We start from the raw sequence: 144,179 nt of genomic DNA on the forward strand, positions 1-144,179 counted from the left end.
ATAGATGAAATAATCAATAGTTCTCTGACCTCTCTCTCTGTGTGTGTGTGTGTGTGTGTGGTAAAACCAATTTCATGAGCACCTGCAGATCAATCTCTCCACTGCAAATTTGGTAGAACTAAACCACACTGGTTTCAATAAACAAAAGATGTAGATGACCCACCTAAAATGCCCAACGTTTCTCAAGCATAAATCTCTTTCTCTCTCTCTGAGCATAGAATCATCAGTAGAGGTTAGATCCAAAATTTGGATTGATTACTATATTATCTTTATACAATGGAAACCATAACAAAAACATAATCACAATGAACCGAGGTATGTTGGCCAAGAAGACAGAGTGGCCTTCCTGTAGTTCAAAAAGTTCAAACCCTTAGAGCTGCCTGAGATTTTTCTCTTGCCCACTCTTTCTGCACCTGCATCGCCACTACCTATTCCATTACTGATCCCTCTGAAGATGGATAGCTTCAAATCATTCATCGATCAATCACTCTCAATCACGCCCATCTTCGCCTTCTTATCCAACCACAAAGGCTCCCACACAACCTCAACTTCCCCACTATCTTTCATCTACAACGAACACCCAACTATATGAGTAGGGAAGAAAATGTATACCTGTTGAAATAAGGCAAAAATAGAAATCCAATAAATTTCCCAAGATATAACAGAAAAAAAAATTTATGATTAGGAAAGAAAAAACCAAGATATTGAGAAAAGCGCAAGACCTGAAACAAATTCCAAAATATTAAGAATACCCTGTTATAATGAAACCCAGAACAAACACGTCCGGCTATATGAGTATATACATGCAAAAGCTAGAAATATCAACAAATCTGCTTTTTTCACTTCAAATGGGAAGAGGAGATTTAGGGGCATGTGATTGAGCATAATACTGGAGTGCCTCATATGGAGATGAACAGGTACCTAAAGAATAGATCATCATCGGGTCTGAAATTATGGAGAAGCACAACAAAAGTAAACATAGCATAATTAAACATTGCAAACAGATAAAGAAGGTGAACCAACTATGGATCTAAGATCCTCTAAGCAAAAATTAATGTCTGGCATCTATATAAAGAGATAGCAGTTCATATATGAGACATCTACACAAGATTAAACAATAATGGAGATAAATAAAAAAATGTACACTGCATAACATGTAGCATTTACATTATAATAGAATGCCCTTCACATTTGATCGAGTAACTAACAAATACAAAAATTCTATCAATAACAAGGTGAAAGCTATGCTGAAGGAATTCTGTATATGCATATTTTTTTCCTTTTTAAAGGCCTGAAGATAAAAACTTGAATAGGAACAGTTAATTATATTAGCTTCAAGTAATTATATTAACTTCTAGAGTTTTTATATAGGATACAAAATTTCAATTTACCAAAGCAATTGTAAAAATGTCAGAATCATGTCTCAGATGGGTGGGAATGGGGAAGGTTTGGTATACATGCCTAGGTGTACAACCAAAATTGGTTTCCTGGCCTCATTTTGGAAGGTTGACCATTCTAGCTTATGAATAGCTGCACACATTTTCAAATACCTCGCAATGATAGAGAGATATAAACATCTTTTTGCATGATATCTGTGGTCCAAAAAGTCCTCATGGAAGCACCCCTGTCAAAATAAAACATTTAGGTGTTCAAGTAGTCCAAAAGTTTTTACTAGCACAATGACAAAAGTTTTAGAAAAAAACAAATTCTTTTATTACTGATGATTGTCTTGGGGAGTATTAATATTCTTTTTTTTTCTCATGTTTTTATTGGAAAATGCTAACCCAAGAGATTTGAAATATTAGAAGTATAAAAATTGGATAAGCAAGAAAATGAGTAAATATCAGAAGAAAGATTTTTTATGAGATTTTGCCTATAAAATTCAAGATTTGTAATAAAATCATGATATATTTCGAATATTGCAATATTTTGAACACACTGCAATAACATCCCCTTTTTAAATTTTTGACTTCCTATCATGATAGTTTTTAAAAATGTTGTAAAGTTACAATATGGTTATTAATAGTAAGAAATATTGGATGTGGAAAAAGTTATTTATAGAATTGTCCACCTTAGGCATACTGATAAGCACATCGATATTTGTGACTGGATTTGAAACTGCTTCAATTGCATAACTACCTACTGTTTCAAAGGTTTTTGGCTTCCTGAATGTAAATTCTACTTTATCAATAGGTGCACTGAGGTCTCTGATGAAGTTGGGAGCTAGCTGGAATCAACCTGAAATAAGGTATCCATTCACCTCCATCAACAACAAAGGTATACAAGACATGAAAAAGAAGAACAAGCAACGTCCTACAATTCATTACAGACTTCTAAGCAGGGTGGTCTGGAATGGAACCTTTTGCTCTGGGATACTAGTCATGGTTTCCTTAATGGCTGACAAGGCATCACCAAGTGGCTTCTTGATTAAAGAATAATCTAGTTCAATCTCCTTTGGGAGTTGCTCAGCCTTGAAATTGATTTTGTCCAACTCCATTCCAGCCTCCAATCTGTCTGTTTTTGTGATGGAACCTCCCTCTGTTTTTGTGATGGAACCTCCCTCAGTTATTCATCTTCAAGGTGCACCAATGTCACAGTAATAAAAAATCCTATCACTAAAATAAGTGAAATCAATATAAAATTAAAAGCTAAAATAAGGAACACAAAGTGAACGAAAATTAGTGGCTAAAATATGAGTAAATGCTTCAATTTTCTATTACCTTCAACAAAATTATTGTGACTCTATGCTACTTCACATTTACCCCAGAAAAACAAAATAAATAACTAGTGCAATGCTAAGGGTGTGTTTGGTTGGAAATCTTGAAAATCAAAATTTTCAAATTCTAGAAAAGTGTAATGTTTGAATGCACTTGAAAATATGGAAAAATATCCAGATTTCAACAAGAAATTCATGAAATGAGCCTGAGTCCTTAGGTGACTGCCACCAAACTGTGATTGTTCGGTATCAAAATTCATCTATGCCTAATCCACAATTTAGCTCTAAAAGATATTATACGGCAATCCATCAAGTATCAAAAAGACCCACAAAAATTCCATCAATAAAATGAGGGAGGAATCTCCGCACAGCAAATTAAAATGCCTCGAGAAAGTAAATTTAATGATAGTTTTTAATTACCATTCAACACCAAGAAACCCATTTTACATCACCAAATAAAAACAAATTTCATCAAAGAGATCAAGATTCCACTAGCTAGCCAATAATTCACAGAAATTTCAAAGCGGATCCATATTCACATCAACACCAAACCCAATGTAACACTAATATCTTAGAAATTACAAACCACCATAATCAGATTTCAAGATGAAAGCATAAAAGAAACAGGAACTACCAATCTTTTCAACCTTAGTTTTCATTTTCCTCAATCAATAGTGAGATAAAGCCACAAAATGACACGTAACAATGAAAATTTCTGAAAACAAAAAAAGAATATAAATATTTTCATCACACCACCTTAATTAAAACCATCGTCATCCACCACACCATAAGGCATAAAAAAAACATCAAATTTCCAGAAAAGACATGAACTCAACGGAAGAAACCCAAAAATAACAATCAAAGAAAGGCCTGAAGAACCCAAATATACTGGTGAGTCACCACCAATTAAAACCCTTCCTATGAAGCCAAACCAAAAGCAAAACAACCAAAATCGGTGAAAAAAAAATGATACAAAAAGAAAAGCCCACCAAACAAGAATCTCCGGAACAAAGAAATAGAAAACATAAGAATTACCGAAAACTGGCGTCGAAAGACTTCAACCACAAATACTTCCCGGCGAAGATTCAGCCCAGAGATGTAATGTAGACTCCTTCACCAGCAACGAAAACCAAATGCCCCACGGAGAGAGAGAGAGAGAGAGAGCGAGCGACGAAGGGTTTACGGTTTAGGGTTCAATGAGGGTTTTAAACTTTGGCGTCAGTGGGCGAGAGAGGTGCGCCCATCGAGAAAATTCCGTTCTCTTCGTCCCTGTTATTTTTGTAACAAGGGGGAGGGTGGAACGAAAAGTTCACATGTATATGGACGCGGAGGACGCGGAGGACGCGCGGAACACCGTCCGCCGCGTCCAACGTTTGTTAAAAATCATGAGATTTTTGTCGGAATCACGCTGGGAACGGCTCATCAAACGTACCCTTATGGAATGGGGAACATGACCAAGCTCTGTCCCAGCAGCAAAGACGTGAGCATATGGTACGATTACTGTTTGATAAGATACTCGGATATAAACTTCACCGACTTCAACAGCAACAGCGATGGGGGATTCTTCATGTGCAATCAAAACAACGCAACCGATCAAGATCTTTTCAACCAGAAGCTGGATTCATTGATGGACAAGCTTTCTTCCCAAGCCATCTCGAATCAGTGGCTCCACATGTTTGCAACAGACGAGATTCAGTATCATAACTTTGAGAAGATTTATGGTATGGTGCAGTGCAGAAGAGATATATCTCCCACTGACTGCTAGACTTGCTTGACAGACCAGATACGTAGTCGACATTCCACGTTATTGCAATGGAACACAGGATGGAGGACTTATGGTAGCGAGTTGCGGTATAAGGTACGAAATGAACTTTTTCGGTTTGCTGCCGTCAGGCACGCCACCCTCCCCACCATCTCCATCAACACCAGCAACTCCCTTCAACCGGTCGGCACCTCATCAGCAAAATAATAGCGGTGTCCCGGGTGAGTCCGGAAGCAGATCAGGTCATGCTGAACATGAGCGTTTTTGCTCATGCCGATATCGTGGCCATCCGATTTGCATTTTAAAAAGCTCAAAAGTCAACAAAACCACGTGGCATTCATCCAAAATGCAAACAGACGGCCACGATGTCAGCATGAGCAAAAAAACGCTCAGCATGACCTGATCTGCTTCCGGTGAGTCCTGCTCTGTTTGAGCCATTAACAATAATATTTTATACGGACAATGATGTAGATGATACTAATTTTTGGCACAATACGGTAACTGGCAGCGAGCTATAAATTCCAACAAACATGGACAATTTATTTTTTTCTTGATGAGAAATCTTGATGCTTGATTTTTTAGACGACAACTTACATGGTGCTTAATTTTTCAGGTGAGAATTAAATTAGAAAAGTGGTCATAATTTTTTGTGGCCGCCGAAGAGCAAATATGTCAAGAAAAAAAAATCAGTTGGCCATGTTAATTTGTGATGTTTTTTCCAAATCATGGCCCAAGCATGGAACAGTGCCAAATGGATACAAGTTCGGAGGATTTTGAAAACCTCCCAAATGCAAACTGTCCCAAACCTACCAAATCAAAATTTTTGGTGCTTCTTTTAAAATTGTCACCGTACAGATGTGTCCAGCATGATTGATTTACTAGAAATCAATACTTGGATGATGAGTTTTGAATAAAAAAATAGTATTTGGTGCTTCAAAAAATTATAAAAATGGTATGCCGTTGATTTTTAAAACTTATAAAAAACTATCGAGAATCAAATGCTCAAAGAACTGATTGCTATGAAAATAAGCATATAGATCACAATATGTAGGGTCGGAATTTTTTAAAAAAACACTAAAAATTCAATAAAACATCCATTTTGGGAGGGTTTTCCATTGGGGAAGTTTTTGTTCCCCCAAGTTCGGATACAAATTAAGTATTTATATAGGCTCATGCAGGTCGAGAAAGTTTTTGGTGTATTTTTTCTTAAAACACAAAGTAATGTGGTTTTCAAATTTTGATTATTGTAAAATGGTCTTTGCCTTTTCAATGATTTACAAATTAGTCCCTGCCTTATGGGAATTTGCAAATAGGTCCTGCCTTTTCATTAACCCTTGCAAATTAGTCCCTCAGGTTTTCATATCCTTAGACGGACTATTTTTTTTTATGATGACGAATCCTTGGCGAAGCCCCAGGTGGGGTCCCACAAAAAATAAGAAGGGGGCTCAACCCTTCCCTAGCAAAAAAAAAACAAGGGAGGGGGCTGAGCCTCTCTCGAGCATCCTGTAAGATAGGGAGGGGGCTCGGCCCCTCCTTGGCAAAAAAAAAAAATAGGGAGGAGGCTTGGCCCCTCCCTGGCAAAAAAAAAAGGTATTTAAAACCCAAAATAAAAATAAATTTCATCTTCTTTAAAGTGTGCCAAAGATGTATCGTACAATACACCCTATATCGTATGATACACCTCTATACAGGTGTGATATGAGTGTGTATCGTATCGTAAACCTCAAAATTAACGATATGGTATGGTACGATATAGACAACCTTAGGTAAAATCCTTTAGGTCCCCACTGGCTACAAGGAGTATACCCAGCTTCAACCTTGCAGCAAAGGATGCCACCTGTGGGTTTCAAACTTGTGACATCCGATCAACATTTTGTAGTCTTACAAAAAAAATCTTGAAATGTTAAGAGACTTTCCTCACCATGAAAATCTCAAGAATAGTTTATGTTACACTACCACAATCCAGTACCAATCAGGTAAGGGTGTCAATGGGTCAGGCGTGACCCAGACCTGACCTGTACCATACCCTATAGGCTAGGGTTCAGTGATAAACAAGAAGGTCCAATTAAAATCTGGGTTAGACACGAAGGGTCTGATTAATATATAGAACCGGGTATGGTTTGTGAAATTTCATACTAGACCCAGCCCCAACCTGAATTCTAAGATCCCCAAATTTTCAATGTAAAAAAGATAAAAAATATTATTTTACTAGGTATGGTCCTGCCGGTCTGATTCATGGAATCCTTATATGATATGGGTAATGTTTCTCTTACGGTGAGTACTATTAGACGAGGGTTTGAACCCAATACCATAATCTCAAATTAGGTATGGGTTTGGTGTTGAGTAATGAGGGTAACAAAAATTCGCGTGGAAGCAATATATGATCTAATAAAGGCACAATCAAATCAGAATCTAAGGGTTTATGTGGTTCGGTCAACATGACCTACATCCACGGGGCACGAAGAGAATAATCCACTATAGTAAAAGTAGAGAGTACAACGTCTAATAGCTTGCCCAAAGCTAAAGAGAATAACAATAAAGGAATCACAGGAAGAGATCAATACAAGATTACCTCTCGGATGCACATCCCGAGTCAAAACCCACACCACAACCAACACCTCTCTCTGAGGATTAATGTGTGGTGATGAACCTTATTCCCTCCTCTTCTTCTCTCCACTCTCCCTGTCTCTTACTTCTTCTCTCTCTGCACGCTACACACAACCACTCTACTCACAACACTCTGCTCTTCTCCCACCAGCACACAGCCTCTGAACCTCTATTTATAAATGGCATAGAGTCTTCTAGACTCATTTTAGAAACTGAAAGGGTTTTGACCCTTCAACTTCCTGCATTAATGGAAAGTGGGTGGCTATTGCACTTCCCCACATCATTAATGGAGGGATAGGGCTGACCCTTCAACTTCTTCTGCATTAATGAAAAATATTGGGTGGCTATTCCACTTCCCCACACCATTAATGAGGGATAAGGCTGAACCTAACAATCTCTCCCTCCAACCCAAGGGGATACTCCAATTCAACTAATCCACTGGAGTTTATGTCGGCCAGCTGTCGACATGTATTTTGTTTCTCCATCGATAAGGCTTTTGTCAGCATATCTACACCATTATCATTTATGGAGATCTTTGCAAGATGAAGTAATTTTTTCTCAAACACATCTCGGATCCAATGGTACCTGATATCTATATGCTTTGACTTTGAGTGAAAACTTGATTTCTTGGCGAGATGAATGACACTCTGACTGTCGTAGTACACCAAGTACTTGTCTTGCTCTAAACCCAACTCTTTCAAGAATCTTTTCATCCATAGCATCTCTTTGCAAGCTTCTATAAGAGAAATGTACTTTGCCTCAGTATTAGACAAAGCAATACACCTTTGCAATTTTGACTACCATGATACAACTCCCCCTGCAAAAGTAAGTACAAAACCCGATGTAAACTTTCTCATATCAATATCTCCAGCCATATCTGCATCTGTGTAACATGTCAATATAGGTGGTCCACCCCGAAAGCTTAAACAATCTTTGAAGCTCCCTCTAAAATATCTAAAGATCCACTTTACTACTGCCCAATGCTTTTTTCCTAGATTTACAAGAAATCTGCTAGCAACACCTACTGCATATGCGATGTCTGATCTCGTACATACCATCACGTACATCAAGCTACCGACTGCTGAAGCATACAAAACTTTCTTCATTTTCTCCTTCTCATCGTCACTTGATGGACTGTGCTCTGAGTTCAACTTAAAGTGACCTGCAAAAGGCGAACCAACTGGCTTTGCATTGTTCATACTGAACCTGTCCAACACCTTCTCGATGTACTTCTCCTATGATAACCATATTTTCTTAGTTTTTCTATCATGAGAGATCTACATGCCCAATATTTCCTTAAATTGCTCAGGATCTTAGAGACTTGCCCATTCCTTTTCATGAGATGAATCGTGACTTCATGCGCAAGATTCAAAAGAAAGAAATTACAGAGGCTTTGAAGAAAATAAAATCAAGAAGGGCAGTTGGCCCAGTGGTATACCTATCGAGGCTTGGAAATGCTTGAGAGAGAAAGGTTTAGAATGGTTGACAAATCCTTTTAACAAGATTTAGAGGACAAATAAGATGCCTAATGAGTGAAGAAAGAGTATTTTGGTGCATCTATATAAGAATAAGGGTGATATACAAGATTGCACAAACTATCGTGTGGTATAAAACTCATGAGTCATACTATGAAACTTTGGGAGAGGGTGATTGAGTCTAGGTTGAGGAAGGTTTTCATGATATCGGAGAATCAATTTGGTTTTATGCCTGGATGATCAACTATGGAAGTTATACATCTTCTTAGACAACTTATTGAGAGAAATAGAGAGAGGAACAAAAATTTGCATATGGTTTTATTGATTTGGAGAAGGCATATGATAGAGTACCTAGGGATGTTCTCTAGTGGACAATGATGAAGAAAGGTGTTTCTCTCAAGTACATTAATATAATTAAGGATATGTATAAAGGAGTAGTAACCAATGTCCGCACTTGTGGAGGGGTGACAACCAATTTTCCTATAACGGTTGGGTTACATCAAGGATCTGCTTTAAGCCCTTTCCTATTTGCTATAGTGATGGATGAGCTTACGAGATCAATTCAAGAAAATGTGTCGTGGTGTATGTTGTTTGCTGATGATATTGTTTTGATTGATGAGTCTAGAGCTGGGGTTAATGCTAAGTTAGAATTATGGAGAAAGACATTGGAAGAAAGAGGTTTTAAGTTGAGTAAGAGTAAGACAAAATATATGGAATGTCGGTTTAGTAAGCAACGAAGTAGTGATGGGAGTCTAGAGAAGCTTGGTGAGCAAGAAATACCGGTAGATGATTGTTTCAAATATCATTCAAAAGTATGGAGAAATTGATGGAGATGTAAATCATAGGATAAAAGTTGGGTGGATGAAATGAAAATGTGCAACTGGAGTGTTGTGCGATTGTAGAATGCCATTGCGGTTGAAGAGAAACTTTTATAGGATGACTATTAGGCCCGCTTTAATATATGGTACGGAATGTTGGGCTGCCAAGAGACATCATATTCAAAAAATGAGTGTAGCTGAGATCTGTATCCTTAGATGGATGTGTGGAAATACAATAAAAGATAAGATTCAGAACGAGGAGATACGTAAGAAGGTAGGCATTGTACCCATTGAAAATAAGATGAGAGAGAATCATTTATGGTGGTTTGGACATATTCGGCAAAGGCCTAATGATGCTCCAGTTAGAAGGATGGAGAAATGAGAAAATATATTAGTTAAAAGAGGTCGGGGTAGGCCTAGGAAGACTTGGATGGAGATGATAGGAAATGATATGAATGCTTTGAACCTCACCGAGGACATGGCATTAGATAGAAATGATTGGAGGAGAAGGATTCATGTGGAAGACCCATAATGATTTTCTTTGTTGGTTCATATCGCCGACCTCAATTGTTTTGGGATGAAGGCGTAGTTGTTGTTATTGTATATCTTTCATTGCAAAGGTCTTACTCAGTTCCTTCTTGAGCCTGTCAATTATAGACATTTTTTTCAAGGATAAGCATATCATCAACATATAACAAGAGAATAACAAAATTTTCACCGAACTATTTGATGTAGACACAATGATCTGAAGTCGATCTATTGTATCCATTTTCAGCCATAAATAAATCGAATTTCTTATGCCACAGTCTTGGAGCTTGCTTCAGCCCATACAAGCTCTTTTTCAACCTGCATATAAGATTTTCTTTACCTTTGACTTTGAAGCCTTCTGGTTGCTCCATGTATATCTCCTCCTTCAAATCACCATGGAGGAAAGCAGTCTTCACATCTAGCTGCTCAATCTCCAAATCCAGGCTAGCAACAATACCTAGAGCAACACGAATAGAAGACATTTTAACAATAGGAGAGAAAATCTCTTCAAGGTCAATACCTTGATTTTGACCAAAGCCTTTCACAACCAATCAGACTTTGTACTTTGGTTGAAAACATTGTTTTTGAGTCTTCAACCTGAAAACCCACTAGTTCTTCAAGGCCTTTCTGCCTTCTGGTAGTTTTACCAAATCATAAGTGTAGTTCTTTTGCAATGCATCCATCTCATCGTGCATAGCTATTAGTCATTGCTATTTCTGCTCACACTCTTGTGCTTTCTGGTAACTCTCTGGTTCACCTGCATCAATAGGCATTACATACTCATGTAGAGAATACTTTCTGGAAGGTTGTGACTCTCTGGAAGATCTTCTCAGTTGGGGTTCTGGAGAAGGTTGCTCTCAAACTTCTTTCTGCTCAACATGGTTTGCAGGTAATTCAACATCAGCTTCTGCATCATCTTTCTGCACCGCTCTTCCTTCAACTTGTGCCACTGGAGGAGTAACTAGATCCAGGTGGATAGATCCACCTGCAGAAGTCTGAATTGATACCTCTTTCTTGATATCTTCAAGTGTCTGGTCTTCAAAGAATACCACGTCTTTGGATCTGAATACCTTATGCTTCTCTGGATCCCATAGCCTGTAGCCGAATTCAGCATCACCATATCCTAGAAAAATGCATTGCCTCATCTTATCATCAAGCTTGGACCTCTCCTCCTTGGAGATATGTGCAAATGCTTTGCATCCAAATACCCTCAGGTGTTTATAGGACACATCCTTTCCAGACCACACCTATTTGTAACATCATTTGCTAAGGCATGAGCAGGAGACAAGTTGATCACATCAACTGTTGTCCTTAAAGCCTCACCCCATAATTTCTTTGGTAGCTTGGACTGTGCAAGCATACACCTGATTGTCTCTGTAATTGTATGGTTTATCTTTTCTGCAACTGCATTGTGTTGTGGGGTACCTGAAACTGTCAACTCATGGCGAATTCCATGAATTTTACAATATTCATGGAATGGACCTGTGTACTCGCCACCATTATCTGACCTGATGCATTTCAGCTATTTTTTTGTTTCTCTTTCAACCATAACATGAAATTGTTTGAATACATCAATAACCTAATCCTTGGTTTTTAGAGGGTATGCCCAAACCTTCCTGGAGAAGTCATCTATACAAGTAATAAAATAATGTACACCACTAAAAGTTTTTACATCAGTAAAACTATTAACAATTTTTGTTCTCAGAGGACCACAAACATCAGTATAAACTTTCTCTAGAATATGAGATTTTCTATGAAAGACATTTCTAACAAAAGATACTCTATGTTGCTTACCAAATAAGCAATGAACACAGGGGTTTAGATGTGTACTTTTTAATTCTGGAAGTTGCTTCCTCTTAGCAAGAATCTGCAAGCCCTTCTCACTCATGTGGCCTAATCGACAGTGCCACAAATCAATAAAAGAGTCATCAACTGTATTCAACTGTTCCTTGCATACCCTACCTTGCATCTTGTAAAAAGTACATCTCTTTCCTCTAGCCTGAACCAATGACCCGCTACTGAGTTTCCACTGTCCTTGGTTGAAAACACTGCTTCTGCCCTCTTTATCAAGCTTTCCTACTGAAAGCAAATTCAACCTCAAGTCTGGAACATGTCTGACATCCTTAAGCACCAACATGTACCCAAGACTGGTCTGGAGATGAATATCTTCAATCCCTACAATTTTTGATGTTTCTGTGTTTCCCATTCGGACAACACCAAAATTATCGGTCTTTTATGTACTGAAATACTCTCTCTGTGCTGTGACATAGTACGAGACTCTTGTGTCTATGACCCAATCTGTATCCTGGCACACAAAGATACATGAATCATTAGTAGTAGACAAAATCACATACTCACCTTCAACGGTGGTTGTGGTATCTTCTTTGGTTTCTGAGGATTCTGTGTCTTTTCCTTTTTTCTGATTTTTCTTTGGCTCTTTGCACTGATTCTGAAAGTGCCCTTTCGTTTCACAATTGTAGCAAGTGATGTCCTTCCTTGACCTAGACTTGCTCCTATATCTGCGATCATTTTTCTTATCCTTTGACCGACCCTTGCCTTTGGATGAACTCGCCATCAATCATTCACCAGAATTCTCATTTGGTGATGGTCTTCTTATAATTTCATTTGAAATGAGCATACCTGCGACCTCTTCCATATCCAATGTTTCTTTTCCATAAATTATGGTTGTCACAAGATGCTCATAGGACAGGAACCTGGTAATGTTTCTCTGACCTGGATCTGAACCTAGTACCATCATCTCAAATCAGGTCTGGGTCTGAACCCGACCCGTTGACATCCTACAGTCAGGTAAAATACAGGTCGCCCATGTTTGACCCTTTCAGATCGAGACTTGGGTATGGACTCACTAGATGATGCTTAGATCCTCTGGATCATGTCCAGCGAGATCTGGCCATTTGTTTCTACGTACTCTTACCTAACCCATTTGATTATTTTGGTCACAGTTGCCCTATTAAAATTTTGTAAAGAAGAAGTCATTCAGTTGAATTGTTAGTTTAATTTCTTGGGAAGACGAACAGAACAGTATACATAATTGAAGGGGTAGACAACGGCAGGCCCGAACTCACCTGACCAGAAGTTAATTGGAGCCTGATGGGGGAGGCCCCAACCTAGATGTGTTAACGGGCCAGGTATGGCCATCCTGATCCGTATCAGATTTGATAGGATCCGGGTTTGGTCCTAACAATATGAGGTCCAATTAAAAATTTTGGTCGGAATGTATATGGAGCTGGTTATGAAATTTTATACCAGATCTTGGCCCAACCCAAATTTCAATTTAGATATGCAATTTCTCAATGTAAACAACATAAAAAATCATTGTTTTTTCAGGTATGGATTGGATCTGGTTTATGTAGTCCTTACAAGACAAGGGTCTAGCTTTTTCTATGTAGGTCCGGTTGGACCTGAGTATGAGCTTGGAACCAGCACCTCAGCCAGATACAGATCCAAAACCACTTGGGCCAATTTAAGGCTGAATGGTTATCAACTCGGGCAGTGGCGTTCATCAGCTACCTTGTGAACAACCTATGATGGAGATGTGGGGCTAGTGGTGTCAACGGGTCAGAACTGGTTTGGACCCCGGTGGGTATGAACCTGGATCTGACTTTAAGGCACTGGTACCGGGACTGGACACGTACGAGTCCAATCGAGTCCACCATGAGAAAAACCATACCTGGGTCCAATGAGGATTACATGACCCAGACGTGGACCATACCCAATATATATATATACTAAAAATCGGAGATCCCTTAGTCAAAGCTATGGTTGGATCCAGGTGTGGTATGAAATTTCACAAACCATACCCTGCTCCATATACTAATGGGGCCTTATGGGTTTTAACTCAGATTTTAATCGGACCTTTTTCTTTATCACCATACCCTGACCCTATAGGGTTTGGTATGGGATGCATCCTTGTCAAACTCGATCCGTTGACACCCCTAATTGGGGCTCAAAGAGAGAGAGAGAGAGAGAGAGAGAGAGAGAGAGAGAGAGAGAGAGAGAGAGAGAGAGAGAGAGAGAGAGATTCTTTTAGTATTTTCTTTTTTTGAGAAAATAAAATTAGTTTTTAATAAATAAATTAAGTACAAGTGAGGTGTAAGTTCCAGACCATTTCAGACTTCTTTAAACAACATAGTTGCGTGTGTTTTTTAATTTATCTAAACCCGTAAATGGGATCTCCATACCTTATTTTAGTAGAAATCATAACGTTTTTCCATGTTTACATGTGTTTTAGTTCAACAAAAGAGTCAATGGTTTATATTACACCAAAATTTTACAACAACAACAACAACAACTACAACTACGCCTTCATCCCAAAACAATTGGGGTCAGCGATATGAACCAAAAAAGAAATTCATTTTGGGTCTTCCACATGAATCCTTTTCCTCCAATCATTTCTATCCAACGCCATGTCCTCGGTGAGGTTCAAAGCATTCATATCCTTTCCTATCATCTCCATCCAAGTCTTCCTAGGCCTACCCCGACCTCTTTTAACTAATATATTTTTCCATTTCTCCAACCTTCTAACTGGAGCATCATTAGGCCTTCGCCGAATATGTCCAAACCACCGTAAACGATTCTCTCGCATCTTATTTTCAATGGGTGCAACACCTACCTTCTTACGTATCTCTTCGTTCCGAATCTTATCTTTTATTGTATTTCCACACATCCATCTAAGCATCCGCATTTTCATCTCTCTTAATTCCTTCTCCTTCTCAATTCATCGCCATCTTCTGTCGGTTCTTCTTCTTCTTCTTCTTCTTTGCCTCACTGTCGTTCTTCTACTTCTTCTTCTTCCTTTTATGTTTTAAGAAAAAGAGAAATCATTTATAAAATAAATTAATTCGAAGAAGAATATACACAGCAGCGAGGCAGTAATACATAATATCACCAAAAGTTGATGATATTGAATTCAGACCACGTGACCCTGTTTGTGGTCCCAGATGACTGGTATAAGGTGGCGGTATTCAGACTTACGAGTCAAAAAGGAAGAAACAAAGCATACCCCCGAAAAGGGAATATAAAAAGGAGAGCCCATCAGGTCAAGGGCAATGCTGACTGTACTTAGGGTCCCTCTGACGCCGTTCATCATCCCAAACACTGTTTTCGCAACCATCCTTTCTGCTCCGAGTGCCATCCATCTAGAATAGGGGTGTCAACGGGTTGGGTTTGGTTCAGGCCCAGGTGGAACCAGACTTGGATCAGATTTTTGGGTATGGTATTGGGTTCGGACCTAGGTTTAATTGAGTCTACTGTAAGAGAAACTATACAGTCATAAGAACTACATGAACCAGACCCTAACCATAGGACTATATAAAGTTTGGTCCGGGCAATGACACCTCTAATCTAGAACATCAATACGTTCTAGAAATTGTGGGACCATCCAAGAGATAAACAATACAGTCATGGTCTGTGGGTTGGCATCAGCGGGAAACCCCAACGGTACCCTGACCTGGTATCGCAGCTTTTTTGGACCAATTATCAATTATCATCCATTATTTCTCTTACATCACCTCTTTGTAGGTATGTGTCACTATCATAACCAGCGTCTCCGGTTCAAATCCGACGGGCCTATCCCAGCTTAGAGCGAAAAAGTAGAACCACACGTATGGCATCAATAGAAAAGCTAAAAAGTTACTTAAAAAAAAGAAGCTGTGGCTATAATGATAACAACAAAAAAGGCTGGGACTAGCTTTGAGAAAAAAAAAAAGGCTTTCGCTACATTTCAATCAGAAGCAACTAAGCTGAACTTGTCAGCCGACTCGTGGGTAAAAAAGTATTTCTATTACCATGGATTCGTCAGGTAAACGCAAACGTCGTCAAAGAAGATATTTCAACGTTCAAACACAGAATCAGCCAAACACTGGCTAGTGGAAAGCAGATCAGGTCATGCTGAACATGAGCGTTTTTGCTCATGCGGACATTGTGGCCGTCTGTTTGCATTTTGGATGAATGCCACGTGGTTTTGTTGACTTTTGAGTTTTTTAAAATGCAAATCGGATGGCCACGATGTCAGCATGAGCAAAAACGCTCATGTTCAGCATGACCTGATCTGCTTCCTGGCTGGTGTGGGGGTCCAATAAATAAACCAACTTTGCATTCTCTTTACCACCACCTCACTTCTTGCCTTGATCCAACCTTAGAAACTCAGAAGTCATCATCATTTTAGAACGATGGGTGTGATTGCAAACCTCAAAGTCCTTATCCTTCTCCTCCCTCTGTTCCATTTTAGCAATGGCCAGAGTCCCTATTACAGCTGCCCCGAATCTGCTCTGACCTACAAAACCAACAGCCGCTTCGAGCGTAACCTGAACCTCCTCTTAGCATCTCTAACAGCCAAAGCCTCCCTCACCGGTTTCTACAACACCACAATAGGCCGGATCCCGAACCAAGTCCACGGCCTGGTGCAGTGCCACAGAGATATCTCTAGCGATGATTGCAAGGTCTGTGCAACCTCTGCTGCCTCACAGATCGTTCAAGTGTGCCCCAACAAGAGAATGGCTGTCATATGGTTCGACAACTGCCTCTTGCGCTACAACAGCTTCAATTTCTTCGGAATCGTGGACGAGTCCAAACTGGCTCTGGTGAACACCGTGAGCATCCTTAACCCCATACGGTTCAAACCAATTATGCAATCCATATTCAACAATCTTACTGTATCGGCTACAACCAACAAGTCTAGCCTCACGTACGCCACCACCGAGGTCCCGTATACGGATACGATTATGATATATGGCCTGGTGGAGTGTACAAGAGACTTGCCATTGAATTTCTGCAATTATTGCTTGAGGACTTCCATACGTGCCATCTCCCAGTGCTGCTCAGACAGACAAGGTGCTAGAGTTCTGTCTGGGAGCTGTGTTATAAGGTATGAGATCTACCCTTTCTTCGGAAACTTGTCAACGAGTGCGACGTCTTTGACAAAGCAAGGAGGGTCTCATTCCTGAAAATTTAGTCATCGTTGAGATGTAGTGTTTGAACAATAAAACGGCAAAAAGGCCAAAAATTACGAAGGCTAGATGATCAAGATGATATTAGCCTATATATATATATGTAATCTAAGCTTCATGAAAGGATACTATTGTAATCTCAGCTCTGCTTGTACTTAAATAAAAGAAATAAAGCGACCATCTTCTGATGGTACAAAAGGTCCATTTTTATGCCGTGGAAATTCCAAAACTGGATCAAGGGCTGGTGTCAAACGAGCACAGTGGTGTTTCGCGTCCACGTTCGATGCAGCAGCAGAAATCTCGCTCATATCCCACATAGTTGTTCTAATTATATCAATGAATACATTAGAAACCACTGAGCTTCCACCAAGCCAACAACTGAGCTCTTCACCGAGGCTGAGCTTCCAACTACCCTTGGGTCTGTTCCGTTGTTCCCTGCAGCTCCCTGAGCATAGCTTGACAATTTGATTCAGAATCAAAGCTACTACACTTTTTGTTTTGTTGGGCAAGACCATCGATTATTAGTGGGTATTTTTTTGTTTTTTTTAAAGAAAAATATTCAAATATTATTTATAGAAAGAATAATAGTACGGTATTTTTCGGTTTTGTTAGACTTTTTGTCAGTGTGTCGTGTCGTGTCTAGTCTTGTCTTCTAATTAGGTTGTCATCTAGTCATTGGCTTGAGTCAGTCCAGTTTGTAATGAACCGATCGACGGTCGTTGTGGTCAACAAATCACAACTTTTTTGTCATTTTACGTGGGTGGAGAATGGTGATTGGTATAGCCAGGCCAATTATTGTAAAAGTCTGATAAGGTTGTGTTGGGGGTGTTCTTGTTTTGTAATGGATGTGTCAAAGCTTGATTTGTGTTGCGACGCAAAATCTTTCGTCTTTAGGTCTATGGGTGGGGCCCACATTTTACCTTCCTTGCCTATAGATAAGCGTAGACCCATGTTGTGAATCGGATTTCTCTGTGGTCAATTCGAGAGCCGTTCAAGGACAAGGGACCTTGGACAGAAAACTGTCCAAGGCAGCTTGGATGGCCTCCCTCTAGAAGATGATTGCCACCCAAAACCCATCAAACAGGATGGTCTCCACCTAGATGGGCCCCACACAAATTTTTGATGCCATCCATTTTCTAGATGAATGGCATCAATTGCAAAAAAGTGGATGGTTGAAATTTATCCAAAACATCAACATTTTAGTATATATTTTTTGGTATCCTTCGTTTTTTTGATGGACGACATCCAAGAGGCCTTCTGTCCAAGGCCCCTTGGACCTGTTCTGCTCTTGGCGAATTCGGCCCAATAAGGAGAGCAGATCATGTACATCTGACCTTGGACAAAAAACTGTTGAAGATCTCTTAGATGCCTTCCATCATAAATATGAACAGTAACTAAAAGCTGTCAAAAAAAAGATGGTACCATCTACATGGGTCCCCAAAAAAAAAATTGGATTTTGTTCACTCCCTAGATGGACCGCATCAATGCTTGAAAAAATGGACGGCAGAAATTTGTCAAACACAAGAAGCTTGGATGGTTTCTGGGTGCTATCCTTTTTTATGATGGACAGCATCCAAGGTACCTTGGAAAGAAGTGGAGGTGCTTTCTCTACAAAAAATAATACCTTAAAAGCAATATAACTTGTATGGAACCCATAATAAAACCCATTTTGGGTATGACCGAGAAGGATAGGTCTAGATAACTGCTCAGGGATCAACACACACACTCACAAAACAATTACACAAACTGATTTATGCACATGGGTTCTAATAAAACTTATGTCCGATGGAGTGTTATTGTGTGTTTTGGCCGGACATTTATAAAGTGTTTGGCCCTTTTAAGAGGGAGGCAATACACTAGGACCCCCATCTTTAATAAGGGGGCTTCCCCTAGTTGGGCAAAACACTGGATCTGCTTCTATGTCCGATGTTAAATTCCTAAGTCTCTCTAAGTGAGAGTATGGTTGGGAAACATGCCAAAAACACATGGTTTGGCTTGATTAGTCTTGCCATGAACTCGTTTATGATCGGTTCATATAGCTGACGAGCCAAGTCACGAGCAGGTTGTTAGCAAAAAAATGAGTTGAGCACGAACAAAGGGTGCTCAGCTCGGTTCAACTCATATAAGCTCGTATGAACATAAGATATATCCTCAAGTGCAATGTATATCATAAAAACCAGTTCAAAAAATTATCCTACTACTAAGAATAATGGTATTTCCCAGAATAGCTAGAAGATATCACAATATTCATCGCATACTTCACTCACCTGATTTTTGCTGAATTTGACGACATTTCTAACGATTTTACCCTTTAGCTAAAACACCCATCTAGAAAAACTCACAGTTTCAATGAAACTTAACTTTTTCCAGTGAAACTGAGATTTGTCTATACATCGAAATACCAAAACTAAGTTGTGAAACCTTCTAAACAGGGAACTAATGAATCTCAGTTGTGATCTGAGGTGAAACCAAAAATCCGAATTAGATTGGCACAAATGTGTGCGTGCGCACATGCACATGAGAGAGAGAGAGCGCACACACACACACACACATATATATATATATATATATATATATATATATATATATATATATATAGTGAAATGGGTGAGTGCTAAACCCATTTGATAATAAATCAGAGATAAAGTATGCTGACCGTCTATCACGCTCATTGATGGACGGTCAGCGCACAAAAAAAAGTGTCGAAAACCCTTTCCTTGGACACTAAAAACACTAGTAAAGATCCCACTATATAAAGGTTTGGGGCCTTGCGCCTTTAGTGTGCCACTAAAGATCTTTTCTAAAAATGCACTCAACTTTTTAGTGGCGCACTAAAAATCACGGCTGAGATTCATTTGTTTTGTGGCAAGAAGGTTTCACGTCTTAGTTTAGCTATTTTGATGTATAAGCAAAATTCAGTTTCGCAGGTGAAAGTTGAGCGATGCTTAAATTGTGAGTTTCGCTGGCAAAAGTGAGTTTTGTTTACAGTGGGTCTGATTGGACTCAGGTCCGGTCCCGATACCATTATCTTAAATCAGGTCTGGGTCTGGGTCTGATTCCACCTGAGTCCGAACCAAACCCAACCAGTTGACACCCGTACATGCGTAGAGAACGATGTCCCCAGGGGAGAGGGTTGTGTATGTTCGCCCCCGATGATTCACTGAATCCCACGTCCGTGTTCGGGGGATCGAATGAGCGCCACGTATTCATGCACATGGGGCTCGTATTCCCGTGTATGTTGACATAACTTTGCATCGGACTCTGGTGTTGTTGCAAAGACTTAAGTACCCTTTATTGCTATTCTTCTCATAAAGTGATGGTTTGAAAAAATGACAAAAATGCCCTTCATTTAAAAAAGAAAAAACAAATAGTTCAAAAAAAGGACAAACATGTCCTCCATCCAGAAAGTCGAGGATGATGTTGACTCTTCAAAGTCTTCTTCTTTTTCTGTTCAAAAAAAGGACAAACATGTCTTCTTCTTCTTTCTCCGTAAAACACTGTAAAACCCTTTCTCTCTCTAGAGAAGAAATCAAGGGAAACAAAGAGTTCTTCCTGGAGAAGGCCATGAACATCAACCCTCTCACTCTCTCTCTCTTCTCTCTCTATTTCTGTGCACATCCAACAGACGATCCTACATTGCTCCATCGTCATCTTCTTCTTCTTCCTTCTTCGTAAAACACTGTAAAACCCTCTCTCTCTGTAGAGAAGAAATCAAGGGAGGTAAAGGGTTCCTCCTGGAGAAGGCCATGAACACCAACCCTCTCACTCTCTCTCCCTTCTCTCTCTACTTATGTGCCTGATTTAGAGTTTTTGCCCTTACAGGAGGGAGGTCCGGGGGCTCCCCCCCGGCGCGGATCCCGCTGACCAGGGGGGCCCGCCCATGGCGGGGGGCTCGAAGGGCAGCGCCCTCCGGACCAATTTTTTTTGGGCCTTCCAACAATGATTTGTAGTATTATCGGGCTTTCCTACAGCAATTTGTAGTATTTGTAGTGTCTTCCGTAAATCGCAAAACGCTATAGCGATTTGTAGTGTCTTCCGTAAATCGCTATAGCGATTTGTAGTGTCTTCCGCAAATCGCTATAGCGATTTGTAGTGTCTTCCGCAAATCGCTATAGCAATTCACAAATCGCTATAGTGATTTGTAGTGTCTTCCGCTTTATAGTGTCTTCCGCAAATCGCTATAGCGATTCACAAATCGCTATAGCGATTTGTAGTGTCTTCCGCTTTGTAGTGTCTTCCGCAAATCGCTATAGCGATTCACAAATCGCTATAGCGATTTGTAGTGTCAAATTAGGACCAACTTGTCAGAGCCATATCTCCCGAACCGGAGGTCATATTCCAAATCCGTAAAAAGTTATTGAGTCTAGTTTATTTCTATAAATTTTCAGCAATTTCTATTGTCATTTCATTCCCCATTTTAACTTCAATGATACATTACAACCACAATCATCAAAAGAAAGATTGCCCAAGCTAAGAGTCACCGTTCTCGCCCTCCTCCTCGACAGCAACCCAGTCGGTGCAGTCGCGCTGAGGATGACCAGCAGAAGCTCCACCACGTCGTCTTCATCTCCCTAGCGAGGAGGTCTCAGCGGAGCCGTCATTCCGGTGACGGGTGTTCATCTCGTTCTAGTGACGGGTGTTCTACAAAATGTAAATCTCCCCTTCTGTAAGGGCAAAAGGCCATGAACATGCTGGGAGGAGCCCTCAGACCCCCCTTCTGTAATGGTAAAAGCTCTGAATCAGACTCCATAACTCTTCAAGTTGAATGATGCTACCCACACTGGGAGGAGCTCTCAGACCCCCCTTTCTGTAAGGGTAAAAACTCTAAATCAGACTCCACAACTCTTCAAGTTGAATGATGCTACCCACGCTGGGAGGAGCCCCCAGACCCTCCTCCTGTAAGGGTAAAAACTTTGAATTAGGCTCCACAACAGTAAATGTGCAGGTCAGTCGGTGCTTGATGGAGCAATGTATGATCTTCTAATGGATGTGCACAGAAGCAGAAATAGAAGGGAGAGAGAGAGAGAGAGAGTGAGAGTTGAATGATGCTACCCACGCTGGGATGAGCCCCCAAACCCTCCTCCTGTAAGCCCATCTTTGGGGAGATCGAATGTCCTTTTTTTGAACAGAAAAAGAAGAAGACTTTGAAGAGTCAACATCATCCTCGACTTTCTGGATGGAGGACATGTTTGTCCTTTTTTTGAACTATTTGTTTTTTATTTTTTAAATGAAGGGCATTTTTGTCATTTTTTCAAACCATCACTTTATGAGAAGAATAGCAATAAAGGGTACTTAAGTCTTTGCAACAACACCAGAGTCCGATGCAAAGTTATGTCAACATACACGGGAATACGAGCCCCATGTGCATGAATACGTGGCGCTTATTCGATCCCCCGAACACGGACGTGGGATTCAGTGAATCATCGGGGGGGGGGGGGGGGGGGGGAACATATAACCTGCTTCGTCCCCAGGGAGTCTCCTTTATTTATAAATAGGAGGGCACATTTTTTGCAAGGACGTTGCAGGCTGGCCTGTAGCGTCGTTGCTTACCACTGCCCATCTCATGCTTTCTTGAGATGGGTGATGGTCTAAGCTGTAACCGATTAACCCACCCAAAATTAATAATAAAAAAAAGAGAAGAGGAGACGACCCTCTTTTGTTTTGGGCAGGCACTGCGTTTTATGTGCTAAATCCTCTCGTGGATATCTGTCATTGATCAGGTTATATGCACCCCCCAGCCCGTTAGCTACATGTGTTCGGGGTCTCATTGAGCGTTACCTATGTAAGCATGTGCTGCTCGTATCCCCATGTTTGTCAGCATCACTTAGCGTTGGAGTCCGATGCGGTTGCAAATACTTAAGTACTTTTTCCTCTATTGGAGCAAAAAAAAATGATGATTCTAAGAAAGGGGTGGTTGCAAAGACTTAAGTACCCCGAAAATGGTTATTTAAGACCCAGTCTTTGCACTGCAGGATTAACTGAGAAAGGAATCCTCTCTAGAAAAGGCCACGAACATCAACCCTCTCTCTCTCTCTTCTCTTTTTGCTTTTGTGCACCTCTAGCAGACGATCCGACACTGCTTCATCAAGCACCAACTGACCTGCACACTGACTGTAGCATGATTTAACTTGATGAGTTGTGGAGCCTGATTCAGAGTTTTTGCTTTTATAGGAGGGGGGTTGGGGGCTCCCCCCGACATGAGTCTCGCTGCACGAACAGCGGGCAGGGGTCCGGGGGGCCGCCCCTGGAGGGGGCAGTGCCTCCCAAAAAAAAAATTGGAACCTTGTATAATTTTTTTCTTTTCTTTCTCTCTTGTAACTATCGAAAAAGAGCAATAAAGTGCTTTGTTTGATCGTGGTGCTCATATGTTTCTTTCGGTTGTTTCTTGCTCGAGGTTTTTGTAACACCCTTTTCTATATTTTTTTTGCTTTTTTTTTCGCTATGCGATTTGCTATTTTTTTCGCTTCGCGATTTTCATAAATCGTTACTCGATTTAGCGATTTGCCATTTTTTTTATACGTGATTTTCGTGAATCGCTACTCGATATAGTGATTTGCTATTTTTTTCTCTATGTGATTTTCATAAATCGCTACTCGATTTTGTGATTTACCATTTTTTTGGCACGACGCGATTTTCGTAAATCGCAATGCTGAACACCGCTCCCTTGAGCACGATCTTCACCGTAATCAGGCTGCAGTCGCCAGCCATCTCGATGACAGTCTTGAGGTTCATGATGGGAAAGTCGAAGGTTGTATTCCGTTGTAGGTGTACTGGAGGAAGATTCTGTTATAGGTGTCCCTCAAAGGCGGAGGAGGAGCCATCGCAGTCGGTTGCCCGTTGGACGAACACAATATTTTGACCACTGCTAGGAGAAAGAGGATGACGATCACCGTCGGATCGTCGACTCTTTGCCTCCCTTAATTTCTTCTCTAGAGAGAGAGAAAGGGTTTTACAATGTTTTACGGAGAAAAAAAATAAGAAGATGACGATGAAAAGTTTAAACAGAAAAGAAAGAGAGAGCTTTTCAGGTTCGTTTCGTTGTTTAGACTTTGAAGAGTCAACATCATCCTTGACTTTTTGTAATGAAGGATATTTTTGTCTTTTTTTTAACCATTTTTTTTTTAATAAAGGATATTTTTGTTATTTTCTCAAACCGCCGTTTCATAGCAAGAAAGGATGCTTAAGTCTTTGCAACAGCACCATACTCCGATGCTAAGTGATGCTGACATACACGAGAATATGAGCCCCCAGGTACTTACATATATGGTGCTCATTCGGACCCCCGAACACCAGATGTGGGATTCAGTGCATCATCGGGGGAGAACATACACCACCCTCTCTCATCAAACTGATTGTAAATCAGTCTCGACGATGGCGTGATTATTTGCATTTTTTTATCGCTTGTGATTGATTTAATACGAATCAGAAAATTCAAATTCAATCTGAGTTTTGTTTGTGCTTTAACGTTTACTCAGATTTCATGTTGGTAAACTGTTAGGCGCTAAACTGACTTTGACGTCAGATTTTGGTAAACTGTTGGGGTACAAGGGCGCCAAGACGACCACCCTCGGAGCTCCATCGCCTCCCTCTTCGGCCTCCAGTCCCACACCGACCTCCTCGGCTACAACTTCCTACCCTCAGACACGCCCTCCAGCCACACCGTCAAAGCCCTTGACACAGTTCGAGTCCCCATCCCTTGCCGCTGCCAAAACGGCACTGGCACGTCCGACGGGAAGCCCGTGTACGTCGTCAAGGCCGGAGAACGTTTGAACTATATCGCAAACACCGTGTTCTCGAGCCTCGTCGACGACCAGTCCATCGCGGCCGTAAACGGCATAAGGGACATCAATAAAGTGGACAGAGGCAGGATACTGCAGATACCGCTGCCCTGCAACTGCAACTGCGACCGCGTCGACGGTAAGCAGGTCATGCATTAATGGAGACACCCTGGAGAGCATGGCTCAGGACAACGACCTCAAGACGGCCGAGTTGGTCAAGCTCAACAACTTGAGGAAGCTGGTCGTCGGAAAAGTTATCGACGTCCCGCTCCATTACTTCAACGGTAACATAACCCCCCCCCTCTCTCTCATTATAACTTGACCAGATTTTATGCGTGGTCCTACTGTTTGCATTTTGGATGAATGCCACGTGGTTTTGTTGACTTTTGAGGTTTTTAAAATGCAAATCAGATGGCCACGATGTCAGCATGAGCAAAAACGCTCATGTTCCTGATCCGCTTCCCACGAACGGTTGTTAGGAGTTTATCACACACGAAATTTTACCACGATAAAACACAATCTCTCTCAACCAGTTTAGCAACACAGAAAAGTTTACCACCCTAAAAAACCAAAGAAAACCTCTCTTACTCTCTCTGTCAACATGAATCTATAGCCACAAAAAAGCAACCTTATCATTTTTTTTTTACATTGAAAAATTAGGGATCCTAATTGGAACCCAAATTGCTCAAGTCACAATTCAAAATAGCGCCATTACCCGGTATACTGTGGCGTCATCATTTTGTTTTAATATTACTCCACAAATTCGTGGAGGATTTTCAGCATAAGAAATAAATTGTCAAACCATTGATTTAAGTAGATCTAAACTCCAAAGGCAAAATTTAACCCTTTGTACGATGATCAGCATGTCCTCTTTACAATTTTTGATGTGTTAAAAGTTGTCTCAAATAGTATAGTTTATATTATTTTTAGACCACCCTTATTTTGGAGAATTGTGAGTTGTTGATTTTTCACTATTTCTAAAATGAATTTTATGGCGTATTGAATATATGATAAAACCTTCTAGCATATATATATATATATATATATGAAAACTTCCAAAATGGTGTTTGGAGCCTAAAAAATTTATGAAAATTATAGGCAGTTGATTTTTGAAACCTTATAAAAACCTATCCATGCGTTTGAATCAAATGCTCTAAGAAGTGATATTTATAAAAACAAGCATATAGATCACATCTCTATGGTTAGAATTTTGAAAAACATCGAAACCCCAATAGCATACTTCATTTAACCAAAATGGGTCCGTGCTAAATGAAATGTGTTAAATGGATCCTTTTGGTTTTTCGATATTTTTTTGAAGTTTCAACCCCATAAATGTGTTGGGCATGGTCGATTTACGAGGAATCCACACCCGGATCATGTGTTTTCAATAAAAAAATGGTATTTGGAGCGTTAAAAATTTACAAAGTTTTTGGACCATTGATTTTTTTGAACGTTATAAAAGCCCACCCATGTGTCAGAATCAAACACTTCAACAGTTGATCCCTATAAAATCAAGTAAAAACTTGAAAAACTCATTTAGCACGGACCCATTACTCTCACTCCCTCTCTCTCTCTCTCTCTCTCTCTCTCTCTCTCTCTCTCTCTATATATATATATATATATATATATATATATATATATATATATATATATATATATAACTACAAGAAAATTGTGGATTAGCGATGGATGATATCCGTCGCTAAATTGTTTAGCGACAAATATCGTCCATCGCATAATCCTGGTCGCTAATTAGTGATAGAACTTATCTGTCGTTACTTTCGTCGCTAATTTAGGATGACTTAGCGATGAATCATGTCCATCGTGAGTCCATTGCTAAATAAGCACTGATTTGGATTTGCGATGAATTATATTTCGTCGTTAAAATAGCGACAGAATTAGCAACGAAATATAATCCGTCGCAAACCATCAAAAATTCATCGCTGAATATTAGCAATGGATATTATTCATCGCTAATCTATTACAAAAATTTTAAAAAAAATAAAAAAAATGCCCCGAGTCATGCGCCTCATACACCTTGAGGCACACACCTCAAGCCGAGGCATACACGCCTTGAAGAGTCAAAGTCCTCATTTGACAAAAAAATAAGGTTTTTTACGCAGTTTTTACTAAGCTGCTAGTAAAAAATCAGGTATGATCCATAAGAAACCGGATCTCAAACATAGGCCCAAAAAACCGGACCCGCGTCGGGGGAACCCCTAGACCCCTCTCCTGTAAGGAAAAAAACTCTGAATTAGGCTCCAGAACTCATCACGTGTCCCCTAATGGGCACAACTTTGACCATATTTTATAAGGGCTATATCTTTCAATATTTCTCAGTGACAATAAGAGGTATATGATATTTGTCAACTTGAAAGCCTTATGACTTTCCAAAGTTCTACACAGTTCATCCAATCTTAGACGATGAGATTTGACAATTCACTCAAATCTACTTGAAAAAAATTATAAGGGAAAAAAAGAAAGAGAATATCTAAAGTTTTCTTTCTTTCTTTATGTGTGTGTGCATCCATGTGCGTGCACATCATATTCCAACATATCTTTTCTTCTGATGTTCCATAAGCTTGTGCTAATATTCCAGTAATGACTTGCTTACAATGTATATCAATCAAACATTACTATGCTTGACCGAGAGAATCAAGGCTTAATGTTTTGGCATACCATACTATCTTTTATCGACAGTCATATACATTTTCAAATAAACAAAAATGGTACAAGATACACAAGTATTAACAAAATATTTACATGCACACAGAGAGAAGGTTGGTAATCAGGCAAAGGAATAACCTGAAAGTTCTTGTAGATTGTCAATGGCTTTTTTATGAAAAATTATCCCTTTTGAAGGATTTCCTGAAATCATGAAATTCCCTGATAGGTTTTGGCATGCCAAAAAGAGTGCCTACAAATAAGAACTATGAAATCATTCATCCAATATGATCAATCTAAACAGAAACGGGACGATCCCAATGGATGGAAATTTTTGCATGGCAATCATGGTTCAAAGAAATGCTTTACCTGGAGATAGTGCATGGTATGAATATTTACAGCTTCTGACATATAGAAAGCAACATTTAAAGGCATAATCACATCAAACATGAGTTTCTTCACAGTATCTTTAGTTATAACTTCAAGTTTGCAACTCTTAAGGTAGTTCTGGGCATTCTGACAACTTAAAACAAATTCTTTCAACATTAGAATTGCTTGATTTAGTAAAATAAAGTGTCTTGTTTTGGTTATGCAGAATCAACTGTAAAAAAGATTACCTTAGTCATTATATCAAGACTTTTTATTTTGGTCGCGGGTCTTATGATTCCCCTGCAGAACATCAGCACTATAATTATCATTAGCAGTAGTCATGTTAGCAGCACACACATACGAGAACAATAACAACCATAACAAAGTAACTCTTGAAAAATGTTTTAGTATGCAAATCACTTTACCCTATATATTGGAACTCTTAACTACTAAATCAATGATGATAATCACACACACACAAAAACAAAAACAACAAGAATAAGTGTAGCCCTTGATAAATGTCTCGGTATCCAAACCTGACTCTGTGTATTATGATATTGTCAGCCTACGTCAATGATGACAATCACATCTGATGGGTTAGAGCTATATATGATATTTTGGCATTTATGTAGACTAAAAGCAGAAGAAAAGCATGATAAGTTGATAGTCAGGATGATTCAAAACAAAAAACAAATGGGCATTCAATCAAGAGGATCAGTATAAAACCTTCTCCATACAATAGGTCCATCGAAGTCAATTGTTAAATCATCATTTTTATACCAATTTGAAGGCCTAGATTGCATTGCAGTTTTTGCAACCCTTAGAAGCTTCAGGGCTTCTTCCCAGCATTCAGCTCCGGTCCTTCCACAAAAGTTTTGCTGCAATACAGAACTACAAAGAAAAAGAAGAATGCAAATCAATACAGACCTCCAAACAGTATAAAATGAAAAGTGTGCGGCCATTATAGCACCTCAACATTAGACTTGGAAATCAAACCTTTAGGAGAGTAGGGATGCAGAAGTCCTCCAACAACCCCAGAAGCACCACCTCCAATACCAATCTCATCATAGATATCAATGTGCATAGTTGAATCCTTTAAGCTACGCTGCATAACAGAGACATTTTAATGTTTGAGTGGCTTGAAGCATAACTAAATGCCCAAGACATAAGAGCATCATAAAACATTAGGTTAGCATCTTATAAAACTTTATATGTGATTCTATCATGCTCATATATGTTCTAAGGCAGTAAAAAAACCTTATATGTGATTCTATCATTTTTGTTCTCTAATTTACTTAATCGTGCACCAACAACTTATCTAAAGCTCAAAGCTATAAACTAAATATTGAATAAGATTCACAAGCAAACCAACATACTATATCGGGCCCTTGGTTCTTGCAATACTTTATCAAAACAACAACCAGTCAACCATTCAATGAAGACTAATTTAAATATCACAAAATTTTGATGCTGTGCGAGGATACTTTCATAAGAATGCCGTTTGAACATCAACATAACATTAAACAAGTCCAAACTTAGTAATACAGAAAATTAGTAGCATATTTTTAGGATATTTTTTTGGAAAATCACTGTGAAAATACTACTGTTAAACAAGATCGTTTCATACATGATTGGAGATGCAGTTCACAATTCATGTAAAAGGATGTACTATAATTGAGGACCAGGCCAATGTGTACAAAAGTAACAATTTACGCTAGATTGTGGAACATCACATTAAACAGGGGAAAACAATAAAACTCTAAAAAACTGATCAAAGAATATCTTTGATCCAAGTTAAAAGTTTTCATTCCATATTGACGGACCATACAACTTCAAAGCTCACCAAGCCCTGTCATATCTACAATTCACTTCATAACACATCAACGTGCGATGGTAAAAATTTTGACAGGGATAGCCAGGCATAAAACAATCTCCACAAAGTGACAACCACCACAAAGAAATGCAAATAAGCCAATAAAAAATCATGTAGCACTCAATTTCTGGACCAGACATGAGAAATGTCTCACAGAAAAGGGGCAAAAGAAAAAGAAAGAAAGACGAAGAGACATAGAAGCACAAAACAGTCAATATCTAGCAATTAATCAACATATGAGTAAATCAAGATGCGACAATACTAAAAATCCATGCACACCAATGAAAAATCACAAAAACAGAGACAAGAAACCAAAACCTAAGAGAAATTCCCATGTAAATAAATCATGATCAGGCTTCTTACCTTATGCAAATCATCAGTAATTCCACCACCACAGCCACCTATCAGCCTCAGACTCAGGAACGAACTTCGCACCTCTCTTCCCGGCGCAACACCCTAACAAGCACCCAATACAGGAGTTGATCATGCATATAAATCAGGGTTAATTAACATTAAAATATGCATGATTTTATAAAATAATGTTTCAAAAAACCCAATTTTATGATAGTTTTCGAGTAAATGTGTTAAAATGATTTAAAAATAGAAAATGCATGAAAAATAGTTTTATTTTACATTTTTATACATATTTTAGTTTTTGTTATATTCAGATTAGTTTAGTTTTAGTTTTCAATTAAAATTAAAAAGAAAAAAATAAAAAAATGGAGAAAAATAGTATTATATTCATTTTAAGTGTTTTTTTTTAGAAAAGAAAAAAAAATAATAATATATAGTTAGATTAGTTTTTGAAGTTTCTTTATAAATAAATAGTGTTGTTTTTGAAAATTTTCATAATAAACCGATTTATACGGTTTTCTTTACTTTTAAAAATGAAAAAAAAAATAATAAAAACAAACCATCGTGAACTGGTTTGTATCCCTAAAAGAAAATTTAAAAAAAAATAATAATAACCAAACCGGCTGGAACCGGTTTGGAATTTTGAAACTGAATTTTTTTTTACAAATCGGTTCCAACCGGTTTGAGCTCTTTAAAAACAAACATAAACAAACCGGTGAACCAGTTTGTTTGCTGTTAAAAACCCCCAAAATCGCAAAAACCTGGCGCCTCTTCCATACGCCTGAAACTTCTCTGGTTTTCCCTTCTTTCCCTCTCTTTCCCTCTTTTCTCACCATCCTCCACTAACACCGGCATCTCCTCTCCTTTACCTTCCCCTTCTCTCTCTTTCTCTGTCTACATTCTAGCCGGCAGCAGTAGAGGACTCTTCAGTCCGGTGAATGGCGCACGGTGGAGGTCGCCGCCCTTCTTTCCCTAATCCCTCTTCTGGTTCACGATGAGTTTTCTTCCTCCTCTTCTTTTTCATTTCTTCTTCTTCATCCGAATCTTCTTCTTCTGCAGCTTCTTCTTCTTCTTTCATCTTCAGATCTTCTTCTTCTTCCAATTTCTTCAGTTTCTTCTTCTTCTTCCTCCGATTTTTCTTCATCCGATCTGTTTCTTCTTCTAATTTCTTCTTCCTCTTCTTCTTCTTCTTCAGCTTCTTCTTCTTCTACTTCTTCCTCCTCTTCATCTTATTCCAATTCTTCATCTACTTCTTCTTCTTTGTTTTTTTTTTTTCTGTTTTCTTTTTCAATCGATCATCTGTGTGTTTCTGTTTTGTTTCAGAAAGAAAAAAAAAATATATACGGAGACTGGTAAATAGAATTTTGATCTTAGCATCAGCTCTTCATCCCTGTTTTAATCTTGTTCAATTTTAGATTCGTTTTGTTTGATTTTCAATTCTGGTTCATCATAATTTTTTCATTCATCATAGGATTTCCTGTTTTAGTACACATTTCATTTCAATTGTAATGATAGTTAGTTTGTTTTGTGTTTCTGATTGCTTACTGAATTAGATTTCAGTTTCCTTGTTTTTCAATTGTAATGATAGTTATTTTTAGCCGATTTCTGATTGTTTTTCTGATTTCATCGATTATTGTGTTTTCTGAAAATTCTCATGTCTTCCTTTACATTTAGTTTTTCTTCAATTTTTTTTTAGTAATTCCTTGTTTTTCATCTTCTGAATTCAATTTTTTAGGTTTCCTGTCTTTCATTACATGTAATTCCTGTTTTTAAATATGTTTTTTACCAAATATCTGTTTTTACAATTCCTTTTTATGCTATTTTCAGTTTACTACTCTTCTTGTTTCATATCAAGTCCTTGATTCAATTCCTTAATCATGTATTTTTCATGTTTTGTTGAGGAAGTGTTAGTTGTTAATTGTCTTCACTATTAGTTAATTGCAATAGTTAGATTTCATGTAGTTAAGTATTAGTGAGTTGAAATTTGGTTAAGTGTCAATTATTAAATATAGTTTTAATTGTCATTAGAATTCTTTCATGTTTTTAAGCAATTAATTAGTATAATTTGCTTAATATAGTTTTTACTTCTATCTGTTGTACTGCTCGTGTTCATCTGAATTGTGCAGGATAGCACAGGACTGGAGCGGAAGCGATTACGTGACACGAAGTACGAGGAATAAAGCTTCTTTTTACTTTTTAGATTAGAATTAGGCATTTAATTGGGTTTGTAAATATTGCACTTTACGCCCTCTGTGAAGGGTATTCATTTGTTGTAATAGTTAGTTGTTTTACTCTTTTCTGAACATTTTACATTTCAATAATTTGGCAATAAAGAATAGTTTAGATTTGTATACTTGAATACGATATATTCCTGTTCCCTGAGTTCGACTCAGTCTCATCCACTAGTGAAAACCGGTTTTTATTATTTGATGTCTGGTTTTCACATGTTTTACATTTAAAAATCTTTTCAAAATTACAACGATTTAAAAGAAGACATCAAATTTTTGGCGCCGTTGCCGGTGAACGGCGTAATATTAGTATTCACTTTATTGCCTAGTGTTTGTGTTGCATTTAGGTTTAGAACCACGTATGTGCATATCTTAGAGACGAGCTTACTTTTCTGCACAGCCACCTATTAGGATCCCCTTAGAGGTGACTGTGTACGATTGGTACCGTACACATAGACTTCATATTTTTCATGCATAAACTCTGTTATGTGTACTTGCGTGCTGATTGTTTAGTTTTTGTTGTTTTAGTTTACTCGCTTTGTGGTTTGAGTGGTTTGGCCGCTTAGTGCATTAGTTAGGTAGAAAACCCAAAGATAGGACGTGTGCTACACCGGTCTACTCTGAGGTGTACGCAATGGCTGACGATCATCATTTGATCCGTCCTTTGAGGGAGTACTTCATGCCAAATACGTATACTCCCACCTCCTGCATCACGAGACCTGATGTAGGAGCGAGCCATTTTGAGATTAAGGCCAGTGTGATTCAAATGTTACCTTCGTTTTATGGCCTTAGCAATGAGGACCCATATCATCATCTCGACGAATTTCTTGAGATTTGCTCGACTGTGCGAATCAATAACTTTGGAGATGACGCTATGAGGTTAACTTTGTTTCCATTCTCTCTCAAAGATAAAGCCAAGCATTGGCTAAAATCTCTTGAGACGGTTCGTATTACTACTTGGGAAGGAATGCAAAAAGAATTTTTAAAAAAATATTTCCCAATTGGTAAGACGAACCAGTTTCGTAAAGCTATAACCAGTTTTTCTCAAATTGAGGGAGAACAATTTCATGAGTCTTGGGAGAGACTGAAAGATCTTCTCTGAAAGTGTCCCCATCACCAAGTGCCTCGATGGCAGTTGGTGCAGTATTTTTATGACGGGCTTACTGAGAAGCATCGTCAAATGGTTGATTTGTCTTGTGGGGGCACTTTTATGCTCAAGAGTGAGGATGAGGCATGGTCTCTATTTGAGACCTTGAGTGAAAACACGATGCATCATGCTTTGTCTTCACGACTCGATAGGACTACATCTCTGTCTAGTGGTCCTAGGAAAATAGGGATTTCCGAAGTTGGGTCCGAGTTAGAATTGCGTACCAAGGTTGACCAGTTGACTAGGAAGTTAGATCAATTCCTAGCCAATTCCTCGAGAAATCCAGTAGAAAGAGTGTGCGAGCTATATGCTAGCCCTGCACACTGTGTTGCGGATTGTCCGGCAGCGCCATTATATCCTGAATTCGTTCAGGAGCAGGTGAATGCTGCCTAAGGTTTCGCTAAACCCATGCCCGATTCATTTACATCCTCATATAACCCAAGTTGGCGAAACCAGTTTATTTCCCCATCCCATCAGCCCTCCCAGACACAGTATAGACCCAGTAACCCTTCACAAGGTTACTCGCATCCTATATTTCCACAGGTTCATCTCCAGTATTGTCTACCTTTTCCTCAGGATCCCATTCCAAGTTCATCATTTCAAGAGAAGATGTTAGAAGCCTTTTCTGATATCAAGGCCACTCTTTGTTCCCATACGCAGTCAATAGCCAAGCTAGAGACTCAAATGGGACAGTTAGCTCAGACCTTGAGTAGACAAAGTCAAGGGAACCTTCATAGTCAGTATGTTGTCTCAAAGGGAGAGGATTCCATGTCATTTGACTTGCAACCCACCGATTCAAATCATGAGCAAGTCAAATTTGTTACATCCCTTCAGTATGGGAAGGCATGTCACTCCACTCAGGAATCGACTCATGAACCTCATATCATTTCTACTGATGAGTCGATCTCCATGATACCTCAACAGAAGGGGCCTTACTCACAACATGCATTATCATCATATAGAGCCCCATTTTCTCAGTCTTTAGGATCACCAATTTTTACTAAGCAAGAGGTGCAGATACAGAAGGTGTTTGACCAAGTCAAGCCAGATCATATTCACCACTTGTCTGAAGTAGCATTCATTGATACTCGGTCGGTCCTAAACTCTCATTTCCTGACCAGTCTCTCAGATGAGACTAATCTCCGTTCTTCATGTAAAGAGAGTCATGATACTACAGTTAGAGGTAGACAGGACGGGAACATAGTGCGCAGTGTCACTGATGACACTATTTTTCATAGCGAGCCCGATTGAGTCTGACTTCATGTCCATTGATCTCATGGACGATGAAGGATTTTTCCAGGGATCCGTCTGGCTGGGGACATGAAACTTAGCGCTTTATGGGAGGCAACCCATATCTTGTACATTATTAGGTTTACTTAGAAATTATAGATTTTATTTTGTTTTTACTTTTTAGTTTTCTTCATGAGTTTTTCATATTCTTTTTGTTTCATTCATGGTTTCATGTTTTGTCATGTCTACATTGCATTCATTATATTCATAGAATGTGTATTTTTAATTCATGTCAGGGTATTCTACTCTTTTCCCTCATTTTCCTCTCATGTGCATTCACGTAGTTTCATATAAGCATGGGGGAGTGCCACTGGGACAGTGTCATTCAAGCATAGGGGAGGGTGTAGAGTGCACACCTTGATATTTCTGTTTACGTTCTTGCACATGTTTACACATCTCTCATGAAAAGTAGATTTTTAAAAAAAGAGTTAAACTTATATGAATGTTATTTCAAATCTGATGTTTTTAGTGGATTTTTAAGCCCCACGAAATTTTTTTCTGACATAGATATAAAAATTATGGTTGTTTATGCGGATTTCGAAGAAATGATGATAAATACATGTTAGAATTTATTTTGAATCATAAATATGAATATGCACAGTTCTATTTTTGAAAAACTAAGCAAATGAACAAAAGTGTAAAAATGAGCTCAAAAGAAGCATGCGTTAGGTTGTTTGGATAATTACACAATCCTTAGTAGATGGAACTTAGATGTAAGTTGAAACTTTTAATTTCATTTTCGAAAAGGAGAGTGGAAAACTTTGTGATCCTAAGTAACTGAGAACAGATATAAGTTGAAATGTTTGACTCTCATGTTATAAAGGTGAATGAAGGAAGTCACTTTTATGTCTTAGTTGATATCTTTTGATATGTATTGAAAAAGTATAGAAGATATTGACATTGCACAAGGCATAAAAGCAGACCACACGCACGCTATAAGAGAAGAATAAGTGAGCAAAAAGAAAAAGTGTAAAAAAATGAAAAAATCGAGAAAAGAGCTGAAAAAGAGAGAAAAGTTCAGTGCTTAGAAGTGTGATTGAGAAAACCTGTGCAGAAAACATATGAGTGAGGATAAGTAAATGATAACTTGTTTTTATTGGATTTTCTAAGAATAAAACATAAATAATGGTGATATTTAGAAAAGTGAAAGAAATTCTTTTTTTGTGGTGGTGCATAAAAGACTCTAATTATATTTCGATTTTGAAATAATAGGAAATATTTGTGAAAACAAAGTCTTTAATTACCTACTGCTTATGAGGATGTGTAATATTATGCATACATGACAAAGATGTTTGTGGGTAGCATCACTGCAAACCCTCACGAGACCTTACTCGTCCACTGGGGTAACCCAGGGGTTGAAAGGGCTTGTTGCATGAGCTAAATGCAACCGTGATTCCTACGAAAGTGAGTTAGGTGATAGTTTGATTTCATGCATTTTTCTAGTTTGCTCGAGGACTAGCAAAACATAAGCATGGGGGTATTTGATCATGCATATAAATCATGGTTAATTAACATTAAAATATGCATGATTTTATAAAATAATGTTTCAAAAAACCCAATTTTATGATAGTTTTCGAGTAAATGTGTTAAAATGATTTAAAAATAGAAAATGCATGAAAAATAGTTTTATTTTACATTTTTATACATATTTTAGTTTTTGTTATATTCAGATTAGTTTAGTTTTAGTTTTCAATTAAAATTAAAAATAAAAAAATAAAAAATGGAGAAAAATAGTTTTATATTCATTTTAAGTGTTTTTTTTAGAAAAGAAAAAAATAATAATAATACATAGTTAGATTAGTTTTTGAAGTTTCTTTATAAATAAATAGTGTTGTTTTTGAAAATTTTCATAATAAACCGATTTATACGGTTTTCTTTACTTTTAAAAATGAAAAAAAATAATAATAAAAACAAACCATCGTGAACCGGTTTGTATCCCTAAAAGAAAATTAAAAAAAAATAATAATAACCAAACCTGCTGGAACCGGTTTGGAATTTTTGAAACTGATTTTTTTTTTACAAACCGGTTCCAACCGGTTTGAGCTCTTTAAAAACAAACAGAAACAAACTGGTGAACCAGTTTGTTTGCTGTTAAAAACCCCCAAAATCGCAAAAACCTGGCGCCTCTTCCATACGCCTGAAACTTCTCTGGTTTTCCCTTCTTTCCCTCTCTTTCCCTCTTTTCTCACCATCCTCCACTAACACCGGCATCTCCTCTTCTTTACCTTCCCCTTCTCTCTCTTTCTCTGTCTACATTCCAGCCGGCAGCAGTGGAGGACTCTTCAGTCCGGTGAATGGCGCACGGTGGAGGTCGCCGCCCTTCTTTCCCTAATCCCTCTTCTGGTTCACGGTGAGTTTTCTTCCTCCTCTTCTTTTTCATTTCTTCTTCTTCATCCGAATCTTCTTCTTCTGCAGCTTCTTCTTCTTTCATCTTCAGATCTTCTTCTTCTTCCAATTTCTTCAGTTTCTTCTTCTTCTTCCTCCGATTTTTCTTCATCTGATCTGTTTCTTCTTCCAATTTCTTCTTCCTCTTCTTCTTCTTCTTCAGCTTCTTCTTCTTCTACTTCTTCCTCCTCTTCATCTTATTCCAATTCTTCATCTACTTCTTCTTCTTTGTTTTTTTTTTTTTCTGTTTTCTTTTTCAATCGATCATTTGTGTGTTTCTGTTTTGTTTCAGAAAGAAAAAAAATATATATACTGAGACTGGTAAATAGAACTTTGATCTTAGCATCAGCTCTTCATCCCTGTTTTAATCTTGTTCAATTTTAGATTCGTTTTGTTTGATTTCCAATTCTGGTTCATCATAATTTTTTCATTCATCATAGGATTTCCTGTTTTAGTACACATTTCATTTCAATTGTAATGATAGTTAGTTTGTTTTGTGTTTCTGATTGCTTACTGAATTAGATTTCAGTTTCCTTGTTTTTCAATTGTAATGATAGTTATTTTTAGCCGATTTCTGATTGTTTTTCTGATTGTTTTTCTGATTTCATCGATTATTGTGTTTTCTGAAAATTCTCATGTCTTCCTTTACATTTAGTTTTTCTTCAATTTTTTTTAGTAATTCCTTGTTTTTCATCTCCTGAATTCAATTTTTTAGGTTTCCTGTCTTTCATTACATGTAATTCCTGTTTTTAAATATGTTTTTTACCAAATATCTGTTTTTACAATTCCTTTTTATGCTATTTTCAGTTTACTAGTCTTCTTGTTTCATATCAAGTCCTTGATTCAATTCCTTAATCATGTATTTTTCATGTTTTGTTGAGGAAGTGTTAGTTGTTAATTGTCTTCACTATTAGTTAATTGCAATAGTTAGATTTCATGTAGTTAAGTATTAGTGAGTTGAAATTTGGTTAAGTGTCAATTATTAAATATAGTTTTAATTGTCATAGAATTCTTTCATGTTTTTAAGCAATTAATTAGTATACTTTGCTTAATATAGTTTTTACTTCTATCTGTTGTACTGCTCGTGTTCATCTGAATTGTGCAGGATAGCACAGGACTGGAGCGGAAGCGATTACGTGACACGAAGTACGAGGAATAAAGCTTCTTTTTACTTTTTAGATTAGAATTAGGCATTTAATTGGGTTTGTAAATATTGCACTTTACGCCCTCTGCGAAGGGTATTCATTTGTTGTAATAGTTAGTTGTTTTACTCTTTTCTGAATATTTTACATTTCAATAATTTGGCAATAAAGAATAGTTTAGATTTGTATACTTGAATACGATATATTCCCGTTCCCTGAGTTCGACTCGGTCTCATCCACTAGTGAGAACCGGTTTTTATTATTTGATGTCTGGTTTTCACATGTTTTACATTTAAAAATCTTTTCAAAATTATAACGATTTAAAAGAAGACATCAGGAGTCAAAATAAAACCCAACCTTAAAACCAAAAAAAGGGAAAAAAACTAAACAGAAGGCGGAGCCATCTTCTGCAACTGATCGTTGCTGCCATCGGCGTCGCTGGAGCCATCTTCTGCAATCGAGAAATCGATGGCTCTGTTTTTACAACATCAAAAGGGGATTTCTTCCATTTTGCTTCCGCCGGGAGGTCGGTGGTGGCTGACGACGGTCGCCATCGCTATCGACCGACCGTCAGAGCCAACTGCCCCAGTTAGAGACCGACAACCATGATCGATCATCGGTGGAGGGAGCAACCCCGACGAAAAAAAAAATGTGCTAACCCTTACCTTTGTTGGGGTTTCCGTCGTGGGTCGTCCTCCGGACAGGGGGGTGACCTTCGTCGGGAGTCGCCAATTCAATGGCAGCCTAGCGTTTCGACAGAGAGAGGGAGGGGATGGTCGACGGAGAGCGGTGCGGGTGAGAGAGAGAGAGGCGCGAGTGAGAGCAAAAAAAAAATGAATTCGTGCCCTATGGCATTTTACATCGACATTTAGAGACGGATGGGCGATGAAACATTTTCATCGCATATGCCGTCGCTAACTAGCGACGAAAAACAATCCGAAGTTACATCCATCGCTAAGTGCGACGAGTTTCGCGACATAAAACTTCGGTCGCGAATCCATCGCTACTTAGGGATGGATTTGGCAACGAAATGTTTTCTGTCGCTAATTTTCTAAATATTTATGAAATTAGCGATAGATGGTTTGCTCTCGCTAATTTGTCGCAACGTTGCGACGAAAAAAATCCATCACAAAGTTCTGTCGCTAATGAGCATTTTTCTTGTTGTATATATATATATATATATATATATATATATATATATATATATATATAACATAAGGTGCTTTTATACCATGATACCATCCCATCTTACACGAGTTGTATGGATCTAACCACCAAATAGTAGGTCTAACCATATAGATGTGTTTAAAATGGTTTATTTAATACGGTGCAATGTTTTATCATGTCTAATTATACATCATGAGGTCCAATTTTTTTAGCCTACCACATGTGAATAGGTGTTTCTACATTTTTTTGCATAAATCTTGCCCTCCAGGTGTGTTTGGCATAGTCAATTTGCTAGGAAATGATACTTGAATAATGTTTTGATAAAAAAACATGAATTTTTAAGCATTGTTTTTTTTTTTGAAATTGTAGACCATCAACTTTTAAATCTTATAAAAACCCACTTGTGTGTTAGAATCAGACGATCCAAGAGTCCATTCTTGTAAAATCAAACATGAAGATCACATAAAAAAAACCCTTCCAAAGCCCTTTAGGCTGACGGCAGACTAGAAAGGTGGTAGGCAGCTACCACCTAATATATATATATATATATATATATATATATATATATATATATATATATATATATATATATATATATATATATATATATATATATATAAAAGCACTTTACATGCAACCTTATTTCGGGACTATTTTCCATGGTAGATTTTTTCGTTAGAGATACCTAGTTTGGTTTTAACCATGAACCCGTGGGTGGGATCAAATATAGTGCCTAACCAAAAACAAGAATAAAGATGTATAAAAGAACTGGGAAATTAATGAGATGAACTTGCTGTTTGGCTTGGCTAATCTTGGAAATCAGGCTTGTCAAGCCGAGCTATAAGCTACCTTGTTTAGGTATCCAAGCCAACTACAACAGTAAAGCTTGGCTCATTTCAGCTTGTCTTAGGTAGGCTAGGAAATGAGACGAGCAGTAGTCCGCTGTTAGGTTCGGCTTGTCTTGGCTCAGAAATTAAGCTCACAGAGCCAAGCTAGCTATGATCCAGCTCATTTAGGTAAATGAGCCAAGCATCAACATGGGAAGCTTGACTCTTATAGGCTAATTTTACATATTACATATTTATAAATTATATATTTTATACATGTATTGCATTTATAATATACATATTATATATGTATTATTCACGCAACTAAAATATGTTTACTGGTATGAACCAAGATTTTCATAAGTTTTTTATTTTTTTCAAAAATTTCACCGTACGGATGTGATCTAGACGATTGGTTTTATAGAAATAGACTCTTGGTATTTCCAATTATGATCTATAAGAAGGATCTTTTAAGGGTTGAAAATCAATGGCTTAGAATTTTTATAAATATTCAAGAATGAAAAATTGTATTTCTTGATCCGATGAAGATGATCCAATAGTCGTTCCTAGCAAATGGACCATGCGGAATGTATCTGCAGGGTTAGATTTGCAAAAAAGACCTATGAAAATCTTGATTCACACTAGCAAACATATTTGGTTGGTAAACATATCCCAGTTTCCCCATATTATACATATATTATATTTTATAGGTTATCTCGGCTCGAGACAGCTCACAAACTGAGTTCGAGCAGGGGTATACCCTTCACAGGCCGAACCCAAACAGTCCCATCTCAGCTCGTTTCGGCTTGTTTACAGGCCCTAGTCTAAGCTCCTTTGATAGTGAGCTCATGATTGGCTAACAGTGACCTCATTGCTCGTCTCAGCTCATGACAAGGTCACATCATCTATATGTAGTAAATATAGACATTTGAATTGTCAGAATCCGACTTGCAAGCATGTTTTTTTGGCGATTCAAAAAATCATGACCAGAAGACACAAAAATCTTGTGATATAAAAACTCAATTTTCTGGTTCAGAAAAACATGATCCAAGGGTTAATTCATATTAAGTTGATCATGTTTAATGCATCTACGGGTCAGATTTGATGAAAACAACTCGCATCAATGAGATTTCTGAGCGATTATGATGATAGGGGATGACATAGGAGATGAGTAGAACTGAGTTGATAATTGAACGAGATAGCTGAATTTTGATAATTAGAAGATGCGCTATTCATCGGTGGACTGATCTCAGTTTGACTAAAAATAAAAGGGCGACTCCCCCCTCCTATATTAGTAAGTTTGGCTGTTCTTCCTGTTCACCCAACAAGCCATTGAAAGATGGGTTTTGGATTGTTTTTTACTTCATTTTCTTTTTCAAATCGGATCATAGAGACGCAATCTACATGCTTGATTTCATAGCAATCAACTCTTGGATCGTCCAGTTTCGACACATTGATAGGTTTTTATAAGGTTTCAAAAACAACTGTAGAATTTTTGTAAATATTTAAGTATAAAAAAATCATGTTTTTTTTGTCAAAAAGATGATCTAAATACAGATTCTTAAAAAAATTACCATAATGAACACATCTGCAGGGTTATATTTATGGAAAACACACCAAAAGCCATCGTTTGTTGCCATCCACAACTAATTTTTGTTAGCAGATATGCATATTTATGGAAAACAACCGACTCGGCTTGTTTTCCAGCCCCAGCCCTAACCCAACAGCTCCATGTAGTGGCTTCCCCCTTCAATTAAGAGGGGCCCATGCCTCCCCCCCCCCCCCCCACGCACACACCATTAATCAAACGGGCCCGATCACACTACATCTGCATAAAACCATGATCAAATGCTATATTTAGATGATACATAAGTTCATTCCTATAAAATAAACCATGTAGATCACATTTGTAAGGTCAGATAATAAACCATGTAGATCACATTGCAAATGCTAGTTCACACAGTAGTTTCTAATATTCTAGTATATATATATATATATATATATATATATATATATATATATATATATATATATATATATATATATATATATGAACCAAGAAAATATTCATTTAAAATATATAAGAACAAAGATAAGAATAAAATAAATTAATAATGTTTTTTAATTTGTTTATCCAACATATCAACAAGCACAATACAAGAATGGAATTCAATCAAACAAATGTTCGAGAACAACAATACTTGAATTCAACCAAAGTAAATATTCTATCAAAATATAGAAAATAAAAAACAAAAAGAACAATTAATTACCTTCAATAATAAAATTATGGTAAAAGAGTCTTTCCTTGGCATTGGGAAGTTAATGGTGCATAGAGGGTTACTGATGTCACCAATAGGGCTATTTAATCTAGTAAATTGCTAAAAAAAGGTGCAAATGAACCTGTCAAGAAAAACAAAAGGATAAATAGTAAAAGACAAAATAAAATTATTTAGGAGAAAAACCATAACAGTAGTTCGTCGAACGAGCGTCGAACACACCCCGTGCATCGATCTTGCGTAAAAAAAAAGAGGATTCAGTGGCAGTCTTTTAACGCCTCTAATGCTCAAGGTAAAAAAAAGGCTTTAGCGACGGTTAAGGCTAAGGACTGTTTTTTTAACCTTAATGCGTGCCCACCGCTGATTGCGCACTATCAGAGACGGGCATGCGTCCGACCCAACAGTGAACGATTTGTCAGTCCAATGTTACGGGTTAATATACCTTGGGTATTTTTATGACAAGGAACCCTTCCTCACCTGAGGGAAAACCCCGGGTGGAGTCCTACGACCGCCCTGTCTTACGTGGCCCACCTCTGAAAGCTACGGACACACCTAAGGTACCCAATGAGGTAGGAAACCGTAATTAAGCGGACCTCATTTATAGCCTACTACTCGCACCTCATTAAGATTCCTACGCCTCTTTGCTAGCGAGGAGCAAGCTTCACCGCCCGGTAAAGAGCCTCAAGGCTTTACAGTATGAGTGGCGTAAAGGAGTATAACTTTTAACGCTCCTCATAATACCTTTAAAAAAACTGAAGTTACTCATGCACATAGTCAGTCAAGCTATAGCTGGTAAACGAACCAAATGAGCCAAGCATGGCTGATTCGTGTGGCGAGCCAAACTGAGCCAGATTTCAATGAGCTGAGTTTTAGTTGACTTGTTTATAGAAAAAATACATTGTTTTCAAGCTGAAACAAATAAGATTGCAAAGAATGCATTGTTGTGGAGCTAGAAGTGATAAGATATTACCACTAAACCAATTTTTTGCAAAACAATAGTTCAATTATATGTTCTACATGTACGATATAAAATATATTCTTTACTACTTAACGAGCTCATGCGAGATGAGCCAAGCAGAGTACTTGTTGTCCATATTCAGCTTGTCGAGTCTACTTTACGAGCTTGAACGAGCTCTTTGTGAGCCAAACATAAGTTGAACCATGAATGGGGCTTGGTTTTTTGCCTTTTTGCCTTAGGGTCAAGCAATGGTGCATGTAGAGGCGGAGCCAGAAATCCAAATGTTGGGCACAAATGTCTATCTATCTATCTATCTATATATATATATCTATATATATATATATATATATATATATATATATATATATATATATATATATATATATATATATATATATATATATATATATATATATAGAGAGAGAGAGAGAGAGAGAGAGAGAAGGTGGGTATGGGGACACACAATATTTGGGTCAAGGTGGGCAATGACCCAAACCCCCTTATAGGAGATTTCAAGGTCAGGGTGGGCACTTTCCCACCCCCATTATGTGGCTCTGCCACTGGGTGCTTGTGTCAAGTAGTGGTTAATATGAAGTCATTGTAAAATTATAAGTAAAAGTCAACACCTCTTTAATTTTATGATTATTTACAAAAATATACTTATTTATTTTCATAATTCTGATTAATACTCCAAAATTTAATAATTCAAAGGCACACCTTATTTTTTCTTAACTGTCATCTTTATATTGACTATGGTTGGTAATTAACAAATTAAACTTGTTTTACCATCATTAAATTTATGTTGCTTTACACATTTACATGAAAAATACAAGTTGACACCTTCTCTTTATACTTTAAATTTCAACTTCTACTTTTTGGTGTTGCTTTAGACTTTTTACATGGAACATAAAAGTTCATCATCAGCATCAAGCCTTATCCCAACTACATGAGGATGGTTTTACAAGTCATATTTCTCCATTCCTATCTATCTAAAACTAAAACTTTAGTCACTTAGTCTTTCATGTCACCTCTAACTGCCTCCTTTCAAGTCTTGAGTGGTCTTCCTATTTTTCTAACTCATTCTACTTATACCATGTCAACCTTTCTCACAAGTGTTGTGATAGGTATTCGCGCAACATGTTCAAACCATTTTGGATGGCATTCACTTATTTTATCTTTTCTTGGTTTGACTCGGGGCACATTCTAATATATTCAATTCTAATTTTATTTTTCCTTGTAACCCCATACATCCAATTTAGCATATGCTTCTATGCAACATGCACTTTGTCTTCTTGCTTTTTAGTTGCATGACATTTAATATCATGTAATAGTGCTGGTCTTATATCTATCTTGTAGAAACGTCATTTCATCCATAGATGTACTCTTTTATCACATAACATGCCACTAGCATGTCTCTCACTTAACTCAACCGGCATATATCATATTAGTGATATTTTCTTCAAATCCTTCATTTTGTTGTAATATAATCTTAAATACTGAAACTTATGGCATTTTTTAACATGCATATATTATATTCTTCACTAGCTTCTATACTAAACTTGCATTCCATATATTCAGTTTTTGTTCCATTTTTTAACATGTATATTGTCTCTATCTTGACCAATAATATATCATTTGCAAAGAGTATATACCAAAGCACTTTTACTAGGACACATAACGTTATTTCATTCATAACTAAATAAAAAAAGGTATTAACCCACTCCTAATTGAGAATAACCTTGTCTTATCACATGTAGTTCTAAGTTTCTAACCATTGTAATTGCCCCTGCATACATTTTTTTATTTATTTTCAAGCTTAGAGAATAAGGCTCCTCAAATTTACTTATAGTAGACCGACCTACTGTGGTTACAATCAGACATGCCAATCAGGGTGTTTGTCTTTCCACAAAACACAATTCCCATCTTTTGCCATAAAATTCATAACAAGACTAACCATCACATCTGGGTCTCTCACCAGAAAGCTACATCGTTGTAGGATTAAATCTTTAGCTCTCTCATGGCCTTTAAATCTGGATCGCCCTTCTTGGGCTGCATTCATACTCTGAATACATCCTTTGTTGTTTGAGTGTACCCAGAATTTAATACTAGGCTCGGGTGCCATCTTAATGAGTTTTTTAAGGATCATAATTTGAGGGAATAGGAGCTCCTCAGGATACTGCCCTGCCCCAATGAATAGAAAATGGCCTTGATAATTTCTCATAGCAATAGAAACTCTGAAACTACTTCCCATAGTCTGTCAAATAGTTGAATATGAAGTATGACATTAGGAGGAGCAAGCCATCGCTGAGAAACAATTTGGCAGCGATCCCAACAAGAGATGACAATCCGAGTGTTGTCCTACCACTTGAGTTTAAAGTTTTCCTTACAGGTATTTCATAGTGACTGTTTCGCGGATGTGAGCGAGTCCGACCACTTGAGTTTAAAAGAAGTTTTCCTTACAGGTATTCCATAGTGACTGTTTCACGGATGTGAGCGAGACTCTCTTCACGGTGGACAATTCTGTTTTGTAGTTTTCAGATATACCATGTTATCTGGTGAAACGTTAAAGCCCAGCATTTTTGCATCCAATTTTTCTTTAAACCTTACCTGAAACCACCGTTGCAGTTCTTGAATGAGTGAGTGACACATAGGCCTGTCCTCGCCGAATCTCACAATTACACGGGGCCATATATAATTCATGAGCTAACAGGCACAGAATGAAGAGGTGCTGGTGATTCTCCTCACTAGCACAACTGAGGGGCAGCGGTTTGCAAGAGGAATGCCAATCCTTTGTAATCTATCGAATGTGAGCAGCTGATTCTCACACGCCAAATACAAGGTCCAAGCAGCCCTCGGGATGTGATCTTTAATCCAGATGTGTAGATGCCATGATTCTTCAATATACTTAAATCACAGGGCCTCCTAAAGTTGATTGCAAGTAACACTAGAACAATCAGTCTGGTGCCAAACTTGTGTGTCTGCCCAGTTAAATATGGAAGGTGGAGGAACCGGTTGCAGAAGTAGCCAGCTCCATATGGTTGTGATAAAGGGAAGTGGCTTCAAAAACCGTAAGGTGCAAATCAAAGAAGATCTGGCCATAATGCTCCGGTCTTAACCTTTCAACTAGTCGCTGTGGTTTCCAAGGTTCTGTCCAAAATTTTGCAGAAGCCCCATTTCCAATTTGCCATCGGACATCATTTGCAATTCTACTCCACCCCCAGTGGATCCCTTTCCATGCATAGGATACTCGAGTCAGGGAAGATGGCACCACATGCTCTTACGCTTGAGATACTTGTTGCGCACAAAGCATGCCCATCTAGATTTGGAGGCGATGTACTGTATCCCTAAGTAAGCAAGATTAGCTTGGTTAACTTCTTTGAGGCGTCTTAACCTCACACCCCCTTCCATTTTAGGTCTGCAAATGTGGCTCCATTTGAGAAGATGAAGCTTCGGAATGGGACTCACACCTAACCACAGAAAATTGCAAGAAGGTCTCTCATGTTCTTTAGTGATTTGAGAAGGCAGCTTAAGACAAAGGATCCAGTGTAACGGGGAGCTGGCAAGGACATGTTTGATGCAACATATTCTCCCAGCATGCGATAATGTATCTAATAAGGATCTGTTTTATTTTAATATTTTGAATTATTTCAAATATCAAGTAAGGATTTTGATTTATTTTAATATATCTAATAAGGATCCGTTTCTTCCTTACCACTAACCAAATCAAGTCCCATGGAACTCTGTCATAAGCTTTCTCCAAATTTTATGAAAAACATATACAAATTTCTTTTCTTCTCTCTAAATCTTTCTATAAGTTGTCTTAACAAGAAAATTTTTATTGTTGCCCTTCCTAACATTAATCCAAATTGATTAACTAATACATTTGGTTTTCTTATCTAACGTTGCACTATTATTTTCTCACACAGTTTCATAGTGTGGCTCATAAGTTTAATACCCCTATAGTTAGAGCAATTTTGAATATCACCTTTATTCTTATATATAGGAACCAACATACTTTTTTTTCACTCTTCTTGCATTCTTCTTGTAGATAAAACATTATTAAATAATTTAGTTAACCATGTTATGCCAATATTACCCATTGACATCTAGAATTCAACAAGTATATTGTCTTGCCCGAGTGCTTTGTTCTTATTAATCTTCTTTATAACCATTTTCACTTTTTGCTCATCAATTCTATCAATCATTCTCTGACATTCTTCGTTTAATAGATGACAGGAATATTTTTCTCATATTTCTTTAATTTGATTATCCTTAAGTAAAACTTTCTCATCGTCATCCTTAATATAATCTAATTGGTTTAAATCTCTCATTTTTCTCTTTATACTTTTCGCTAGCTTATATATATCTTTTACACCATAGTATATATGTTGTTATAGGCAGCATACTTCGCCTTATGACTTTCCTTGTTTTTTTTTTTTTTACTAATTTGTATTTTTCTCAATCCATGCTTCTTGTTTTTAGGAAACATAAAGCAAGAGACACTTAATGATGGTAGAACGAATAATATTGTCAATTTCTTAGTTGCTAACCATGGTCAAGATAAGGACAACAACTGAAAAAAATGATGTATGCCTTTGAATCATGAAGGGTATTAATATGAACTATATATAAAAATAATAGAGTATAACCACCACGGGGTCGCCTGCGTAGCCGGGGGTGGGGGGTTGTGAAGGTGTTTAGTTGAATACCCTGAATCAAACTGCGCTGGTTCACAGGTGTGTCCATAGCTTTCAGTGGTGGGATACGTAAGCCAGGTTGGTTGGGAGGCCCTACCCGGGGTTTTCCCTCACTTGGGTGAAGGTTCTTCGTTATAAAAAAAATAATAATTTGAGTATAAAATTTCAACTTCTACTTCCGATTTCTGACTGGGTGAATTTGTATCTCTTTTTGCCTTTTTTTTGTAGGTTGCCTCTTTCTTTGGGCATTCTCTATTTATCTATTTGTAGTAATCTCCTCATGATATTGTGGTTTGTTTCTTATTAATATGTTGTTTCTGTTATTAAAAACAAAACAGGTGTCAAAGAAGACAACAGTAAAAGAAAAAAAACGATCATTATCAGTGTCACTGTTCCAGTTTCAGTATCAGTATCGCTGTCTTTGGCAATCACGATTTACTGCAAGAGGAGAAGAATTGCCCAAAGCTGCCAAGCAAACCATTGGGGGTGCTGTAACAGAGTAGACAAAAGAGGTATTTTTTGCTTCGAAAATTGTTTCGGTCGAGGGCGTTAAGTCATTAAGCGTTTGAGTGACGCCACAAATTAGCTTGGAGAATGTGTTATGGACGAAATAAAACTGGACCATTAAGATATTCAACATTCAATGTTGATTGCATTAGAGTTTGCTTTTGATTTGGATTTATTTTTTTGATAGGATTTAGTTAATTAAGTGCAAGAAGATTTGCAGCTTTGATGAATGCAATGAACATTGGAGGTAGGGATGTAAAGGGTTCGGTTGCAACCCGATGCCCAACCTGGCTCCCAGTCTATTAAGTAGGTTTGGTAGTCAAATCTAGATCTGATTAATAATCGGACCTGGGTTTGGTATTAAGTTTTGCATTCGAACCTGAACATGAACCTGATTAAAACACGAATCCTTGGAAAAACCTAACCTGATTGAGTGTAAATACCAGGTTTTAAGCTAGTCGGATACGGGTTTGGTTTTATATTTTTCATTTAAATCTGAATCCGATTATAAAGCAAAACCCCATTAAGTCACTCTTGGTAATGCCTAGATCCGACCTAAATCCAAACCTTTTACATCTATAGTTGGAGGTTGCTTCTCTCTCTCTCTCTCTCTCTCAATATATATATATATATATATATATATATATATATATATATATATATATATATATATATATATATATATATATATATATATATATATATTGAAATTTAACCCGACCCAGTTTGGTTTGAGTCCAGTTCAGGTCTAGGTATGATTGAACTTGTGGACCCATACGTGTTAATGTATAAACGGTCCAATTATTAAGTAGGTAACAATGGGGTCGGGTACAACAACTCTGGCTCTACGTGGTTGGTAGGTTCTATCAGTTCACGCTTCCATGTGGTGGGATGTTGCATGTTCAAACCCCAGTGGTACGTTGAATAATAACTGGTGGGTCTGCCTAACCCTAGCGCTTGCCTTTCAAAAAAAAAAAAGATAGTGTCGGGTATGTGTTCATACTGTGGACAGGTCGATCATTAAAAAGACCTATTTTTTTAACAGGTTCTAAAAATTAGTCCCAAACCTGAGCAAATTTGGCTCAGATTCAGATTTAGGCTTGGTTAAATACACGTATGTGTTAAATAACTTCCTCACAAAAAAAGACATAAAAAACCTAATAAAATATTGTTAATTTTCATTTTAAATGATTACTACGGATAAGCTTTCCTGCATTTTTTATAAAATTTTAAATTTTCAAGTCTTTATAGTAAAGTTTGCTAATACATAATCTAGTTAAAAGTAATACTTAACCCAATTAAAAAACTAGGTCTGCATAATACCCAGCGTATGCTCATACAATTTTTTATACTTAACTCGGAGGTATATACTTCGACCTAGTATATACCCAAACCCTTAAACCATGTGGGTCTACGTACAAATCTCAGTCATAACTAAATACACAATCAAACCCGAGCCAAATTGGCTTGGATTAATTTGGGACTAATTTTAGAACCAATTGAAAATAGGTATACTTAATAACAGACCGATATACTGTGAACTAACATTATTGCAATGAAGGATGGAAGAGGAAACCCATTAAAGATATTCCATTTTGGGGGTCTCTCTCTCTTTGGAAATTAACGACAACAGCAGCAGCAGCCTTACAGCGCATCTTTAACCATATGGTGCTAGAGGCATAACTGAATTGGATTTGGTTCAGGTCTTCTCAGACCCATTTTTTAATCATATTTGAAAGTTAGACTTGGACCTGGTTCAGTTTGATTTGATTCCAGGTATAGATTCAGGTTTGGCTAAAAATTGAAGGCCCATATGGCTAACGGGTTAGGGTTTAAAGCAAGTCTGGTACAAACAGTTTCGGTCTTAAATAGGCCCATTTGTTAATTGAGTCTAACAATAACACTCAGACCCAAACCAATTTGATTTGAGTCTAAGCTTGGGTTCAGGTACGGCTGAAAATTGTAGACCATATAAGTTAATAGGTACAAAACAGGTCAGGCCATCTTAATTTAACTTATATATATATATAGTAAGGGTAGGTGCCTGATGCTTTTTTGTGCCTACAAGAGCTTTGGAAATTGATTCTATTTTTTCTAAAATCTGACCATACAGATGTGATCTACATCTCGTCCGATTCCAACACCAAGTTAAATTTTTATAAGATTAAAAAATCAATTGTCTACAATTTCAAAAAATAATCAATGCTTAAAAATCATTTTTTCTCAAAAAAACATGATCCAAGTGTGATTTCCTTGTAAATCAATCATAAAGAACACATCTCGCTCATATTTCTAAAAAACAACCTGAAAAACCTAGGTAGGCACACGGTAGGCACAAAAAAGGTCAGGCACCTACCCTTTTCCCTATATATATTACCAAGTTAGGTTTTTATAAGATTAAAAAAATCAATGGTCTACAATTTCAAAAAATAATCAATGCTTAAAAAATCATTTTTTTCTCAAAAAAAACATGATCCAAGTGTGATTTCCAAGTAAATCAATCATGCAGAACACATCTGTGTCAGATTTTTAAAAAACAACCTAAAAACCCCTATCCAAGCTCCTTAGGCACACCTACCCTTTCTCTCTCTCTCTCTCTCTCTCTCTCTCTCTCTCTATATATATATATATATATATATATATATATATTGATTGGGTTTGGGTATTACTAAGAATGTAGACCTATATGGGTTAATGGTTTTAGGTATTTGTGTAGGGTATTAATGTATCACGGGCCTATTTCCTTCAATGGGCCAGCGCGGCGCGACGGTCCTTCCTTACCGCCGCAAGCCTACTCGTCAGCTCGCTTGCCGGTCGCGGAAGCTTGTAATCAGAGTGCAAGAGAGCAAGAGAGAATAGAGGGAGAGAAATTGCAATCACAACGAGGGTGAACAAAAGAAAACTCAACGCATTTACTTCATTCATAATTTTGCCCGCAGGCTTTTACAGTTCAAGTATACGGGCTGCCCCTTCGGGGTATTGATTCACCTGAACCGGGCAGCTTACATCAGACTCAACAAAAGCAAAACAGACTCTAAGTGCAACTGTACACTGTAAGTCGCAAGGGAACATGCTCCCCCCTTCAAATCATGCGCCGTCATCGGCGCCATCTGTTTTGTGGTAAGCCCTAACTTCAGCTGGGTAGCGGCTGTTCATTCGAAATGCAGGCTCCCACGCTGGTTCCGCTGTTTCCTCCCACTGCACCAAGTATTTCTTCGCTTGTCCCAAGTAGTTGACCTTGTGACGAAGGATCTGACTGAGGTGCTTCTTGGCTCGTTGTGCTGCCGGGGCCCTCTGCATGATGGGAGCGCGTTGTGGCACACTGCGTTCCGGGTCTCCATCATCTGAATGAAACTGCTTGAGGTTGCACACGTGGAACACCGGGTGCACCTTGAAGTCTGGGGGCAACTTCAGCTTGTATGCCAGCTTGCCCACCTTCTTTGTGATGGTGAAGGGTCCTTCATACTTTCTGAGTAGTTTGCGATGCCGCCCGTGGAAGATGCCTGTGCGACCAGGATATAACTTCACCAACACTTGGTCCCCAACTTGGAACCATGCGGGCCGACGGTGTTTGTCCGCCCACTTCTTCATTCTCTTTGCCGCTTTGTGTAAGAATGCCTTCGCCAACTCATTTTGCTCGTGACAGTCGCGAACAAACTGATAGGCGAATGATGGTCTTCCCTTTTTTTGTGTGGCAAGAGTGTGCGGGGTCAGTGGCTGCTGCCCCGTGGCTATCTCGAATGGACTGTGGCCTGAAGACTCGTTCTTCTGCAGATTATAATAAACTGCGTCACATCAAGGAGCTTCACCCAATTTTTCTGATTGGCACTAACAAAGTGCCTAAGGTACTGCTCTAATATCCCGTTGATACGATCTGTATGCCCATCTGTCTGCGGATGAAAGCTTGTTGAAAACAATAACTTAGAGCCAAGTAGCCGAAATACTTCACGTCAGAACTTGCACGTGAAGCGAGCATCGCGATCACTCACAATGCTCTTTGGTATGCCCCAGTGCTTCACCACATGCTTTACGAACAACTCTGCAGTCTTCTCTGCAGGGCACTCCTTGGAAGCTGGGATGAAGGTGGCATACTTTGAGAAACGATCCACCACAACCAAAATAGAACTGAGGCCCTCTACCTTCGGCAGACTAACAATAAAGTCCATGGAGATGCTACCCCAAGGACGTTCTGGAATCGGTAGAGGCTCAAGGAGACCGACAGCCTTCTGGTTTGTCCCCTTATCTTGCTGGCAGATGAGGCATGTTCGCACATACCCCTCAATGTCGTCTCTCATCTGCGGCCAATAGTAGCCACGCTCAAGGAGTGCTAAGGTCCGCTCCTGACCAGGATGACTGACCCATAGTGTATCATGGCACTCCTTGAGTAGCTCTCGGCGAAGGCTTCTCCGTCGTGGTACAAAGATGCGTCCCCCTTTTGTTACGAGGAGGCCATCCTGTAGCCAAAATTGCCGAGTCTTCCCTGCCTGTACAAGAGAAACAAGGTGTTGTGCGGTCGGATCCTGCTGCGTACCCTCGCGGATGCGGCTCAACAATGCACTTCAGAAGACTCCGCGCGCGCAGCTGCCAATTCAGCCCTACGGCTCAGGGCATCCGCCACAACATTGGTCTTTCCAACCTTGTACTTCAAGGCAAAGTCGAACTCAGCCAAAAACATCTGCCATCGAGCTTGTTTAGGCGTCAACTTCTTTTGTGTCTGAAAATAGCTCGTGGCCACATTGTCCGTCTTGACGACGAACTCGGCACCCAAAAGGTAGTGCCGCCAGGTCCTGAGGCAATACATAATGGTGATCATCTCACGTTCGTGCACTTTGTAACGCCTCTCTGCATCTTTCAGCTTGCGACTCTCATATGCAATCGGATGACCATCTCGCATAATAACTTCGTCAATGGCAAAGTCTGAGGCATCAGTGTGGACTTCGAAGGGTCTCGAATGATCAGGCAGTCGCAGCACTGGCTCCCTCACTAAGGCTTTCTTCAAGCCATCGAAGGCATCTTGGCACGCTCTTGTCCAGAGCCATACCCGATTCTTCTTTAACAAATCTGTGAGGGGCGTAGCAATGAGGGAATAACCTTCGATGAAACGCCGATAATAGTTTGTCAAACTGAGAAATGACCGCAATTCTGGCACTTTGCTTGGCGGAACCCATTCCTGGATGACCTGTATCTTCTGCCCATCCATACGCAGCACACCACGCCCCACAACGTGGCTAAGGAAGTTTATTTCCTCCTGTCTGAAGAGACACTTTTCTCGTTTGACATAAAGGTCATTCTCCTTCAGCACCTGAAACACTGTTCGCAAGTGCTCGACATGTTCCTCCATGTTGCTGCTGTAGATCACGATATCATCCAGATAGACTACCACAAACTTGTCTAAGTAAGGGTAGAAGATCTGGTTCATTAAAGTCGTGAACGTGGCTGTAGAATTTGTCAACCCGAATGGCATTACTAGAAATTCGTAAGCACCATAGCGGGTGACACAGGTTGTCTTTGGCTCATCACCTTCGGCAATCCTCACCTGCCAGTAACCCGATCGCAGATCTAGCTTAGAAAAGATACGGGCACTGCCTAGCTAATCGAACAAGTCCGCTATCAATGGCAATGGATACTTGTTCTTCACCGTGACCTTGTTCAAGGCACGATAATACACACATAACCGTTTAGAGCCATCATGTTTCATCTGGAAAAGTACCAGGGCACCAATTGGGGCTTTTGATGGACGAACAATGCCTGCGTCCAACATCTCGTCTAGCTGTCTGCGCAGCTCCTTCAACTCAGCTGGTCCCATACGGTATGAAACCATTGCAGGAGGCTTCGCTCCCGGGGTCAACTCAATCCTGTGGTCGACCTCGCGTCTTGGCGGAAGACGCTTTGGCAATTCTGGGGGCATCACTCCCTCGAAACTCCTCCAATAGTGGGGCTAGTGTCGGTGGCACTGTTGCTTCTACCTTCCCTTCATCTGCACGCACTGCAACTAAGAATGTCTGCTCCCCATGCTTTACACCCTTCTTCAGTTGCATTGCCGATAACACTGAAGACTTGTCTTTCTGCATAATGCACTACACTGTGTGTGACAGGTCCGACTCCATGATCGTCAACCTGTTAAACTTTGGCAGCATCATAACATTCTGGCTTCGCAGAAACTCCATACCCAGAATCACCTTGAAATCGTCCAGGGCACCACAGAGAAGTTGGCTTTGCCGACCCAACTCCCCACTTGAGTAGCCACATCTCTTGCTTCACCAAGGATGGACTTGGCCTCAGAGTTTACTGTTTTGATAGTCCTCTGCTTTGGCCCAGTTTTCAAGCCCAACCGCTCTGCCTCTTCCCGCGAGACAAAGTTGTGTGTGGCCCCCGAGTCTATCATTGCTGAAGTAGACTTTCCATTCACAATGACTTGTACGTACATAAGTTTCTTACTCACCTGCATGTTCTTAGCTGCGTTAATCGATTGCATGGCCCCCATCCTTGGTTGCATGGTCTCAGTGTCACTGCATTCAGTATCGCTGCATTCTTCCCGTGCAGCATTGACATGCCCGTCGTCCTTTACAAGGCGCTTTGGGCACTGCCTGGCGATATGTCTATCGCCGCAGAACCAACATTGCACAACCGCACCCTTGTTGCTGTTGTTATGTTTTGTGAAGTTTTGTTTCTTTTCGGATTGATGGCGTGTCGACTCCTCACCTTTATCATTGCGCTGCTCATCCTTCTTGCCTCTGTGGTCAAGCTTCTTCCCAACTTTAGTTGATGGGGTGAAAGGCTTGCGCTGAGCGTCAACTAAGCGCTTAGCCGCCACATATGCATCTTCCAAAATACGGGAGTTGCTCCTTTCCACTTCAGACTGTGCCCATGGTTGAAGTCCCACAATGAACCAGTTGAGCATGTCGTCTTCTGGCATGTTAGGTATCTCTAGCATAAGCTTCTGGAACATTCTAACATAGTCTTGCAACGAACTAGTATGTTTGAGCTCACGAACCATCCGGTAAGCCTATCTCTACGCATTTCTTGTCATAAAGTAGTTGTGCAACTCTACTTTGAAGTCATCAAAGTTGTCTATCACACATTGACCTCTCTCCATGTCATTGCGCTTCTGCCTTCACCAAGCGATAGCATCACCATCAAGTAAGGCAGCTTCAGCCTTAATCCTTAGATCTTCAAGGGTCACATTCTGGATATCCAAGTAGTCTTCTACTTGGAACAAGAAGTTCTCAATGACCTTGCTGTCACGAGAACCATTAAATTTTGTGGGTCTTGGCACATCAATCCTTGATGGCCTCTCACAATTTCCGCCATTTAGGGTCACCGTCCGCTGCAACGTACGGTTCCTCAATTCAAGATCGGTCACTGTAGTCGTCAATGAAGTGACCTGCCCTATTAGTAAGTTCACCTGCTCTTGAAGGCTCGCCACCACATCATTCAATTCAGTGAATGATTCACATGCGCGTGAAATCACTTCATCATGGGAAGTCACATCTTACACCAGCTTGTTAACAGTTACAGCCAACTCTTCTTGGCCCCGAGGTGAACCCATCTCCTCAGTTTCGGCAACTGCCTTGTCTTTGGTGTTGCGCAAGTGTTGATAAGGCGTCACGATGTCTTGCTCACAAATCGCAGTCTGTCGGCGTGTCTGTCGACACCGACTCCGGAGTCCCTTCCCCAGCACGAGAACGGGCTCTGGTACCACTTGTCACAAGCCTATTTCCTTCAATGGGCCAGCGCGACACGACGGTCCTTCCTTACCGCCGCAAGCCTACTCGTCAGCTCGCTTGCCGGTCGCGGAAGCTTGTAATCAGAGTGCAAGAGAGCAAGAGAGAATAGAGGGAGAGAAATTGCAATCACAACGAGGGTGAACAAAAGAAAACTCAACGCATTTACTTCATTCATAATTTTGCCCGCAGGCTTTTACAGTTCAAGTATACGGGCTGCCCCTTCGGGGTATTGATTCACCTGAACCGGGCAGCTTACATCAGACTCAACAAAAGCAAAACAGACTCTAAGCGCAACTGTATATTGTAAGTCGCAAGGGAACAAATGGGTGACTTTGTTTTATTGCAAGTAAATCCTCTTAAGTTTTTTTCTTTATGTGTTCTTAGTGGGGTAGGGCACCCACCGGGATTTACTTTTTATGAAGGGAGGCCCATTAGTGACCTCTCTTCTTAAGGAGCTTCTTCGTATTAAAAAACAAAAAAATCCTCTTAGGATTTTTAACTTTTAATAGTTGGGAAGTTGTTATCATAATGGAAACCCACAAATTAATGACAATCATATTTCCATTCTCAAAAAATATGAATGAGATGTCAGTTCTCACCTCTTGCTGTCGTCGAGATTTGATACCCCGAACCAATTAGATCCAACATGGTCGGAACCCATGCTCATGGACCCGGGGATTTGGTTCTGGCATGAAACATGTATCCACCGAACCCAATTTTAATTAAACCCAGTTCACATCCAACCCAAACTTGCCTTTTTTTTAACGTACCAAAATTTATGCATAAGATTTTTCTCATATTAAAAATGTTTATGTTAATCATTAAATTTGAGTGCGATATATAAACACCAAACAAAATCTGGTCGTCCCATTAGCTACTTATCTGTTTTAATTTTAGATTAATATTTAACGCATTTGTATTTTTAGTACACCAGCATAAGTCGGGTAAAGCTCACTACTTTTTTTAAAATTTCTTAAAGAAAACGTGGCATACACCTAATCCAAATATTCTAAGGGGTGTTTGAATGCCTGAGACATTTTATCCTTCTGGTAAGTTTTCTTTTAGACAAGTTTATCTAGATAAATTTGTCTAGGGAACAATTTAGACATGTTTGGCTTCAGGGAATAAATTTTATTTTGGTAGCAGTTCCGCTTGTCTGGTAGGAGCAGCTAGTACACTTCTCCTTGTGTTGGGACGTTGCAGGTTCAAAACCCAATGGTATAGTTACATAACTGGTAGGGATCTGCCTAACCCCAGCTTGTCTTTCAAAAAAACAAAATAAATTTTATTTTGGAAAATGCTAAGAGAGAGACTTTTTTGCCGCAACTTGATTTTTCTGACAATTGCACAATAGGGGATTTGGATGGACATCACTTTTATTGAAAATAACGTTATTAACCGTAAGCTAGAAAATTGAAAAAAATGGCCAATTTACAGTTTACTCGACACTGTTTTCCTTTATCGCCTGAAAAATTTAGGCATGTGATTTTTCAGGAGACAACTTAGGTGATGCTTAATTTTTTCAGGCAACTTACATAGTGATTGATTTTTTCATGCGACAATTTAGACAAGTGCTTCAACCAAGGCATCTACTTTTTTAGGTGATAAAAGGGTAAAACCTTAAAAAAATCAAATGTTCATGTTTGACATATTTCAATTGTCTAGGCCAAAACAAATAAAATGGTGCCAAAAGTGACACTGCCAGTTGAAATAATGAAAATGCCCTTCAATCTTCTTTCACTACCTAAAAAGAACAACTTTTTATTTTTAGTTAATAAAGGCAAAATGGAGACTTCCACCATTTTGCCCGTCAGAAGTTAACCCACAGTTCCTATCTGACCTTTTCTGAAACCTGTGTTCTAAGTTTAATGCTATTGAAAAGTTTTTTTTTTTTTGGTGAAGTGTTAGAGATAAACCAAATCTGCTGGAGATCTTATCAAGATTCCACAGAAATTTGTTAAGATCAAATGGATAAACCATATCTTTAGGCTACGTCAATGCTATTTTTGATAAACAAGTGGATTCTTATCTAAGCCACAATTGAAGGTGGTTTTTTTTTTGTGTAAAGTTGTTGGATAAGAGCTATCCAAAAGACTAGCTCATAGTATATATATAGCATTGTACATGATAAGCAAATACGTACATAATATTTCCTCTCACAAGTTTCATCTTTTTATCAATCTATTTAACATGGTATCAAAGCCCCAGACAACATCACTTGTTAATTGAGTTAGTGGCTTTTCTATCTTCTCACCGTATTCAACAAACTGGTTGTTCAGTGTGTTCATTGAGTGCAGAGCCAACATTTGTTCCAGCAGTCGTCCCCTTGATTCAATAATCTTGTTCTCAGTTGAGGTCTTCACAAGTGGTGCCTGCACTTGTGTGTCGTTATCAACTCAAAAAAAAATTATCGCTGCACTCCTTCCTCTTGTCAATAAGTGGTGGCCTCTACAAACCGTCTCTGCACTACTGAGTGGTGCTGCAGATGAGATCCTTGACTGAGCTATCAGATCTGGACTGAATCAGGTTTGGCTTTTCCCTGTTCATCCTGATATCCAACCGTTAGATCATGCGCTACATTACATGGGTTTTTTTCTGCTAGACTAAGTACCAGCTGGTACTATTTGTAAAGTTGTTTTTCACAACAGCAGTCGATCCCATTACAACAGTGGAACGTTTTTTTTTAACGCAAAATTACGCAAAGAAAGATTGATGCAAAAACTATGAAATCAACTAACACTGAAGGGGATTCATCTATAGAGTCCATCGCTAGCCCGTATTTCTTGCATCACTCCGACAATGCAAGTACGATGTTGGTATCTCAAGTTTTAACTAAACATAATTATTTGACATGAAAATAAGCTAGGTACATGTTTCTAAGGGCCAAAACTAAACTCGGTTTCATCGATGGATCGGTCTTAAGACCGCATGGCAAATGTGTAATGACATGGTGCTTTCATGGATTTTGAACTCAGTTCATAAGGATTTATCCTCAAATATTATATATTCAGAAACTGCATTTGATGTCTGGAATGAACTTCATGAGCGATTTTTTCAATCAAATGTACCACATATCACTACAAGAAATCTGAGGATTAGCGACGACCTAAATTCATCGTTAAGCCGACGTCAATCCATCGCTAAATAGTTTAGCAATGGATTAGCGTCGGCGTAACGACAGATAGCTTCCATCACAAAATTATAGTCGCTAATTAGCGATGAAAACTATTTGTCGCAAATTTTGTCACTAATTTACGACAAATTAGCGAATGCCATGATTCATCGCAAGGTCGTCATCAATATACGGATATTTTGGTTTTACAATAGATTAAACTCCATCGCTAATTCTGTCGCTATTGTAGCGACGGACGTAGTGACAAATTTTAATCCATCGAAACACGTTGATCGATTCACATTTGCGATGGATTAATATTCGTCCCTAATTCGTCGCTGAATTAGACGCCGATAGTAAATAGCGACGAAAAATATCCTTCGCAAACAAGAAAAAAAATTTAAAAAAATTATTTAAAACATAAATATCGAGAAAAAATTCTCGTGATACAATTTATATTTTCTATGTATAAAAAAATAAAATACAAAAAAAAATACATATAAAAAAAACTAAAACTATTTATCGATCGACTATAATTTTTGCCAAGTTCTAATTATTTACAAGTGAACATTTACATTTTTGAAACAACAAGAAGGTACAACATATTCAATACATAAATCTAATCATCACCAAGATTTTGTGTGTCATCTTATTCATTGTCTCAATCTTCCCCTTCATCTCCTCTACGCTGATTATCTCCAACAACCTACAAGAGAAAAGAAAATGTTAGTATTGATAAACAAAATATAATGAAATAAATTATATGCAATGCACCTAAGTTAAGACAATCAAAGTAACATGAAATCTAACGACATGCAACAAATAACATGAAACTTTCATACCTGAGAGACACCTGCAGACGAAGTTTTCCTATAAAAAAAAAAAACTGCACAACTCATTACGGACAACATCAAAAATTGCTTCATGTAAATAGTCACACATTGTGTCCTTAACGAGCTGGCGTACACCATCCCAAGAATTAGGTGGGTCAATCGGATGCTTGGAGCTGATGCTGACAGGAGAACTCTGTGAGCCATGATTGAAGGAAGCAACGACTGGTGAGGTGTTCATATTACTCTCAAACCCGAACACACGACCCTTTTTGGGTTCATCTATTGCAGTTACCCATGCTGTAGGATCAAATGATGGATGCTGAATAGAGTCATCGCCATATCGCTCTACCATCTGTTGCTCATATGACTCCTACAAAGTAATGATTACAGTATGAATTAATAATTAATAATTATAATATTTATAATAACTTGTATATTACAATGTTTATTAATACAATAAATACATATCGTTGTCGTTAACGCCTTTTCTAATACGAGCTCTCCCGTGGTCTTATGTTTATGTGTTTCAACAAACACATCCTTGTGAGTTGACGTGGTTGAAATATTTATTAAATGACTTAAGAATCAAGCATCCTCGACCTATGTTAATGTTCTATGATAATCAGGCAGCTTTGTATATTGCGGCAAATCCGATGTTTCATGAGCATACTAAGCACATAGAGATTGACTGCCATGTCATAAGTGAAAAAATTAAAAAAACTTAGTTTGTTTCAACAAATCTGCAGTGTGCAGATATGTTTACCAAACCTTTGAGAAGTTAGCCAAATATGTTGGAGATCTTATCAAGATCCCAAAGAATTTGTTAAGATCAAATGGATAAACCATATCTTCAGGCTACGTGTGAATGCTATTTTTGATAAACCAAATGCACATTAAACCACAATTGAAGGTGATTTTTTTTTTTTGTAAAGTTGTTGGATAAGAAATATCCAAAAGGCAAGCTCATAGTATAAATATAGCATTCTACATGATAAGCAAATGTATAAAAAATATTTTCTCTGACAAGTTTCATATTTTTATCTCTCTATTTAACATGAAGGACATGAAAACCACCCTCAGGATTATAGACCTAGCCACACTGGCTAAGCTTGTCATACTTACGATTTCTTTCACGATAATGTAAACCCATGGCACACCCCTTATCGTTGAACAAGATATAAGCAAGGGCTTACCACTTGACTTTTATCCCTTGCCCTCATTAATGCAAGGGCTTTGGCACTTATGGGAATGGAATGTTGACCACCCATCTGGTGCCAATGCGCTACCACAATATCAAACTCCTTGGGCCTTGGTTATGAAAAGTTGGTACACAACATGTAAGGAGCCCTATGATCGCATAGACAAAACAATTCTATCTTGACACTGCTGGTAGAGGTATCCTGGACAAGCTTAGGTTTTGACCGAGGTGCTCTGTAACGTGTTTTTTTGTAGTTTTTGTCTTAGGTGTTTTGAACACCACTGCTCCAGGAGTAGGGGTGGAAAAATCTTACCCAACCCGCTAATCTGCTTCTTAGCCGGGTTAGGGTTTGGCTTAAATGGGTTTGTATCGTAAACGGGTCGACCCGCCTAACCCATTTATTAAACGGGTCATGTTTGTGTTAGGGGTATGCCAACCCGTTCGATCCGTTTAATAAACGGGTTAGGCGGACAGGTCAACCCGTTTATATGAACCCGTCAACCCGCAACCCGTTTATATATATATATATATATATATATATATATATATATATATATATATATATATATATATATAAACTTATCGTGTTACTCAGGTTGGTTATCGTGTCTATGTTATCGGGTTGTGGGTTACTCAGATCGGTTATCATGTCTATGTTATCGGGTTGACCCGTTTAATAAACGGGTTGCCGTGTCATGTAATCGTGTTGTATCGATCCGACCCGTTTATTAAACGAATTGACCGTGTCGTGTCGGGTTACCCGTTTAATAAATGGCTTGTGTTCGTGTTTGCCACATCCAACCCGTTTAATAAACAGGTCGTGTTCGTGTTGAGGTATTTTGACTTGCCATTCCGCCGACCCGACTCGATTGCCACCCCTATCCAGGAGAAAGGCCCACAAGGGTGTTGTGCAAGCGAATCATTCTGAATCGTTCAAAAAATAAATAAAAAATATTATGTGCCAATTAGAACATGACACATGTTAAAGTTGTTAAAATAAAATTTAAAAATTATTTTTAAGATAATTTTTTATATTTATTTAAAAAATAACTGATTCATGTCACTGTCATATCAATTTTCTGGTGATAAGATATGTACCGGCCTATTCACGCCAATACTGACAACAATGGGTAATAAGATCATACAACATATCAGAAGAACTGACCAAAACAGAGAAACTTGTTTAGAAAGAAAAGCGCACTTAGAGAATTTTGTCACTAGAAAAGTTGTTGATCTTGACAACTCCAAAGAAAAATTTTCTCCAACCGTCTCTTTAATTTGACGCATCTTTCAAATCAAACTTGTTTAAAAAAATTGTTGAATAAAAAATGACCAGTCCATTAAAACAATAAAAAATACTAGGTAAATTTGTCACGAAATTTTTTTTGGCAGAAAATTTGCACGAAATTAAAAACATTTCCCCATGAACAAAATGTCTTAAGGAAAGAAAGAGGCCCCAAGAAAACCGAAAGCGGTAATAGCTTCCAGCTTCGATATCTCATGTTGAAAGTCACCAAAACCGACTCGGTCATTAACATGTATATAATAAGGTTAGAAAATATGTCGATGTCATTAAAATTTCAACCGTCTCTTAGAAAATATGTTGGTGACAAAATTCTAACCTTATTATATACACGTTAATGGCCTCACCAACGTTTCGTGACTGTACATGACATCACCAACGTTTGCAACCACTAATTTTTTTTATAAAGAGACGCGACAGGTCTTTTTAAAATATAGGGTAATGTAGTCCTCGACAGCTAAATCACACCTATGCCTATGAGGTCTGATTGGATAAAAAACAACATTTTGTACTTAAGGGGCATGGATCCAAAAACAACTCGCGATAGTTGGGAGTTGAAGGGATCTCAAATAGTTGTTAATTTTTAGATTGTCAGAAATGCTACACACAGGTCAGATTTGACAATTCACATCTATAGGGACATAGGGCTACACTGCTCTGCTCTCGTTCTCACCATCGATCCTTGTTGTTGCATGTCACCAAAACGGAAGCAGATCAGGTCATGCTGAACATGAACATTTTTTTTCTCACGCCGACATCATGGCCGTCTGTTTGCATTTTGGATGAATGCCACGTGATTTTGTTGAATTTTGAGCTTTTTAAAATGCAAATCGGATGGCCAAGATGTGGGCATGAGCAAAAACGCTCATGTTCAGCGTGACCTGATCTGCTTCCCACCAAAAACCCGCCTACACTGCCCAAGGTTTCTAAGAAATCATCAGCCCGATGACAAGTTCCCGCCCTAATCAAAAGAAAGTGATAGGTCCCTAACACGCATGTCAATATAATAAAATATTTCAATGTCAAACTTTTGAATCGTGGATGGTAACTTGTGGGGCAACTTTTTAATCAAATAATGCAATAGGGTGTACAGAAAAATCGACCCACGTTTTTATAGCATTGAAGGAGACCGAGAGCTGCACTCATACACAGCCCCTTGCATCTCACCTTCAGATATGCATCCTTCGAGATCTTCCCACCACTACCTTAGCAAATGCCAATGCTACTGCATCCTGCTTTTTTCCTTTGTGCTTATACTTCCTTACTGCTCAGCGGGTTTCCTTTATAATAGATGTGACCTCAATAATACCTTCGCGTTAAACAGTGTGTTCCATCAGAACCTGAAGCAGCTGTTGCCCAATTTAATTAGCAGCCTTAGATCCCACCACCCTCTTCAATACGACCAGCGCAGGCCAAGATCCAGATAAAGTCTATGGTCTCTTCCAATGCAGAGGCGATGTTCCCGTCGATCTCTGCCGAAATTGTGTCGCTAATGGAACGGAGGACATGACCAAGCGCTGTCCCGTCATCAAAGACGTGAGCATATGGTACGATTACTGTTTCATACGATACTCGGATCAAAACTTCACTGGCGTCACTAACTGGGACGGATTCTACATGTGCAATTCATATAATGCAACCAACCAAGTCCTTTTCAACCAGCAGCTGAGTTCCTTGATGGCTAAGCTTTCTTCGGAAGCCGTCTTTAATCAGTCGCGCCACATGTTTGCAGAGGATGAGATTTTGTATATGGACTTTCAGAAGATTTATGGTATGGTACAGTGCACAAGAGATATATCTGCAGGTGACTGCAAGACTTGCTTGGATTTCCAGATAAGCAGAATTCCAAGTTATTGCAATGGAAGAAAAGGTGGACGACTTGTGAAAGCGAGTTGCGGTATAAGGTACGAAACGTACTTTTTCGGTTGGCTGCCATCAGGGACGCCACCATCTCCATCAACACCAGCAACTCCATTGGACTCGTCGGCACCTCCTCCTCCGCAAAATAATAGCTCTGTTCCGGGTGCGTCTTGCTTCGTTTGAGCCTTGAGAAGCAATTGTATTTTATATATGTTATACTGTTTTTTCTTTTTCTTTTTGAATGAAAGATTTTTTTTTTTAAAGAACATAATAACATTTCATTGCAGATTGAAAAATTAAGCACAGAAATGAATCAATACAGGGTGAGCAAGTAATCACCTTGTAGAGAGACAACAACAGAAAGCTATAACATAAAAATAGAGAAAGAACAAAATAGGCAGCAACAGACCCAGACCACGTAACTCCGTTATGCTCTGTGTGTTGTAAAGAGGACCGATCATGTGATTTGATAAAACACAGTTTATTTGTGTTTTGAAATCAACACCATCCATCACTTCAATGGTGGTGATTTCAAAACACACAAAATCTGTGTTTTGTCAAATCACTTGATCTGTCCCCGACGTCACGTGCCCTTACATATCTGATTTACATGCTTTTCTTAGTGAGAATCGGATTTCGAAATGCTTGATTGCTAAACACAGATGTGTTTGTATAAGGCTTCAAAAATCAACGGCCTATAATGTGCGATATTTTCTTGGGTTATAAAATTGCGTATTTTCATCGAAAAAACATGATTCACAAGCCAGTGCCTATTATTTTAAACATGTTGAACACATTGGACCTGTGACTTTCAGAGGCGACATTACCAAATGTTTTCTCTCTCTCTATATATATCTATCTATCTATCTATATATATATATATATATATATATATATATGAATTCCAAACCTGTGAGTGAGTTCCAAATATGATCTACATGTTTGGTACAGTAAGGATTAACCCTTGATCATGTGTCTATCTAAGATTTTCTGAATGGTTTTGTGGCATTTCCATTCCCTACCTGTTTGTTCCAATTAACAAGCTCCAGATTTGTGAAATTGGCTGCATGATGTAGTTCAGATCTAACCGTTCCGCTTCTGCCTGAAATATTATTAGTTGCTCAAGCGTCTTCAAGTACGTACAAACATGAGCATTTGGATCAGGAAGCATAAAATAGCTTTAAAATAATATTTCTTACACAATACATATGAAATGATCTAGTATATGCGTTGCTGAGAAGTGATCACAAATGGCATGGACTTCCAATGCAGGTACTGGAAAACACAGTACAAATATTATTATTGTCTCCATTGTAGTCCCAATAGCAGGACTTCTCTTCATCACTTGTGCTGGCTTCATGATAATGACGGGAAGAAGGGAAAGAAAACCACAAGGTAATGAACAATGAGTTCTTATGTTTCGCAATGCTTGGTTTCTTGCTAAAAAAAAAGAAAGAAGTTTCACATGCTTAGAACTCCAAACTTATCAGATGAAAAAGAACTTCTCGAATTCCAATCACCAGATCTGGTGGACAAGGAATCACTGTTCTTTGATTTGGATGACATTAGAGTTGCCACAAACAATTTCTCAGTTGAAAACAAGCTTGGAGAAGGTGGATATGGTCCTGTTTACAAGGTAATTGCAACTACTTCATATATCATTTGATACCAGTTCATTGAATTTAATGTTCTATCTGTTATAATTTGCAACTTTCGAACTAGAAGACTTTATTCATCGGAAATTAAAGAAATCAAAGAAAAAGAGAGGGATTCGGTTGGGGCGTGGTGAGGTGTTTGGTATTGGGAATTTGCTGGGGAAGGATGGTTTGACATTATATCATTCAAATGCTGGATACTGATTATCAAAAAGCTCACAAACATATATACTGCAGGGAGAGCTACTAAGTGGTCAAGATGTAGCAGTGAAAAGACTCTCAATGCAATCTTCTCAAGGGATGGCAGAGTTCAAGAATGAGGTAAAGCTTGTGGCCGAACTTCAACATAGGAATCTTGTTCGACTACTGGGTTGCTGTGCAGAGAAGAATGAGAAGCTATTAATCTACGAGTACATGCCAAACACCAGCCTAGATAAATTTCTATTTGGTAAGTCAACATTTTATGCAATTTCTTTTTTAGAACTAGTCAAGCTGCCCCTCAAGAAGGGCCCTTATTGAAGAACAAAGGTGATTATGATTTTTAAACTGTGTAAGAAAAAGTGTTATTAGGGTCATAGTTGCTAGAAACGGGTACGGGTACTGGTACATAGAGCTTAAAAAGTTTTCAAAGTACATTTTTATTGCGTGTATTGAAACAGTTTTAAAAAATATCGCTACAAGTTTCTATTATACAATGATACGGTATCTAATAGCATCGGTACGAGTTTCTCAAAAGTTGATACAAAATATATATTTGTATAAAGATACCTATAATTTAAAATTGTTAAACATAATATGTAAATCAGTCAAGTCATTATTATATAATATTTTTTTACAAATTATAATATGTATCACTCTTAATAAAAATAGTGTCTTTATAAAATAAAATTATTTTTTGTATCGATGCATACAAAAATGCTAATAGAAACTAATTTGAGACTCATTTATAATGTAATAAAAATGTGTTTTTATGTAAGATGGTATGCAATTTTCAAGTAATTGAGACAAGTTTCTTAAACATTTGATACTTCAGTTTATGGTTCCGGAGATGAGTTTTCGGAACGCCTGATACGCAATATGCTAGGGTGTATCAAGTATCAATGCAACTATGATTAGGGCAGATTATGGTTTGTTTAGGCAAGTCAAAGCTAATCATTTTAATTTTTGAACTTTCTTAATATATAAAAATAAAGCAATTGCTTTTCTATGCTTTAATGGATTGCACTTCTCTTTCTTCTAAAAAGGGTCCTATGAGAGAAAGAGAGAGGAATCCATCTCTTTAGTTCTTTTTTTAATTAAATAAAGTTAAATGATAAAGATAGGAGGAATTAAAACATATTACCATGGTGATGAGGTAGATACTTAGAAAGCACTTATTCGAATGTGATAGTAACGTGCTTAGACCTATCAAAGTCAAGTATGTGACACGAGTAAACCACCACGGTCGTTACCCATGTGGTCAGCGGGGAATCGAATCCCACTAGTGAGTGGGGGCTGTTGTTGCTTTGTCTCATTTGGGGTACGAAAGGCTAGGTGGTTGTGTCCTAAACCCAGAGTCTTACCTTGCGGGGAGGTAGTCCCATTAAGCAAAGCAGGTTATATGTTCCCCCCCCAAACAGGGCAGTTAGCTACATCTCATGTTCGGGGGTCCCAAAGCGCACCACGTATGTAAGCATGTGTGTCTCGTATCCCCATGTTTGTCAGCATTAATTAGCGTTGGAGTTTGATGTGATTGCAAAGACTTAAGTACCCCTCTCCTCCATTGGTGCCAAAAAAAAATGACGATTCTTGAAAAAGAGTGGTTGTAAAGACTTAAGTGCCCCGAAGATGATTATTTAAGACTCAGTCTCTGCACTGCAGGATTATCTGAGAAAGAAATCTCCCCTGGAGGAGGCCATGAACATCAACCCTCTCACTCTCTCTCTCCCTTCTATTTCTGCTTCTATGCACATCCAACAGAAGATCTTACATTGCTTCATCAAGCACCGGCTGACCTGAACATTGACGGTTGTGGAGCCTGATTCAGAGTTTTTACCCTTACAGGAGGAGCGTTTGGGGGTTCATCCCAGTGTGGGTAGCATCATTCAACTAAATGAGTTGTAGATCCTGATTCAGAGTTTTTAACCTTATAGGAGAGGGGTCTGGGGGATCCTCCCAACGTGGGTAGCATCATTCAACTTGAAGAGTTGTGGAGTCTGATTCAAAGTTTTTACCCTTACAGGAGGGGGGTTTGGGGGCTCCTTCCAGCGTGGGTACCATCATTCAACTTGAAGAGTTGTGGAGTCTGATTCAAAGTTTTTACCCATTCATGTTTTAAGGCATTTAGATCTCATATTTGAACATCCACGCATGTGCAGTTTGCTTTCATCATGTTCAGTTGTTTTCTAGATTATACTTTGAATTCTGGTGCATTTTAGATCTATCGATTTGTTTGTAACCAGAGCTCATTTTAATCTGAATTTTTTATTGCAACTTCATGCATATGTCTTCATGCTCTTCACCAAAAATTAAATCATTCTGAGTTTGTTTGTCCCACTTTAAAAATCTAGGTTCAGAACATGATATTTTGCACCGTTAGGATTTTAGCAGAATCAGGACCAACTTGCGGGAGTGATTTCGCCCTAACCAGAGATGATCTTTCCAATCCGTAAAAAAGGTTGTTTTATAAATTGAATCTAGTTTGTTCATACCAAATTTCAGCGATTTCTATGGTGTTTTCATACCAGTTTTGGGTCAAAAACCATAACCCTGTCACCCTGTGTCATTTTAACGGCTTAGATTTTGATCCATTTTGTTTGAATTTTATTTTCCTAATGGGAGATCATTTTTCAATTCTGTAAAACGGGTTCTCTTTGTTTATGTGTCTAGTTCATCCCTGTAAATTTTCAGAATTTTTCATGGTCAATTACTATTTTATTTTGATTAAATACTAGAACCTTGTATTCAGATTTTATAAATGTTCTGATTTTGGCCCCCATATCATGACTGTTGTAGCACTTCTTCAACAAATCGCTATTTGATTGACAATATTCTTCAACAAATCGTTGTTATGATTTTTTTGGGTCTCTAATGAGTCTCTACTATGATTTGTAGTATTTTTGGGTCTCCAACGAGCCCCACAATGATTTATAGCGTTGTCCGGTCTTTTAACTATGATTTATAGTGCTTTGGGGTCTCCAACGAGCCCCACAACGATTTGTAGTGTTTTTTTATCTTTTGACTATGATTTATAGTGTTTTCGGGTCTCTAACGAGACCCACAGCGATATATAGTATTGTCGGACCTCGCTATAGCGATTTGTAATGTTTCTCGCTAAACACTACAGCGATTTATGATACAAATTGCTATCCGAATCAGGACCAACTTGTCAAGGCCATATCTCCCTAACCAGAGATCGGATTTCAAATCCGTAAAAAGTGGTGTCTTCATTATGAAGTCTAGTTTATTCTTGTAAATTGTCAGCAATTTCTATGGTCATTTGATACCCTATTTGGATCTAAAACCAGACCCCTATCAATCTGCCTTATTTGAGTGACATAGGTTTTTATTTCATTTTGTAAGAGTCATATCTCCCTAACGAAAGATCATTTTCCAAATCTGTAAAAAGGGTTTTTTTTCTCTATGTGTCTAGTTTATATCTGGAAAGTTTTATAACTTTCTATGCTCATTTGATATTTCAAATCTGTTAAAAACCGAGACATGTCTCCAACAAGTTATAATTAACTTCCATCCACTCAGTTATAAGGGAATAATAACTTGTCTCAGTTTTTAACAAGTTTGAAATATCAAATGAGCATAGAAAGTTATAAAACTTTTCAGATATAAACTAGACACATAGAGGAAGAAAATCCTTTTTACGGTTTTGAAAAATGATCTTCCGTTGGAGAGATATATGACTCTTATAAAATGAAATAAAAACCTATGTCACTCAAATAAGCCAGACTGATAGGGGTCTGGTTTTAGATCCAAATGGGGTATCAAATGACCATAAAATCGCTAAAACTTTACAAGAATAAACTAGACTTCATAACGAAGACACTACTTTTTATGGATTTGAAATCCGATCTCTGGTTAGGGAGATATGACCCTGACAAGTTGGTCCTGGTTCGGATAGCGATTTGTATCACAAATCGCTGTAGTGTTTAGCGAGAAATACTACAAATCGCTATAGCGAGGTCCAGCAATACTATAAATCGCTGTGGGTCTCGTTAGAGACCCGAAAACACTATAAATCATAGTTAAAAGACCAAAAAATGCTACAAATCATTGTAGGGCTCGTTGGAGACCTCAAAGCACTATAAATCATAGTTAAAAGACCAGACAACACTATAAATCATTGTGAGGCTCGTTGGAGACCCAAAAATACTACAAATCATAGTAGGAACTCATTAGAGACCCAAAAAAATCATAATAATGATTTGCTGAAGAATATTGCCAATCAAATAGCGATTTGTTAAAGAAGTGCTACAACAGTCATGATATGGGGACCAAAATCAGAATATTTATAAAATCTGGATACAAGGTTCTGGTATTTAATCAAAATAAAATAGTAATTAACCATGAAATTTTTTGAAAATTTATAGGGATAAACTAGACACATAAATAAAGAGAACCCGTTTTACAAAATTGAAAAATGATCTCCCATTAGGAAAATAAAATTCAAACAAAATGGATCAAAATCTGAGCCATTAAAATAACACAGGGTGACAGGGTTATAGTTTTTGACCCAAAACTGGTATGAAAACACCATAGAAATCGCTGAAATTTGGTATGAACAAACTAGATTCAATTTATAAAACAACCCTTTTTACGGATCGGAAAGATCATCTCTGGTTAGGGAGAAATCACTCCCGCAAGTTGGTCAAGATTCTGCTAAAATCCTGACGGTGCAAAATAATAGGTTCTGAATCTTGATTTTTAAAGTGGGACGTACAAACTCAGAATGATCTGATTTTTGATGGAGAGCATGAAGACATATGCATGAAGTTGCAGTAAAAAATTCATATTAAAATGAGCTCTAGTTACATACAAATCGCTAGATCTAAAATGCACCAGAATTCAAAGTATAATCTAGAAAGCAACTGAACATGATGAAAGCAAACTGCACATGCGTGGATATTCAAACATGAGATCTAATGCCTTAAAATATGAATGGGTAAAAACTTTGAATCAGACTCCACAACTCTTCAAGTTGAATGATGCTACCCACGCTGGGAGGATCCCCCAAACCCCCCTCCTGTAAGGGCAAAAACTCTAAATCATGCTCCACAACTCATCAAGTTGAACGATGCTACAGTCAGTGTGCAGGTCAGTCGGTGTTTGATGGAGAAATGTTGGATCACTTGTTTGATGTGCACAGAAGTAGAGAGAGAAGGGAGAGAGAGTGAGATGAGGTTTTACCACTCTCTTGTACGGGTAAAAACTCTGAATCAGGATCTACAACTCATTTAGTTGAATGATGCTACCCATGCTGGGAGGAGCCCCCAAACCCTCCTCCTGTAAGGGTAAAAACTCTGAATCAGGCTCCACAACAGTCAATGTGCAGGTCAGTCGGTGCTTGATGGAGCAATGTAGGATCTTCTGCTGGATGTGCATAGAAGCAGAAATAGAAGGGAGAGAGAGTGTGAGAGGGTTGATGTTCATGGCCTCCTCCAGGGGAGATTTCTTTCTCGGATAATCTGGTTTTAAATAATCATCTTTAGGGCACTTAAGTCTTTTCAAGAATCCTCCCTTGATTTCTTCTCTAGAGAGAGAGAGGGTTTTACAGTGTTTTACGGAGAAAGAAGAAGAAGACTTTGAAGAGTCAACATCATCCTCGACTTTCTAGATGGAGGACATGTTTGTCCTTTTTTTGAACTGTTTGTTTTTTCTTTTTTGAATGAAGGGCATTTTTGTCATTTTCTCAAACCATCACTTTATGAGAAGAATAGCAAGAAAGGGTACTTAAGTCTTTGCAACAACACCAGAGTCCGATGCAAAGTTATGTCAACATACACGGGAATACGAGCCCCATGTGCTTGTATACGTGGTGCTCATTAAGTGATCCGGTTCTCGGTGAGTGTTTTCCTTCATCATAAAAAAAAAGTGTGTGACACATGTGCAAGTAATGGAGGCGAACACTTCTTGTAATTGAGAAAGCTGCTTGCGTGCATGTTTTGGATTTTCTGAAAAGCAAATCAAATCTATGCAAGACTTCCCTGCTTGAACTTTAATGGATGTTATATACTGAGTAAAGCTTTGGTTTCTCCCTTAATTAATAGATGTTAGTTAAATAAGAAGGTTTTTTGTAGATAGACCAAGGGAGCAAACACCCCCCTTGCTGCTCCACCCCCATCTTACTTTGGCTGGCCTCCGATTGGTATAACCCTCTAAGTTCCCCAGATCACCAGGAGTCTTTTTTTTTTTTGTGAGAGAAAAATAGGTTTCATTTCATGTCAGATAAGCAGAATTATGAGATTGTAGTGATGAGATTTCACTAAAACAGAAAATCAAAAGAACCACAAGTTCTGTATGAAAGGAACATTCAGATCAGTCTGTTTGAATTTGCAATGGATAGGTAGTTGACGAAGGGCTGCTTTTGCTATTTGAATGTGGTGTAAGTTGTCCCCCATGTGCATTCTGTAATTCCGCTGCAGCCAAATGAGGCTCCAAAGAATAAGAACAAAACACCACCAAGCAAAGGTGAACTTGGTTCCTCGCATTTGGATATGTGAAGCGATGAGAACAACCCTAAGATTATTTGGTGTGTTTCAATGTGGGGCAGCTGAATGCCAAACTAGTTTGAAGCAATTTATCACGAAAACACATTCCCATAAAAGGTGCAAAGTCCACTCGTTGCTCACCGGGACTTACACCTACCTCCGACCTTTCTGTAAGAGACGCCACCCATGGCTTTCTAACTTGTGGCATCCCATCAACTTGGTGATGATCACAAGTCGCCCCTACCACATGGGCAGAGCCCTTGTGGCCTAGATAAAAAAATAACAAAGTTTTGCCAAATATAGAATGCATAATTTTCTTCTTTAGTATCTTTTACCTATTCGTGCAAAATATACTGGGGTATGAAACATGTGGTCAACCATGAAAAACATATATAGATTGATGTAGTAACTGCAGTTCATAGGAAATACATTTTTATCGTCAATTGCAAGGTTGTATTAGACCATATGAAGTTGCCATTATGTTCATTGTTTAGAACGTGACATGCTTATAACGCAGAATTTGAAGTCAATGATAGGTGTATAGAAGATAAAACAGTAATCTACGTTACTGCACATTTGAGGTACGTACTTTATAGGTTGATTATATCTATTACATTTTGTATGCGCATGCAAGTTTTCAATGCACCCACTGGTATCGTTCACCATAAAAATTCAACTAGAGGATAATTCATAAACAGTTCATATATAGGCTCAGTTTTAGCCAACTGTTTGTTCAATCTTGAAGACATTCTATCCATACATGAACGTTTATTTCCTTCCAGAAAAAAAAAAGACGGCCATGAAAGATAATATTGCATCTCAAGGTTCACTTGCCTTTGAGTACATTAGTTAGATTATATGGCTACTGCTTTTATCCTTCAAAATCTAGAAAACATAATCACCTTCATTGTTTCTCCTTACAATGGTGTGCCAATTCATTGCATTCAAAGCTCACGTAATATTTTTAATTATTAAATTATTGAAGTACTTAGCAATTTTCATGGCAACAGATCCTGCCAGGTGCACACTGTTGGATTGGCAGATACGACTAAAGATTATTATCGGAGTAGCACGAGGGCTTCTTTATCTTCATGAAGATTCTCGGCTTAAGATAATTCACAGGGATCTGAAAGCCAGTAATGTGCTGTTAGATAAGGATATGAACCCAAAAATTGCAGACTTTGGAATGGCAAGAAATTTCGGAGGAGACCAAACGCAGGCAAACACAAGCAAGATTGCTGGAACACAGTAAGCTTGTTTCTTCCATGAACTATTTGAGGAGTAATTTTTTTTTTTTGAGAAAAAGGCTAAGTTGTTTACAATCATTCGGTAGGAAGAAAATTTGACGAAAAAAACTGTATGCAATAATTTCATGATTTACACTTGGAAGCCTTAGAAGGGCATTGTTATGATCCGCGCGTCTTCAAATGACTTGGAACACGGAAGGACAGGAGAAGAGTCATGGTGTAAATGCACTGACTTTTTTTTTTGGATTTATAACCCAAAGAATCTGCACCCAGCACGAAGACCTGGTCACGCTGGCTCAGTTTGCCATACCTACGGTCATCGTGCCGGCAGTGGAAAGCTCTGAGGTTAGGACCCCTTCACCTGGGGCCTATGCTACGCATTGGCTTGCGCAGAGGGGCCACGTCCATGGAAATTGAATCTTGACTGCCCGTCTAGCAGCCAAGGCCTCACCCCACTATGCCAACCCCGCCCCCCTTGGGGCAGATGCACTGGACTTAATCAACTTAATTGAGATTTTATCTCAAGATAGCGGAGGCTAAATCTTACAATTGATATACCATGTGAAAGACTACAAAAGTACCGAAGCTCAGGCCTGGCAACATTATAACTTGATTGGTCTTCCTTATATTGGAGCAGCAGTACTGATTGTGTCTAGAGGAACGTAATCCCATTATGCGGCATGTATACGATGGAATCCATGCATCCTATGTCGATCATAACTGTCCAATAACGGCTAGGGTTAGTTCACATTCTCACCCAAAATGTTGAGTTCAGATGCATCGGTTGGATGGTTAGATCCACATAAGATCCTAAGACATCATATGTCGTAGGGTAGGATCCTTTTTCTATCTAGAGTCTCCACAAAGGCCGATTGTTACAATTTAATAGAAAAGCCAAATACGATCTCCTTTTGGTAAATTCTGATGACTTGTTTATTATTTTAAATGTGTATTGGTGGCAACATGTTTTTCTACTTGTAGTGGATATATGGCACCAGAGTATGTGATGGAAGGACATTATTCGGCTAAGTCAGATGTTTATAGTTTTGGCATTTTGTTATTGGAGATTGTGAGTGGTCGTAAGAATTCTCCTTCCTTTCAGTCAGCACCTGGGCAATGCAGCCTTCTCGGATATGTAAGTTTATTGGATTCACCTTTTTTTTTTGGAAGAAAGTGTATTCATTTTCATCAATTTTTTGAGGAATCAACGTTCTTAAATCAGAAAATAACCATACTATACTTGAGAATAATGATATTTCACAGAATATAAAGAACATATCTCAATATTCCTCGCATGCCCACTCACCTGATTTCCACTGAATTTGGTGATCGCAATGGTGATCATGGTGGTGGTGATAATAGTGATGATGGTAATGACAATAGTAGTGGTGATGAAAATGATGATAGATGGTTGTAGTGGTGACGGTGGTGGTGGTGGTGGTAATAATAATAATGGTGTTTTCTAAAAAATAATGTTGGTGATAATTATGGAGAAGTGGTGTTAGTGATGATGATGGTAATGGTGGATAAGTGGTGATGCGATAATGAGATTGGAGTGGAGTGGAAGAAAATATGTAAAAAATGAGAGGAACCCCCTTGATTTGTTTTTTTTTTGTCACATATAACACCATAGATGTGATCTACATGTTCGGTAAAGACTAGTTTTGTAACTGAGTTTAGCTATTTCGGTATATAAGCAAATTTCAGTTTTGCTAGCGACATAAGACTTTCATTGGTGTAATTGGAGTTTCGTTGAAACTGTGAGTTTCATTAGATCATGTTTTAGTATAAGTGTAAAATCGTTAGAAATGTTCTCAAATTTAGCGAAACTCAAGTGGATGGGTATGCAAGGAATATTGTGATATCTTTTGTTTATTATGTAAAATACCATTATTCTCAAGGGTAGTATGGTCATTTTTTATTCTTAAATATACAAACTCAAATAAGTATTTGGAATTCTGTAGGCGTGGAAACTATGGAGAGATGACAAAGCATTGGAATTGATGGATCGTGTTTTGGGTGAATCATGTCAAATAACTGAAGTGTTCAAATGTATTCAGATTGGTTTGCTTTGTGTTCAAGATGATCCAAAAGACAGACCTACTATGTCTTCTGTTGTTCTGATGCTCAACAGTAGCTCTGCGGCACTCCCTGCTCCTTCACCTCCTACTTATTTCATAGGTCAGAGATGGGGAAGAGATGGTACAACAAGCGGATCTAACTCGAGTGCCATGCAGGTGTCTGCTTCAGAATTTGATGGTCGATAGATGCATAAATTTAGAACGGCATGAAGTTTCTTATTTTGATTTATTTCTATAGGAAGGTGTAATAAAACAAACTATGTGTACGTTGGATCTTTTCTTGCATCTTTAGGCTTTCAAAAAGCACTTTTTATTGGTGTAATAAAACAAACTACGTGAACCTTGGATCTCTTCTTGCATCTCTAGGTTTTCAAACAACAGTTTTTTATGGCATTTAATGTCTTCTTGCTTCATGTAGTTGGATCCATCATTGTTTGAGGTGGCTGAGGAAGTCCATTCTAAAAGTGTGCACCTCACCCACTACACTTGTAACTTCTCTCTGAATCCAAAAGTGTGCACCTCACCACTAACACTTGTAACTTCTCTTTGAATTTCCCACCATAGTGACAAACGTCTTTTTCGGCAATTTCTCATTTTTCAAAAACTCGCAAGAAATTGAAAAAATTCCATAAATCTGGCATTGTTTTTTGGCAAAATCTCGGCAATAAAAAAATAAATTAAAATAATATAAAAATTATTTTTTATAAGAAAATATTAATAAAAATTATTTCAAAATAAGAATACATGATTTTTTTGTGATAAATATCCATTTAAAACGTAAATGTCAAGTTTAAATCGTGGTATTTTTGTTTTTTTCATAAATCTCGTGATATTTTGAAAATCTTGCAAGAAATTGCCATTTTAAACTTTCAGATAATTTCTCACGATATTATCGCGAGATTTTTCATATATCTAGCGATATTTGTCACTATGGTTCCCACTTAACCACCCTTGGATAGATGCAAACAGGCATGGCTCTGGCTCGACTTCATTAATTATCAAACTATGATTGAAGAACTCAGGCTTGGCCTTGGCTTATAGAAGCACCCAGGTAGGAAGGCCATGTAAACATCCTAAAGATTCAATCAATATTTATACGTCTTCACCAACATAAAGTTAAGTTTGTGGTATTAAGTGTTGGTGTCTTGATTTTTAGACCCGCTCTCATCTATGACCCAATCTGAAGATATTTTGGTGACCATACAATGAGGATTTTCAATGAGATTTGTGGTGGTAGAAGAGGGATCGGGCAGGCAGGCCAGAGAGCAATCTAGTTTTGTAATTTTTCGTTTTGTACCTACTACGATTTTATGACTTTTGTCATATATATAGCTGCTGCATTTTTAGAGTAGGGTATGAGAGTTTTTCGCAAGTATTGGAGATTTCTGAAGTTTAGAAACACACAATGCTTACACCACCAGTCGTCATTGATACACGTAGGAACAGAGGATGCCTTATATAGCAAAGATAACAATCGCTTCTCTCTCCGAGAGCGGACTGTAACCCAAAAATCATCCTTACGCTGTTGCTCAATGAAGAAGGGGAATGAAAGTGAACTGGCCACGATGCAGTGAGAAAGGGCATGCTGCAAAACACTTCACAGAAAAGCACTTATTTGAATGTGATAGTAACGTGCTTAGGCCTATCAGGCCAAGTGTGTGACACATGTAAGCCACCACGGTCATTACCCATGTGGTCAGCGGGATCCTGTGTTAAGCTGAAGGCCCGGAATCGAATCCCACTACCAGAGTCTGATGCAAAGTTATGTCAACACGGGAATACGAGCCTCATGTGCTTGTATACGTGGTGCTCATTCAAAGCCCTGAACACAGACGTGGGATTCAGTGAATCATCGGGGGCGAACATACACCATCTCCCCATTAAGTGATCCGGTTCTTGGTAAGCGTTTTCATCATAAAAAAAAAGTGTGTGACACATGTACGAGTTCTGAAGGCGAACACTTCTTCCATTTGAGAAAGCTGCTTGCGTGCATGCTTTAGATTTTTTGAAAAGCAAATCAAATCTATGCAAGACTTCTTTGCTTGAACTTTAATAGATGTTAGATACTGACTGAGTAAAGCTTGGTTTCTCCCTTAATTAATAGATGTTAGTTAAATAAGAAAGTTTTTTTTAGATAGACCAAGGGAGCAAACACTCCCCCTGCTGATCTCCCTCCATCGCACATTGGATGGCCTCCGATTGGTATAACCCTCTAAGTCCACCTGCTCACTAGGAGTCTTTTTTTTTTTTAAGAAAAATGGGTTTCATTTCATGTCAGATAAGCATAATTATGAGCTTGTAGTGATGAGATGTCACTAAAAACAGAAAATCAAAAGAACCACAAGTTCTGTACGAATGGAACGTTCAGATCAGTTTTTTTTTAATTTGCAATGGATAAGTATTTCACGAAGGGCCGCCTTTTCAATTTGAATGTGGTGTAAGCTGTCCCCCATGTGCATCCTGTAATTCCGCTGCAGCCATATGAGGCTCCAAAGAATAAGTACAAAACACCGCCAAGCAAAGGTGAACTTGGTTTCCCGCATTTAGAGATGTGAAGCGATGAGAACATCCCTAAGATTATCTTATGTGTTTCAATGCGGGGCAGTTGAATGCCAAACTAGTTTGAAGAAATTTATCACGAAAACACGTTCCCATAAAAGGTGCAATGCCGCCTCCTCCTTGCTCACCGGGAGTTACACCTATCTTCGACCTTTCAGAAAGGGATGCCACCCATGGCTTTCTAACTTGTGGCATCCCGTCAACTTGGTGATGATCACAAGTCGCCCCTACCACATGAGCAGAGTCCTTGTGCCCTAGATAAAAAAAATAACAAAGTTTTGCTAAATATAGAATGCATAATTTTCTTTTTTAGTATCTTTTACGGTATGAAACATGTGGTCAACCATGAAAAACATATACAGAAAGATGTAGTAACTACAGTTCATATGAAATTACATTTTTATCGTCAATTGCAAGGTTGTATTAATTAGACCATATGATGTTGCCATCATGTTCATTGTTTAGAACGTAACATGCTTATAACGCAGAATTTGAAGTTCATGATAGGTGTATAGAAGATAAAACAGTAATCAACGTTACTGCACATTTGAATTTTGAAGTACGTACTTTATAGGTTGATTATATCTATGACATTTTGCATGCGCATGCAAGTTTTCAATGTTCCCACTGGTGTCGTTTAGCATAAAAATTCAACTAACGGATAATGCATAAACACAAGTTCATATATAGGCTCAGTTTTTGCCAACTGTTTTTTCAGACTTGAAGACATTCTATCCATACATGAATCTTCATTTCCTCTCAGAAAAAACAAAAGACGGTCATGAAAGATAATAATGCATCTCAAGGTTCACTTGACTTTGAGTACATTAGTTAGATTTTATGACTACTGCTTTTATCCTTCAAAAACTAGAAAACATGATCACCTTCATTGTTTCCTCTTACAATGGTGTGCCAATTCATTGCATTCAAAGCTCACGTAATAATTTTAATTATTAAATTCCTTAAGTACTTAGCAATTTTCATGGCAACAGATCCTGTAAGGTGCACACTGTTGGATTGGCAGACACGCCTAAAGATTATTATCGGAGTAGCTCGAGGGCTTCTTTATCTTCATGAAGATTCTCGGCTTAAGATAATTCACAGGGATCTGAAAGCCAGTAATGTGCTGTTAGATAAAGAGATGAACCCAAAAATTGCAGACTTTGGAATGGCAAGAAATTTCGGAGGAGACCAAACGCAGGCAAACACAAGCAAGATTGCTGGAACACAGTAAGCTTGTTCCTTCCATGAACTATTTGAGGAGTATCTTTTTTTATTTTTTTTGAGAAAAAGACAAAGTTTTTTATTCATTCATTCAGTTGGAAGAAAATTTGATAAAAAAAAACTGTCTGCAATAGTTTCATGATTTACACTTGGCAGCCTTAGAAGAGCACTGTTTTGATCCGCATGTATCTTCAAATGACTCCGAACACGGAAGGACAGGAGAAGAGTCATGGTGTAGATGCACTGACTTTTTTTTGGATTTATAACCCGAAGAATCTGCACCCGAAGACCTGGTCATGCTGGCTCAGTCTGCCATACCTACGGTCATCGTACCGGCAGCAGAAAACTCTGAGGCTAGGACCCCTGCACCTGGGGCCTATGCTAGGCGTTGGCTTGTGCAGACGGGTGACATCCATGGAAATCGAATCTTGACTGCCCGTCTATCTGCCAAGGCCTCACCCACTATGCCAACCCTGCCCCCCTTGGGGCAGATGCACTGGACTTAATCAACTTAATTGAGATTTTATCACAAGATAGCGGAGGCTAACTCTTACAATTGATATACCATGTGAAAGACTACCAAAGAAACAAAGCTCAGGCCTGGCAACATTATAACTTGATTGGTCTTCCTTATATAGGGATGGCAGTGGGGCGGGGGACAAGGTCTCCACCCCCGCCCCGCCTCAAGATTAGAATCTCCATCCCCGCCTCCATCCCCGGCCGGGATGGATTTTAACCTCCACCCCTGCCTTCATCCCTGGTTCAAACGGGGATGAGGCGGGGCAGGGATATTGCGGGGAAAAGTGACAGGAATGGGGCGAGGCGGGGATCGTGGCGGGGATGGGGCAGGGTAGGGAAAAGTGTACGTCCATCTTCGCCTCGAGGCGGGGTGGGGCCCCGCTTTCTCCCGGTCCACTGCCATCCCTATCCTTATATTGGAGCAACAGTACTGATTGTGTCTAGAGGAACGTGATACCATTGCATGGCACGTATACGATGGAATGCATGCATCCTATGTCGATCATAACTGTCCAATAACGGCTAGGATTAGTTCACATTCTCACCCAAAATGTTGATAACCCTAGCTGTTCAGATGCATCGGTTGGATGGTTAGGATCCACATAGGATCCTAAGACATCATATGTCGTAGGGTAGGATCCTTTTTCTATCTAAAGTCTCCACAAAGGCCGATTGTTACAATTTAATAGAAAAGCCAAATTGATTCTAGATTGCGCACTATACGATCTCCTTTTGGTAAATTCTGATGACAACTTGTTTATTAATTTAAATGTGTATTGGTGGCAACTTGTTTTTCTACTTGTAGTGGATATATGGCACCAGAGTATGTTTTGGAAGGACATTATTCGGCTAAGTCAGATGTTTATAGTTTTGGCATTTTGTTATTGGAGATTGTGAGTGGTCGTAAGAATTCTCCTTCCTTTCAGTCAGCACATGGGCAATGCAGCCTTCTCGGATATGTAAGTTTACTGGATTCACCTGTTTTTTTTGGAAGAAATGGGTAAGCTAAATAATTTTCCTTAGTTTTTTGAGGAATCAACGTTCTTAAATAAGAAAATAACCATACTATCCCAGAGAATAATGATATTTCACAGAAGAATATTCAGAAAATATCGCAATATTCCTCGCATGCCCACTCACCTAATTTTCACTGAATTTGGGGGCATTTATAACTATTTTGCCATTTTTCTAAAATATGATACAGTAAAACTTCACTTTCACCAATTGTGCCACAATTGTGAAAACTTTTTTTTTGCATCAACTTCTTTTCTTCCACTCCACCTCCATCATCTTAGTCACCACCACCACCATCATCACTACTACCACTTAACCATTATCACCACCACAATTACCATTACCACCTCTGTTACCAGTATCATCACCACCACTACCGTCACCATTACCACCACCATCATCACCATTGTCATCACCACCATTACCATTACCACCACCACCATCACATTACAAGCACAATTGATTATGGTGGTGGTGGTAATAGTGTGATTGTAAAGGTGATGGCAATGGTGATCATGGTGGTGGTGATAATAGTGATAATGGTAATGGCATAGTAGTGGTGATGAAAATGATGATAGATGGTTGTAGTGGTGATGGTGTCTTCTCACAAATAATGGTGTCTTCTCACAAATAATGGTGGTGATAATTATGGAGAAGTGGCGTTAGTGATGATAATGGTAACGGTGGAGAAGTGGTGGTGGTGATGGGATAATGGGATTGGAGTGGAGTGGAAGAAAATGTAAAAAATGAGAGGAACCCCTTGATTTGTTTTTTTTGTCACATCTAACACCATAGATGTGATGTACATGTTGGTAAAGACTAGGTTTTGTAACTGAGTTTTGCTATTTCGGTATATAAGGGCGAAATAGGAGTTTCATTGGTGTAATTGGAGTTTGGTTGAAATTGTGAGTTTCACTAGATCATGTTTTAGCAGAAGAGTAAAATCGTTAGAAATGCCCTCAAATTTAGCGAAACTCAAGTAGATGGGTATGCAAGGAATATTGCGATATCTTTTGGCTATTATGTAAAATACCATTATTCTCAGGGGTAGTATGATCATTTTTTATTCTTAAATGTGTAAACTCCAATGAGTATTTGGAATTTTGCAGGCCTGGAGACTCTGGAGAGATGACAAAGCATTGGAATTGATGGATCGTATTTTGGCTGAATCATGTCAAATAACTGAAGTGTTCAAATGTATTCAGATTGGTTTGCTTTGTGTTCAAGATGATCCAAAAGACAGACCTACTGTGTCTTCTGTTGTTCTGATGCTCAACAGTAGCTCTGTGGCACTCCCTGCTCCTTCACCTCCTACTTATTTCATAGGTCAGAGGTGGGGAGGAGATGGTACAACAAGCAGATCTAACTCGAGTGCCATGCAGGTGTCTGCTTCAGAATTTGATGGTCGATAGACGCATAAATTCAGATCGGCATGAAGTATCCTATTTTAATTTATTTCTACAGGAAGGTGTAATAAAACAGTGTACCTTGGATCTTTTCTTGCATCTCTTGGCTTTCAAAAAACACTTTTTATTGGTGTAATAAAACAAACTACGTGAACCTTGGATCTCTTCTTGCATCTCTAGGCTTTCAAACAACACTTTTTGTGGCATTTAATGTCTTCTCGCTTCATGTGGTTGGATCCATCAAGGTTTGAGAATGATGAGGAAGTCCACTCTAAAAGTGTGCACCTCACCCCCTACACTTGTAACTACTCTCTGAATCCAAAAGTGTGCACCTCACCCCTAACACTTGTAACTTCTCTCTGAAGTTCCCACTTGCCCACCCCTGGATTGATGTAAACAGGCCTGGCTCTGGCTCGACTTCATTAACTATCAAACTATGATTGAAGAACTCAGGCTTGGCCTTGGCTTATAGAAGCACCCAGGTAGGAAGGCCATGGAAATATCCTAAAGATTCAATCAATATTTATACGTCTTCACCAACATAAAGTTAAGTTTGTGGTATTAAGTGTTGGTGTCTTGAATTTATAGCCGCTCTGATCTATGAACCAATCTGAAGATATTTTGCTGACCATACAATGAGGATTTTCAATGAGATTTGTGGTTGTAGAAGAGGGATCGGGCCGGCATGCCAGAGAGCAGTCTAGTTTTGTAATTTCTCCTTTTGTATCTACTACGATTTTAAGCCTTTTGTCATATATATAGCTGCTGCATTTTTAGAGTAGGGTATGAGAGTTTTTCACGAGTACTGGAGTTTTTTGAAGTTTAGAAACCCACAATGCTTACACCACCAGTCGTCATTGATATACATGTAGGAACATAGGATGCCTTATATATCAAAGATAACAGTCGTCAAAGATAACACGCAAGGGGGTCGACCCCCTGCCGGAACAGCAGGGGAGTTGACCCCTTGCCGGGACAACCTCTTTTTTTTTGTGGTGACTTCATTTTAAAACAACATTTTTTTGTGCAGATTTTTCAACGGAACCAGCTCGTGCTCAGCCACCTGTGGTAAGTAAGTGACAAAAACAATGCAAATCGGGTAAATACTCGTGGTGAGTAAGTGATGCAAGCGTATCACATGTTATTTAATTTATTAGATGTAACACTTTATTGTTCACACACTCAATTAGTTGTTGATATTTAGGGTTGCTTTGTTGAAGTTTGGAGATCATACTGAGCATGATTTTAATGTATGAATATAAAAGTGTTCTTATTTTTGGAGTATGGAGTCCATGCTAGGAATGGTAGTAGTTAGTGAGATATTAAAGTGTGTTTGTTGCAGGTACATGTTTGTCATTTGTTTGATATGAATGATTGCGATGTATTGCAATGTTTGATATAATTGTATCCATGCTTGCATGTAGTTACTTTCAATTTGATTATGACTTTCATGTGAAATTGTATAATGAAAGCATGCTTCAAATGATTGTATCGTGTCATTAATAGTTTGCTCATGAAAATATTAAGTTATCAATGCATGCATCAAACTTCTTGTTATTGTATGACATCATATATTGCATGATAAATTTAATATTTTCTTCATCGTAGCATTCTGATTGTTCTCTTTTAATTCGTTACGCTATTATTCGTAAATCCAGTTTGAAACATATGAACCATTCATATTAGCCTCACAAGCTCAACAAGTTTATTATACTTCATATCCGAGTATAAAAAAGTCAAATAGAAATGAATGGTGGGCAGTTTGCAAGGTGAAGTCTAAACTATACCCTCAGTATGATCAGTTACAGGAAGATGAGTTAGCTGAAGACAGCGATTACTATCAATCAGATGATGTCTATGACTTCGCTTATGGTCACGATGTTGCGCATGATATGCATGTCATATCTCCATTGACCAATGAAACATTCATAGAGGAATGTGATCCAAATAATGTACCAAGTGGATGGGTAAACAATGAAGAAGAAGAAAATCAAACAAGTGACGAGGAAGAATTCTCAAGCTAGTGAGCAAAATCTTGTAATACAAATCTCTATTTAAATGCATTACAATACTTGATGTGAATGATTTGAATTATTTGAATGTATTGTAATACTTGATGCGAATGAATGAGTTTTATTGCAATACTTGATGTGAATGATTAAAAATTTTATTTGAATGTATTGTAATACTTGATACGAATTATTCGAATGCATTGTAATACTTGATGTGAATGATTTGAATGTATTGTAATACTTGATGCAAATGAATAAGTTGTATTGCAATACTTGATGTAAATGATTTGAATTATTTGAATGTATTGTAATACTTGATACAAATGATTCAAATGCATTGCAATACTTGATGTGAATGCTTTGAATTATTTGAATGTATTGTAATACTTGATGTGAATGAATGAGTTGTATTGCAATACTTGATGTGAATGATTAAAAATTTTATTTGAATGTATTGTAATACTTGATACGAATTATTTGAATGCATTGTAATACTTGATGTGAATGATTTGAATTATTTGAATGTATTGTAATACTTGATACGAATGATTCAAATGCATTGCAATACTTAATGTGAATGATTTGAGTTATTTGAATGTATTGTAATACTTGATACGAATGATTTAAATTATTGCAATACTTGATGTGAATGATTTGAATTATTTGAATGCATTGTAATACTTGATGCGAATGATTTGAATGCATTGCAATGCTTGATGTGAATGACTTGAATGCATTGCAATACCTGATATGAATGATTTGAATGTATTGTAATACTTGTTGCGAATCATTTGAATGTATTGCAATACTTGATGCGAATGATTTGAATTATTGTAATACTTGATGCGAATGACTTGAATGTATAGTAATACTTGATGTGAATTATTTGAATGTATTGTATGACATATGTTATTTGTTAGAATATGGTTCGTGGAGGTTACAGTGGTCGCTCATCCAGTAGTAGCCAGGCCCAACCTTCATCTTCGCGGGCTCCTGTGATAGGTATATCATTTAACTAATTGGATGCTTGATTAGTTCAAATGTGCATTCTAAGAATTTCTAACGTATTTTTTTACAGATGATGTTTCACCTGTACACGACCTACCTACACCAGTTGATCACACAAGTCATGAGCCAACACAGAAAGCAGGGTCTTCTCAGTCTGACACAAGAAGACTCATTCGAATAGTGTATATCGATAATCGATCGTAAGTATTTCATTTTCAATTATTGCATATCTTATAAATATTTTATATTGATATTTATTGTGTACCAATTCATGTGCAACACGAGGTTTGAGCCACAAGAAGTAGTATGGGAGATTAGGAATTCACTTCTTCAACATCTACCAGGACCGGTTGCTCAATGGAAAGAGTACCCAAAGGAGGTGTTAGACAGATTGTGGTCCTCATTCACGGTATACAGTTGTTCCTCATAGTTAATGTGTTTCATATTTAATTTTTTTAAGTAATGTTTACTAACTTTCTGAAAATATTTGTAGGCTTCGAATCGCTTCACAACTACGGTGGAAGAAAATGATGCAAGGAAGGTGTGATAGAAGGTGGCTGCTAATCGATTTGCAGATATGCTACACAATATGAAGACTGCAGCAAAAAAAACATCTGGCGTAATAGATGATCCACTACAGTGGAAGGGCCATGACCCTATTACTATCAGGAGAGATTATTGAGATGAAATGTGCGATAAGTGGGCGGGAGATGCATTTCGAAATCGCTCTGCGAAAGCTGCACAAAATTGAGCGAAAATGCCCGAAGCCCATCTACACATAGGTGGATCTAAGACATTTGGGAGCCACCTGAAGAAAATGGTAACTCATGAATATATAATATTATTTTTATAAGTATTGTTGCAAACTTGTGAACTAAATCTTTTGTCCTTTAACTTCGCAGAAAGCAGAAAAAGGAGGCATTGTACCATATAAGGATGTGTTTGTTGAAACACATAAACGGAAGACCACGGGAGTCTTCGTATCAGAAAAGGCGAGAACGACAATGATATGTATTTATTTTATTAATAATCATTGCAATATGCAAGTCATCATAATGTTATCATTAATTATTAATGCATACTTTAAACATTATTTTGTAGGAGGCATATGAGCAACAGATGGTAGAGCGATATGGCGATGACGCTACTCAACATCCATCATTTGATCCTGCAGCATGGGTGACTGCAGCAGGTGAACCCAAAAAAGGTCGCATGTTCGGGTTTGAGAGTAATATTAACACTTCACCAGTTATTGCTTCTTCCAGTTACGGCTCACAGACTTCTTCCGCTGACATAAGCTCCAAGCAACAACCTATTCTTTTCGATGATGATGTACGCCAGATCATTAAGGACACACTGAATGACTACTTCCATGAGACTGTCGCTCCCCTTTCTCCGAGATGAGTTCAACAATTTTGTGCTGAACAGGGGATCTTCGATTGCAGGTCCCTCTCAGGTATAATCACATATTCAGTTTTTTGTCTACCTTAGAACACATATGAGCATAATCGAATCACATATATAACTTTTTGTCTGCCTTAGAACACATATGAGCATGATAGAATCACATATAGAGTTTTTTGCCTGCCTTAGAGCACATATGAGCATGCTATAATCACATATAAAGTTTTTTGCCTGCCTTAGAGCACATATGAGCATGATAGAATCACATATAAAGTTTTTTTGACTACCTTAGAACACATATGAGCATGCTATTATCACATATTCAGTTTTTTGACTGCCTTAGAACACATATGAGCATGTTATAATCACATATTCAGTTTTTTGACTACCTTAAAACACATATGTGCATGCCAAAATCACATATAGAGTTTTTTTACTGCCTTAGAACATATATCATTCATGATAGAATCACATATAAAGTTTTTTGCTTTGCCTGCCTTAGAGCACATATGAGCATGATAGAATCATATATAGAGTTTTTCTGTCTGCCTTAGAACACATATGAGCATGCTATAATCACATATTCAATTTTTTTACTGCCTTAGCACACATATGAGCATGATCGAATCACATATATAGCTTTTTGCCTGCCTTAGAGCACATATGAGCATGGTAGAATCACATATAGAGTTTTTCTAGCTGCCTTAGAACTCATCTGAGCATGATATAATCGCATATAAAAATCTTTAATGCCTTAAAACACATATAATTCATGATAGAATCACATATAGAGTTTTTTGCTTGCCTTAGAGCACGTATGAGCATGATAGAATCACATATAAAGTTTTTTTATTGCCTTAGAACACATATGAGCACATGATAGAATCACATATAGTGTGTAATTTATTTCATTATATTTTGTTTATCAATACTGACTGTTCTTTTCTTGTGTAGGCTGCTAGCGATAATCAGCGTAGCGGAGCTGAAGGGACAGATAAAGGCAACGAACAAGAAGACGCACAAAATCTTGGCGATGATTAGAGAACTATGTTGAAGAAGTTCTATTTTTTTTTTTTTCCAAATTGTAATTGTTGAATTGTAAATAATTAAACTTGTTAATTTTAAGGTAGAACGATTAATTGTTGTAGATTCCTTTTATATGAAATTTTTTGTGTAGTTTGTTTTTTATTTACAGGAAATATAAATTGTACAGGAAATATAAATTCTACCGTTCTCGGTATTTAATTTTCAAATAATTTTTTTCATTTTTTTTTTGTTTGCGACAGATGTTTTCGTCGCTATGCATATAAATCTAGCGACGGCTTAACGACGGACGTAAATCCGTCGGCAAGCCGAGGTCGCCGTTTAGTACCGGTGAATTGACGACGGAATACATCGCTCGTTATTCCGTCGCAATTAATGACGGACCTGACGACGAATTTATTCTGTTGCCAGTTAGCGTCGAAAAATTCACGACGTAAGCATACCATCGCCTCGTCGTCACTAATTCATTGCTAAGCCGGTTAACGACGGATTAGCGACATAATAGCGATGGAATGTGGTCGTCGCTAATTCACTGCTTTGTTGTGGTGTCTGAGCAACATTGGGAGACGACATTTATGGAACTCCTTAAGCATGAATTGTAGAATTTCATTGACAAGTCCCTTGTGCACTCAACCAAGCCATATGGAGTCACATTATCTGTATACAGGACATCATCATAGGCGTACATGAAGTTAGCGTTGTTGGTGGTAGCTGATACAGTGAGATTGTTGAACAAGGATTGCATGGCCGGTTTGAATCGTGAGGGTTTAGAGAAGCCCACGGTGTTCACCAGAGCAAGTTTGGACTCATCTACGACTCCAAAGAAATCGAAGCTATTGTAGCGCAAGAGACAATTATCGAATCATATGACAGCCATTCTCTTGTTGGGGCACACTTGAACAGACTGTGAAGCAGCAGAGGCAGCACATCTGCTGCATTCTTCATTAGAGATGTCTTTGTGGCACTGCACCAGGCCGTGCACTTGGTCCGGGCTCCCGCTTACCTTGGTGTTGTAGAAACCGGTGAGGGAATCGTTGGCTGTCTGAGAGGTCAACAGACGGTTCATGTTATTTTCAAAGGCGCTGTTGGTGTTGCCGTGGTGTAGTCATAGCTAGGATTCATGTGGGGTGGGTGGGTGGGGGGGCAAACAGGGGTGTAGGAAAAAAAAATCTGTGTGATAGTCTGGATTTTTTTTTTTGAGATAAAATAAAAAATGACTACAATTATTAATAAAAATTTATTTCATATGGACAAATCAAACTATATTTGCTGCAGTCAAGGCTGGGCTACAAAAATGGATAAAAATCTATTCCATATGGAATCAGAGCTGGGCTAGGACTGGGTTTTTAAAAAAAAAATTAACTGGACCGGGAGGCAGGACTGGGCTACAGCCCAGTTCTGCCCCCCCCCCGCTCCGTGTGTGTGTGTCTATATATATATATATATATATATATATATATATATATATATATATATATATATATATATATATATATATATATATATATATATATATATATACAAATTGGCAACTGCTCACTCATTAAGTGCTCAAACTGAGGTCACGATCGGCAAAAGACTTTTTACTGATGGACTAAAAGTGTATGCCAGTATGGACCTAGTCAATGAGCTTGATTGAAAACTCAGTGATGTGATTGGGTTCCGAAACTTTACGGAGAGTATGTTATGCAAGCCACAAAACAAAACAAGCAAACCACAAGATAAGAGAAGAGAGAAAATATATAAGGTTTACATGCTTCAGCACTCGGGCTTACGCCCACGGGTAAATAAAGAATGGAAAACCATTAAAACAATGGAGAAATATAACTCAGTGCAAAGAATACTCAAAGAAACCATGAAGCCCTAATACTCCCCAATCTCTCATACCCCAACTCTAAAAGAAGGCAGTTATGTATAAGAGTAGAACCCTAGTCGATAGATGAAAGAAAATTACAAATTGAAAAATCCCATTGTCTATAGTCAGCAAAATATTATTGGATGGGGTCATAGATCAGAGCGGAAGAAAAAACTCAAGACACCCACAACAGAGAAACACTGAAACTGGATCATGGGGGATTCTCAAATCCTCTTGACACATAAAAGAAGAGTTTTTTTCTGTAATCATCCTTACCTTATGAATAGAGATGTCAACAGTTTAGATTTTATAGGATATTTGACCGAATCCAACTCTATTTAGTCAGATTTAGTAAGCCAAACCATATCTTATTATAATCAGATGTGGATATGGTTTTGATTTTTTATTGCTAAATCCAATGGATATCTTGATTTAACAAATATTTGAATCTAACTACAAGAAAAGAAAAAGCAAATTTGGCATGAGTATTTCACCATCCAAATCCATTTATTCAACATCTGATTAGTCAAATTGGAATATGGTATTTGCCACATCCAACTCAAATCCAAAGCCTTTACATCCCTGCTTATGGATGATATCTAAAATCATCTCTTACTTTTTTGGAATTTATAACCCAAAAAAACACGAAGACCTAGTCGTGTTGACTCAGCCTGCGCCATACCTATGGTCGTGCCTGTACGTAGCCTAAAACTCAGAGGCTAGGACCCCTGCCAATGGGGCTGATTTCATTTTCGAGAATCGTTCTTGCATTTCAAAATGTTAAGTTAAACACATTCTTTGGTAATGTGACATTGCAACACTAAAAAAAAAGGAACAATGATCTTGAAAATTAAGACAAGAGAAGGATGATTTTTGGGTTTGCCTTGGAAGGTGGAGATGATTATGAAAAAACCCTAAAACGAAAGAAGGAAAAGAATATTTTCACATTCTCTGGACATTAAGGTCATTGTGATTCTATCATATTATGTAAGATGGCCTTTTCACGTTATTTCAGTCAAAGTCAAGACCGGTGAACGAGACTCAACATCACGGTCTTTGGCCATCGCTTCTTCTAACTTTGTCGCTTTTGTATCACCTTTGATGACTGATGTTACTTGTATCAACTTTGAAAGACAGAGAAACTACCCTCCCGATCATGGACCTAGTCCTGCTGGCTAAGTCAGACATACTTATGGTCACTTTCACACTGATTTTAACTCATGATGCATCCTTTGCCCCTAGGAAGTCGCCCAGTTTTGACCGAGTAAGGGATAAGCGAGGGCTTACCCATTGACTTTTATCTCTTGCTCTCATTAATGCAAGGGGTTTGGCACTTATCAGAATGGAACCTCGCCACCTGTCTAGTAGCCAAGATCATTCCACTGCACCAAATCTCTTGGGACTTGGTTATGGAAAAGTTGGTACACAACATGTATGGGGCTGTATGATCACACAGACAGAACAGTTCTAACTGAACACTGCTAGCAGAGGTATCCTGGAGAACCTTAGGTTTTGCTCAGGTGTTTTGAACACCACTGCTCTAAGACGAGGAGGAGGGGTGTAATACACTAAGGGCTCGTTTGCATATCATGGAAGAGGAAGCCGCGGCACCTCTTCTGCAGAAACAGAATCGAACCCCCTCACCCTCACCGACGGGAATGCTTTCTGCCGGAAAGAGGTATTTCAGCACGCCTGACGAAGCAAATCCGCATTCCCATGTCTGTTTGCACATTTTGGGACCTGCAAAAATGTACGTCCATCGATGCTTTGTGACATGCTAACAGGCCCTAAGACACCGGACTGAATTCATGGGATGTTATATTCCAGGCATCCCACTAGGAGTGTCAACTGTCCGGGTTTACCCGGACTTGACCCAAACCAAACCTTATATGGTTTGGGTATGGTGATAAATAATAAGACCCAAGTGAGACTCGGATCTGGACCTGAAGGTCTGATTAATACATGAACCTGGGTATCTGGACCGAGTTTCTATTAAGACCTGCAAATTTTCAATGTAAAAATGATAAAAAAATATGGTTTTACCGGGTCTGAGTCATAGAGTTCTTATTGTGTCCGGATATGTTTTTTTCTTATAGTGGACCCGATTAACTTATGGATTCTGGGCCCACGAGGAGACTTGTGAATGTGATCCCAATTCTGTCAACCCTTTCACCACCTACTGGGAGTTAGGCCTTTATATAATGTGTGAAGGTGGACCATGTAAGCCAAGGAAAGTCTAAACCATCGCAATTACTTTTAAGAATTATTTTTAGAAGCATGTTTTTTGCAAATCTGACCTTGTGGATACGATGTTCATGATAAAAAACCCAATAACCGACTCTTATATCATTTTTTGATACATTAAATAAGATTTTATTGGCTCAATTCAAATCTTATTTATGGATATTAAAAATTTAATGCAATAGTCGATTCTTTAGTTTTTGTGATACAGATCACATGTGCGGGGTCAAATTTTGCAGAAAAACAAAGTCATTTGGATAGTTTGAACCTTCCTGGACTTGGACGGACAACGTAAAGGGGACCTTCAAAGCCGCCGAGGAAGGTTTAAACCATTCAAACTACTTTCAAAAATCATTTCTAAAAGTGTTTTCTTATAAATCTAACCACATTTCATCTATGAAAAAAAAAAGATAACGGCTAATATTAAAAAATAATTTTAAGCTATTTTTTTTTTACATTTATTAACACTGCCCAACCTCCTAAATTTAATGTTTTGACCAAATCCAAATTCGTGAATGTATTTAGCGTGCTTAAAATATTATGTTTTAGTGAATCATATTTTTTTTTACGTAAAAATATGAATTTTCTAGTAGTTGTGGACAAGCATCACGACGAAGAACATCCGAAGGAACATCGTCAGCTTTGCAAACAGGCCTCCATTGTCCCTAAACAACCTTTATTGTCGCTAAAGAGGGAACTAGAGGTTCGGTTCATTCACGGTCTCAATCTTTATTGTCGCAAGCGGACTTGTTTATTCACATAAATTTCACATGATTTGTACCAAAATACTTAATACAATAATGATTACAAACAAGCCTCCATTGTCCCTAAACAACCAAAATGTAGTCTTTTTCATGTCCTGCCAATTAGCTTAAAAAGTTCTTGACAGCTTAAGGACTAGGCAATGGTATGTCATTAGATAAGTGAGAATAATTTTGTTCCCCATCAAATCTCAAGAACAGGGATTATATGCCTACAAGAAAAAGGGGTTTATAGTATACCATTCCTTGAGAAAAGTGGCAACAATTTCTCAACCTTTTCCCAGCCATGTAACTTCTCATAGGGTAGTTACAAATTCTACACTCCCCAATACCCACAGCCATGTGTATTTATGGTAGGATTTCAGTATTTCGTATGTATCTCAAAGTAAAAATAGCATTTTAAACACTTCAGTTTCTCCGCCTGACACAGCTCAATCTTAAGTTCTGGTCGAATGAGGTAGCTGGATGATAAAGGAGAACAGATCAAGTGATATGCCAAAACACATTTCCTGCATGCTTTTGGCGTATTCACCGTCCATCCTGTCGATCAACGGCAACAACTGTTGATGACGTCTTATGCTGGGCTCCACTCGTTGCACAATGAACGAAGGAGATGAATGTCACAGATGGTGGAGATACCAAAATACAAGCGGAAAGTGTTTTGGCATATCACCAGATCTGTTCTCATGATAAAGCTTCACCCTCATAATTGAGGGGTTTCAGGCAGGGTATACCCCTAGCTTGCCAATCAAAATAGATAATTAAAAAGCCTAATCTAACTCTCAACTACATGTTATCAGGCCAGGCATGAGTGCATAACTGGTCGGCTAGAATCTAGGTTTCCTTGTTCACCTGGCCAAACAATGCATGGGATGCCCAGCAAGTTATTCAACAATATTTTCTGTTTCTCTACACAACGCTTCGAGAAATGGGGGTAGATCAGGTCATGTTGTATAAACCAAAATCATCGCTTATATTCAATTCTCACCACACATCTCCCTTGACAACTGTGCATTTCATGCAAGAACAGTGAGACCAGAGCCCACACACATCTCTATCAAGTGACATATCTGGTGGGGATTGATTATAACCGAGGAATTGGTCATATGCAATATGATTTAACAAGAATTCAACCCATTGATGCTAAACATTTAACCTAACCAGGACAGAACATTGAAATTGGGGGTGGACTAGTCCCATTAAGTGACCGTGTACTTGGGGAGGTTCCTCATCAAAAAAGAAGAAAGAAAATTTATCAAAAGGGAAACGATGTTTAATGTTTTGTTTGCTAACAAGGACTACTCTTGTGCAAGATTGCGATGGGAGTTGACATATCTGGAATTTCCGTGCACCACCAAATGTAAAAATCAAACAATACTATTCTAACATAGAATGGAACACAGGTTGCCCTGTGTCATACGCCACTATGCAAATAAGGTCGTCCACAATCAATATTGAAAAGAAAAGGATGGCTCCTCTCCTTCCAGATGATCACATAGTATCTTGTTTAAACCAAAACGCCAATAGTTTATCAACTAAAATTGTAATAATTTATCTCTGACCAACCAAATAATAGTTGAAACTAAAATTAATTGCTGTTAATTAGTTAACTTTCGGTGTATCCTCTGCTCTCTTCCTCCCAAACAAGCACAGGAACAACACCACCGGTACAACTACTGATACTGCGATGATAATAGTATTTTTTGAGGACTTCCCACCAGACCCTTCATAAAGAAAACAAAAACGCAAATAATTAAGATAACCATACCTGATAACAAGAAATTATGTTCTATGTTTCTCAAAATGGAAAACAGGAAACGGAAAACAGAGATGAAGTAAAGGGTGATGGCTCACAGAAGAATTACTCGGAGTTTTAGCCCACCGGTGGCGGTCATGTAGATCGATTAGCCGGTGGCATCGATGGAGTTGGTGTCCTTGGCGGCACTGCGGTTAAGTTTCCAAAAAAAGGTAGATCTCGTTGTTGAAAAAGTTTCAAAATATAACATATTTTGTAAAGTTTTAGTGATATATTGTTTTCCACCAAAAATGCTTTGAAAATGTTTAGTCTCTTCCCTAAGAAGGATAAAATTTTTTGATGGTTCAAATAGAGTGTTCATTCTATATTCTTCACTTTGGTAAACCTTGTGTGTTAAGGTGACATGCACAACTGATGCACCATTGGTGCATGCATATATATGTGTGCAAGGGCGCTTGAGGAGTACTGTGGCATTTTAATGGTGCACAGTGGTGTGAGGCACGCGTGTAGTGTCGAGGTCCAATTTGACTAAGCCATCATTGATTTTTCATATTTTGAATAATTTGGTTTTCTGAAAGATTTTAAAAATGCATTTATATAGCGTTTATGAGGTATTGTGATTGTTGGACGATTTTAGAAGTTTTTGATCATTAATCAAATGTGGGTGATCATTTAGGATCATTTTGGTTCAATTTTCAAAGCATTGGATTTATGACTTTTAATTTCATTTATCACAAAAACATCTTGGCATTCTAAAAGTCTATAAATTTTTTTATTTTTGTCTATTAGATCATCCTATTTTCTAATTCTCAAGCTTTCTCTCTTTCTATTCTTTTTTTTTGAGTTAGCTTGCTAAGTTCAAGTGTGAAAGAGGTCACCTGATCTTATGAATCAGTGATGCTCTTGAGGTTTAATCCTAATTGTATTCGGACAACTCAGTTGTGAACAAACCTTTTTCGCATTTTCAAAAATCTTGAAATAAAATGATTAAAACTTCAAAAATAGTGATATGAAGAACGTGGCTCTAGGCTTGGCATTTCTATTCTCCGAAATCCGTTTTGGTAATATAATAGTCTTCTCAGTTCTCACAAATGACACCTTGGGCACTTTTTTTTAGTAGTTTTTTTTTTAAATAAAAAAGAAGATGGGGGCAGGTTATATGCCCCCCCCCCCCCCACAACATGCACTGTAGCTACAGTGTGTGTTCCAGGGTCCCAATTGAGAGTCGCGTGACACTCAACTGGGTGTACGGTCACGTCGTACACCCCCGTACATTCCGCAGGCGGGTGTACAACATGACCGTACACTCTGAAAAGATTTGAGCACATGATAATAGGATGGAAGTCAAGTAAAGAGACATCCACACGTACGGGTTCTCTTGATTTACATTTATAAAGAAGATTACATACTAAACAACTTTCCTAGATTACAGAATTTCAGTTTTACAAAGATAGGAACAACATTTGAAAAGCCCAGGCGTTTCTCTACGAGATGGACGTGGACGTTTCTGTGTGAGTTGGAGATGATCATGATTACGCCGGACGTTTCTCCAAGTGTTCCTCCAAGTAACTGCGCCAGACGTTATTTCTTAAGTTACGCCAGCCTGATCTCTTTCCTAAACATGCCCCTTCAATCTGAGTGTGGTGTCTTCAACGCTCAGATTGGTTCTAAAGAGACTGAACATAGCAGAATTTAATGATTTCGTGAGTCCATCTGCTAGCTGCCCATTTGATCGAATGAATTCCACAATAAGTTTTCCCTTATTAACAAGATCCCGAACGAAGTAGAAAGCAACTTCAATATGTTTGGTTCGTGCATGAAAAACGGGATTAGACGCCAAGTAGATTGCTCCTAAGTTGTCACACCATAGTATGGGAGCAGAAGAAGTAGAAAATCCCAACTCATTAAGTAGAGATTGAACCCAAAGAAGTTCGGCAGCACCTCCAACTAATGTCTTATATTCAGCTTCTGTGCTTGATAGAGCTACAGTTTTTTGCTTTCTAGAGTACCAAGTGTCAACATTGTTGCCCATAAAGAGTATACACCCTCCTGTTGATTTTCGATCATCAACACAGCCGGCCCAATCAGCATCGAGAAATGCTTGAAGCAATAATGGGGAATTAGAAGGTCTAATTATAATCCCATATTCAGTTGTACCCCGAAGATATTTGAGAATTCGTTTAACAACTTTCTAATGATCTGTGGTAGGATTATGCATATATTGGTAGACTTTATTCACGACAAAGGCAATATCAGGGTGTGTCATGCAAACATATTGAAGGGCACCTACGATGCTACGATAAAGAGAATCGTCTTGGAATTTTTCTCCATCCTTGTGTAGCTTGGTAGATGAACTCATGGGGGTGATAGTTGGCTTTGCTTTGTTCATTTTGGCCTGCAATAGAATCTTGTTGAGATAATTGGTTTGACGTAGAAGAATTGTACTAGCATGATATAGAACTTTCACGCCCAAGAAATAGGATAGTTGCCCCATGTCCTTAATAGAGAAGTGTTGTTTCAGGGCAAATATTATGCGTTGAATTTCTGAATGTGTGGCCCCGATGACAATGATGTCATCAATGTACACAAGAATATAAACTTGAGACTTAGTGGAGATGAATAGAGAAGCATCAGACTGAGAGATGTGAAACCCATGGTTAAGAAGAAATTCACTTAACCGCATGTACCAAGCTCGTGGGGCTTGTTTTAAGCCATAAAGAGCCTTGTTCAACTTGCATACATAAGATGGAAATTTTGGATCAACATATCCATTGGGCTGGAGCATATACACGTCCTCATGTAAAATGCCATTAAGGAAGGCATTATCAAAGTCAAGCTGCCGAATATCCCATTTATACTGTACTTCCAAAGATAAGAGAATACAAATAGAGGTGGGTTTAACAACCGGACTGAAAGTTTCTGAAAAATCAATTCCAGCTTCTTGAAGAAAACCATGAGCCACCAATCGCGCCTTATGTCTGTAAATGGTCCCATCTGAATTATACTTAAGTTTGTAGACCCATTTTGAGGAGATAATATTGAAGTGAGACTGCGGAGGCACTAGCTTCCACGTATCATTCTTTTGGAGCGCCTGAAATTCCCTGCCCATGGTTGCACACCAATTTGGATCCTGCGTAGCTTTTTTGTAGGAAGAGGATTCATGGGGAGAAAGAATGGTGGTAGGTCCATTGGCAACAAAATTTTTGGGTTTAAGGGTCCCAGTCATGGATCGGGTGATCATGGGATGAGTGTGGGTAGATGGTGGTGGATTGGGAAGTGAAACTCTAGGATCAAGGGAAGACGAGAGAGGTGGTTCAGTTGGTAAGGCGACACGGGTGAGTGGTGCTGAGGTGGAGGTAGGCATGTCGGCAGAGAATTCAGGAGGTAAGGATCCGGAATCAGAAATTCCTATTGGTGGTGAAGAGAGAGAACGTTGATTCAGTGAAGGGTCATCAGAACTAGTATGTGGCAAAGTGGGAAGCAAGATTCCCCATTGTGCTGATTCAATGGATTTGGAAAGACCTTGAGTCGGCGGGCCAAGACAATTTTCATTAAAAAGAACATGTCGACTAATGATGATTTTCTTTGAGTTTGAATCATAACAAAGGTAGCCTTTGTGTTTAATTCCATACCCAATAAAAAGACATGGTTTGGTTTTTTATTCAAACTTGTTAGAATTGTAGGCAGTTAAGACCGGATAGCACGTGGATCTAAATACTCTAAAATGATCATAACTGGGTTTGTCACGAAACATCATTTCGTATGAAGTGACATTCAAGGCATGTTTCATGGGTAGCCGATTGATAATATAAGTAGCGTTCCGAAATGCATCAACCCAAAATTCATGTGGCATTTTGGCTGAGTCGAGCATTGAGAGCCCCATTTCAACTACATGCCTATGTTTTCTTTCCACTAGATTGTTTTGTTTCGGAGTCCGTGGACAAGAAAAACGGTGATGGATTCCATTGTCAAGTAGAAATCTTTCAAGTCTATCACTAATAAATTCCCCCCCATTGTCCGTTTGAAATTTTTTAATTTTGCCATCAAGCACATTTTCAATAATAGACTTGAAATCAACAAAGCATTGATATACTTCAGATTTAAACTTAAGTGGAAAGAGCCAAACAAACCGAGAGAAGTCATCTACTAGCAAGATGTAAAAAGAGAAACCTTCTCGCGACAAGATTGAAGACGGTCCCCAAACATCTCCATGAATTATTTCTAGTGGTTTGATCATCTTGTGTGCAGCTGCCTTGAAGGGTAATTTATGTGCTTTGCCAATGAGACAACTTTTACAAAAGAAGTTGCCCTTATTCTTCAACGAAATAAATTTATGCGAGGAAAGAAAATCCATAAGTTTCTGATTAGCGTGTCCAAGCCGCCGATGCCATGTGACAAAATTCGTTTCTGTCTTGGCTCTATTCGCAAGACACACCTCCGGAGTGGATATTTGAAGTTCATACAGCCCCTTTGGCATTTTCACGCCCTTGAGCATCTTATTCCCAGTGCGACAATCCTTAACTAAAAATTTAGTGGGAGTGAACTCAAAAACGCAATCATTGTTAGCAGTAAATTGACTTATGGACAAGAGGTTTTTGGTAATACAAGGAGCATATAAAACCCGATTTAGATTAAACATAAAGGGTCTAGAATTAAGAGCTATAGAACCAACTTGAGAAATAAGAATTGTACTACCATTACCAACGATTATACCTTCTCCACCTTGATAATCTTGAGGATGTTAAAGCTGAGAACCATCATTGGTTACATGATTGGTTGCCCCTGTGTCAGGATACCAGACGTCTTTTTGAGCTTCATCAAGTGACATGGCAGAATATACTTGCGGAATATCCCAACAAGTTTTGGTCATGTGGCCTTTTCGCCCACAATATTGACATACAACTGGTTGCTGAAAATGACCACCTTGATTGTCAGATTGTTGAAACTGTCTATTGTGCTGCATCTGATTTGAACCATCCTTTGAATCAAATTGAGGGGCATTATAATTATGCCTTTCATGGGGCGGAAAAAACCGTTCTCCTCGCTGTCCTTAAAAATTATTTCTTCCTCGTCCTCGGTAGGCCACAAATGCAACCTGTGTGTTTTTAGATGTTCACTACAACAAAGCAGTAGATTAGCGACGACCACATTCCGTCGCTAATTCGTCGCTACACATGTTAGCGACGGATTAGCGACAACGAGGCGATGGTATGTTTACGTCGCGAATATTTCAACGCTAACTGGTGACAGAATTATTCTATCGCCAGGTCCGTCGCTAATTGCGACGAACTAACGAGCGCTATATTCCGTCGCCAATCTGCCGGTACTAAACGGCGACCACGGCTTGGCAACGGATTTACGTCCGTCGCTAGATTTATATGAATAGCGACGGATGGTTCCGTCGCAAACACGAAAAAAAAATTTAAAAAATTTATTTGAAAATTAAATACCGAGAACTGTACAATTTATATTTCCTGTACAATTTATATTTTCTGTAAATAAAAAACAAACCACACGAAAAATTTCATATAACAAGAATCTACAACAATTAATCGTTCCACCTTAAAATTAACAAGTTTAATTATTTACAATTCAACAATTACCATTAGGAAACATAAAAAAATAGAACTTCTTCAACACAGTTCTCTAATCATCGCCAAGATTTTGTGCGTCTTCTTGTTCATTGTCTTTATCTGTCCCTTCAGCTCTACTACGCTGATTATCGCTAGCAGCCTACACAAGAAAAGAACAGTCAGTATTGATAAACAAAATATAATGAAATAAATTACACACTATATGTGATTCTATCATGTGCTCATGTGTTATGTAAGGCAATAAAAAAACTCTATATGTGATTCTATCATGCTCATATGTCCTCTAAGGCAGACAAAAAGTTATATATATGTGATTCTATCATGCTCATATGTGTGCTAAGGCAGTCAAAAAATTGAATATGTGATTATAGCATGTTCATATGTGTTCTAAGGCAGCTAGAAAAACTCTATATGTGATTCTACCATGCTCAGATGTGCTTTAAGGCAGGCAAAAAACTATATATGTGATTCAATCATGCTCGTATGTGTGCTAAGGCAGTCAAAAAATTGAATAAGTGATTATAGCATGCTCATATGTGCTCTAAGGCAGGCAAAGCAAAAAAAATTATATGTGATTCTATCATAAATGATATATGTTCTAAGGCAGTAAAAAAACTCTATATGTGATTTGTGCATGCTCATATGTGTTTTAAGGTAGTCAAAAAACTAAATATGTGATTATAACATGCTCATATGTGTTCTTAGGCAGTCAAAAAACTGAATATGTGATTATAGCATGCTCATATGTGCTCTAAGGCAGGCAAAAAAACTTTATATGTGATTATAGCATGCTCATATGTGCTCTAAGGCAGGCAAAAAAAATTTATATGTGATTATAGCATGCTCATATGTGTTCTTAGACAGGCAAAAAAACTTTATATGTGATTATAGCATGCTCATATGTGCTCTAAGGCAATAAAAAAACTCTATATGTTATTATAGCATGCTCATATGTGCTATAAGGCAATCAAAAAACTGAATATGTGATTATAACATGCTCATATGTGTTCTTAGGCAGGCAAAAAGTTATATATGTGATTCGATTATGCTCATATGTGTTCTAAGGCAGACAAAAACCTGAATATGTGATTATACCTGAGAGGGACCTGGAATCGAAGATCCCCTTTACAGAACAACGGCCTTGATCTCATTTCGGAGAAAGGGGGCGACGGTGTATTGGAAGTAGTTATTCAGTGATTCATTAACGATCTGGCGTACATCATCACCGGAAAGAATAGTCGGCTGCTTGAAGCTTATGTCGGCGCAAGAAGTCGGTGAGCCGTAACTGGAAGAACCAATAATTGGTGAAGTGTTCATATTACTCCCAAACCCGAACACGCGACCTTTTTTGGGTTCACCTGCTGCAGTCACCCATGTTGTAGGATCAAATAATGGATGCTGAGTAGCGTCATCGCCATATCGATCTACCATCTGTTGCTCATATGCCTCCTACAAAATAATGTTTAAAGTATTCATTAATAATTAATGATAACATTATGATAACTTGCATATATATTGCAATGATTATTAATATAATTAATACATATTGTTGTCGTTCTCGCCTTCTCTGATATGAAGACTCCCGTGGTCTTCCGTTTATGTGTTTCAACAAACACATCCTTATATGGTACACTGTCTTCTTTTTCTGCTTCCTGCGAAGTTAAATAACAAAAGATTTAGTACACAAGTTTGCAACAATACTTATAAAATTAATATTATATATTAATGAGTTACCATTTTCTTCAGGTGGCTCCCAAATGTCCTAGATCCACCTGTGTGTAGATGGGCTTCGGGCATCTTCGATCGATTTTGTGCAGCCTTCGCAGAGCGATTTCCAAATGCATCTCCCGCCCACTTATCGCACATTTCATCCCAGTAATCTCTCCTAATAGTAATAGGACCATGGCCCTTCCACAGTAATGGATCATCTACTATGCCAGATGCTTTTTTTGCTGCAGTCTTCATAGTGTGCAGCATGTCTGCAAATCGATTGGCAGCCACCTTCTGCCACACCTTCCTTGCATCATTTTCTTCCATCGTAGTTGCGAAGCGATTCGAAGCCTACAAATATTTTCAGAAAGTTAGTAGACATTGCTTAAATAAATTAAATATGAAACACATTAACTATGAGGAACAACTGTATACCATGAATGAGGACCACAATCTGTCTAACACCTCCTTTGGGTACTCTTTCCATTGAGCAACTGGTCCTGGTAGATGTTGAAGAAGTGAATTCCTAATCTCCCGTACTACTTCTTGTGGCTCAAACCTCGTGCTGCACATGAATTGTTACACAGTAAATATCAATATAAAATATTTAAAAGATATGCAATAATTGAAAACGAAATACTTACGGTCGATTATCGATATACACTATTCGAATGAGTCTTCTTGTGCCAGACTTTGAAGACCTTGCTTCATGTGTTGGCTCATGACTTGTATGATCAACTGGTGTAGGTGGGTCGTGTACAGGTGAAACATCATCTGTAAAAAAATATGTTAGAAATTCTCAGAATGCACATTTGAACTAATCAAGCATCCAATTAGTTAAATGATATACCTATCACAGGAGCCCGTGAAGATGAAGGTTGGGCCTGGCTACTACTGGATGAGCGACCACTGTAACCTCCACGAACCATATTCTAACAAATAACATATGTCATACAATACATTCAAATAATTCACATCAAGTATTACAATGCATTCAAGTCATTCACATCAAGCATTGCAATGCATTCAAATCATTCGCATCAAGTATTACAATGCATTCAAATAATTCAAATCATTTACATCAAGTATTGCAATAATTCAAATCATTCGTTGCATAAATTATAATACATTCAAATAATTGAAATCATTCACATCAAGTATTACAATGCATTCGAATCATTCGTATCAAGTATTACAATACATTCAAATAAAATTTTTAATCATTCACACCAAGTATTGCAATACAACTCATATCAAGTACTGCAATGCATTTAAATAGAGGTTTGTAGTATAAGATTTTGCTCACTAGCTTGAGAATTCTTCCTCATCACTAGTTTGACTTTCTTCTTCTTCTTCTTCTTCTTCTTCTTCATTGTTTGTCCATCCACTTGGTACATCATTTGGATCACATTCCTCTATGAATGTTTCATCGACCAATGGAGATATGACATGCATATCATGCGCAACATCGTGACCATAAGCGAAGTCATAGACATCATCTGATTGATAGTAATCGTTGTCTTCAGCTAACTCATCTTCCTGTAACTGATCATACTCAGGGTATAGTTTGGATTTCACTTTGCAAACTGCCCACCATTCATTTCTATCTGACTTTTTTATACTCGGATATGAAGTATAATAAACTTGTTGAGCTTGCAAGGCTAATATGAATGGTTCATATGTTCCAAACCTGGATTTATGATTTACCTCCACAATGCCTGAAGCTTTGTCGAGTCTTGTTGCAGTTGGATCAAACCAATGACACTTGAATATCGTAACCCTGTTATTCATGCCTAAGTAAGTCAACTCCATTATTTCCTCTATAACACCGTAGTAATCATGTTCATTTTCACCGTAGCTGCTACCCTTGACACACACGCCACTATTTATCGTTGATTTGTTTATATCGTAGTCTTTTGTATGGAATCAATAACCATTTACGATATACCCGTTGTAGCATTGCACAACTTTTGTCGGACCATTTTCTAAATCACATATTCCTTGATCTTTAACATCACCATGGTGAACCTACGCACAGACATAAACAATGATTGTGATCACGATCAATTAAGTAACTTAGTGTTGTTTATAAGTACAAAATTTATGTTAGCTTCTTTACCAACTGTTTCAACCACTCCACAAACTTAGTTTCACGTTCTTTTTGTACTTCTGCATTAGTGAGATGTGAAACTTCGCTTTGCAACTCCAGATCAAATCGTCTGCAAACCACAAATACTTATATTACCGAGCCATGTATTCACATATAGAACATAAAAGGATTTATAATTAAGTTGCATATACATATACTTACTCGATGTATGGGTCGATCGCTGAGCAATTAAAAAGAATATAGATGTGTGTTGCATCTTGCTCTCGATCTGTCAATAGCCTTGATCGACAACTACCAAATGCATGCCCAAGTGGTTGAAATATCGACAGCTTGCCAGCTACAGTTACTTGTTCTCCATCATCGTTATGGGGCGGGCATGTCTAACGTGTTGGAATATGAGGTTAGAAGTATATAGATGAGAAATTTGAAATCTCTTCTAAAGTGTACGCCTCACAAATCGAGCCTTCTACTCTTGCTTTATTACGAACATTTTTTTTAGGTCGAACATGCATCTGACAATAATATACATTTCAAATTTTAAATATCTGTCATTAAAGAGACAAATATAAAAAAACATATACCTTTCAAATGGGTACATCCATCGATATTGCACAGGGCCACCAACTCTTAGTTCATATGGCAGATATATGATCAAATGTTCCATAACATCGAAAAATGCTGGCGGAAATATCTTTTCTAGCAGACAAACAGTGGTGATGACAGAGTCCTCGAGATTCTTTACATCTGATACAACGACCTCCGATGCGCACAATGTTCTGAAAAATCCACTCAACTCAGACAATACCCCCCATATAGGTTTGTCTAACATATCATGGAATGCTAGGGGTATCAATCGTTGCATAAAGATATGACAATCATGGCTCTTCAACCCATATAACTGTCCATCGTCAATCTTCACATCCCGAGCAATGTTAGAGACATATCCATCTGGAAATCTCAGTTGTCTCAACCATTGACATACATGTTTTATTTGATCAGGTCCGAGCACGTACTTCGCCTTTGGTTTCAGTACTTTGCCATTATACTCTTTGAGTTCCAATTCTGGTCTTTTACATATTAATTTTAAATCCATACAGGCCTTCGGATTATCCTTCGTTTTTCCTTTAATATTCATTACTGTATTGAACACATTATCAAACACATTTTTCTCTACATGCATCACATCCAAATTATGTTGTATCAATAGGGTCAGCCAATACGGCAGTTCCCCAAAAATAGATTTTTTTGTCCAATTGTGATCCTTCCCAAATCCACGAAAGGGTGTAGGACTGCAGGCATCTGTTAATACATCTGAAAAGTATCACAATCTTCTTAGAATCTCTATGTCGGACAATCTTGAGGATGAACCTTCCATTTCAGTTGTGCCTGCTTTAAATGCATTCTTTTGACGTCGGAATGGATGATCGCTGGGTAGAAATCGACGATGGCACTCAAACCAGCAAGGCTTCCTTCCATGCCTCAATCTAAAAGCTTTGGAATCCTCCATGCAGTATGGACAAGCCAACCTCCCATGTGTGCTCTAACCAGATAACATACCATATGCAGGGAAGTCACTGATTGTCCATAGAACAACGACCTTCATGTTGAAATTTTGTTTTTTGTGGGCATCATACGTAGTAACACCGTCATCCCACAGTACTTTTAGTTCATCAATCAATGGCCTTAGATATACATCAAGATTTTGGCTAGGTGAGGTCGGACCAGGGATCAACAGAGACAAGAAAAGATTTAGACGTTTCATACACAAGCTTGGTGGAAGGCTGTATGGAGTTACAAATACTGGCCAACATGAGTATAGAGTTGATCTACCCCCAAATGGATTAAATCCATTTGTACATAGACCGAGTCTAACATTTCGCATTTCCATTGCGAAGTTCTGATGAGTACGATCAAAGTGCTTCCAAGCTTCAGCGTCAACAGGATGCGTGATCTTGTTTTCATCGTGTCGAACTTTATTTGCATGTCATCTCATGTGTTTAGTTGTCCTTGAAGACATATACAATCGCTGCAATCTAGGAGTGATAGGAAAGTAGCGGAGCGACTTGTATGAAACTTCCTTTGATCTCGTGCTACCATTGCCTCTTGTCTTTGGCTTGAACCGAGGATGCCCACATGACGGGCATGATATGTTGTTTTTCTGCTCATTGAAATACAACATGCAGTGATTTGGACAAGCATCAATCTTTTTGTAACCCATACCTAGAGCGTTGACCATAACTTTTGCACGATAGAAATTTTGTGGCAATTTCTCATCTTTGGGCAACATACTCTTCACAATCATGCACAAACGGTCAAAACATGATTGACTCAAATTATACTCGGACTTCAAATTCATTAGTTGAAGAACTGCATACAAGATAGTGTGACTCTCACAACCGTTCCAAAGTGGCTCATCAGCATCTCTAAGTAAATCATAAAATCTACTAGCTGCATCGTTTGGTGATTCTTCATCTACGACAGTTCTTACATCACTAGAACTCATAGCAGAACCCAGTTCTGTTCCTGCGGCATCAAATATCAAATTCGTATATGGATTATCGTGCACTACATTCACCCGTGCATCAAAATCATTTCTAAATTCTTCTCCATAAAATGTCTAGTTCTGATAATCACTCACAAAACCCTTCTTGTATAGGTGATGTCTAACGCCATGAGGTTCTACAAATCGATTATTCTTACAAATCTTGCAGGGACACCTAATCCGACCTGTGGGATCTACTGTACTGACACTTGCCGTTGCAAATTCAATAAAATTGTCAACACCATCCATATATTCATGCGATAACTCATTGTCCACTATCCTACGGTACATTCATTCACGGTTTGCAGTCATTTTGTCGTATGATGTTACGAATAGTATTCTAATCAGTTAAAAGAGAACCATCAGAATGCTATGATGAAGAAAATATCAAATTTATCATGCAATATATGATGTCATACAATCACAAGAATTATGATGCATGCATTGATAACTTAATATTTTCATGTGCAAACTATTCATGACACGATACATTCATTTGAAGCATGCTTTCAGTATACAATTTCACATGGAAGACATAATCAAATTGAAAGTAACTACATGTAAGCATGGATACAATCAAATCAAACATTGCAATACATCGAAATAATTCATATCAAACAAATCTCAAACATGTACCTGCAGCAAACACACTTCAATATCCCACTAACTACTATCATGCCTAGCATGGACTCCGTACTCCAAAAATAAGAACACTTCCATATTCATACATTAAAATCATGCTCAGCATGATCTCCGAACTCCAACAAAGCAGTCCTAGATATCAACAACTAAGTGAGTGTGTGAACAATAAAGTGTTACATTCAATAAATTAAATAACATGTGATGCGCTTGCATCACTTACTCACCACGGGTATTTACCTGATTTGTATTGTTTTTGTCACTTACTTACCACGGGTGGCAGAGCACAAGCGAGTTCCGTTGAGAAATCTGCACACAAAAAAATGATGTTTTAACAATAAAATCAACAAAAATATGAAAAACCAAAATAAATAAATAAAAAGGAGGGGATAAAAGCAACCAAAGCAGCAACAAATAGACAAAAAGTATAGAAGATACATAGGAAATCCCAATTTCAAAAGGACACAAAGGATAGCACGTTCAAATCTTGCGAATTGCCTGTCTACTGACAAAGGCAAGGTTCAATAAACAAACAAGCAATCATGTACCCTTGCTTATTAGGAATGGGTAGTTGTAGCCAACTCAGTTACTTTATTAATTTCAAGGTTTCATGTCAACCGCACCCTTTGACACTGGTAAAATGGCAAAGCAGGCAAAACATCCGAGTGGCCATAGAAGGAAAGCAATACACTTCATTGCATGCAACTAAATGAAGAAATGATCAATAAATATAAACATATAATCCACTTGTGACAAAAGGCTTAAATACCCTTCAGCACAAAATAATTGCAAGCATGCATGTCAAGCAAAAGAAGAAACATGAGACCTATCAACACTCCCCTCCCCTGTATAATTAAAGGATATTTGTCAAGGAGGATCGAAACAGTAACATGCAACCCAGTGATGGACCTGGTGAACTAAATTCAGATGAAGAGTAGTATAAGCAGATGATGCCATCTCAAAATGCCTAGTGTTCTCATGACAGATATCATTGCTGACAAAGAAAAATGAGAGTCACAGTACTGCAGCAAAGAAACAGAAAAAGGTTTTACAATCTGTAATAATAGAATTGAAGGTCATAAAAGTAAACTCAAGTACTGTCAGGGAAATGTGCAGGCACTTCGACAGGAGGCATCAACATCACTCTCGTAATAATCATGTGCTCAACATACAATAGATGAACACGAAAGTGCAAAGTATTAACATAATTTGTGATCAATCACAGGTAAAACCTAATTTAACAACAGCAGACTGATATACTCAAACTAAGCACGATGATCACGTTTAAAGCCGTAAGAGAACCCAACGATAGAAGAAGATCACCAAGGAGACTCAAATAATCCAAGATAAGCACGTCCTTTTACAATCATCATCTAAAAAGACATTCTCGTTTCTCAATAACGAACTTAGAATCACGAGCACCAACTAGCAACAACCCGAGTATAATTTCAACCCTACCGGGGTCGATCCCCTGCCGGACATGACAAGGGGTTGACCCCCGACCGGACACGGCAGGGGGTCAACCCCTTGTCATGTCCGGCAGGGGTTGACCCCCTGTCGGGGTTGACCCCCGGTCGGACACGGCAGGGGGTCGACCCCCGGTCGGACACGGCAAGGGGTCGACCCCCGGTCGGACACGGCAGGGGGTCGACCCCCGGTCGGACACGGTAGGGGGTCGACCCCCTACCGGGGTCGACCGCCTGGCGGAGTCGACCCCCTGCCGGAAAACCCAGGGGGTCGACCCCCAATCCATTTAACGGTGGGGCCCGGAAATACCTATGATTGCTCCGGGCGGCGGCGGTGGAAGGTTGATGGAGATCGACTTCCGGCGAACGGTGGGGGCCGGCAGAGAGGTCAACGGGATGGATAGGGCCGCCGAAGGAAGAGGGCGGCAGGAGGGAGAGGGCGGCGGGCGGGAGCAGTGAAAGAAGAAAGGAAAAAGAGGGCTGGGATTAGGGGTAATGCGACATTTCGCGATGGCTTAGCGACGGATTAATTCCGTCGCTACGCCATCGTAATTCAAAAAACGAAAAAGGTGACAAAAACTATTTTGTCGCCTAGGCCATCGCTATTTTGTGACAGAATTTTAGCCGTCGCAATTCCGTTGCGAACTGCCGTATTTATTGCGACAAAATATTCTCTCGCACAATCTGTCGCTAAGTAGCGACGGATTTTGCGAGGGAATATAATATGTCGCTAGTTTCGTAAAATTCTCCAATTATAGCGACGGATTCATTTCTCTCGTTAATCCGTCGCTAAGTAGCGACGATATAACACCGTCGCTAAATTCCGTCGCTAATCAACTGTGTTTTTGTAGTGGTTGCTGGAGCCTTGGATTTCATCATATTTACCCTCTTCGCTTGATTCAAGAGAAGGTCATAGAGGTTAAAAAATAACAGATTATCGACGAACGAGCTTGTAGTGATAGCCATGATGAAGCTTTCATATTCCTCTGTCAATCCATTCAAGGTGATTTGAACAAGATCAGAATCAGAAATTTTGTGGTTGGCCGCAGCCAACGTGTTGGCGAGAGACTTGATTCGGTCGAGATAGGTGACCATGTCCGCTGTCTCCTTCTTAATAAAATTGAGCTTTTTCTTCAGGAGCATGATTCGCAAAGAAGACTTAGAGCCGTAGGACCGTTCTAGATATTCCCATGCTTCTCGGGCCGATTCAACATAAAGGATTTGACCCAACACTTGTTCAGTAATTGTAGCTTGAATCCAGCTTAGCGTTAATTGATCAGCGTGTTCCCATTCTTCATAGTCCGAATTTGACTTCTGCCTATTATCTTCCTTCTCAACAAAGTGGGATGGTGGTGAACACGAACCATCAACGAATTTCAGCAAGCCTTGAGACTTCATTACAGATTTGATCTGGCTTTTCCAGAACAAATAATTCGATTTGTCTAGTTTCACCGAAACTAAGCACGCCGCAGCATTCCACTGAGCTACTGCCATCTCCTTGAGACACTGGATGAAGGATCAAATGCTTTAGAGCTTGAATAGCTCTGATACCATGAAAAGATTTGAGCACACGATAATAGGATGGAAGTCAAGGAAAGAGACACCCACACGTACGGGTTCTCTTGATTTACATTTATAAAAAAGATTGCATACTAAACAACATTCCTAGATTACAGAATTTCAGTTTTACAAAGATAGGAACAACATTTGAAAAGCCCATGTGTTTCTCTGCGAGATGGACACGGACATTTCTGTGTGAGTTGAAGATGATCATGATTACGCCGGACGTTTCTCCAAGTGTTCCTCCAAGTAACTACGCCAGACGTTATTCCTTAAGTTATGCCAGCCTGATCTCTTTCCTTAACACACTCGCTGAGCACCACATGATGCTCAGTCGGGACCCGAAACACGTACTTAGCTACAGTGCGTGTTTCGGGGAGAACACGCTACACCCTCTCAAAAGAGATACCTCAGTCACTTTCAAAACCCTCATTTTTTTTTGACAAGTGAAATGATCACCATATCTCTTCCGTGAAAATTATTAATTATTACCAACGGGGCTCTGCTTGTCCGGTAGGAGCAGTGAATTCAAGTGACCTTGTGTTGGGAAGTTGCCAGTTCATATTTCAATGGTATTATTGACTTAACACCAGCTTATCTTTCAAAATATATATAAATAAGTAAATATTTATATACACGAAAATTGGTAACTGCTCACTCATTAAGTGCTCAAAATGAGGTCACGATGCTCAGCGTCAAAATCGGCAAAAGACTTTTACTGATGCACTAAAATTGTATGCCTCGTAACACAAGTAGAAAGGTCTAGATGGAACAGGGGCAAAACTAAATAAGGTTCTTTGTTGTAAGGTTGGATATATGGACCTAGTGAAGCCAATGAGCTTGATTGAAAAGTCAGTGATGTGATTGGGTTCCGAAAATTTATGGAGAGTATGATATGCTAACCACAAAACAAAACAAGCAAACTACAAGATAAGAGGAGAGAAAATATACAAGGTTCACATGCTCCAGTACTCGGGCTTACGTCCACGGGTAAAGAAAGAATGAAAAACCATTAAAACGATGGAGAAACATAACTCTGTAAAGAATACTCAAAGAAACCATAAAGCCCTGATACGCCCCAATCTCTCATACCCCAACTCTAAAAGAAGGCAGTTCTGCATAGGAGTAGAACCCTAGTCGATAAATAAAACAAAATTACAAATTGAAAAATCTCATTGTATAGTCAGCAAAATATTCTTGGATGGGGTCATGGATCAGAGCGGAAGCAAAACTCCAGACACCCACAGCAGAGAATGACACTGAAATTGGAACATAGGGGATTCCCAAAACCTCTTGACAAATAAAAGAAGAGTGTTTTCTGTAATCATCCTTATCTTATGGATAGAGATGCCAACAGTTTAGATTTTATAGGATATTTGACCGAATCCAACCTTATTTAGTCAGATTTAATAAGCCAAACCATATCTTGTTATAATCCGATGTAGATATGGTTTTGATTTTTTATTGCTAAATCCACTGGATATCTGAATTTAACAAATATTTGAATCTAACTACATATTAAAAAAAAGAAAAGAAAAAGCAAATTTGGCATGAGTATTTCACCATCCAAATCCATTTATTCAACATCTGATTAGAAGAATTCGAATATGGTATTTGCCACATCCAACTCAAATCCAAAGCGTTTACATCCCTGCTTGTGGATGATATCTATAAGCATCGCTTACTTTTTTTTGAATTTTATAACCCTAAAAATCACAAAGACCTAGTCGCGTTGGCTCAGCCTGTCATCCGGCAGCCTAAAACTCTGACGCTAGGAGCCCTGCCCCCGGGGCTGATTTCATTTTCCAGAATCATTCTTGCATTTCAAAATGTTAACATAAAACACATTCTTTGGTCACGTGACATTGCAACACTCAAAAAAAGGAACAATGATCTTGAAAATTAAGATAAGAGAAGGATGGTTTTGGGTTTGCCTTTGAAGGTGGAGATGATTAAGAAAAAAAAACTAATATTTTCACATTCTCTGGATATTAAGATCATTGTGATTCTATCATATTATGTAAGATGGCCTTTTAACCTTTTTTCAGTCAAAGTCAAGAACCGTGAACAAGACTCAACATCACGGTCTTCGGCCATCGCTTCCTCTAACTGTGTCGCTTTTGTGTCACCTTTAGTGACTGATGTTACTTGTATATTTTGTATTCATGTTAAAAAGTCGTATAGTATCATACACAGAATATTAAAAAGATCTTTTAAGATGGGGACAGCCGTGTCACGTGTGTCATACGCTACCACTCCGGTCAAGTTGTCCAGTACAATAATTCATGAGAAAAGGATGGCAACACGAGTTTTCCCAAATGACCATAAAGTACCGTTTGTCAAACACTAGTAGTTCAGTTGTTTAGTTCATCTATGGTAACCATTCCAAGTGATACCTGGAACTTGATCGCTGCAGTAGCCATGTGCTTTATCTTCCGTAGTCCTCTTCCTTGTCAACAAGAGGAAGCAGAGCACACTTCCCACCAACGCCGTTGATGCAGAGACTGATACAGTGATGACAAAGATTTCTTGAAGAGCAGATGCACCCTGCATCCATAAAAACAATGCACACATGAATAACAATTACAACGCCGCATATAATGTGTTAACTTGTAGGAAATGGGAACATACAAACTGCCGACAGCTGAAAAAAATTATAGCTAATCCAATCCTGAAGATGTCTTCGACATCACTCATTTGGGAAGAAGAATCTTACTTGGCCACCAACATGTCTTTTTGTTTGAGCTTCTTGAATTTTTACTCTTTCTTTATCCTCGTACACTTTGAAAATAATTCTTAATAAAATCTTCTCACAAAAGTAGATTAGGGCAAATAAGTGTCTTGCTCTAGGTGTTTCTGATGATCCTCAACCAATGTTCCTTATCGTTGTCAAGTTCGACACTGCTATTAATATCCTCTGATCCTTTGGACGTTGAATGACAATTAAAGTTTTTTTTAATTGCATTTGCCAATTCTCTACTGCAATGTCATCACGAGTGTCATCGAAAAATGAAGACTACATATTGTTGAATCTTTCGGCCCAAGAGATGATACTAGAAATGATCGTTTGGGATAGACATTGTTCAGCTCGAGTGGTTTGCAAGAGCTTGTATATGATGCAGTTTATAGTATACTTATGAGGTATCTTTGTGCTTTCTCCTCCAGAGCTTTTCATCGGCGATCCTTGTAGGATTTTCATACTCTCTTCTCTACCACTGCGTGAAACATGCATTTTTGTGAGCTGGTATACCATTACAAAAATTTCGTGAATTAGCGACGGATGCTATCCAACGCTAATCTATTGCAAATTCATTTTAGCGATGGATTGACGATGGATTAGCGATGGATAGCACCTGTCGCAATTTCTTGACCGCTAATTAGCAACATAACAGATTTGTCGCTAATTTGTAATGGATTAACGAATGCCATGATCTGTTGCGAGTCTGTCGCTAAATTTGGTTTTACGACAAATAAATATTTGTTCTTAATCTGTCGCTAAATTGGTGATGGATATTAGCGACAAATATTATCCATCGCTAATCCATCGTAAAATTTAAAAATTTAAAAAAAATCATTGCTCTTTTCTTTCTCCGTTTCAGTAAAATCTTGAATTCGATCAAGCATCTTGGTCTTCTTCTCGTTCACCACAAGAACTAAAGGCAGGTCGACGATAGGAATTACGCCCTCCAAATCCCAATTGTAGAGTCCCTTCCGTGTACTCCCTTATCTAACAATAATAGGTACCATCTATCTAGATATAATATTTACATTTAAATGGATCGCAAAAAAATCTGCCATTTCTATACACCAAAACCCTCTCTGATCAAAAAAGTAATTACAAACTTGAGAAGGAAAAGGAAAAATAAAAAATTGATTGCTACAAAGCATGCATCCAACAGGGGTTTGAAAGAGGGGACACACTCTCGGAGAAACACCAGGATGGAATCTTCCCGTTTCAAGTGTTAACACTAAATTCCGACGAGTAGGTGCTGGGGGGATTGGAGCTGGCCGAAAAGTTGGAGGGTGGAGCTTCTGGCGAAGGCCAAGATGGCCTTAGATGCCACATCAGCAACCGATTGAGCAATTGATCAAAAAATCTTGGCCTTTACCTGGCCTCTCCTCAGTGGAGGGTTCCTGATTTTCTTCCCCCTCTCCGCATCGGAGACGAGATGGGGATATGACTCCATTCTTTTCTACAACAGAGAGAGAGAGAGAGAGAGAGAGAGAGAGAGAGAGAGAGAGAGAGAGAGAGAGAGAGAGAGGTGTGAGCTTCCACATAAGGAAAAGAGAGAAAAAGTGAGCGAAATAAAGGGCGGCCTTGAGAGGATCCGGTGGTTAACTGTTATTTATAGACAAGGAAGCATCGTTTGAGACACACGAGATGAGCTAACATCATTAAGAAGCAGACATCGTCTTCTGGTTGTCCCTGTCCCTGCACCTTCGACCTCTTGCAGTACCTTCCCTCCACTCAATTCGCCTCTACCACCGGATAAACATGCTCCACGAGCTTCATTGCCAGAAGCCCACCGCCCTCCACCTCCGCCTCCTCCATCTCCTCCTCAACCAGAACTCATTGTCGCTTCTCCGCCTCGCCCTTACCCTCATCCAAAGATGGCGATGTACTTATAACGTTGTCGCACACGAATTGCCAACGTGACAACCAATATAAATTTTTTATTATAAATTAGCAACTGACAAATTTTCACTACAAGAAAATTGTTAATTAGCGACGGAAATTTGCGACGGATTTTTTTCGTCACAAATTAGCGACAAATTAGCTAGAGAAAACTTTTTTCATGAATCCGTCGCTAATTAGCGACGGATTAGCGATGAAGGTTGTTTCATCGCTAATCCATCACTAATTAGCGATAGATTAACGACAACAATTTTTCGTCGCTAATTCTCAATACAAGAAAATCATTTTAGCGAGGGAATTTTTCCGTCGCTAATCCGTCGCTAATTAGCGACGGATTAGCGACGGAAAAATTCCCTCGCTAAATCCCTCGCTAATTTTCGATTTAAACCGAGCGCGAAATTTTCCCTCTCTCCTCGTTCGAAATTTAAATCGACCGCGCGATTTAAACCGCTCTCTCCCCGTCGAAGAGCGCGTTGGAGAGCATGACGGCGATGAGGCAGATTGTTGGAGGACGGCGACACCGGCGGACGACGACGGAGGACGGCGACGCCGGAGGACGACGACGATGGAGGAGGACGGCGACGATGGAGGACGACGCCGACTTCGAAGGACACAGTTTCATGGAGGACGGCGACGCCGGAGGACGGCGATGACTTCGGAGGACGCCGTTTCACGGAGGACGGCGACACCAGAGGACGGTGACGACGTCGGAGGACGGCGACAGTGACGACGTCGGAGGACAGCAACGGTGACGACGGAGGACGGCGACGAGTTCGGAGGACGCCGTTTCATGGTGGATGGCGACGAGGCTGAGCGATTGTTGGAGGAAGGCGACGCCGGTTCACGGAGGACGATACAAGTCTGTGAAATCCCTGTCGGGTGCGGTATAAGTCCGGCTTATTGCTGCCGGAATACCGCACGACAGTGATCAATTTTTTTTTTTTTTTTATTTTTTAAATTTAGCGACAGATTAGCGACGGATAATGTCTGTCGCTAATCTGTCGCAAATTTGCGACAGAATTAACGACAGATAAGTTTTTTCGCCAATTAGCGAGCAAAAATTCGTGATGGCCTAAATCCGTCGCTAATCCGTCGCTAAGCCATCGCTAAATTGTTTAGCGACGGCTTAGCGATGGATTAGCGACGGATTTAGGTCATCGCTAATCCACAGGTTTCTTGTAGTGTTTGTCGCTAATTAATGATGAATTTTGATACAAATTTTTTATCTCGAATCTATCGCTAATTAGTGACAAATTTTGAGACAGAATTTTTTCATCACTAATTCAACAACTAATTCCAATTTTAGGGACAACTAGTCTTTCCTAGCTAATCCGTCATAAATTTGTGATGGAACTAATCTAACACAAACTTATGCCGCTAATTAAGATTTTTTTTATAGTGTACCTTCTGAGGTGCACGATGATGAAGCATCCTTCGAGATAGTCTGTCAAGGCGCTCTCTATTACTAGTTATTGCATCGAGTTGTCCCATCCCTTGTCTGGAGGCTACAATGTTCTTAGATAGATAAGATATTCTCCAAAGAGTAACCGTATAGGCTGCAACGAGTAGCCGCATACGCTGCATTGAAATCATCATGTAATAGACTTATCACTATTTGAATCAGTTATATTTGCACAAAATTTCACCACATTCATGAAATTATGATACTTATTTAATCAAAATCATTTTAGTTCATTAATCATCCTCATATATCTAAAAATAACAATATTAGACAAAACAAAAATGAAACAAAGCAAAATAAGAGATAATCGAACTAGAATAATTAAATAAAATTAAACATTCCTAAATGCTATATCATATCACTCATCAATTCATGTGAAATTTGCATCTCTCCTTGAACTTCTTCGTGTCTGTTGAGGGTGTGGTATACAAAGAACATTCAAGTTGTATTGGGGAAAAGTAGGAGTATAAAGTAGGTGACACGGGAACTGAGGTTGGGTCAAGACAGCTTGTGAAATTTTATAGCATATCTGGACCCGACCCCACTTTCGATTAAGACCTGTAATTTATCAATGTAAAAATGATAAAAAATATGGTTTTATAGGGTATGGTATGGGTCTGGTTCACATAGTTATTATCGGATTTAGGTATGGTTTTTCTTATAATAGGACAAATTTGGTTCAAGTCTGGTTTCACTTGGGTCTGAATCAAACTCGAACCATTGACATCCTTATCCCTTGAATTGTAATGTGTGGTGCAAATTTTTCATCAAATAATGCAAAAGAGTGTATTGAAAAATCGATACACACACACACACACACACACACACACACATATATATATATATATATATATATATATATATATATAGCATAGCATAGCATTGAAGGAGACCGAGAGCTGCACTCCCTTGCATGTCACCTTCGGATATGCATCCTTCAAGATCTTCCCACCACTACCTTATCAAATGCCAACGATACTGCATCCTGCTCTTTGCCTTTGTGATAATACTTCCTTATAATTGCTCAGCCTATTGGTGGGTATATTATCCCAATAATTACTACACGGCAAACAGTGTGTTCCAGCAGAACCTGAACCAGCTGCTGCTTTCTTTCACAAACTTTGAAGATCCCAACATCACGTTCATTACGACAAGCGAAGGCCAATATCCCGATCAAGTCTACGGCCTCTTCCAATGCAGAGGCGATGTTCCCGTTGAGAATTGCCGAAATTGTGTGGGTAATGCAACGAGGGACATGACAACGCGCTTTCCCTTCATCAAAGACCTGAGCATATGGTACGAGTACTGTTACATACGATACTCGGATAGAAACTTCACTGGCGTCGCGACCGGGGGGGGATACTACAGATGCAATTTAGAGAATGCAACCAACCAAGACCTTTTCAACCGGCAGCTGAGTTCCTTGATGCAGAATCTTTCTTCCCAAGCCATCTCGAATAAATCGCCCCCCATGTTTGCGGCCGATGAGATCGAGTATATGGGCTCTGAGAAGATTTATGGTATGGTGCAGTGTAGAAGAGATATCTCTCTCGATGACTGCCAGAATTGCTTGGCAAACCAGATAACAAAAATTCAAAGTTACTGCAATGGAATTAGACAAGGCGCAGAATTTATGATTGCAAGTTGCGGTGTAGAGTACGAAACGTACCGTTTTTTTTGGATTCAATCAAGGGTGACGCCACAACCTACACCATCTCCAGCAAGTCCACAGCAAAATAGTGGTGTTTCGGGTGAGTCCTGCTTCTACGAGAATCCATTATATTTTACGGAAAAGTTCATTTAGGCCCTAATTTCAAATATGGACCACACTTTTTAAGAATTCTAATATGGGTCAAACTTTTCCGAAAAAGCAATCAAATAGAGACTTTCGGTAAACGTCTTGTTTCTTTTATTGTCCTTTGAAAATTTAAAAGTACCCATTCATTCTCGTAAAAAGAAAAAAAGTAAATAGTTTGAACTCTGAATGATGAAGGCCACTCTTGTAATTTGGCTTGTTATATAACCTAGAGGTGGCAATGAGCTGGGTCCCACCGGCTGAGCTTGGCCCCAATAGGGTTTTTGACCGACCCAAAGTGGGCTGACATGGGCGGTTCAGACTCACCAGCTTAATGGGCGGATTTAGGTTGGGCTTTGACTGGTCCGTCACGGTCCATTAGCGGGTTGGTAGGCCTGTTGTTCACCCCCTGAGTTAAAGGACAATATTAAATGCAGACCCTTGTTTGTTTGGCAGTTTTTAGGAAAACACTGGCTTATAATTGGAATTTTAGAAATGTCGAGACCCCATATTTAGAATCAAGGGGTTGGTCCTTAAATAAAATTTTCTCTATATTTTACGTTATAATATTTTATGATGACCAAAAACCCTCCCTAAATCTAGAAAAAACCTATGTGCATCAGTGGAGTTTGATATCTTCTCAGCACCTTCACAACCACCCGGCTGGCCATGCAAGTGACCTCGCAATAGGTATAATGTTATATTTCAACTTGCAACTAATTTAAAAATGGGTATAAGTCCTGGTAAGAAGTATGGGGGTACCAACGAGGTGGTATCGCATGTGGTAAGCGGCGCCCTATGTCAAGCTGAAGGCCCAGGATCTAATAATCCCTCTACCATATTAGACGGCTGTTGTTCTGGTAGGGGTTTACCTAACCCCAGCTTGCCTTTGAAAAAAAAAGTATTGGGTGTGATCACGGCACATGCAGCTCTTGGAAGTTGAGGGTATATTTTTATTAATATACAAAGTAATATGGTTTTAAAATTTTGAAATGAGTTTGTAATGAACATTTGTGCCGTTTCCAAAAGTCATCAATATGATTAGGGATGGCAGTGGACGGGGGAAAGTGGAGCCCCGCCCTGCCTCACCCCGTTTGGACCGGGGATCGATGAAAGGTATGAAATGGGGATGGAGGCCGGGGGACGAAGGTTAAAATCTATCCCTGTTTGGGGATGGACTTACACTTTTCCCCGCCCCATCCCCGGTCCTTCTAAAGGAAGGCAATAGACTACGGGGAAACGGGGGCCCGCCCCTCCTCATCCCCGTATGAACCAGGGATGAAGGCGGGGGTGGAGGTTAAAATCCATCCCCGTGCGGGGATGGAGGTTCTAATCTTGAGACGGGGTGGGGGTGGAGACCCCGGTCCCCCCGCCCCGGCCCCGATCCATTGCCATCCCTAAATATGATCCCTTAAAATTAGGGGTGTCAATGGGTCGGGTATAACCGTCTGTATTCAAACCAAAATGATAAAGAAGAATGAAGCTGAAGGCCCGATTAATATATGGATTCGAGTATAGTTTGTGAAATTTCAATGTAAACATGATAAAAAATATTATTTGTTCTGGTTCATGCAGTTCTTCTTATACGGTTCGAGTAAAGTTTCTTTTACAGTGGACCCGATTAGACACGTGTTCAGACCTGATCTTGTAGCCGAATTCCACCTGGGGACACCCCCACTTAAAACATTAATATAAAGTTAGAAAATAAATAAAGGTAATTTTTTTTTATGCCTGCATCTGCATGCAGCTCTGCTGCTGACCATCCATCTTCGCAGTTTTCGAGTTTCGAGAATGCCAAGATGCGTGCCTGTCAAGCTGAGTCGCTGCATGCCCACCATTCACCCATTAACAGCCCCGATGGTTCTTATCGCATGTTAACTTTGTTTGAGATATGCATCCTCCAAGATCTTCCCACCAGTAACTGTACCAATGACGATAGTGGTTCATCTTGTTTTTCTTGCCTTTGCTCTAATACGTACGTCCCCATTCCTCAGGCGATGTGGACCCTATCAAGGCATGTGACCTCAATACTAACTACTCGGCAAACGATGTGTTCGAGCAGAACCTGAAGCAGCTCTTGTCCTCTTTAGCTGCCTTAGATCCCAACACACTCTTCTATACGACCAGCGCAGGCCAAGATCCAGATAAAGTCTATGGTCTCTTCCAATGCAGAGGCGATGCTTCCCCTGAACAGTGCCGAAATTGTGTGGGTAATGGAACAAGTGACATGACCAAGATCTGTCCCAGCAGCAAAGACGTGAGCATTTGGTACGATGACTGTTACGTACGGTACTCCTATAAAAGTTTCACTGAGTCCGACAATGTCGGAGTACACCCCAAGTGCGATCAGCATAATGCAACCAGCCAAGACATATTCAACGGGCACCTCAGTTCCTTGATGGAAAATCTTTCTTCCCACGCCACCTCGAATCCGTCGGGCCACATGTTTGCGACGGGAGAGATTGATTATACCCCCTTTACAAAGATTTATGGATTGGTGCAGTGTAGAAGCGATATATCTCTCATTAAGTGTAGGCGTTGCTTGTCAGACCAGGTAAGCAATATTCCACGTTATTGCAATGGAAGTCAAGGTGGACAACTTGTGGAGGCGATTTGCGGTATAAGGTACGAAACGTACCCTTTTTTTAACTCGGTGGCACCTCCTCCTCAGCAAGATAATAGCGGTGAGTCCTGCTTCGTTTCAGCCATGATTTGAAATTATATTTTATACGATAATCTTATGTTCCAACTTGCAAACCATTTAATCACCCAGGTCCTCTGCCACATGGGGCTTAAGACATATCTGGTAGGGGTCTGCCTAACCCCAGCTTGCCTTTCAAAAAAACTTGCAACTATTTAAAAATGAACATTAGTTCTGATACGAAGCATTAGTTATGATTATGGCACATGTTTGTCTACAAGGTTCTGAGTATATTTTTGTTTAAAACACAAAGTAATATGGGTCTAAAATTTAGAAATGAGTTTCTAATAAACATTTATGCCGTTTCCAGAATCTAATCCATATGATTCGCTTAAAACATTAATATGAAATGGATATCGAAGAACTAAACATGTTATTGTGCATACATGATCTATTATTATTTTGTTATAGTTCTTATATTCACAATATTATCCCCAATTCAACAGCGCCATTAATTCTACCAAGGACATTTTCTTTATTTTTTGGATGGAAAAATATCAGGCTTGTTTTTGGTTGGAATAATACACGGATACAAAGGAAGAGTGATGAGGTATCATTCCTCCAAGGAACAAGCTACACCCAAGCGAAGTACAAAAGAAAAATATACAATTAGGGGGAAAGCATAGGCCCTGGGAGCAGGGTCCTAGCCTCGGAATTTTACGCTGCCGGAAGCCAACACGACCAGGTCTTGGTGCAGGATGCAGTTTCTTTGGGTTATAAATCCAAAAACAAAAAGACAACTGAATTACTTACCGGAAGATCACTATCCCAAAGAATCTTGTACGGTAGCCAAGATACTAAGAGGGGAACCGAACATATTATAACACAAAGCCATTGTGAATTGTCCGCTAGTGGAGTGTTTCCAGCAGACTTTACCTTTCTCTTGTGTGAGTTCTGCTGTTTTCAAGACTTGCATCAGATTCAACCATTTATTGAGGATGTTGGGAGTGTAAAAATGGCATAGATACTCACACACCACACACGACCCAAGAGAATCAAGTTCACACACTTACCACGCAACCCAAGAAAACAAGGAAATCTTTATGTGGTTCAGCTATAGGCAGCCTACATCCACCCTAATATGCTTCTCTCTCTTTCCCTCATTCTTTACATTGAGAGAGAGAGAGAGAGAGCTTATATTTATAAGTCTCCATTGTTTACATAAACACTTACGTCCATCAATAGACAACTCTCTACAAATGAAAGATTAATTTACAACTCAATACAAACTTGTCTAGGTAGAGAACTTTCTCCTCAAGTCAAGTCCCATAGGTTGCCTCTATTAGATTCCTTGGTTCTTTCCATTGAGATGCATTGGTTGATCTCTCTTCTTCTTGATATTCCTTCAGCCCTTTCTTATCTATGTGAGATTTCTAAATCGTGTTTTGGACTCTCCTTAGAGGAGAATTTTTTTTTTAAGAACCTTATAAGAGGTGACTTGTTTTGGGTGTAAGTCTTTTCTATATAGGACTATTGACACATATGGAAAGCTGAGACATAGGCCGAGACATATGTTCCTTAGGAACTTTCCTTGGGTTACAAGTTTTACAAGAATCCTTAGAGGAGTCAACTTTCTCTAATGAGTCGACTTTTATTGAGCACCGCTAATATACATGAGGAACAAACACCTCTTTTTTCTTTTTTCCATTTTCATTTTCTAGATTGTTTCTCATGAAACCAACCTTACAAGTGATTTACATGCCTTTCTTGGTGAGAACCATCCTTTGAAATGCCTGATTGTGACATAAAGATATGTTTTTATAAGGCTTCAAAAATCAATGGCTTACAATATGCCATCTTTCTTGGGTCATACAATTGTGTATTTTGATCAAGAAAACATTATTTGAAAGCGGGTTCCAACTACTTGAAACATGCTCAACACCCCGTGAGTGGAAACAATGATTTTTTAATCTTTTTGTTCTTTTTTGTGAATCGCACCTTCTAAATAAGATCATGTTTGGTTTAGTAAGGAATAACCCTTGATCATGTGTTTCCAATGTGTATATAATATTTTCTGAATGGTTTTGTGTCATTTCAAACACCTACCTATTTATTCCAGTTAACATGCCCCAAAATTGTGAAATTTGCAGCATGATGTAGTTCACATTTCACTGTTTGCGTTCTGCCTGGATTATTATAATTTTTTTTATGAATCATTGTTATTAGTTGTCAAAAAATGGAAATCATAAAATGGTCCTGTCTACACCTGAATCCTTGAAAAACAATGGGAAAGATAAAAAAATTGGCTGTTGAATTAAAGCTAGCCAGGCCCACCCTTAAAACAGTGGAGTTGAGGCGATTCTTGTGATTGACAAAACCTCAAAAGGCCACTTGGTAACTAGCAAGGAAAACGACTTGGCTCAAGCGTCTCCATGTACCTAGATGGGCATTTGGAGCGAAGTATGAAATATCTTTAAAATAATATTCCTTACATAATACGTATGAAATGATGAAGTATATCCGTTGCTAAGGGTTGATCAGAAAATGAGATAGATTTCCAATGCAGGTACTGGAAAACACAGCACAAGCATTATTATTATCTCCATCGTAATCCCAATAGCAGGACTTCTCCTCATCACTTGTGCTGGCTTCCTGATAGTGAAGAGAAGAAGTGAAAGAAAACTACAAGGTAATGAACAATGAGTTCTTTAGTTTCACAATGCTTGGTTTCTTGTCAAAAAAAAGAAAGAAAAAACAGAGAAATTTCACATGCTTAGAACTCCAAATATAACAGAAGAAAAAAAGCTTCTCGAAGTCCAATCAGCAGATCAGGAGGCTAAAGCAGATCTGGCGGAAAAGGAATCACTGTTCTTTGATTTGGAGGACATTAGAGTTGCCACAAATAATTTTTCAGTTGAAAACAAGCTTGGAGAAGGTGGATATGGTCCTGTTTACAAGGTAATTGCCCCTTCAACATCTCGTTAAGTTTCCATTGCCAATTTTGATTGTGGTTGATAAAAAAAGCTCACATATTAATTGTGTCCATCCCTTCCAAACACCTGAACCCGTCAACCATTTGGAGTTCTTTGTACACCAATAGGGCCAACCATCAATAGCATATTTACTTTTCATCACCCTGGACCATTGCATGTCTTCCTTGCATAACAACCACATCCACTTCGGCATGTAAACTGAATTAAGCTTCAGTGGGTCCCTAATACCCAACCCACCCATGTGAATGGGTTTAGCCATAGAATCCCACGAGGCTAGATGCGTGTTCTTTTAATTAGGGGTGGCAATTTCTGACACGACCCGCCAACCCGCCTCTTAGGCGGGTTCGGGTTGGGCTTAAGCCAACCCGTTTAATAAACGGGTCGACCTGCGTAACCCGTTTATTAAACAGGTCAGGTTCGGGTTGGGGGTATGCCAACCCGCCAACCCGGCTGACCCGTTTAATAAACGGGTTAGGCGGGTGGGTCAACCCGCCAACCCGTCTGCCCGACCCGCCAACCTGACCCGCCAACCCGACCCGCCAACCTGCCTACCTGCCAACCCGATCCGTCAACCCGCCAACCTGAAAACCCGTTTACCCGACCCAACCCATTTATTAAATGGGTTGGCGGGTCGTGTCGGGTTACCCGTTTATTAAACGGGTCGGGTTCGTGTTTGCCACAGCCGACCCGTTTAATAAACGGGTCGGGTTCGGGTTGAGGTATGCTGACACGCCAACCCGACCCGATTGCCACCCCTACTTTTAATGACCACACCCGCTCCGAATAAACTTTTTAGTAGCCACCAGTCCCTTTTCAACACTTCTCGGCATAGATAAGATTTGCAAGAGATGAAGGGAATCCAAACCAACACATGCTTGCTACCCTCGTTAGCGATTTTGTGTTGTACTTCACAAAAAATAGCTACCGGCCTGGTGATTTTCTATGTTTTGTGGGGACAGTGTACTTTTACAAAGTACTCTGGCTCGATCACCTAACCACGCTTCGACCTGACCAGCCATCCAATCTTCTGATGATCAAAATGCTAAATAAACATATATACTGCAGGGAGAGCTATCATATGGTAAAGATGTTGCAGTGAAAAGACTCTCAATGCAATCTTCGCAAGGGGCGGCAGAGTTTAAGAATGAAGTAGAGCTTGTGGCCGAACTTCAACATAGGAATCTTGTTCGACTGTTGGGTTGCTGTGTAGAGAAAGATGAGAAGCTACTAATTTACGAGTACATGCCAAACACCAGCCTAGATAAGTTTCTATTCGGTAAGTCCAAATATTTTCTGCAAATTCCTTTTCAGAACTAGTGAAGCTGCCCCTCTTAAGAAGGGCCCAAATTAAAAAACAAAGGTGATTATGATTTTTAAAATGTTGAAGAAAAAAAGTGTTATTAGGATAGCTTATGGTTTGTTAAGGCAAGTCAACGCTAATCATTTTAATTTTTAAAGACCTTGCTTAATATATAAAAATAAAAAAGATTGCTTTTTTATGCATTAATGGATTACAGTTATCGTTCCTCAAAAAAAAAGTCCGATGATATATATATATATATAGAGAGAGAGAGGAATCCGACTCTTTAGACCTTTTTATTTTAATGAAATAAAGTTCAATTATAAAGATTTATGGGAAGAATTAAAACATAGTTGTGATGAGGTAGACACTTAGAGAACACTTATTTGAATTGGACAGTAACGTGCCCAGGGCTATCAAGTTCGTGACCGCTGGAGGATAGATTTTGTTTAAAGGGGAAAAAAAATTCAGTTTCTAATATCTAAACTTTTCAAAAGGGAGCATCACTTATTGGGTTGAAAATTTAAAAAAAAAATAAAAATTTTTTTCTTAAAGGGGGTAAAAAAAAAATAGGTTTCTAATACGTAAAATTTTCAAAACTTTTCAAAGGGGGCCATCACTTACTAGGTTGACTTTTTTTTTTCTAAAATTTTTGCATAAAGGGGAATTTTTTTTTTGGTTTCTAATACTTAAAATTTTCAAAACTTTTAAAAAATGAGGATCACTTATTTTCAAAACTTTAGCACGGGCTCGATCCGCCACTTGTTCATGACACGTACGAGTTCTGGGGCTGAACACTTCTTGCAATTGAGAATGGCTTGCGTGCATGTTTTAGATTTTTTGAAAAGCAAGTCAAATCTATGCAAGACTTCCCCACTTGAACATTAATAGATATTAGATACTGACTGATTAAAGCTTGGTTTCTCACTTAATTAATAGATGTTAGATAAATAACAAAGTTTTGCTAAACATGGAATGCATAATTTTCTTCTTTAGCATCTTTTAGGTTTTTTTTTTGCAAATTAGCCGCCTCATTTGCAAAATAGTCCCTGTCTTATGCCATTTTGCAAATCAGTTCTCTCCTTTAGCACCGTTATTGCAAACTGGTCCTTCTGTCAACTGCTGGTTACCTAAAGTGCCCTTCATCAAATAGTTGTCAGTTTTAGCAACATGTTTGTTCGATCTTCAAGACATGCTATCCATACATAAATCTTTATTTCCTTAAAAAAAAAAAACAGACTGCCATGAAAGAATAATTCATCTCTAGGTTCACTTGCCTTTGAGTACATTAGAAAGATCTATATGGCTCTTGCTTTTATCCTTCAAAACTAGAAAAACATAATCATCGTCAAGAGGGCCCGTTTGCTTGTCACGAAAATGGGAGGTTTTCCACGGAAGTGCATAGGCTTCTGTGCCGTTTTCACAGGCCACACAATGCAAGACAAACATGGGAGTTGTTTTCCTCGGTGAAAGCAGCCCCCATTTTACACGCTGGACCCTCCTTTCCACGGGTTCAGTTCCCGTGGGGCATTGTTCGATTCATTTTCCGCGGAAGGTGCGCTTCCGTGACAAGCAAACTTGATGATACATCAATTCAATGAATTCTAAGTTCGTGTCGTAAATTATTAAATTATTGTACCGTGCAATTTTCATGGCAACAGATCCTGTCAGATGCACACTGTTGGAATGGCAGACTCGCTTCAAAATCATCATTGGAGTGGCAAGAGGACTTCTTTATCTTCATGAAGATTCTCGACTTAAGATAATTCACAGGGATTTGAAAGCCAGTAATGTTCTGTTAGACAAAGACATGAACCCTAAAATTGCAGACTTTGGCTTGGCAAGAAATTTTGGAGACCAAATGCAAGCGAAGACAAGCAAGGTCGTTGGAACATAGTAAGCTTGTTCGTCTCATAAACTATTTGAGAAGTATTCTTAGTGTTTCTTTTGAATGAAGAGAAGTATCTTTAGCAAGAAAGGAAAGGGAAAAAACCATCTTCAATAATTTCATTATTTGCACTCGGATGCGTTGGAAGTGTCCAGTTTAGACTCCGAGTGCGTCTTCAAAATGAGTTGAAACTCTGAAGGCTAGCAGATGCATGGTGAAGATGAACTGGGCTTAATCAACTCAATTAAGATGGGGAATTGGCCGAATAAATCGTATAATTAAGATACCATGTGAAAATCTATCCAAGACAAAAGCTCAGGCCTGGGTAACGTTCTTCCTTGACTACTCTTTCGTAGACTAATTAATTGGATCCCTAGGGTTAACGTAGGATCCTAGGGCATCATATATCATAGCGTAGGATCCTTTTTCTATTTAGAGACTACACAAGGCCGATTTTAAAGTGCACACTAAATGTGACTTAGTGATAGACTTGTTCATTTTTTTCTTTCTAAGGCTATGTTTGGGAGCCTTGCACTGGGATGGAAACATGATTTCCATGTGTTGACAAAATATGGTTTTAGAGCTGTCAATATCATGATTTTAAAACCCAGTGACTCATCACTCAGCTCATGCTTGAGTGACTAGTGACCTAGCCGGGTCAACTGAGTGACTTAATTACTCGGGTCACGTTAACTTTATTTTTTTATATAAAATATATAAATACATGTATATAATATAAATATTTTATAGTATTTTATCAATATATTATATAGTATATCATATTTTTATAATATATTTAATGTATAATTTTATTAATACATATATAACTATATTTTTATACAAATACACATAATATTTATATTATATTTCATATAATATATGTAATTATATATAAAATATTATATATATGTATATATATATATATATATATATATATATATATATATATACATGACTCGCCCATGACTTGACTGACTTGTCCATGACTCGGTCGGGTCAACTCCGTGACTCAGTTAAGTTTTTTACAAAATGAGTTTGTAGTCATTTTTGAACATCAGGGATGCGTCCCAGTTGACCCAAAGAATTTTAAAACTACGGTCAATACCACAAGCTGTTTGGAAGCTCCTTCTGGTTTCATGTGGTTTTAGCATTTCATGGAAATGGTTTTACTAAAAAGAAATATGCTTTTTTGGAGCCAATTTAGTTAAAAGTATGTGCATGTATTTTTCTATGCATATCTATCTGTGTGTGTCTATGCATATGTGCATTTTCATGTATGCATGTCCATACATTTATGTATTTGTCCATGCATGTCAATACATGTGCATTTGCATGTATTTGTTCATGCATATATATACATGCATGTATTTACCTATATTTGTCCATGTATATGTGCCCAAGCATGTATTTGCATGCAATTATCCATGCATGTCTATGTATATGTGTCCATTCATGTATTTGCATCTATTTGTCACTGCATGTGTTCATGCATATATTTGTCCATGTGTATGTGTTCATGCATCTCTATGAATGTGTCCATGCATGTGTCCATACATTTCATACATATGCATCTATTCATGTATTTGCATGTATTTTTCTATGCATGTGCCCATGCATATATATCTGTCCACAAATATGTGTCGATGCATATTTGGTGATCCATGTGTTGATGCATTGTGTGGTTGTGGGGTTATTAGTGAGGCATTAGGGCATGTACAAAGGATGGTGTTCAAAGGTGGATTTCACAAAACCTGCCTCAGGTGGTTGTTGTATATCTGCAATGGGGAGGGTGCTGGAGGTTGCCATTGCCATGTCTTTGGCAAAACACTGCTCCCAAAAGCCATTGTACAACACCTACTTCGCTCTTTTTTAGGTGCATTTTTTTTTAAATATCAGGGTAAAATGTTAATTCTAAATAACATTTAACAGAAAACTTTATGGTGGTAAACTCTTAGGTCTTTTTAATTTAGGTGTGTTTTTAAATTTTTTTAAAACTTAAGTGTCGTTTTTATTAATGCCCAAAATTTAGCTGCCTTTTTAAAAGTTTCTATCTTTTTTTTTAGAGAAAAGAAAATTTTCCTTTATTTGAATATAAGTTGGCTGCAACATGTTTTTGTGCTTGTAGTGGATATATGGCACCAGAGTATATGATGGAAGGACATTATTCGGCTAAATCTGATGTCTATAGTTTTGGAGTTTTGTTATTAGAGATAGTGAGTGGTCGTAAGAACTACTCTCCTTCATTTCAATCATTTCCCGGGCAATTCAGCCTTCTCAGATATGTAAGCTTATTGAATTCTCATTTCTCTCCCAAATTTGGTAAATAATCAATTTCTAAAATGTATATGCTGAAATGAGCATGAAATTTTGCAGGCTTGGAGTCTCTGGCAAGATAACAAAGCATTGGAGGTGATGGATCGGGTTTTGGCTGAATCATATGAAATAACTGAAGTGACGAGATGTATTCAGATTGGTTTGTTGTGTGTTCAAGATGATCCAAAAGACAGACCTACGATGTCTTCTATTGTTCTTATGCTCAACAGTTACTCTGTGCCACTGTCTGCTCCTTCACCTCCTACTTATTTCATAGGTCAAAGATTGGGAGGGGATAGTACAACAATTGGATCTAGCTCAAGTGCCATGCAGGTGTCTGCTACTGAATTTCAGGCTCGATAGATTCATAATTCCTTCTAAGGAAATAGAAAATAATTTATTGAAAATTAGCACCAGATTACAAAGGTTGAGGATGAGATATCCTCAAAACCATTCTGATGAGTTTGGGTGTTGTGAAGTTTCCTAGTTCGATCAATGATGTAATAATACAAACTATGTGCGCCCTTGGTCTCTTATTGCATCTGTATACTTTCCAACAATGTTTTTATTGTATTTAATGTCTTTTCCTGGGGTTTATATCTTCTTGCAGCATGTATTTGGATCCATTAATGTTGGGGAAGATTGAAGAGAGAGGATCCAGTCATAAGCTTAAAGGCTATATCTTGGATCATGTGGTTGGAACCACTAATGTTGGGTTAATGTTAGGGGAGGTTGAGGAAGCCCACTCCAAATGTGTGCACCTCAACACCAACATTTGTAACTTCTCTCTGAAGTTCCTTTCTTCTCAACAGCCTTAGGTGCAAGCAGGGATTGGCTCTGGCTTAACTTAGTAAAAAATGATCCTTAATGCCAAAAATTGTTGGATTCAATGACTAAGTTGCAACAGAACTTTCCCAATATCTGCTTTGTCCTTTTTAATAATTTTAAAATAGAAATGCAATGGCTAACGCTTGGAGGTGGCCACCATCTATGGAATTTATTCATTTGGGAAGGCCATCACCGGTAGAACCATTGTAGAGTCCCAAAGCAGTCTCTCTCTTTGACTCTTAAAGGTAATACCAAACGTTTCCAGCATCTTATATTTACTTGGGAAAAAAGGTTAATAATAAAAATGAGATAATTAATCTGTTTCTGTTAAAGCTCTTGATAAAGATCACAATGGAGATCACGATCTTAACTGCCAGCATTATCGTGATCCTAATGAAGGACCTAATGGGGAAACATTTTGTGGATTACTTTGTAAAGATGATGTAAAACCCACGTAAAAAAAAAAAAATCGGACCGGGGTTGGGTTTAATTGGACCCGACCCGGGCTTGTTCTCGTTAGGGTTTTAAAACCCGATGCAGGGTGAGGGTTTTAAAACAAAACCCTCTCCCTTGTGCACTGCACCCTGCCCATGCCACTCCACTCCCTTGACTGGATAAGGGAAACCCTTGAGGGTTTCCCCAAATACCCCCCCCCCCCCCCCCCCCGAGCTCTTTAAGAGCATCACCGAAGGGGAGGGTGGGCTCAGCGACGCTCCTCTCCTCCTCTTCCTCGCTCTCCTCGCGTCAGTGCTCCTTTCTTGCAACTCCCGACACTGCCATGTCTGACCCTCATCGGTACATCTGCAGTTCCCTCGTTCCCTGTGCACGACAGCCCCAATGATGCCGACCGATGATGCCGGCCGCCGAACCCCTCACATGTACGCCCTTCTCCTCCTCCCCTGTCTTCTTGTTCCCCTCCCTCTCTCCTTTCTCTCTATTGGCCCTATAGGAGGTCGGCGGCTCCCTGTCGTGCCCTCCTGCTCCCTCTGTGCGTACCAGAAGGGCGGCAGGAGATCCACTACCCCCCGGTTGCACCTTCCCCACCTCCCCCCCTTCTTTTCTTTGCGTTGTCGGGAGGCTAGCAGGGGGTTGGTGGTCCCTGCCATGCTCTCCCCCTCTCTATCCACCACTGTTTTGTCAGGCAGGGGCCGAGGTCCCTGCCATTCCTTGTTTTGTCAGGCAGGGGTTGATGTCCCTCCTGTTTGCTGTTTTGTCAGGCAGGGGCTGAGGCCCTTGCCATTTGTTACTTTTGTCAAGCAGGGGCCAAGGCCCCTGCCGTTTGCTATTTTTGGCAGGCAAGGGTTGAGGCCCATATCGTTCGTTGTTCTGTCAGGAAGGGGTCGAGGCCCCTACTATTCACTGTTCTGTCAGGCAGGGGTCTTGGGCCCCTGCCATTAAATTCTTTCCTGGTAAGCAGGGGCCTTGACCCCTACCATTCATCAGATTCCGTATGATAGGAGTCTTGTTGCTCATGCTTTCTGCCGATATGGCAAGCCTTACTACTACCCTTCTATTCTTTTTACAACTATGCCATAATAGCTTTCACACTCTTGCAGATTTACGCAATGGGTCATGTTCGTACTCCGCAACCTGACCTCCGTATCATCTACACTCGTAGGCGCACACAACTACACAACATCCCGAGATAGGAGAAAGTCGCACGAGGATTTTGGATGAATGAAATAAAGTATAAGGATTATGAGATAGAATAACTTATTTTGCATACATGCTTACCTGTAGAACAATATAACTTGTGATTGCCTGTTTTGTGTTTTCTTGTTCCTACTCTTTTGAAATTACATGCTTGATGTATGCTATATGGGTAGACTAATTTCTATAGTGATTCCTATTACTGTGCTTTTGTACTTGCTCACTATTGTGATTGCACTGTAGATGCTTAGGGTTGTTACTACATGTTGGAGCTTGTTGCCACCCTCGAGCAAGCCTCGTGGGGTGTGTAGTTGTACGTACCATATTTTGTGCCTTTCAAAAATGTGTGAAATTCAGGTATATGCATCAACATCTCGAGAAGAGAATCTTTTTAGTGCAAGGCTCGACTTCTCGAGCATGAAATTCTGTTTTAAAAATGAATATTACATATGTGTGTTGCTAGATGCAACTAAAAGTACCCTGAGTAGGTTACTCAAAGGAAATGATTGGATCCACAGCGATCCCAAGGCTTGTCTGAGATTTCCTATTTCGTAGTGATTGAGCATGCCAAGTATATTACTAATTTTATGAAATATTGTGATGGGTTGTCCTTCGAGAAACCCATAAGATGTTATCGTAACCGGACCTTTAGGCGGGTACGATATATATAGTGCGATAAAAAGTATGAGAGGTCTCTAATTTCCATTGTTTAGCTTCTACAATGGGCTGCTCTGTCTTTTGTTTTGCACTTATCTAATTTCCATTGTTTTGCAGTTCTACAATGGGCTACAATGGGCTAACGGTGGGTTGTTTTCCACAAGAGATTTCTCTAATCTCTCGTTTTGCACCTACAGTGAGCTGCTCTGTCTAATACATCCCAGCTCCTCTGTCGAAGTTTACCCTCTGCATGTTTTCTTTCCATCATGTCTTAGTTGTTGACAGATTTACACTTTTTTTTTTATGTTGAAGGCTCTGTAGCATATGTCATTCTGTATACATACAGCTTACATATTTTTTTTCTATCATATTCTCTATACTTGCTTGCCAAATTTGTGTCAGTTATTGTTCTGCAAATTTCCTACGTACATTCTGCCAATGTTCCACCTACATATCAGCATCTTAGTGTCGCTATCCATCTCTTGCTTTCATTTAGCATGACTCTGTGGTTGTATCGGACCGGGGTTGGGTTTAATTGGACCCGAGCCGGGCTTGTTCTCGTTAGGGTTTTAAAACCCGACGCAAGGTGAGGGTTTTAAAACAAAACCCTCTCCCTTGTGCACTGCACCCTACCCATGCCACTCCACCCCCTTGACTGGATAAGGGAAACCCTTAAGGGTTTCCCCAAATATCGCCCCCCCCCCCCCTCTTTAAGAGCATCACAGAAGGGGAGGGTGGGCTCAGCGACGCTCCTCTCCTCCTCTTCCTCGCTCTCCTCGCGTCAGTGCTCCTTTCTTGCAACTCCCGACACTGCCATGTCCGACCCTCACCAGTACATCTGCAGTTCCCTCGTACCCTGTGCACGACAGCCCCAATGATGTCGACCGACGATGCCGGCCGCCGAACCCCTCACATGTACGCCCTTCTCCTCCTCCCATGTCTTCTTGTTCCCCTCCCTCTCTCCTTTCTCTCTATTGGCCCTATAGGAGGTCGGCGACTCCCTGTCGTGCCCTTCTGCTCCCTCTGTGCATACCAGAAGGGCGGTAGGAGATCGACGACCCCCCGGTTGCACCTTCCCCCCCACCCTCCCCCCCTTCTTTTCTTTGCGTTGTCGGGAGGCTAGCAAGGGGTTGGTGGTCTCTTCCATGCTCTCCCCCTCCCTATCCACCACTGTTTTGTCAGGCAGAGGCCGAGGCCCCTGCCATTCCTTGTTTTGTCAGGCAGGGGTCGAGGTCCCTGCTGTTTGCTATTTTGTCAGGCAGGGGCTGAGGCCCTTGCCATTTGTTACTTTTGTCAAGCAGGGGCTGAGGCCCCTGCCGTTTGCTATTTTGGCAAGCAAGGGCTGAGGCCCATATCGTTCGTTGTTCTGTCAGGAAGGGGTCGAGGCCCCTACTGTTCACCGTTCTGTCAGGCAGGGGTCTTGGGCCCCTGCCATTCAATTCTTTCCTGGTAAGCAGGGGCCTTGACCCCTGCCATTCATCAGATTCCGTATGACAGGAGTCTCAACCCTTGTTGCTCATGCTTTCTGCCGACATGACAGGCCTTACTACTACCCTTCTGTTCTTTTTACAACTATGGCATAATAGCTTTCACACTCTTGCAGATTTATGCAATGGGTCATGTTCGTACTCCGCAACCCGACCCCCGTATCATCTACACTCGTAGGCGCACACAACTACACAACATCCCGAGGTAGGAGAAAGTCGCACGAGGATTTTGGATGAATGAAATAAAGTATAAGGATTATGAGATAGAATAACTTGTTTTGCATACATGCTTACCTGTAGAACAATATAACTTGTGATTGCCTGTTTTGTGTTTTCTTGTTCCTACTCTTTTGAAATTACATGCTTGATGTATGCTATATGGGTAGACTAATTTCTATAGTGATTCCTATTACTGTGCTTTTGTACTTGCTCACTATTGTGATTGCACTGTAGATGCTTAGGGTTGTTACTACATGTTGGAGCTTGTTGCCACCCTCGAGCAAGCCTCGTGGGGTGTGTAGTTGTACGTACCATATTTTGTGCCTTTCAAAAATGTGTGAAATTCAGGTATATGCATCAACATCTCGAGAAGAGAATCTTTTTAGTGCAAGGCTCGACTTCTCGAGCATGAAATTCTGTTTTAAAAATGAATATTACATATGTGTGTTGCTAGATGCAACTAAAAGTACCCTGAGTAGGTTACTCAAAGGAAATGATTGGATCCACAGCGATCCCAAGGCTTGTCTGAGATTTCCTATTTCGTAGTGATTGAGCATGCCAAGTATATTACTAATTTTATGAAATATTGTGATGGGTTGTCCTTCGAGAAACCCATAAGATGTTATCGTAACCGGACCTTTAGGCGGGTACGATATATATAGTGCGATAAAAAGTATGAGAGGTCATTGAATACCTCAAAGTATGTAATAAGCACTTTATTGAAATAAATGAAATAATGATGTCGCCAAATGCTCAAAGAGCAATGCATGTCATGTATGAACTAAAGGAATTGCAAGATATTAAATGTTTGCCCTCTCATCGTAGTCATACCTTCAGGTGGGGTACGACCGTACTTTTGGACATGTACGTCACATGGGTGTTACAATGTTTGGATGATAAAGTTGTGGCAATCTCAAAGAATGCATATAGCATAAATGCTGAGATCACATAAATGTTGATAACTCGCCTTCATAGGCAAGATGCTCGAGTGGGTCTAACAGACTAGAGCATGTAGAATGGGGCAGCGGTTGAGAAACCTCAATCGTACCCATTCGACCTTTATGGTTCATCAAGGAAGATGATGGATGGTACAAATACTCTGATGGGCAGGTTCTTAACAACCACCCCACGGGCAAAAGACTCAGCTTCTCCAGTCATCAAAGTTAGCGGAATTGGGATTATCATAAATTATCTTAGGTGGTAACTCTCAGGCACTTTTGCAGAAGTTGGATGCATCCATGGGCCACTAATGCCTTTAAGGGTTTACTAACTTGGTCACTGACCGTCCCCTTAGGAGCGGACTCAATCAGCCATCCGGGTTAATGAAAAACACCTGACAAAATAAACCCCCGGATCGGTCTCGACTGTTTCTACGTTTTGCGCTTGTGCGTACCTACAGGCCAGCTAATATCAGAACTTAAAGAATATCCCTTTCATAATAAGTTGTAAATGATTGATATTTATACTACTTGAAATGTTGTTATATATGTTTCAAGACAATAGATCTTTGCATAGTTTGCATATGCTGCACCTACTAGAATAAATTATATTGTACTTTTTGCTTCTAATATAATAAATTGCTTATCTCATGAATGTCCTACTTTATTTTATTCTATAGTATTCGTGCACCTATTAGTTTGTTATGAACTGACTCATTTCATGGGCAGGTGATGAGTAGAACTTCACAAGCGACCAATAGCGAGATACAACATGGCTCGAGATCGTCCTTTTTGTTGGTGTCTTGGCTCTGAGTTTTGAGTTTTTCTTTAGGTTATTGAATAGTAGGAAAATGCTTATTTTGTAATAAACTGCAGATTTTATTAATAATCTGTTATTTTATTTTCTCAGTTCCTTTGAGTAGTTGTTTCATGTGAAATGATGATTTTACTGCTAACGTACCCGAAATTTGGTAACTTGTGTTCATTTCTAAATGTCTTCCGCTGTCAATTTTTAAAATAAAAACTTTAATCTATGAAAGGTTTTTTGTTAATGTTTTCAAAATCACAATTTAAAATTTTAAGGCGTTACAACTTGGTATCAGAGTCATATCAGAAAGATGTGAATCATGACCATTGAGCATCCCATCGCATTGTAAGTCTTTGATATTTTATAACATGTTTAAATTAAATTATATTCTTGCCTCTATTAGTAGCACGGTCTAAAAGATGGATTTGTTCGCTAGTACTAGTGGTAGTCACGGTAGGGGCGCGTGTAGGTTGCGTGGTCGTTCTGAAAGAGAGAGGGGCTCTTTCATGGAAAGGGGTGGACATTGGATGTCCAGGGCTGGCTACTAGGCTAACCGCCTACCTCTACCCACCTTTACGGATGTTGAGGGCTTTCCACTACCAGCCGCCTACCAGATACCCTTGGCAGCCACATGGGCTGAAGTTTATGCCCGAGAGGATAGACCCTACGAGGAGTCACCTCCCTTCACTCTTAAGCGCAGATTCAGATGCACATGCAATAGAAGAGAATATCTTAGGCAATATTCTAGCATGAGTCCTTGAGTGGAGGTATCACCTGCCAAGTTTTGATGGAGTCTATGACCTCCTTTATCGTTGCTAAATAAAACATTTTTGCTTATGTACCAGTATTGCTGGATCTGAAAATGAACGACATTCTTAATAATGACTTATATTTTTTCTTGTGTTTCCACGACATATTGAGCTTTACTCTGGACTACTTTTTAAGGATGACGGGAAGCACGAGCAACAACATGGCTGATGAGTTGCGCAAGCAGAGGGGATTCATGATGGATACCCTCAACTCCCTGGCAGAGGTGATTCGAAGCCAGGTTCGCCCACAACAGGATTCGGTTTCCCTTACAGGGAATACACCAATCAACCACTTATAAAAAATTCTTGAAGCTCAAGCCTCCAACCTTCTCTGAAAAGGTTAACCCTGACATGGCAGAGAGTTGGGTCAAGGAGGTGGAACGAGTGTTCCAAGTTTTATCCGTCCCCGATGATAAGAAGACGATGTTCGGGTCCTTCCAACTAAAGAACGATGCCCACAAATGGTGGGACACTACTTCGGAAGTGTAGTTCCCGGGTGTTGAAGTGATTTCTTGGGAGGCCTTCCGAAGGGCTTTCCTCGAAAACTACCTTCCTCCTCATACGAGGAAAAAGAAGAAGGAAGAATTTCTGGAGTTGTGTCAAGGTAGCTTAAGTTTGAGCGAGTACATCTCCAAATTTCAATGATTGGAGTGCTACTATCCCAACCTGTTTGAGGATGATCGTGAGCGAGCTGAGAAGTTCATTCATGGATTGAAGGAAGGACTCAGGCACCGGGTCCTCACTAGTATGCCCACAACTTTCTCTGCGGCTGTAGCGGCAGCCACCCTACTGAACGAGGATTGGGAGCGTTTGAAGAACGCTTATGCGAAGAAGCCACCTGCGACAGGTGGTGATAAAAAAAGGACCCACTCCGGCGGCCCAAGGGCAGCGACCACCATTGCATGTGAAGACCGAAGGAGGAAAGAAGCAATTTCCTCCAGAAAAATGCCAACGACAACAGGGCCACCCACTGCCCAGTCAACCTTCTAAAGATAGCTGCCCCAAGTGCAAGAGGCCCCATGGCAGAGAGCCCTGTCTGTGAGTCACTGGCGGATGTCTGTATTGTGGCAAGATGGGTCACTTTATACGTGACTGCCGCAAGAAAGCAACAAATGACCTCAAGCGAACCAACAATGTACCTCAGCCACCTCGACTACCTCAGTAGCAACAACATCGGGCACAATCAAGCGGTGTCAAGAAGGAGCTAGGTCAAGTTTACGCAGCCATGGTTGAGCAATTGACAAAAGGGGATCTCATGCAAGGTACCATTGTTGTTGCTAGTCAAGTAGCTTTTGCACTCTTTGATTGTGGTGCCACACACTCATTTGTTTCAGAAAAAATTATAGAACAATTGCATATAACTTTAAAACCACTTGACAATGCTTTAGACGTGTATAACCCTATTGGGAAGAACACAGTTTGCACCATATACATACCTGAGCTGGATGTAGTCGTGGCGGAGCGGCACTTGCCTGCTTGTACCATCCTGCTTGAGATGACAAAATTTGACATCATCCTAGGCATGGATTGGTTGCACAGGTATCATGTCAAGATCTTTTATCGTGATGGCAAGATCGTTTTATCCCCTCCAGACTTCCAGAGAGTAGAATTCAAAATTCTCTGACCTATGTGAGCAAGTCGGATGATCTCGGCACTAAAGGCGTAAAACTACTTATGGAAGGGATGCACTGCCTTTCTGGTTAGTGTCATCCAATCGGATCTGATGCTTATTCCTATCAGTGAGCTGGATGTTGTTCGCGATTATCCCGACATGTTTTTCAAGGAGCTACTAGGACTTTCATCGCCTCGTGAGGTAGAATTCAATATTGAATTGCTACCAGGTACAACGACAATCTCCAAAGCACCCTACAGGATGGCGCCAACCGAGCTCGAGGAACTCAAAAAAGCAGTTGCAGGAGTTGTTGGATCAGGGATTCATTCGCCCGAGCGTATCTCCCGAAGGAGCTCCAGTATTATTCATGAAGAAGAAGGACGAGACCTTGCGATTGTGCATCGACTATCGAATGCTCAACCATGCCACGATAAAGAACAAGTACCCATTACCGCGTATCAGAGACATGTTTGATTAGTTACAGAAGGCCAAAGTTTTCTCAAAAATTGACCTGAGGTCTGGATACCATCAACTCAGAATTAGGAATGATGATATTCCTAAAATGGCTTTTTGGACAAGATACGAGCATTATGAGTTCACGATCATGCCTTTCGGACTCACCAATTCCCCCACAGCTTTCATGGACTTAATGAATAGGGTGTTCAAGCCATTTTTGGACACCTTCATGATCGTGTTCATCGACGACATCCTGGTGTACTCAAAAAGTTGAGAACAACATAAAGAACACCTAATCATCATGTTGGAGACCCTATGAAAAGAACATTTGTATGCCAAGTTCTCTAAATGTGAATTCTGGCTTGAAGAAGTTATGTTTTTGGGACACGTTATTTCTAAAGGAGTGTTCATGGACCCTGCTGTAAACACCCAAAATTTTCACTCACCTCCCTGACATCTCCCTCAATTGGCACATTTTAGTTCTCCGGAATCAATGAAGGGCAAAATGGTCATTTTTTGATATTGAACCTTGCAGAAAGTCTAAAATTTAATTCTTGAGCCTCAAAATTTCTATATTTAGGTTTAGAGACATCTTCAAACTGCAAATTTTCAAAATCTTATTCCTGACAAGAAATTAGAATTTTCAATTCTAGATTCAGAATGACATTTCATAGAACATGTCTTTGCATAGCATTGCATGAACATTTCATATCATTTCACTGCACAGCATGTCATTTCGAGGTCCAGAAACTCTCGATTTCAAAATTCTCAATCCAGATTCGAGTTTTAACTCTTTTTAAAATTGATTTCAAAACCCTGGGTCTTCAAAATTGCCAATTTTACCCCCAGGACTTTGAATTACAAAAGTTTTTTTTTCAAGAAAACAATCTGGATATTTGGATATTGATTTTAAAGATCTTATCTCAAAACTTTTTGCAAAAAAAAAATTAATCTCTTTACAAAATTTCTGTATTTTCTTTATCCATATTTTTGCTCTGAAAAACAAATTTTTTTCAAATTCTTGAAAACAAACAAAGTTTTATCTTGTATTATAAAAATTCCTAAAAAAAAGAAGTTATTTCTTCTATTTTATTTTCAAATAAATGGAGCGGGACCTGCCTTTGAACTAGCATCATACTCAGATTCCCAGGTAAGTTTCTTAGTTTCAAGCGGGACCCACCCGGAGATGGCACCAATTGGGCAAAAACATATTTTTATGTTGGTCATCTTATAAAATATGTTAGTGGGCCCACACACATGTGGCGCCCCACTAAGCTCCCTGTAGAAGAAACCAAACCAAAATAAAACTTTATTTTCAAAGAGAATTTAAAAAAAAAGGTTGGCTGAGGTGGCATCTCCCATTTAATGTTATTTTTTATTTTTATTTTCACTATTTCTTTTTCTAAGAAATGGCCTCAAAATGGCGCCACAGCCATACTTTCCCAAAAAAAAAATCATCTTAACTAAAACTTAGGTAAATGAAATAAAAATTTTGAAAAAAACACAAGAGGCACCCCTCTTGAAAACGGCTACATTGAAATTTTCAGTTTCAAAAATTTTTAAAGAGATGTAACGGAATTTCTGAAAGGAAACTGCGATTTTTCTTGGAAGGAGGTTGAAAATTTCTTTAAAAGAGGGGGCTATTGATCAAAAAAGGGGGATTTGATTTTTCTAGTCTTTTTGGTTTTCGCAGGGACCTTCTTCTCAGCCGTGTGAAGAAGCACTTCTGATCTCCTTCAGCCCACCAGCAGAAGAAGATCTAACGCCCAGCTGCAGGGGATCTAGCAGGTGGCTCCATCTTCTTCAGCCCACCAGCAGAAGGTCCAGCGGCTTCTCATCCACCTTCAGGCCAGCAACAGGTCACGCAGCAGCAGGAGATCCAGCTGCTCTCTCTCTTTCTTCAGCTCAGCTACAGGGGATCCAACAGGGATCTTTCCTCTCAAGCGTGAGGCTCTCTTCTACGCAGGACACAGGAGACCCAGCCAGCGTTTTTCCCATCACCTTCAGCCCAACAACAAGTCACACGGTGCAGGGAATCTACTCAAAATCCTATTTGTCGTTGTTAGCTGGAGTAAACATCTTGATCCAGCATTGAAAGGGGTACCCCCCTAGCAATCGGCTAACGGTGGGTTATTTCTCTAATTTCCATTGTTTAGCTTCTACAATGGGCTGCTCTGTCTTTTGTTTTGCACTTATCTAATCTCCATTGTTTTGCACTTCTACAATGGGCTACAATGGGCTAACGATGGGTTGTTTTCCACAAGAGATTTCTCTAATCTCTCATTTTGCACTTGTGGGTTGCTCTGTCTAATGCATCCTAGCTCCTCTGTCGAAGTTTACCCTCTGCATGTTTTCTTTCCATCATGTCTTAGTTGTTGACAGATTTACACACTTTTTTTTTATGTTGAAGGCTTTGTAGCATATGTCATTCTGTATACATACAACTCACATATTTTTTTTTCTACTATATTCTCTATACTTGCTTGCCAAATCTGTGTCAGTTATTGTTCTGCAAATTTCCTACGTACATTCTGCCAATGTTCCACCTACATATCAGCATCTTAGTGTCGCTATCCATCTCTTGCTTTCATTTAGCATGACTCTGTGGTTGTATGCTGACCATTAGCAAAGAAATTTGTAGTAGCAGCCATTTTGCAGAAAATGAAGGAAGAGTGATCAATTTACAGGTAGTAGCAATTCCTTTGGGCTATACCCATTAGCTACTTGAATACTCATTACCTTACTATATACCATCATATTTTGTGAATCAGTCTAAAACTCCAGCATTATAGAAATAGGCTCTTTCCCATCATTGAACATGCATTGTATTTCATATCCATCAACCTTGGCATCATCCATTCTAATATGTATTCTGCCTTTGTTTAATAGTGGCAATCTTTGCATTTATAATGTCTTTTACTTGTGTTATTTGTACATCAAATATTATAAGCTCATATACATTTTCATCTCCTGTTGCGTCTTCACATCCACCAGTCGTACCTATACTCATTAACATAACAAATTTCTGTATGCTCTCACCTTCACCATTTACTTTTGCACAGCAGCTACTGCTTTTTATTTCCTTGCTGCATTTGCACAACAGCACCTGCTGTGTCAACATCATTTTCCCCTTATCTTACGTTGTACCATCTTCGTTAGCTTCTCTCCACACCATCAGCTGTTTCCCCATGAATATCAAATGTTGCTGTCAAATTTATAAGCGTAAGAGGATAGGCTTTCTACTGATGTGATGACCCTCTTGATAAAACCGTAGGATGTGAGGAGTCATTCTCTTTTCTGCAGGCACCCAGTCTTGATAATGAGCCATGTTCATGGATGAATATTTTAATATCATTCATGATTTCTGGACCATCTTTTGCATGCTTTGTTATTGATATATAGGGAAGCTCCATACCCAATTTTACTGAGAAATATGTTATAATTTGGGAATTACGGCTTTGTGAAATCACATACAGAAACTGTATATACCCTGTATTTTCTGATTTTACCCATTACATATGGAATTCTAATTACTATATGTATTTTCTCATTATACGTATATATATATATATAGGGATAACTTCATGTGCACTTGTTTTCACGTACAAGTATTTATGTAGATATTTTTCTTTTTTTTTTCTCTTTTTCTTTTTGTAAATACATCTTCATTATCACATGTCATTTAGCACAAATTCAAGCATTTAGGTATAACCATGTATATTTTCATTGTACATGTTCTATATATACCCATTTCTTTGGGTATCTTGTATATCCATTCCTTGTACTAATTCTTATTTTGCAGGAAAATCTGAAGGATGTTGATTTTTTTACACTGTATTTTTTTATTTTTTTTTATTTATGTCAGAGATGTAATAATCAAACTTGGAATAATATTTACTTTTACTGCTTAGATTAGGATGTATCGTATGTAGTTTAATTCCTGCAATATCCTGATTCTATGATTCATATATCTCATTTTGCAAAATCACCATGGATGTACACGAATGACACGTGCACCAACTCTTAGAGAGTTGATGAACTCGGTGGAATCCATATTTACGGCCCTAGTCGGAATATGGACGAGACCCAGATCCATCATCTTTCCACCAGTCACATTGAGCCTACACTCTTAGGCTATCTTAAAAATGCACATCATGTTTCCAATTTTTCAAAATATTGTGAACTAACTCAAATAAACCCTGAACATGTTCATGGCCACAGTCAGAATATGTAAAAGATTTATTTTGACTTAATACACATTTTCCAACAAAAATTCTCAGAAAATCTTTTTAAAGTGCATTCATTCATCTGCATCATCTGTTTTTCTCATGATTTTCTCAAGAAAATTTCATTCTCTGAAAATTGATTCCTCAAGAAACTATGAAGATTCTCGAAGATTGGATTTCCCAAGTCAAAGTTTTCCCATGATTTTCCCTGAAAATGTTATTTTCTTAAGACTCATTTTAAAAAAAAAAAATCTCATCTTTCTCAAGAATCAAAGTTGATTTTCAGATATTTCAAAGACAATATTCTCAGGATTTCAATTTCCTAAGTTTGATTTTCCTTCTCCAAAGAGTTTTTCAATGAATTTCAGTCATTTTTCAAAGAAAATTTTCAAAGTCAGAGTTTTCTTGACAAATATTTTCCTTTTCAAATATTCATCTTTTCTCAAGAACCTTCTCCATTTTCCCAGGATTTTCTCCCATTCATGATTTTCTCACATCTTCATAAACTTTCTGGTGATTTTCAAATACTGTCATCTGAGTTTCCTGAGAGGTTGATTTCTATCTTTTTCCTGAGAAATGCCTTTTAACTCCAAATGTTTTCCAAACATACATTTTTTTTTTCAACTTGCATTTTACAAAACCTCATAACACATGCCTGAATTCTCTGTGCATTTAGGGTAGAACACAATTTCGATGATTTAACTAAGTCAAGCACAATTTTGGTCCTTGGTTCGATTACCTCTGTTAAAGGCGGCAGGAACGGTCGAACCTCGTACCGACAGGT

At 38.8% G+C, this 144,179-nt stretch overlaps 5 protein-coding genes and 1 pseudogene across 5 annotated transcripts; 5 read left to right on the plus strand and 1 right to left on the minus strand.

The window, feature by feature from the left end:
* Positions 1-16,037: 16,037 nt before the first annotated feature.
* Positions 16,038-16,940, plus strand: LOC149844418 (cysteine-rich repeat secretory protein 38 pseudogene; annotated as a pseudogene).
* Positions 16,941-23,520: 6,580 nt separating this feature from the next.
* LOC149844419 (chitin elicitor-binding protein-like) lies at positions 23,521-24,811 on the plus strand. The gene is made up of 2 exons (XM_089997153.1): positions 23,521-23,635; positions 24,423-24,811. Exons 1-2 carry the CDS (start codon positions 23,521-23,523, stop codon positions 24,809-24,811), a joined length of 504 nt encoding a protein of 167 aa, XP_089853279.1.
* A 19-nt stretch (positions 24,812-24,830) lies between these two features.
* LOC149844420 (cysteine-rich receptor-like protein kinase 10) lies at positions 24,831-82,981 on the plus strand. Its single transcript, XM_089997154.1, has 8 exons — positions 24,831-24,936; positions 64,082-64,732; positions 65,842-65,964; positions 66,060-66,205; positions 66,462-66,672; positions 73,936-74,173; positions 75,154-75,307; positions 82,679-82,981. Exons 1-8 carry the CDS (start codon positions 24,831-24,833, stop codon positions 82,979-82,981), a joined length of 1,932 nt encoding a protein of 643 aa, XP_089853280.1.
* Positions 82,982-88,972: 5,991 nt separating this feature from the next.
* LOC149844421 (cysteine-rich repeat secretory protein 38-like) lies at positions 88,973-89,509 on the minus strand. Its single transcript, XM_089997155.1, has 2 exons — positions 89,349-89,509; positions 88,973-89,276 (listed from the first exon to the last, which is right to left on the minus strand). Exons 1-2 carry the CDS (start codon positions 89,507-89,509, stop codon positions 88,973-88,975), a joined length of 465 nt encoding a protein of 154 aa, XP_089853281.1.
* Positions 89,510-115,172: 25,663 nt separating this feature from the next.
* On the plus strand, positions 115,173-124,196 carry LOC149844422 (uncharacterized). The gene is made up of 5 exons (XM_089997156.1): positions 115,173-115,296; positions 117,804-118,440; positions 120,318-120,430; positions 120,565-121,124; positions 123,957-124,196. The coding sequence occupies exons 1-5, from the start codon at positions 115,173-115,175 to the stop codon at positions 124,194-124,196; spliced, it is 1,674 nt and encodes a 557-aa protein (XP_089853282.1).
* Positions 123,799-130,196, plus strand: LOC149844423 (cysteine-rich receptor-like protein kinase 10). The gene is made up of 6 exons (XM_089997208.1): positions 123,799-123,900; positions 124,006-124,169; positions 125,270-125,480; positions 127,166-127,400; positions 129,518-129,674; positions 129,766-130,196. The coding sequence occupies exons 3-6, from the start codon at positions 125,315-125,317 to the stop codon at positions 130,066-130,068; spliced, it is 861 nt and encodes a 286-aa protein (XP_089853334.1). The 5' UTR covers positions 123,799-123,900; positions 124,006-124,169; positions 125,270-125,314; the 3' UTR covers positions 130,069-130,196.
* The last annotated feature ends 13,983 nt before the right edge of the window (positions 130,197-144,179 follow it).

The sequence above is a fragment of the Nuphar pumila genome, chromosome 2, assembly GCF_984573655.1.
Source record: "Nuphar pumila chromosome 2, dmNupPumi1.hap1.1, whole genome shotgun sequence".
Classification (NCBI taxonomy): domain Eukaryota; kingdom Viridiplantae; phylum Streptophyta; class Magnoliopsida; order Nymphaeales; family Nymphaeaceae; genus Nuphar; species Nuphar pumila.

Bases quoted from the DNA above. Each gene is read 5' to 3' on its own strand.
- LOC149844420 (XM_089997154.1), top strand. From the start codon at position 24,831: ATGGCTCAGGACAACGACCTCAAGACGGCCGAGTTGGTCAAGCTCAAC. The intron at 66,206-66,461 runs GTAATTGCAACT...TATATACTGCAG, and splicing joins GATATGGTCCTGTTTACAAG to GGAGAGCTACTAAGTGGTCA. The intron at 74,174-75,153 runs GTAAGCTTGTTT...TTCTACTTGTAG, and splicing joins AGCAAGATTGCTGGAACACA to TGGATATATGGCACCAGAGT.
- LOC149844423 (XM_089997208.1), top strand. From the start codon at position 125,315: ATGCAATCTTCGCAAGGGGCGGCAGAGTTTAAGAATGAAGTAGAGCTT. The intron at 125,481-127,165 runs GTAAGTCCAAAT...TCATGGCAACAG, and splicing joins CCTAGATAAGTTTCTATTCG to ATCCTGTCAGATGCACACTG. The intron at 129,675-129,765 runs GTAAGCTTATTG...GAAATTTTGCAG, and splicing joins AATTCAGCCTTCTCAGATAT to GCTTGGAGTCTCTGGCAAGA.
- LOC149844419 (XM_089997153.1), top strand. From the start codon at position 23,521: ATGCTGAACACCGCTCCCTTGAGCACGATCTTCACCGTAATCAGGCTG. The intron at 23,636-24,422 runs GTAGGTGTACTG...TTGGGGTACAAG, and splicing joins GTCGAAGGTTGTATTCCGTT to GGCGCCAAGACGACCACCCT.
- LOC149844422 (XM_089997156.1), top strand. From the start codon at position 115,173: ATGCTCCACGAGCTTCATTGCCAGAAGCCCACCGCCCTCCACCTCCGC. The intron at 115,297-117,803 runs GTACTTATAACG...ATAATTGCTCAG, and splicing joins CCTCATCCAAAGATGGCGAT to CCTATTGGTGGGTATATTAT. The intron at 121,125-123,956 runs GTAAGCAATATT...GTCAAAAAAAAG, and splicing joins GGCGTTGCTTGTCAGACCAG to AAAGAAAAAACAGAGAAATT.
- LOC149844421 (XM_089997155.1), bottom strand. From the start codon at position 89,509: ATGAACCGTCTGTTGACCTCTCAGACAGCCAACGATTCCCTCACCGGT. The intron at 89,277-89,348 runs GTCTGTTCAAGT...GCGCTACAATAG, and splicing joins GCTGCCTCTGCTGCTTCACA to CTTCGATTTCTTTGGAGTCG.